The following is a 144,179-nucleotide window of genomic DNA, read 5'->3' as shown; positions in this document are numbered from 1 at the left end:
TGCAAGTCCATCAGCATGGTTATGACTTTTGTTTTGAATTCTTTTTCAGGAAGACTGGTTAAATCTATCTCCCCAGGTTCCTTCTCAGGGGAAGATGTGGCAGATGCCGAAGCTGTCTGGATTAGTCTTTTCTGGATCATATTTTTTTGCCTTCTCATGTTGACAGGTGCTATTGACTGTCAGCTGGGAGGGCCCAACTTTTCACTTGCTACTGGACTTTCTTTACTGGGACAACTGCGACCCCTAGTGGCTTTTGTTGGGTAGTTGTGTGTAGACTGGGTCTTTGTGTCTTGCCCAGCCCATATGGAGGAATTTCCCTTTCTGTGGGTGTGGTCTGCCTTAGGCTGTTTGTCTGCTTTCACAGCACTCAGAGGGGTAATGGACCGGGGGTGGGGCTGTTTGGCTGTTTACCTCCATGAGGGGTCTCAGAGCTGTTGCCCAGGGGGTTAGTGCACCTGGTTTTCCCTGTAATTTCCAGCCACTGGGCTGTGACCTGTGTTGTATCTGTTCAGCTGTTATGTCCCTGTCCCTTTAAGACTTTCAAAAAGCACTCGCTTTTCTTTGTCACTGGGGCATCCGCTTCAGAACCCGCTCAGAGGTCTTGCTGCCCTATTTCCCTAGTTTCCAGCCCTCCACGCATGCATGGTGTCTGCACTCTGGTGCGGGTAACTGGGGCTGGGTGTTTAACAGTTCTGGGCTCCCTCTCCCTTCTGCCAGGAGCTGGGGGGAGGTGTGCTCGGGTCCCACTGGGCCGGGGGTTGTATCTTACTCCTTTCACCAGGTGCTGGGCTCTCGCACGTGTGGATGTAGTCTGGCTTTTGTCCGGTGTCTTCTGGTCTCTCTTTTAGGATTAGTTGTATTTGTTGTATTTTCAAAAATATATATGTTTTTGAGAGGAGATTCCCACTGTCCTACTCACACCGCCACGTTGGCTCCACTCTGTGTATCACAATTTGAAATGGACTTTTCTGGCTATTGAAGCATCCAGTATTTGGAAATGACCAAAGCTCAACTGTTTTGTTAGGAAATACTTTAAAATCAGCTCCCTGTCATAAAATGCTAGCCTCTAACTCAGAATGAGACTGGGGTCTTGCCTTCTTTCCACAGAAATGCAAGTTCTATGAGTTGCTGTAACTGAATAATTTGCATACATCAATGCAAGTCAGAGCTGGCAAAATATATAGACAGCTGTAAGAGAAAATGTGGCTGAAGGGGACAGCTGAGGGAGAAAGAATATATGCATTTTCTAGAGGCCACATTGTCAGATGGCCCGGCCTTCATGCCTTAGTCTCATCATCTGTGAACAGGGGCTTCCCCCTCCCCAGGTTGGTCTAGGGTTGCACCAGGCTCTGCAGTGCTTGTGACTAGCCCCAAACAGGCAAATGCTGCCCACACGGGGTCCAAAAAAGTTTAGTCAAAAGCCCTCCCCCAACATGCCTGAAATTCATGGCTGTTATGCTGCAAAAGTAACATTACATATCTAGGGTTCTTTATAGCAAGATGAAAAATAATTTCCTCAGGATTAGAGGCATTTTGAGAGGAGACAGAAAGATAAATTTTGATGAGATGAGAGTAAATACCACAACTTGTCCAAGTTATAAGGCCATGAGAAAAAATACACTATGTTTTGGCAGGGCGTAGAGAAATATTTGAAACTCATGTATCATTTTACGTGTCTTTAGCACAATTAAATTGCCAAGATGCTATGAGTATAAACAAGAATTCCATTAAGTCTGCTGTGCTCTCAGAATTATTCCATCTGGCATACTTAAGGATAAGGCTTATAAACATTTTTGGAAAATGTTTTCTGTTTTTTTCTGATTGGGGGGTCAAAAATTTCTTTGAGTTCTTCATCTTTCTAGGCTGTGAGAAATAAGTGGGCTCAGAAAGGGGGTCCTCTTCTCTCCTTTTTTCACCTTTGCTTTTTATGTTTTGAAGAAGTCAGATCTTTTGCCCTGTCAGGTTTTCTGCAGACTGGAATATGGTGACTCCTTTTGTTTGTGTTTTTAGTGTCATTATAAACTCATGGATTTATAATATATTTGGCATGCTTTAATCTAATGCAGTCATTATGTTTACTGATGCTCAAGATGTCCCATCTTTGTCACTGGAAACTTCTTCAAATTGGAGTCTAAGCCCTGCTGTGATCCTAGGAGTTTGCAACGGTTTTTGTTTGTTCAGTTGTTTTTTGCCTTTAGTTAGGACAGCACTCTAACTCAGCTTACATGTTTCTTATCCTAGACATGGAATCAGCCATTTTCCCAAAGGCCTGGTTCCTTTAGAGGGAAATAGTATTTAGAAATCACGACATACCCTGGACATGTCACTCCCATGCGCACACACACACAAGCCACGCCCCTTCTGGGGGCCACCACCTCCCTTTTCAAAGTGCAGTGAGAAAATACCCTGCTTCCAGGGCTCTCGTGTCCCTTCAGAAGCCAGATCCTGAATTACTCAGATTCAGAGAGGACTCTTTTTGTCTGGTTAGCTCAAGAGGACAGGCTAGGAAAATACCATATTAGCAACAAATTATTTTGTTGGACAGAAACTAAGAGGAAAACCTTGGAGACCCCTTTTCACTGCAAGTGAAAGGAAATGGCTCTGTTCTGTTACCAGAACTTGGATGGAAAAAGGAATCTTTGTTGATAGAAAACAATTTTTTTGACTGGGTAAAGACATTGGTGTTTGAGTAAAAGAAAAATGCTTCCAGGAAACAACTCACCAAGAACTCCCTTGGATATGGAATTCTGAAGGCGACTCACTCTCTGCCTGTGTGGGGACAGGTCCCTGCTGTAAATTTGTTTGCTGAGTGTCAGCAGGATGAGGTAGGACCAGCCGCTGTGTGGAGGCTGCAGCAACTGGACACATCCCCAAGGAAAACAAAAGTAGTTTGTATATATCTCTGACTAACCAGGAGTATTTCTGATCTCACTGAAGGAAAATACTCTCTAACCTCACAGTAAGTTTGGAAACAGAAAAGAAAACAAAAACAGAAGGGTACGTTTCAGTTTTTATAATTTAGGCCAAATTTATTCAGATGACAAAAGGTTTTTCAGCCCCTGAGGTTTCTCAGTGGCAGGTTTCTTTAAAATTGTTAGGGGATAGGAAAGGGGGTATGGGGACTCCTACAAATCAACCATAAGAAGACTTAGGTTCTTCAAAATAGAAGAAAAATAAGCAAAAAGCACCTGAATAGGTGCTCAATATCCTAGGTCATCGGGGACTGCAAAGGACGATATTAATTAGATACTCATCAGAATAGCTAGAATTAAAAAGATTGACAACACCAACTGTCATTGTTGATGATATGGCATAAGTGCACCTCTCATACCTCATTGCTGGTTGTGTAAAATGGCACAACCACTTTGCAGAAGTGTTTGGAGGTTTATTAAAAATTAAATATGCATGTACCCTACAACCCAGAAATTCCATTCCTAGATATTTACTGAGAGAAATGAAAATATATCCACAAAAAGACCTTACCAGAATATTTACAGCAACCTTATTCAAAATAGCCCCAAGCTGGAACAACCTAAGTGTCCGTCAACACAGAATGTATTAACAAATTGTGGCATATTCATAAAATGGAACACTATTCTGTAATAAAAAAGAATAAATCACTGATAAATGCAATATCATGTATAAATTATAAAAATATTATGTTAAGTGAAAGAAACTGGAAAAAAATGTACACACTGAATGATTCAATTTATGCAAAGTCCAAATACAGTTAATCCTTGAACAACATGGGGGTTGGGTTCTGACACCTCCACAGTTGAAAATCCATGTATAACTTTTTGATTCCCCAAAAACTTAACTACTAACATCCTACTATTGACTAGAAGCCTTACTGAAACATACACAACTGATCAACACATAATTTGTATGTTAATTTGTATTATATACTGTATTCTTACCATGAAGTAAGCAAGGGAAAAGGAAATATTTTTTTAAATTGTTGCAATCTCCAAAGAATTATCTAATGTTTATTGAAAAAAACCTGCATAGAAATGGACTTGTGCAGTTCAGGCCCACATTGTTCAGGGTCAACTATATAGCCAAAAGGAACCTATAATGACAGAAATCAGTAACAGTGGTTTGGGGGAGAAGGAGGATTAACAAAGGTCCCAAAGGGATCCTTCTGGAGGAATGGATATATCTTCTTTTCGGATGGTAGTTACATGACTGTTTATCAGTGGGTCTCAGTCAAGGATGATTTTGATCCTTGGGGGACATTTGACAAAACCCAGAGACAGCTTCTGATTGTCATGACTAGGGGGATGCCACTGGGGGAGGGATGAACAGGACAGATTCCCGCAGCAGAGAATTCCCAGTCCAAGTGTCAGCAGGGCCAAGACTGAGAAACCTAGATTTTATATATATACCAAAATTCATCAAAGTGAACAATTAAGATCTGCATATTTTACTGAATGTTAATTATTTACAAAAGGAAGAAAGGAAGAGAACTAGGCCCTCCCTCCTCACCCCAATGTGTTCACCCCAATGTGTAGGTGAAGAAGACTGGGGGGAAAACATCATATTTCAATCCTATGAGTTCACCTGCTTGATAAACGTATTTGATACCCAAATTGCACCCAATTAATGTTTACTGAACTAAAAAATATTGGGGGAATTTGCAGTTTGTGGTTCTACATGTAAGGAACTTGGAAATTGCCACAGTATACTAACAAGTAAAAAGCTGAACAGACTAGTGTCAACAGCAGTTCTTGGGTCAATAAGAGAGAGGACACAGGGCAAAGCATTGCTCCAGGATGGGAGGGACAGGAGGGACAGGAGGATACAGAGAGCCACACTTACCGGAGCAGAAACTGCTTAGGGCCCGAGCCAGGGTGGGGAGACCTGAACTGGCACTTGATGACCTGCTGGAAGCTCAGCATGACGGGTCTGGGAGTGAACAACCCCAGGAATTCCATCGTAGTGGCCCCCATGCTTCTGTAAGGTTTACTTGTAGGAGCTCTACCTGGTTCTCACAGTAAATGTTGGAGCTCTCTGTTTTTCTTAACAAGGTCTGCCCTCAGGGTCACTAACCAGAGCCTTGCCTGCTGGGGTAATATCCAAGCCTAAGCAAGCAGGGGGAAGGGAAATACCCATCTGCAGCACACTCTAGCCCACCTGACTTACCCCAAGATGGGGGAAAAACTGAAAAACGCTTGTAAAGTTCACAGCCCAGAGAAACAGGCTCACTGAAAAACTGAGACCTCATGATAGGAAAATAAATGCTTCCCCTCCCACCACAGTTCACCACTACATTGCTAAAGGCCTAATTACAGCAGTTCCTTTTGCCCAGTACATCATGCCTAGCTATTAAGAAAAAATTGCAAGGCATATCAAAAGTCAAAAACACAATTTGAAAAGCCAGAGCAGGCATCAGACCAGATACGGCAGGAATGTTGGAGACATTAGGACTGAGAATTCAAAATGACTATGATTCATATGCTAAGACTCAAATGGGTAAAGAAAGTAGATGGATGTATAATGTAAGCAGATACATGAGATTCCTAAGAAAGAACCAGAATAAAATGCTATAGATGAAAGAACTGTACCAGAAATGAAGAATGGCTTTGATGGACTTTGAGTAGACTAGACCCAGATAAGGAAAGAATATCTGAGCTAGAGGAGGATGGGTCAATAGAATCATTAAAAACCAAAAAGCAAAGAGAACATTGATAGAAATAAATAGAACAGAATGTCAAGTACTGTGGGACAAATATAAAAGATGTAACATAGGTGTCATGGGAATATCAGAAAGAGGAGAAAGAGGGAAAGCAACAGAATAAATATTTCAAACAATAATTATTGAGAATTTCCCCCAAATTAATGTCAGACAGCAAACCACAGATACAGAAAGCTCAGAAAATATGAAGCAGGATGAATGTCAAGAAAATCACAAAAATCCCACCACTTACACCTAGGTGTATCATTTTCAAACTACAGAAAATCAAAGATAAAGAAAAGATTTCCTCTCAAAGAAGTCAGAGGAAGAAAACACCCTACCTGTAGAGGAACAAAGATAAGACTTAGATTCAACATCTTTCCAGAAACCATGCAAGCAAGAAGAGAGAATGAAGTGAAACATTTAGTATCAAGAGAAAAAGTCAACCAACCTAGAATTCTTTACCCTGCAAAATAATCCTCCAAAAGTGAAGTAGAAATAAAGATGTTTTCAGACAAGAATTGAGGAAAATGTTGCCAATAGACCTGCCTTGCAAGAAATATCAAAAGAAGTTCTTTAGAGAGAAGGAAAATGATACAGGTGAGAAACTCAAATCTGCATAAAGGAAGGAAGAACACTGAAGAAGGAGTAAGGAAAAATAAAAACTTTTCTTTTTCTTAACTGGTCTAATAGATTCCAGTTTGGCCAAAGTAATAATAGCAACAACGCATTTGGTTATGTATGGTTTTTAATATATGCATATATTTACACATACATACTTATAATGCTCATACATAAGTGAAACAAATGATAGCTATGATACAAAGGATAGGAGGGAATAATTAGGATTTTTTATTATAAAGTACTCAACACTAGTTGTGAAGTGGTATAGTGTTAATTTGAAAGTGGACTTGGGTTTACTTGTAAGTGCATATTGAAAATTCAAGGTCAACCACTGAAAAAGGTAGAAAAAAAGGCATAACTGCTACGCTAAGGAGGGAAAATAGCATTGTATAAAATACTCAGTTAAAACTACAAAAGACAGAAAGAGTGGAAGACAAAAACAAGATCAAAGAAAAAAGGCAACAAATACAAAACTAACAAATATGGTAGGCATTAGATAAAGTGGATAATTCTCCAAGAAAACCTAACAATCCTTAATGTGCATGTGCCTGGTAACAGAGCAACCAGCTATGTGAGGCAAAAACTAAGAAATGCAAGGAGAGAGAGATGAGTTCCCTATCAGCACTGGAAACTTCAACACCCTCTATCATAGATGGCTAGATCTGGCAGGCAGAAAATCATTAAGGGCAAAGCAAAATGCATAAAGAACTACAAATCAGTAAGAAAAAGACAGGAAACCTGATTTTTAAAATGGGAGTAAGACTTGAGCAGGCACTTCACAAAAAAAGGAGGCCCACAGGCCTTGCAAAGGTGCTTAACTTCATCAATTAGGAGAGGAACCAAATTAAAACCACAATGAGTTATCACCACATTTACCAGACTAGTTAAATGAAGTAGACAGAACACGCCCAATGCTGTTGAGGATCTGGAGGAACCAGAATTCATATACCCCGGTGGGGGTTTAAGTTAGTACAAATACTTTGGAAAACTATTTGGCAGTATCTTCTAAAGCTGAACATCCATGATTCTCCTCCTAGGTAAATATCCACCGAAAGTGAGAACACACGGGCACCGAAAGATCATAGAGGGCTGTTCACAGCAGTACTACTTGCAATAGCTCCAAAACAGAAACAGTCCAAATGCCCATCCATACAAGAATGGATAAAGTGAGATATATTCATAAATGGATATACTATACAGCAATGAGAACAAAAGAACTACTGCTATATGCAGTTGTAATGTTGAAAGGCCCAAAAGGTTACATCCTATACAATTCCACTTACAGGATATTTAAGAATAGGCAAAAATCAACAACAATGACAGAAGTCAGGGTGGAGGCAGACCTTTGGAGAATGGAGTGCACACTACATTAATTTCCTGATCTGCAAGCTGGTTAAATAGGTGAACCCACTACTTAATAATTTACTGATGAAAATTTATATGCTTTCCTATATATGCATTATACTTCAATGAAAACTTGACAATAAGATATCAAAAAATATTAGGGGAAAGATGGATGGGGTGTGGGAAATCATCTCAATGATTCTTCTTCCAAACACCCTTCCTGGCTCCCCTTCATCCACTTGCATAACTCACACCTGGACTACTCCAAACTTTCTGAAGAAATTAACTTTTAGCCTCAGGGAAATCTTGACACAGACAGTGCACAGTCCTGGGGGTATTAAGCAGGGTGGGAGTGGAGCAGAGCCTGGCACAGGCTGAAGGTGAGTCAGCCCAGGTCTCCCAGTAAGGCTAAGTGCTTGCTCACCCAGCCCTGGGATGCCACGCCCTTTCAGGCTCAGTCAATCACAGAGTCTGCGGCAGCCAGGCGGCCAGGTGAGGACTTCCAAAGGGTCTTCCCTTTGTCCCACAGAACCCAGCAACAAGCTGGCAACTGATTCCTACTGTTCTTTCTGAATTTCAGGGAAAACTTCTGGTACACAGTAAAAAGGTATTCTTACATGGAAAGAAAAATGGATCTGAAAATGCAACGCTGTGAACTAGTTTATGGTACAGGCACTACTAACTCTGACGTGTGCAGAAAACGCGTATCTCATGACTCAAACTGCTAAAGTTGAATTTCATGAACATTTTTTCCCTTGGGGGAATCTGAACTGTATAATATTAGCCTTCCTGCCAGTGACTTTCTGGCCGTCCCTAATGCTTACAGTGGTACCCAGAATACATTCTCTGCTAAGCCTGGAGGCAGCCCTGAGTCAGCCTTTCCCATTACCTGTACAACTAAGCCATTCAAGAGAAATGCCTCTGGAAGAGATGCTGCACAGCTCCGTCAATATTCTGGCCTTCTCTCCTACAAAAATTATTTGCTGGGATAACATTGTAAGATGCCAAGAATTAGAATTGGATGATAACAATTTTCATGTTGAAAAGAACAACTTAAAAATGACCTCAATCATCAAGTGATTTAAAATGTGGGAATTAGGCAGGTGGTGACACTGACAATGTGAAGATTGTTCAGTGTTATTCTGAGCACCGAGGTTGAGTTTGGATCTTAACAGTGACCACGGCTCACCAATATTTCAAGTGCTTGCTTTCCCTGCTTCCATCCCCTGCTTCCCAAACAAACAAAAACAGACTTGCATGTGGAATGGTAATGCCTTATCCAAATGTCTGTACATTCTTCAAGGTGTCCAACTTTTCCCTTAAGTTTAAATTAACTGACTTTTAACACAAGCATTCATGTCTGCTTTCTTTCCCTTTAAGTGGGAGTAGCTGCTTCAACTTTTGGGTGGGGCCAACCAGTCTCCCAAGTTAGAAGTACTGCCCACAAAAACTTCCCCATTCACTCACTCTTGGAAGCCTGACACTCTACACTAGTCTCTAACCGTCATGTTGATTGTCCAGGATTTGAGGGCTATGAGCAATGAAGCCTATTAGCTAAATTCTTTAGGAAACCTGACAACCTCACACTGTGCAGTCATTCCTGTGAGCATGTCTGCTCCACAGTAGGGGAATTAAATTGGATACAATCCTTCCCCTACCTACCAACTTTACTGTGTAAAATGGCACTGAGTTTTAGAAGTGGTAGGCAGTTGGACAAGAAAGGCAACCTTATGCTCGGGTTACAATCCTCAACATATTCAAACATTCCAATTGTATATTCACCACCAATTAAACACTTGAACTGATTCCTGAGAGCTGATTTTTAGAATGGGATTCAAGGGACAAAGCACCAAGTGATTAATTCCTAAACATTACAAGTGATAAAGCTCCATTGATATGTCCAGCACTTGCTCATGCTCACAAGACACTGAGGGGGACCTCATGCCTCCTCTGACACCTGGTGTTTTAGTTTTCCCAATTAAAAAAACCATCCTTAGCCTTCCCCTGCTCCCAAAACAAACAGAAAAAACCAGACTTACATGTGGAATGGTAATGTCTTATCCAAATGTCTGTATATCCTTCAAAGTCTTGCACATGGGGGGGTTTCAATAAGTATTTATTGGTTGGAGTGAATAAATTATTTAGTTAGTGAATCATGCAACTAGAACCCAAGTTTAGTACTCTTCCATAGGAGTGTCAAAGGAAATATTTTATAGGATGGAGCTAAAAAGATTGGAACTTTGCTATTTTCAACCCTGGTCCTCTACTATTTCCATGTTGCTGGGCAAAGCACCTTGGCCAGAAAATGATGATGCCTAGGACACTTGTCTTAAAGCTTTGCCCAGCATTGCCTCACAGGCCTCAAAGTTGAGATCAAAGGCCAGAGACCTCACTGTTCTTCCTGGGTCTGTGAAGCAACAGCTATTGCAGAATGGGGTCCTGAGGATTTCATGATGACCCTGCTTCTCACAAAAGTTATTTGTTGGGGTAACATTGTAAGATGCCAAAAATTAGAATTGGATGATAACAGTTTTCATGCTGGAAACACAAACTTAAAGATGACCTCAATCATCAAGTGATTTAAAATGTGGGAATTAGGCAGGTGTTGACACTGACAATGTGAAGATAGTTCAGTGTTATTCTGAGCACCGAGGTAGAGTTTGGATCTTAACAATGACCACGGCTCACCAATATTTCAAGCGACTGCTCTCCATGCATATTTTGTGTCATCCTAGTCTGTTTAACTCATAAGATTTAATCCCAGAAAATCACCTATATTTAGAGAGTGGTGATGCATTCTTAGAAGACAAATATAGACATAATCTGAAAATAATTAATGTTTATCCTCGCAAGGCCACCTACACCAGGATGCTTAGGAGCAGTTCACTATTGCCATAACATCATAGGAGGATGGCAAAATCATTTTTCTTATCTGCAGAAGTATGTCACAGCAAGAACATTTGGCAAAAATGCCCAGAGTGGACTTGAATGGGTTTGTGCCACGATCTTTTCATTTTCTTCACCTCAATGCCAGACTTGATCACTGGTTCACTCTGTACTTACTAATCATCTTCCTACATGATAACAGGACCAGAATGAGGCTTCAAAATGCAGTATTTGGGGACAGAGCAAAAAGCTCCATTGCAAGAATACTGCTTTTACATTGACTGAAAGGAGCTCGAACATTTGAGGTGACCACTGGTTGTCACTGTTGTGCTCTACTTCCAATGACATGAAAATAACATCTATCATCATAAATTAGCACACTTATCAGGAGTCTGAACTAGGCAACATACAGCACTGAGACTAAAGGTCATAGCACTTCCCACAGCAACCTTTCAGACTTTGCAAATGGCTCACAGGTGGGACAGCATTGTATTTCTGTTGAGACTTCTATGTAAACTCAACAGTCAGACCTTGCACAATGTGAGTTATGCACATTTCACTAGTGCACTTCTAAATAATGAATGAAGAAGGTAGAAAATGGATCTGTGATAGCAGGAAGGGGGACATTAAATTCACACTGAGAATTTTGTGATGCCAGAAAATGTCATCAGGGGATGCTGAAACCCACCTCACTGAAAGCTTTGTGCTGTCACTGGCCAGAAAGGCCCCACCAGCTTCCTGGGCCCACAGCTTTCTCCACTTCATGCTGCATCAGGTGCTTGGCTTCACGGGCACCCTGCCTGGACTCTCTTCCTGGGGAAGACACAAAACTGTCTCCAGGAAACCAAACTTTGCTCCTAACTGTGTGCTCTTACTGACTTCTATTTTTTAAAAATATTTGCTCTGACGTTCTGGTAAAGGCTAGAATGCACCCATTGGCTCCAACTCCGAGTTACTACTCACTTGGTGCGGTCCTTACTCCCTCCCTCTGAGATGTACTAAAAATCTTTCCTCCATCGCTTTTCCCCTTTACTTTCTTTTTACTTAGAACAATCCTATCTCATTTTTAACAGGATATGATTTTCTGTGTCTACTTTATCATTTTTACTCCTCTTAGTGTCATTAATGACCTTCGAGCTTAGTCAGTTATTCTATGCTTTTCCCTTCCACATTCACCCTTATTTTTTTCATTTTAGAACCGAAGGACAGTTGTACAGTGAGTAAGTTATAAAGTTGTCCAAGTTCCCCTAGGAACAATCTTTTTCCTTGAGCTATTAAGTTGGAAAATGGCTTTTTAGAAAACATTGAGGCTTTGTCACAGAGCAGATGCAATCATTATGATGTAAAATCAGTCCTTTTTCCTATGAAAATGCTGTAATACTTTACTTGTAACTGCACAAAGGGACTTAGGAAATGGAACAGAAAAAACCTATCAGGGGTTTTAAATAGTTATGTACAAAGTTTTATGATATTTTCTTCCTGGAATGTAGACAATAAAGCCATACTGGTGTGGAATGCTGCAGTTTTGCTTTCTGGTTTCACTATTGCAAAATCAGTTCATTTAAACTCCGGAGAATGACCTGTTTTCCATTCATGCATGTATCTGTGTAGCCATCCATTCAACACATGCACTGGGTTCCTCCAATTTGTCAGGCAGAGGGGTGAATTAAATCAAAACAGAAAAAACAAAGCAACAATCTATTTTTATCCTGAGAAACATGTCAATGGTTATCCTTTATTCTAGGTATGCCACTTAATCTACAAATGCCTCATACATTGCATTTACCTGCAGAAAATGAGCAGCATAGTAATAAACGCACCTGCAGGCAGCTGACTATGCAGATATGATTTTGCAGCACTTTGTAAAACCTCTGACTGCTTTACTACTGATTAACTGGCAGCACAGCGGGCATGTACCAGACCCTTTGGGGGAAAGGGTCTGGGCTTGGGTTCTTGCTCTGACTTGGACTCAGACTCCTGAGCATCGGTTTCCTCCTGTAAAGAACAGAACTAGCTGCACTCAAAGGATGGTAATAATTATTAAATGAGATAAAATCCACAAAGCATCTATTACTGTGCCTGTTGCAAAACTGATGCTCAAAAATTGTAATTTTAGCAGAATCATTATCATGACTGGGGTCTACAGCTTAGAGAAATGTTTTCCCCAAACCAAGGAATTCTGTTTTTTCCAGAATAGAAATGATAGGGTTAATTTCAAGGAGCTCTACATTGAAAATTAGTGTACACCATGTCCTAGCCCTAAACCCCTTCTCCCTCAAGTCGTGCTCCTACTTCCTTCACCCAGGTACCCCACTTGTTGTCTCCATAACCCATCTACATCAGTGCCCCATTCACTGACGCCTGCCTGTTGTCCTCTGTCTAACCTGAACTTATTTAGAGATGGCTTAACTCAAGGGAGTAGTTAACCACTTTTAATGAGTCAAAGAAAGGGAAGGAGAGAAATGAACTTTCTTTTTGGATGGGGATAGAGATGATGACAATGTGAGGAAGAGAATAAGGATGTAGGGACAGTTGGATCAAAACAGAAAAGAGGGGGACATAATGACCCAAGAGGGGGGCATAATGACTCAAGTTCAACATAACAGAAACTGGTACTCAGTCATAGAGAGGTCTACTGATTGCATGTATTTACCTCAATTTGAGTCACACAATTACCGAACTCTAGAGCTGAAAGAGAGCTAAAAAATAAGACCATCAAATTCCATCTTTGCAGAGACAGAACTGAGGCCCAAAGAAGTTTTGCTGAAGCAGCCCAGCTAATTGCTGACTTACAGCTAGAATCCAGGTTTCCAACATTTTCACTCCAAAACTAATTTTAAATGAATAGGTGGTTGATATTATCATACTCTTCTTTGTTAGCTTTTTTGTGGGGGATAGTGGTGGTGAAAAAGACTAGGGTGAAAAGTCTGACTTTTAAAATGGTTTGGACCTAGGGGATCTATTTTATATGCCTGGTGGGAGTGGTTGTCCACAAATGCCCTGAAACTGTGTGCAAAATTTTAAGTGGAAATGCATTTTTCTAGGAGTAGGTCTCCAAGCTTTAACAGGCTCTCAAAGGTGTCAGTGGGAAAGCGCAGTGGACTAGACAGACACAAGAGTGAGGAGACTCATGCTTTCCAAGCCGCCGCAGGCTGGGACGCTCTCGGGCAGATGGGGAGCAGGTGCGGCAGGGAGCAGCCGGGCGGCAGAGCAGATGCCCTGGGCCTGCCTCCATGTCCAGCAGGGCGGCTTTATTTTCTCCCTGCTTTCTAAATTAGTGTTCTGCTCAATTTGCCAAGGAAAGTCTTCTGCTAGTAGCAGGGGGACTGAAAACCACTGTCAGTCCACATCCTGTAAAATCTCAACAAAGGTGTAAGCCCCAATGCCGATTAAAAAATGTATGTATATACATATTATCTGCCAAGGGCCCTTTCTCCTGGCTGTATCTATTGCTACTCTATACTTTTCTGGTTAACAAGATATTCTTGCCCTCCCAATTATAAGAATATAGTAATTTATCCTCCATTTACCCCATGGTCTCAAGCACATAAGCAGGTGAGAATCATGCCTGGGCTTGCTGCACCTTATCTCTAAACATCCAGACCCTCCCCCAAAGCAACAGGCAAAGTGGATCTGCCACAATAAAAGGCACCAGCTGCTGCCCTCTCTCTCTCTGTCTCTGTCTGTCTCGCTGCCCTCTCTTTGTCTCTGTCTCTCTGTCCCCCTGCTCTCCCAGCTCTCTCTCCCTCCCCTGCCCTCCCTCTCTTCTTTCTCTGTCCCACTGCTCTCTCTGCTGCTCCTTCTCTGTCTCCCCACCCCCCTCTGGGGGCAGCCACTTTCTCTTTCAGATAACAAAATCTCTTGCATGGGCCCTTGTCTCCTGAGTCATTCTGGGAAAGGAGGGTTGTGGTGAGATACACTTTCATTGGTGCGGTGACTTTGGATGAGGCTCTCCCATTGACTTTGCTCTTCGTCCGGGAACCTGAGCTGCTCTGGGAACCCTCACTGCCCGATCCTCCTCCACAGACTCACCGTCCATTGTCCCACTTGTTTGTCTTCTTGTCCAATACTGGCCTTCAATTTGGTGAGTCTCCCCTTCATGGTCCACTTAAATGTTGCTTTGGAACCTGGGAAGTGACTGTTGAGTGTCCGGCACCCCCAAGGGCTCCTCTGGGACAGGGGCTGTAGAATCTAAGCATTAAAAGAGAATAGAAATAAGTTAGCATAAGCATAGCCATCTTAAGAGCCTAGAAGCCATTTTCTGAGTATGTGACTTAGAAAAACTGGAACCGGGTAAGGCCTTGAAAAACAAGTTAATCATGAACACCAGGTGGTGGGCAGCTGTGGCCTTTAGTCAGCTAACCTTGGTCAGCTAATCTTACATACCAAGCTTATCGTGCAGAACCTCCCTGACAATTGAGGAGTGGTCTTATCTTGCTCGCGCCTAACCCCAGGATGTATGTCTTGCAAGAATAATGTGCAGCTGTGGAAAATTACTATGAGTTAAGTGTTTTGAAAATGCTATATAAACCCTTGACTTTGAGTGCTCGGGGTCCTTGTTGAGACCCGCTGCGTCAGGCTGACACTTGGACCCCAGCTAGTTTGTTCCTGAATAAATTCCTCTTGCTTGTTGCATCAAGAGATGCCTTCCGTGAGTGATTTGGGGCGGCGTCCTCCTCTGGGAGAATCCAACAGAGCACCCCCAACCATGACTTTCAGAGTCACGGTTGATCCCCATAGTCGACCCTTCTCTGCCTCCCATGGTGAGAATCCTCATCCACTGAGGCCCAGTCTCCCGTTATCTATGTATCTACTCTACTTGTAAACTCCTGGTACCAAGTACTGAGCCTCCTTGGCGTTTTCATCTCGACCCCGCAGTTAGAGGTGGTGATGACCCCCTAACTGTGCCTGGTCTTCTCTGTGACCTTCTCAATCGCTCTGGGATGCCTCAGGGACTTCTGAATGGTCTCATTCTCACCATGGGATCTGGCCCTTCTGTTCCCGCAGATTTACCACTAGGGTGCTTACTCAATAATCTAAAGCCCCTCCACCTCACTCCAGACCTCAAACCTGTTCACTACTGTAATGAGATCTGGCCACAATATCCCTTGGACAATCAGTCTAAATGGCCCCCAAATGGCTCTTTAGATCCTAAAATTCTCTGTGACTTATACAACTTCTGTGAGCGTACAGGCAAATGGAAAGAGATCCCATATATACAGGCTTTCTCCTACCTCTGAACCAAGCTCTCTCTCTGTCTCCCCTGCAATACTAAACACCTACTACCTGCCTTAAAGTCCTCACCCCTAAGCTTTTTTCACGTTCCCAAATATCCTCAACTGCCTATAAAACACCTAGACAATGCACCACTACAGACTCTCTGTCTGTCCTCTCACTGTATCATTACATCTCAGTCTGTATGTTTGTGTCTAAGTATGTAAATGAAAAATATTTTTCTACCTCCGGATGGCATTAATAAAAATTGATTTAAAGACAACCGCTTGTAAAAATTGGGCATTCTAAAATTTCCAGAAAATTCTAATAGAAGATATTAAGCATTAATGCTAATTTAAATTGAACTGAATAGACATGTCCTTATGGTTACCAGCTGCCTAAGTTTACCTAAAGTCATTTAAGTTGATGGTATCTGTTAAATCTTTCAAAGAAAAATGCTTAAAGTGAAGTGTAGCTTTGTCTAATGTGAGTAACTATTTAAGCAAGTGCCTTAAACCTTATAACAGCTTCCCAAAGTCAAATTCATAAAGGTGCATTTTACCTCTAGTTGACTCTGATATTTTCCAGAGGGCCCCTGGAACATGTCAGAGGAATTTTTTCTCATTGAGGAAAATATTTGACTAATTTGGCTTATTTACCTGCTTAATTACCTAGAAGGCACTGTCACAGGGAATGATGCTAAACTTTGTTACTGAATGTTTTGTGTTACAGAAATATCCAAATTTCCTTATGACAGCTCTCTCAGAGTAAGTTCTTAGATCTTTAACCATTGTCATTTGTAAGTCTTTTGTCATCTATACTCACTTTTTTATTACTCCTAAACTAGTAAAAACTAGACTTCAGCAGAACAGGTATTAGTTACATAGGATTAAGTAAGCTAAGGAAGATGATTTGGTGGCTTTTTGTTTCAAATGTTGATAAAGTGTTTTAAACTTTTTCTCTTAAGCTGACAACAGTTCAGTAAATGACTGTCTTTGTAAGCAGAATTAAAACTTTATCTTTCTACCTGACCCCTCCAGAATTTAAAAACTCTCAGTGACTATTTTTATATTCATGGCAGTATGTTTATTTGCATAAGTTCAATAAGAATCTGCTTTCCTTGTAAGAGGACCAATTAAAAATACTGGTTATATTACCAAAGCTTTGACTAGAATGTCATACCTGAGAGACACGTGTGTAAACTCAGATATGAACAGACAGCTTTAAGGAACTAAGATTGACTTTATAAAGCCAACAAAGCCCCTTAAAGAAATGGCCTGGTACCTTGCTTACAGGGTTCCCAGCAGCCTTACCAGGTGAGTAAGGAAGGTCACTTCCTGGCAAGTGCAGGAACCTCAGTAATGTCTGGGGAACGTCAAGAAGAGAGGAATTCACCCAAATCTACAGGTACTGTAGGCACAACCTGATGGCAAGTCTGGCTTAGCTTTCTGGCCTCAAGAAGCCCTTAAAAGTTCAATCTGAAATTCCTTACAAAAACTTCCAGCAAAGCACATTTAAAAAATCCCATGTAATCAATTACTCTTCTTGCTGCACTTACGCAAATAACCAAGCCAACTGTTAATTATTTTCTTAATCTGGCTACTTCTAATAAAAATGAGGGTGATTTTAGAGAAAAGTATTGTTTCAATAATACAGTCTTATCTATACTAAATCCTAATGCTAGTCATTGAGATGTAAACTGGATCCAGAATTCTAGTTTCCCCATGATACCTGGCTATAATTTTCAATTAGACTCTTCATATTTCTAGTTCTCATATTCAGCCATGCATTCTTAATCTCATCAAGTTTGTCCTTCCAGAATGGAAAATCCAACTCCAGATGTAGCAACCTAATAACAATTTGTTCTATCTTGCCTAAAAGCCACAAAACTGCAAATAATAATAGAAATGAAGTTCAGAATAGAAGTGCCAACCTTCCGAGGCCCTCTCAACTGACCAGTGATGGAGGCACAGCTGCCCCCTTTACTGCGCTCCCTCTCAGCATGAAGCAGCCAGAGTGGTCTTCACTCCCTTTCCCAGCAGCAGCTAGAGTCTCTATCTGTAGAGGAGAGAATGAGACAGGGACCATAGGCTTAGACAGAATAAGGTGAGAGCCTCTGGAGAAAGCAAGGCAGGATATTTGCAGTCAGAGCAATGTAAAACTACATGCTAGGAACCCTCCCTACTAAAGCTATGTTGAACATTAAGCTCTAGAATCATTCTTCAGTGAGATCAGTTAATGTTCCCCAGATAAAGAAGACTAGCACATGTTTTATTATGGTAATTGAAAGGAAAGGAGCGACACATAGCAGCAATTCACCGGAGAGTTCCGCTTTATTAGGGAAAGGTGCTGGGTTATATAGGAGGGGGCATAAATTGATTGAGGTGTCACTTCTACCGGGCTGGTGGCTGTTGGCTAGGTGCTGGGATTGGGAGGGGGGCGAGAGGTGATTGGGCTTCAGGTGGCGCCAGCGGGAACTGAGGACCCCCGAAGAGAAGCCGGAAGTTTGCCATCTTACTGGTGGGGACCCTTCATTCCCCCCTTTCTCCTCTATGGGTTTGTGGACGTTGCTTTCTCTCTGGCTGCTTCCTGCTGAACAGGGGCGGAGAAGGGAGTGAGGGATTGAGGATTGGGAGGAAAGGTTTGATAGGACTCCCTGCAGTAAGGACGAGTAGATGTGGACTTCTTCAGGTTTGGAAATCAATGAAGGTTCCCTGTAACCATAGGTTGGCCAAGAGGATATGGGTGTCAGGAGCCAGGTGTCTGCGGCTATTGTTTCCAGGAACATTTTCCAGTGGAGAGAGGGGTCCATCTCAGCGTGTGGTGAGGGGGTCATGTGAGGGTGAGGGATCTTCTGTGGCCAGAAGATGGTAGTTTCTGAGTAAAAGCTGGTTGAAAGCTTGATTAGAGATTTTTCCGACTTGGGATTTGATGAACGTTATTATACAGGGTAAGAAGAGACAGACGAGAAGAATGATTATTATGGGGCCTGCAATGGGCCAGAGCCAGGTGAGGAGGGGGTTTGTTAGTATTGAAGAGAATGGGTTGGAATTGGAAGCAGAGTGGAGGCTGGAGGCAAGGTCAGTGAGTTTGGTAATGTCAGTTTCTACAATGCCGGATTCGTTGATGTAATAGCAGCACTCTTCCTGGAGGAAGATGCAGGTGCCGCCCTTCTCGGCTGTAAGCAGATCTAGGGCTCGCCGGTTTTGAAGGGTGACTTTAGCTAGCGAAGTGACCTGTCTTTGGAGAGAGGCTAGGGAATAGGCAGTGGATGTCAGGGCTCCCTCAAGTTTGGCATTGAGATCTCTAACTGCCTATAGACAGTGACCCAAGGCTTCTCCCGAAAACCCTGCCCTAATGGCTGAGGTGATCAAAGAGCTACTGACCATGATGGGAAGGAAAGCAGCTCTTTTTGTGCGCGAGGGCAAGGGAGATTGGAGCTCAAGAAATTCTGCCATGCTGTAAAGTGTTAACTGTGGGATTAGGGTGACAAGAATGCAGGGTGTATCGGAGTTGAGAGGCAGTGAATTGAAAAGACTGCTATTACACTAAAAGAAGTGTCACGGTTGCGTAAAAGTCATAGAGCCGGAGGTAGGGGTGTAGATAGAGAGGCAGTGAAGTGCGCTGGAGGGGGGTGGAGTTGGGCTTACACAGTGGTGGATGGTGAGATTATCTGCTTATTATGGTTCCCATAGGGGTATGTCTGCCAGGGGGCAGAGGGGTTCTCTTTCTGCATGGAAGGAGTAGTTGGAAATATTAAGGGGCACGGCGGCCAGCAGTGGGCGCTGTAGTGATGCGCACAAGAAACAATTGGCTGTGTTAAAGGTGTGGTTGAGAAAGATGGTGGTGTCCTGAATGAGCTGTAATGAAGAGTAGGAAAAATGGGAAGAGGGGTGGGGATAAGAAGATGAAGAGGCACTATCAAGAGTTTGGATAATGACTTTTTTGGAATGTCTGCTATCTGATGCAACTTGAGAGATCTGGGAATGAGAGGGAACATACTTTCGAGAGATATGAAGGGTACTGTGGGGGGTCGAGGACCCCCCGTAGTAAACTGAGGCTGTGACTCTGGCAGCCCATCGAGAGTCTCAGGGATCTGGGATTGATAAGGAGAATGAGCCGTTGGGATATTTCATGAAACGGTTGGAGGAGTAATACTGTGGGTACTGGAAGTTACTTATGTAGTGAATGGTGCAAGACTAGTAGGGACATCTCCCGTAGGTATCTGGCCATCGCCTGCAATAGGCTTGTTTTTGGTCATAGAGGAAGCAGAGGTAGGGAGAATAAGGGTAGCTGCTAGTGAACACTTTGGTGGAGGGAGGAAAGTGGAGGTATAAAGGCTCAGAGCAGCTTTTCAGAGGGCAGTCTGGTGTGGCAATGAGGGCAGTAACTTTTGTTTGATGCTGTGTGTAAGTCTGTCTGACTTTGAATCGCCATACAAAGGAGTCTGGGGTGGTGGGGAAGACAATAGGAATGAGGAAAAAAAGGCGAGAGAGCAGTAAAGGAGGAAAAAGTCATGATTAGGGTATGGATGGCAAAGGGGGTGAATGGGATTTTGGAGGAAGAGGACAGTAAGGTCAGGAGTCTGGAGGGAGGGAGAGTCTGTAAACTTTTGTAGGTTAAGTGATCTTTTAGGTGATGTGGGGACAGAATGGTAAGGGGCGCCCTGAATGTCAGTTTATGAGCTTCTTCCTGCAAGAGCTGTCTAGCGGCTAATGCTCATAAGCAGGGGGCTCATCCCCGAACTGTGGGGTCTAATTGCTTGGAGAAATAAGCTACTGGGGGGCAAAGGATGGGCCATAATATTGGCCTAGGACTCTTAGAGCTTGACTGGACCTCTCATGAATGTATAATGAGAGGGGCTTCGACAAATCAGGAAGATGGAGAGCTGGGGCTTCCACAAGGGCTTGACAGAGCTTAATGAAGGAGTGTCGGGGTGAGGAGGATAATGGTTTTTTAGGGGGGCTCTTGCTGAGGTTGTATAGGGGTCTTGCCAACAGGGTGCAGGGAGAAGTTAGGGATCTACGTTCTAAAATATCTAGCTAGGCTTAGAAAGGGCCTAGAAAGGAAAGGATTTTTGTCTTGGTTTTGGGAATGGGCAGGTCAGAGAGGAGCCATTTTCTGTCTAAGGTAATGGACTTTCTTTGTTGAGATAGAAGGAATCTGAGGTAAGTGACAGAAGGGGAAGAGATTTGAGCTTTGACGGGGGATACTCGGTAACTTCTGGAAGCTAGAAGGTTAAGTAGGGAGGCAGTGTCAAGTTGAGACTGTTCCCACGAGAGACTGCAGAGTAGAAGATTGTCTATGTATTATAAGGTGGACTTGGAGTGATCATGATGAAACTGTTTGAGGTCCTGAGCTAGGACCTGTCTAAAAATATGGGAACTATCTCGGAAGCTTTGTGGCAAAACTGACCAAGTGAGTTGTTTAGAATGTCTTGTGTATGGGTCCGTCCAGGTGAAGATGAAAAAATCTTGGGAGCAGGGGTCTAGAGGGATAGAAAAATGGGTCTTTGAGATCTAGGACTGAGAAGTGGGATGCTGAGGCTGTATGGATTTGGAACTAAGGGATGGATAGGGAAAATGGCTATGTTGATGAGGCGAAGGTCTTGGACAAGGCGGCAAGATCCGTTGCTTTTTTTAACAGCTAATATGGGGGTATGTCTTTGAGATCTAGGACTGATAAGTGGGACGCTGAGGCTGTATGGATTTGGAACTAAGGGATGGATAGGGACAATGGCTATGTTGATGAGGCGAAGGTCTTGGACAAGGCGGAAAGATCCGTTGGTTTTTTTAACAGCTAATATGGGGGTATTAAATGGGGAGTGAGTGGGTCTCCTTGAATGATGGGTTGGAGGCTTATGAGGGCTGAAGTGGTTAGGAGGTATTGGGCCTGACAGATATACTGAGAGGGGTCACATAATTTGATAGAGGCAGGGGGACATAGGGCCACGGAGGGGCTTGTAATGTCCCAAACTTTGGGATTTACAGGGTGTATGAGGGAAGAACCGGAGCTTTCATTGGGTAGAGGGGTAGTTGGCTATGAGGGTCATCAGAAAGGTAGTACTGGGGACTGTGGGAGTGGACATAGTTATGGAAACGTGGAGGAGGGAAAGGATGTCTCGTCCTAGTAAAGGGATGGGACACTGGGGCATAACCAGGAAGGAGTGGGAGAAAGGTATGGGATTGTCTTGGATTGTGCATAAAAGGGTGGTTGGGGGGTTTAATGGGAAAATTTGTTTACCTCCTACTCTGACTATAGGAGTAATGGCTGGTGTGGTAGGGCCCCAGTATTCTCACAAGACTGAGAAGGTGGCTCCTGTATCTAGGAGGAAGGAGATGGGGTGGCCGTCTACTGTTAAAGTAACCCTGGGCTCCTGTTTGGTGATGGAAATGGTCGGGCGAGAAGCCTCCGGGCCCCATCAATCTTCTTCTGCCAGCCCCACTACGGCGGGCTTAGGATGGGGGTTGTTCGTCCAGCCTCCCCTTCGGGTGGTTGGGCAATCAGACCCCCAGTGGCCCTTTTTGTGGCATCTGGGGCATGGGGTGGTAGGAGATCTGGGGGAGGGGCACGCCCTTGACCAATGTCCCTCTTTTCTGCACTTGAAACAAGCTCTTGGGGGGGCTTGTTTGTAGAGGGGGCGCCCAGGTTGTGGTTTTATCAGCTGGGCCAACATCTGGAATTTGGCCTGATCAGCCTTTTGTTTACGGCATTCTTTCTCCTCCTCCCGCTTATGGAAGACTTTAAAGGCCACTGTTAGGATCTCAGTCTGTGGGGTAGCGGGACCTGTTCTAACTTTTTGAGTTTAGCTTTAATGTCAGGGTAGCCTTGAGCTAGGAAGTATGTCATAAGGACATGTCTTCCTTCAGGTGTTTCTGGGTCCAGGCTGGTATACTGTAATAGGGCTTGAGTGAGTCTGTCTAAGAACTCGGAGGGGATTTCATCTCTCTTTTGAATTATGTCTTGGAGCTTTTGAAAATTGACTAGTTTACAAGCTGCCCTTTTTCAGACCTGCTATTAAGCAGGAGGCAAAAATATCTCGAGAGCGGAGACTCATGGCGGTGTTATAATTTCAGTGTGGGTCTTGTTCGGGGACAACAGTGGGGCCAGGGGGATAGGTGGGGTCAGTCCTGTGGGTTTCAGCAGCCTGCATTTGGGCGAAGTCCTAAAGTCGTCTACGCTCTTCAGGGAGGAGAGTATTGGCCAGGAGCATGAAAATGTCATGATGTGTGAGGCTGTAAGACTGGAGGGTCTATTGAAACTCCCTGATGTATGTCATGGGATCAGTGGAAAAGGAACTTAGGCATTTCTCTAGTTGGGCTAAATCTCTTAAGGAGAAAGGGACGTGAACGCGCACGCTGCCTTGGATCCTGCTACCTCCCGGAGGGGGCGATAATTTTGGGAGGCTCTCGGGACTGAGTCTGAGGGGGACTGAAGGGTTCTGGCTCAGTCTGTGGGGGAGTGATACGGTCTAGCCATGCCTAGTCGAGCAGGTCCTGAAGTGCAGAAGGGGGGCAAAGAAAATAAAGAAAGATAGAATCGGACCCACATGTCGCCAGCTAGCAGCCCAGCTGCTTACTTCTGCCGCTCTAGTTGGGCTTGAACTCATGACTCTGAATTAAGAGTCCCATGCTCTACTGAGCTACAGCAGGGCTCCAGTTAATTGCTTATGGAATGCGTTGTTTTCTATTCCTGCCACATTGGCAAGTGGGGGAAGGGCATAGCTAGAAGCAGGGGCGGTGTTTCTACACATCTTCAAGGTCTCCCTATTTTCAGAGTGAGGAGTCTTGGCAAGATATGTTTTTGTGGACAGATAACTTCTAAGGACTGCTCCGGTTGTTCTCTAGCTTGTGCTTTCCCATGCTGCGTTCAGACATGGGGGGAGGTGCTTTCCCATTCTCCCTACAAACATGTGAGAAGACAAAGGCGGTCCCTAACAGGGGAGAAACAGGTGATGAGGGCAAAGACGGAGGAGGTCCCTGGGACCTAGATAAAGGGGGGCTGAAAGGCTCAGGCTTAATCTGCAGGGAATGAAGGTGGAGGTGAGATGGGGGAGGAAATGGTTGGTGAGGAAGGGAGAAGGGCTGTTGTAGGAGAAGAAGGGGAAGGGAGTGAAGGGGAGGCTTCTGCGGGGGCGGCGGCTTGCAGGCTAGGAGAACTTGTGAGGGGGCGGGGAGAGGAGGAGGCAGAAAGCTTCGATATAGGGAATCTCCTTCCATTTTTTCAGGCGCTGGCAGTAGTTAAAAAGATCGCGAGTGATGTTAGGATCAAGAGTTCCCCCTGCAGGCCATTGGTTTTTATTGTCTAGGGGGTATGTCGGCCAATCTTGGGAGCAATATTTATGGAGAAGTTTTGGTTTTATATCAGGCATCAGGGAGAGGGTAGCCAGATGCTTAAGCAGGCATTCAAGAGGTGAACTTTCAGGGAGGGATGAGGAGGCTCCCATGGCTAAAGGACAGAGAAGGAGACAAACAGGGGAAGATGAACGGAGATCCTCGGAGTGGAAGCAGACCACAAGGAGACAAAGGGCGTCCCCGATGATCCTTGGCAGTCTGCGGAAACTCATATACGCGTCGGAATTTCTTGGGAAGTGTGGGTCGTCACCCAGACTTCCCTAAGAAGGCAGAGTGCCAGAGTCACGAGGTACCTAGCACTAGGCGTTTTCGGCGGACAGAGCAGAAGGAGGAGGGGGGGAAAATGGAGCGTTCTCATCCACAAAGGAGTCACCTCGTTTATGGCTGTTGGAGTGGGGTGCCTGAGAGTCGACCGCAGCCGTGAAGGCCTGAGGCGGGGATTTATGACTGTCGGAGGAGGGGCCTGAGCGTCCGCCGCAGCTGTAAAGGCTTGAGGCGGGGATTTATGGCTGTTTGGGGACTGGCCTGAGGGTCCGCCGCAGCCGTGAAGGCCTGAGGCAGGGAGAGTTCCCTCCTCATCCCCGAGGTCAGGGCCTTGCCGGAAGATCACGGTCAGTGGCACTGCGATAGCTTGGGGAAGAGTGGCCCACCCCAGGGAAATTTTGCTTAAAAACTTTCAGCACTGATGGAAGGGATGGTGAATGCGTTTGACTGTCGGAGGAGGGGCCTGAGCGTCCGCCGCAGCCGTGAAGGCCTGAGGCGGGGATTTATGGCTTTTGGAGGAGGGGCCTGAGGGTCCGCTGCAGCCGTGAAGGCCTGAGGCGGGGAGCGTTCCCTCCTCATCCCCGAGCGTCAGGGCTTTGCCGGACGATCACGGTCAATGGCACTGCGATAGCTCGGGGAAGAGTAGCCCACTCCGGGGGGAAAACTTACCTGAAGGCCAGAGAGGAGTGGTGAGTGTGATGAGCCAGCGCCGGAAAAAGAGGACGAGGGCAAGCTGCTGCTGGTGTCGGGGGAAGACGGGGCCCAGTTGGGGTGTCCCGTCTCCCGGGTTTCGGCACAGCTGCCCCCTTTACTGCGCTCCCTCTCAGCATGAAGCAGCCAGAGTGGTCTTCACTCCCTTTCCCAGCAGCAGCTAGAGTCTCTATCTGTAGAGGAGAGAATGAGACAGGGACCATAGGCTTAGACAGAATAAGGTGAGAGCCTCTGGAGAAAGCAAGGCAGGATATTTGCAGTCAGAGCAATGTAAAACTACATGCTAGGAACCCTCCCTACTAAAGCTATGTTGAACATTAAGCTCTAGAATCATTCTTCAGTGAGATCAGTTAATGTTCCCCAGATAAAGAAGACTAGCACATGTTTTATTATGGTAATTGAAAGGAAAGGAGCGACACATAGCAGCAATTCACCGGAGAGTTCCGCTTTATTAGGGAAAGGTGCTGGGTTATATAGGAGGGGGCATAAATTGATTGAGGTGTCACTTCTACCGGGCTGGTGGCTGTTGGCTAGGTGCTGGGATTGGGAGGGGGGCGAGAGGTGATTGGGCTTCAGGTGGCGCCAGCGGGAACTGAGGACCCCCCCCCCCCCGAAGAGAAGCCGGAAGTTTGCCATCTTACCGGTGGGGACCCTTCAGTAATCATTTGTGATTGTGTATAAGAATCACTTTAGCATACTAAAAGGCCCAGACCTATGTGCTGTCTTTCCTCTTTCAGATCTGAGAAGGTAATTTTGCAAACTGAGCAACTAACTTAGAATGCAGACCCAACTATAGATGACATAGTAAAAGGCAGGATTATTTAGTAAATAGACAATACCTCAGCCCACCTTGGGAGCTGAGCAGGCAGCCTTTTGATATGCTCCCAGACCAAGACACCAGTATTCCAGAGAAAAATCAAGGCAGGAAATTCCTTATGTTAAGTTAATTGTTAATATTCAGAGAATGCTTAACAAGTCTTTCCCCAAGGCTTTAGAGATAATCCCCATCTTTTTGGACAGGTTCTAACACAAGACCTCAAATCCCTTACTCTCTCGAGTTCCATCCTCCTTTAATGTGTATATGATCTCCTCCCATGCAGTCCCTCCCTACAAACCTCTCAACAGGATATTATTCTCCTTTTAAACTTTCTCTCAGAACACAGCTATTGAGTTTCACCCTCCAAAGTTCAGCTGTCTGCCATTCAGGTCACATACCTGGGAGTTCAGCTCTCCCCGCGTTACAAGGCCATTACCATAGACAGGAAAAAACTTCTCCAAACCATGCCCATTCCAAACAACAAAGACACCATCCCTAACTCCCAAATGGCAAAGTACCATACACAGTAATCCTTTCCATGCCAACTGCATTTAAACTCCCCATTGGATACACAACTGCCACCTTAAGCCATTTGTCTCTGCTTATTCCCCTCCCACCAAATCTCCTACAGGTTCCTACTCCTCCACCCTGATGGGACCTCTTACTCTCCGCATTTCAGGCTGCTGATCTCTGCTTCCACTCATCACTGAAGAAGTTTCTGCCAGCAGAGTCCTAAGACCTTTCTTACAATGGCCATGCGTCATGCCTCAAGATAGTTAATGTGAGAAGCACACTCACTGGTCTAAATTCAATAAGTAGACACGGAGACAAAGAGAACAGCGGAGCAAGGCTTTCATGAGAGTCTTGCAAGATCGGGTGTCTGGTGGGCAGGCACACTTGGGGAGTTTGGTGCCAATAATTTATCTCTTAGTGTGCGAACCCTTCCCTGGTTCCTCATTGGCTGAGTACTACAGGGTTCACAGTCTTCCCGGAGGTCGCCTAAGCCCGTTATATCTTTCCTTTACATGTCTTATTCTTATTGGTAGGGTTAAAAAAACTCAAACAGGTACAGCCAGGCCCTTATCAATTCCCCCACCCCCACTCTCAGCCTGAGCAGCTTCCACTACATGGCCCTTTGATAATACCTTACTGTTAAAATGTTTAAACATCTTAGTGGGAATAAATCACATTTAGGTTTTATACTCTTTCCTAACAGTTCTCCTCTTTTTATTTAAGAATTTCTGATTTTATTCCCAGTAATGTATTTTAATTTACACTTGGTCTTTTCTCAGATTTCTTTAATAGCTTTTTACTTTCTTCCTCATAGTTCAAATTTTCTTCTAATAAGATTATTTTGGGTGTGTCATAGGTATTTGCTTGTTCATGGCTGAGTTTATAAGCTTTTGAGTCAAGCCTCTCACACAAGGGATGATACAGCATCCTACAGCAGTTAAAATTCCCGCAACTATAACAAGGGATGTTAAAACAGAGGTAACTATACCTATTTTCCAAACCATCTTTCCAACTAGTCTATAAAAGGGTCACTGGTGCCAGTTTTCAGCTAATTCATTAGCTAAAGTGGTTCTTTGTAATGATCTACAACTTCTATGAAAAAAATTTTTTCATTGGGTGTGGAGAGAAATGCCAGGATAAGTGGAATGGCCAATTGAACTAAAGCACAAGTCCCAGTCCAGGTGGGTGGCAACGAGTAGCGCAGGTTCTCCTTTCTACAGTACCACCAAACATCCACTCGGGGGATGCATAATTTTGAGAAGTTGCCCTCTTTAGAGACATTTAGGACATGGGTACAAGTCAGTAGCTCTCCACAGGAGTTCTGAAACTTTCCCCTTGCCTAGAGAGGCATAAGGAGTGATTCATCTTCTTTATAGAAAAAGAGGGGATTGCACTTGGGTTTGACTTCTTTAGTGCATGAAAGAGTAAAGACAAGCCCTTTCATCTGGTGTAATGAGTCCAACCCTTTCTAGCTGTCCTCACTGCCATCTCCGCGATCAGGAGCACTTGGTAGGGGCCTTCCCAGCTGGGCTGGAGTCAATCTTCTTTCCAGGATTTTACTAACACCAGGTCTCTAGGTTGGAAGCAGTGAGCGAAGAACTCAAGTGGGGGAGTCTGGGCGAGGAGTCCTTTCATCTTAAGAGAACATAAGTTAAAAGACCACTGGCTGTTTCTTTCCTCCCCAGGCTCGGGTCAAAACCCTACAGAGAACCTTGTTCAACAGTAACAAACTAGTGAAACGGCTTCTCTAATGATGGTAGTGCCAGGACTGGGGTGGTGACTAAGGATTGCTTTCAATTTTTCTAGAATTTTCAGTACCCTGGGGTCTATTGGAGAGGGTCTGGCTCTCCCTGTAACAATTTGTAATACAAGCTTCTAGCCTCTCTTCTAACAAACACTTTTGAGCTTCTCTTAGTAATTCTTCTATAGGTTTCTCATTTCATCCATCGAAATTCTGTAATTTCATAGCAATATCTGGCCAACTTTTGGTTACAAAATTGACTTTTAAAAGACCTTTTCCCAGTCAGGAGCCAAGATGGCAGCATGAGTAGAGCAGCGGAAATCTCCTCCCAAAACCACATATATTTATGAAAATATAACAAAGACAGCTCTTCCTAGAATAGAGACCAGAGGACACAGGACAACAGCCAGACCACAACCACACCTGCGAGAACCCAGCGCCTCACAAAGGGGGTAAGATACAAGCACTGGCTGGTTGGGACCCGAGCACCTCTCCCCCCAGCTCCCGGCAGGAGGAGAAGAGTTGGAGCAGGGAAGGAGAGAGAGCTCAGGACTGCTGAACATCCAGCCCCAGCCATCTGGACCAGAGCGCAGACACAGGGCATGCGTGGGGTCCTGGATACTAGGGAAACAGGGCAGCAAGATCAGTGAGCGGGTCCCTGAGGCTGGCGCCGGAGGACAAAGAAAAGTGAGCGGCTTTTTAAAAATTATTTATTTAATTTTGTTGTTGTTGTTGTTTTGTTTTGGTGAGTGCTTTTTGGAAGTCTTAAAGGGACAGGATGGGACACTTAGCGAGAGGCAGGGAATCTGGGGATCTCTGGGCACTCTAACCCCCTGGGCAACAGGGAGCATGGAGGCCCCTCACAGAGATAAATAGCCTCCCGGCCACTCACCCTCCAACACAGCTCCACCATTTTGGAGCAGCAGCCCAAGCCAGGCCATGCCCACAGCAACAGCGGAGATAAACTCCATAGCAACCAGACAGGAATCAGAAGCACTGTCTGTGTGCAGCTGCCCAGCACAAGCCAATAGAGGTTGCTGTTCTCCCAGGAGAAGAAGGCCATAAACCAACAAGAAGGGAAATTCTTCCAGCTGTCACTTGTCCCAGCACTGCAAACTATTTCTATCACCATGAAAAGGCAAAATTACAGGCAAGCCAATATCACAGAGACAACACCACAGAAGGAGACAGACCTAACCAGTCTTCCTGAAAAACAATTCAAAATAAAAATCATAAACATGCTGATGGAGATGCAGAGAAATATGTAAGAGCAATGCGATGAAGTCCAGAGGGAGATCACAGATGCCAGAAAGGAGATTACAGAAGTGAAAAAAACTCTGAAAGGATTTATAAGCAGAATGGATAAGATGCAAAAGGCCATTGATGGAATAGAAACCAGAGAACAGGAATGCATAGAAGCTGACATAGAGAGAGATAAAAGGATCTCCAGGAATGAAACAATATTAAGAGAAATGTGTGAGCAATCCAAAAGGAACAATACCTGTATTATAGGGGTACCAGAAGAAGAAGAGAGAGAAAAAGGGATAGAAAGTGTCTTTGAAGAAATAATTGCTGAAAACTTCCCCAAACTGGGGGAGGAAATAATCGAACAGACCACAGAAATACACAGAACTCCCAACAGAAAGGACCCAAGGAGGACAACACCAAGACACATAATAATTAAAATGGCAAAGATCAAGGTCAAGGAAAGAGTTTTAAAGACAGCTAGAGAGAAAAAGGTCACCTATAAAGGAAAAAACATCAGGCTATCATCAGACTTCTCTACAGAAACCTTACAGGCCAGAAGAGAATGGCATGATGTATTTACTGCAATGAAACAGAAGGGCCTTGAACCAAGGATACTGTATAGAGCAGATTATCATTTAAATGTGATGGAGGGATTAAACACTTCCTAGACAAGCAAAAGCTGAGGGAGTTTGCCTCCCACAAGTCACCTCTCCAGGGGATCTTATAGGGACTGCTCTAGATTGGAGCACTCCTAAAAAGAGCACAGAACAAAACAGCCAACACATGAAGAATAGAGGAGGAGGAATAAGAAGGGAGAGAAGAAAAGAATCTCCAGTCAGTGTATATAACAGGTTAAAAAGCGAGCTAAATTAGGTAGTAACACACTAAAGAGGCTAACCTTGAACCTTTGGTAACCACGAATTTAAAGCCTGCAATGGCAATAAGTACATATCTTTCAATGGTCACCCTAAATGTAAATGGACTGAATGCACCAATCAAAAGACACAGAGTTATAGAATGGATAAATAAGCAAGACCCATCTATATGTTGTTTACAAGAAACTCACCTCAAACCCAAAGACATGGACAGACTAAAAGTCAAGGGATGGAAAAACATATTTCATGCAAACAACAGAGAGAAGAAAGCAGGGGTTGCAGTACTAATATCAGACAAAATAGACTTCAAAACAAAGAAAGTAACAAGAGATAAAGAAGGACACTACATAATGATAAAGGGCTCAGTACAACAAGAGGATATAACCATTCTAAATATATATGCACCCACACAGGAGCACCAGCATATGTGAAACAAATACTAACAGAACTAAAGGGGGAAATAGACTGCAATGCATTCATCTTAGGAGACTTCAACACACCACTCACACCAAATGATAGATCCACCAGGCAGAAAATAAGTAAGGACACAGAGGCACTGAACAACACAGTAGAACAGATGGACCTAATAGACATCTATAGAACTCTACATCCAAAAGCAACAGGATATATATTCTTCTCAAGTACACATGGAACATTCTCCAGAATAGACCACATACTAGCCCACAAAAGGAGCCTCAGTAAATTCCAAAATATTGAAATTCTACCAACCAATTTTTCAGACCACAAAGGTATAAAACTAGAAATAAATTCTACAAAGAAAACAAAAAGGCTCACAAACACATGGAGGCTTACCAACATGCTCCTAAATACTCAGTGGATCAATGAACAAATTAAAATAGAGATCAAGGAATATATGGAAACAAATGAAAACAACAACACAAAGCCCCAACTTCTGTGGGACACAGTGAAAGCACTCTTAAGAGGAAAGTATACAACAATCCAGGCACACTTGAAGAAGGAAGAACAATCCCAAATGAATAGTCTAACATCACAATTATCGAAACTGGAAAAAGAAGAACAAATGAGGCCTAAAGTCAGAAGAAGGAGGGACATAATAAAGATCAGAAAAAAATAAACAAAATTGAGAAGAATAAAACAATAGCAAAAATCAATGAAACCAAGAGCTGGTTCTCTGAGAAAATAAACAAAATAGATAAGCCTCTAGCCAAACCTACTAAGAGAAAAAGAGAGTCAACACAAATCAACTGAATCAGAAATGAGAATGGAAAAATCACGACAGACTCAACAGAAATACAAAGAATTATTAGAGACTACTATGAAAACCTATATGCCTACAAGCAGGAAAACCTAGAAGAAATGGGCAACTTCCTAGAAAAATACAACCTTCCAAGACTGACCAAGGAAGAAACACAAAATTTAAACAAACCAATTACCAGCAAAGAAATTGAAGCAGTAATCAAAAAACTACCCAAGAAAAAAATACCCGGGCTAGATGGATTTACCTCGGAATTTTATCAGATATACATAGAAGATACAATACACACTTTCCTTAAAGTTTTCCAAACAATAGAAGATGAAGGAATACTCCCAAACTCATTCTATGAAGTTAACATCACCCTAATAGCAAAACCAGGCAAAGACCCCACCACAAAAGAAAATTACAGACCAATATCCCTGAGGAACATAGATGCAAAAATACTCAATAAAATATTAGCAAACAGAAATCAAAAATACAGTAAAAGGATCATACACCACGACCAAGTGGGATTCATCCCAAGGATGCACGGATGGTACAACATTGGAAAATCCATCAACATCATCCACCACATCAACAAAAAGAAAGACAAAAACCACATGATCATCTCCATAGATGCTGAAAAAGCATTCGACAAAATTCCACATCCATTCATGATAAAAACTCTCAGCAAAATGGGAATAGAGGGCAAGTACCTCAACATAATAAAGGCCATATATCATAAACCCACAGCCAGCATTATACTGAACAGTGAGAAGCTGAAAGCTTTTCCTCTGAGATCGGGAACTAGACAGGGATGCCCACTCTCCCCGCTGTTATTTAACATAGTACTGGAGTTCCTACCCACGGCAATTAGACAAAACAAAGAAATACAAGGAATCCAGATTGGTAAAGAAGAAGTTAAACTGTCACTATTTGCAGATGACATGATATTATATATAAAAACCCCTAAAGACTCCACTCCAAAACTACTAGAACTGATATTGGAATACAGCAAAGTTGCAGGATACAAAATGAACACACAGAAATCTATAGCTTTCCTATACACTAACAATGAACCAATAGAATGAGAAATCAGGAAAACAACTCCATTCACAATTTGGTTAGGAATAAACCTAACCAAAGAGGTGAAAGACCTATACCCTGAAAACTATAAGACACTCTTATGAGAAATTAAAGAGGTCACTAACAAATGGAAACTCATCACATGCTCGTGGCTAGGAAGAATTAATATTGTCAAAATGGCCATCCTGCCCAAGGCAATATACAGATTTGATGCAATCCATATCAAATTACCAGCAACATTCTTCAATGAACTGGAACAAATAATTCAAAAATTCATATGGAAACAGCAAAGACCCCGAATAGCCAAAGCAATCCTGAGAAAGAAGAATAAAGTAGGGGGGATCTCACTCCCCAACTTCAAGCACTACTATAAAGTCATAGTAATCAAGACAATTTGGTACTGGCACAAGAACAGACCCACAGACCAGTGGAATATATTAGAGACTCCAGACATTAACCCAAACATATATGGTCAATTAATACTTGATAAAGGAGCCATGGACATACAATGTCAAAATGACAGTCTCTTCAACAGATGGTGCTGGCAAAACTGGACAGCTACATATAGGAGAATGAAACTGGACCATTGTCTAACCCCATACACAAAAGCAAATTCAAAATGGATCAAAGACCTGAATGTAAGACATGAAACCCTAAAACTCTTAGAAAAAAACATAGGCAAAAACCTCTTAGACATAAACATGAGTGACCTCTTCTTGATCATATCTCCCCGGGCAAGGAAAACAACAGCAAAAATGAACAAGTGGGACTATATTAAGCTGAAAAGCTTCTGTACAGCAAAAGACACCATCAATAGAACAAAAAGGTACCCTACAGTATGGGTGAGTATAGTTGTTAATGACAGATCCGATAAAGGCTTGACATCCAATATATATAAAGAGCTCACCCACCTCAACAAACAAAAAACAAATAATCCAATTAAAAAATGGGCAGAGGAACTGAACAGATAACAGACAGTTCTCCAAAAAGGAAATACAGATGGCCAACAGACACATGAAAAGATGCTCCACATCGCAAATTATCAAAGAAATGCAAATTAAAACCACAATGAGGTATCACCTCAAACCAGTAGGGATGGCTGCCATCCAAAGGACAAACAACAACAAATGTTGGTGAGGTTGTGGAGAAAGGAGAACACTCCTACACTGCTGGTGGGAATGTAAATTAGTTCAACCATTGTGGAAAGCAGTATTGAGGTTCCTCAAAATGCTCAAAATAGACTTACCATTTGTCCCAGGAATACCACTCCTAGGAATTTACCGTAAGAACGTAGCACTCATGTTTGAAAAAGACAGTTGCACCCCTACGTTTATTGCAGCACTATTTACAATAGCCAAGAATTGGAAGCAACCTAAGTGTCCATCAGTAGATGAATGGATAAAGAAGATGTGGTATATATACACAATGGAATAGTACTCAGCCATAAGAAGAAAACAAATCCTACCATTTGCAACGACATGAATGGAGCTAGAGGGTTTTATGCTCAGTGAAATAAGCCAAGTGAAGAAAGAGAAATACCAAATGATTTCACTTATCTGTTGAGTATAAGAACAACGTAAAAACTGAAGGAACAAAATAGCAGCAGAATCACAGAACCCAAGAATGGACTAACAGGTACCAAAGGGAAAGGGACTAGGGAGGATGGGTGGGTAGGTAGGGATAAGGGAGGGTAAGAAGTAAGGGGGTATTATGATTAGTAGGCATAATGTGGGGGGGTGGGGAGGGGAAGGGGATGGCTGTACAACACAGAGAAGACCAGTAGTGATTCTACAATATTTTGCTCTGCTGATGGACAGTGACTGTAAAGGGGTTTGTGGAGGGGACCTGGTATAGGGGAGAGCCTAGTAAATATAATATTCTTCATTTAATTGTAGATTAATGATAACAAAAAAAAAGGAAAGAAAAGGGGGATTACTCCCTGATAGGATAAAACTAACTGTAAATCACCAATTAAAGCATGCTTTAAATATCCTTAATTTTGATCATTTAAAGCCTGTCAGATGATCAGCTATGGAAGTACATTTTTCTGATAATATTCCTTTCTCTTAACAAAAAAAAGCAGTTCCTGTGTGGTGATCTCCAATAAGATCTTCACAATGATATAAAGGGCATATCAAAATGTGGGCAAATGGTTTGTTTGTGTTTCTACAGAGGATCAAATCCTAATTTGGCTACCCAGATAACGAATTAAGATACCATATGAAGAAGAACTTCCAACATCAACATCCTCTGGAAGAGTCATTCCAGAAGATGAACATCAAAAAACTTCAACAGAGATCCTGGCGCTGTTGCAGTTGTAGCTGCATTCATCCCACCAGTTCTTGGACTGGCCATTGGAATGAAGAAGGAGGTATCTAAGCTGGCCTGTGCATACAGTAAAACAACAAATTTGACTGGATCTATACTGTTGGAACTCAACCAAGAATTAGGAGAAGTGCAAGTTGCAGTGCTCCAAAATCTTGCGACTACAGACTATCTACTGTTAAAAGAACATATGGGACGTGAACAGTTCCCAGGAATGTGTTGTTTTAATTTGTCTGATTTTTCTCAAACTATTCAAATTCAGTTAGACAATATCCATCTTATCATTGATTAGTTTTCACAAATGCCTATGGTGCCTAACTGGTTTTCTTGGTTTCACTGGAGATGGCTGGTAATTGTAGGTCTGCTTTGGTTATGTAGCTGTATTCTTATTATGCTAATGTTTGTGCACAATTTAATTAATAGTTTAAAACCTATACATGCTTATGTTACTCTTCAAGAAGATATGTCAAATAAATAATCAATATTCCCATGTTTTCTTCCATCTGCTACTTCTATAGCTGTTCTTCTTCCTTCCTAATTACAACCCTTTAGTAGAATTCGTGCCTCATATAAAAAATTAGCGAGTATCATAATTCTTCCAAGTGGTAAAGATACCTCAAGACAAATGCTGGGCATAGAAGCCACAGGGCATAAATCTACAAAGAAGTAAAAAGCTAAACTTTTCAAAGATTATTGCTTCTCTCTCACTTACCAACTTTACATTTCCCTGTATGGCCCCGGAAGATGACTGGTTAGCCAGAGACGGGTAAGATTCCTCAAGGGAGGAACAACCTAAGACAGGCACAGTCGCAGGGGGGCCATCAGGTGAGAAATTGGGGATCAACAGAGGTGAGACTTAGAACCTCATGCCCCCTGTTTTGAGAGAAATCTTCTGCATCCATGGATGTTTTGTTGCCCTTGTCTAGCTTGGATTAATACTTAGTCTAGAGGCACACACCTGATCATCTACATTTGCCCTCTTACAGCACTAAACTATGTTTTCTACCTTTATCTTGCATCTACCGACCACTTCAGCATTTTATTTAAAATAATAATAATAATAACAATAATAATAAGGGAGAAATGTGGGATTCACATGTAAATCAAGTATAAAAATCAATCGAATATTCATATTTGACCTGATTGTTTATGGTTCATGATGCGTGATCAGAACCGAAAGTTTCTGTGATGACTGCCCTTGCACTGTTCACCATGTAAGAACTCATACACTGTGTAAGAATTTGTTCCCCATGTAAGAACCTGTTTGTTATGCTTCAGAAAATCGGAGACTGTTGAGAACTAGGCTTGGGGTTGATTAATGATTGTACATTGAGTTCCCTATACAGAATTTTATTGTTGTTAACAACCATTTGATCAATAAATATGAGAGATGCCTTTCGAAAAAAAAAAAAGACCTTGTCCTACCTTAGCTTCTGGGTCAAGTCCTGAATACTTTCTTGTCTAGTCCCTGAGTCTCTATGAAAATGCAGTTGGGGTTTCTTCCTTTTCCCATTGGACTTCAAACACCTTAGAAACATTTTGAGATCTTGGGGCTAATTCCCTAATTCCCTTTATAATCAGCCCTCGAAGATCCTGAATTTTATTTCTATCGCCTAGATTATTATGATCCCATCTAGGATCTACATTTGGGGACTTTTGTTCCACTGACTGGACACCCTGGCCCGGTGGGTGATTTTGTTCCCAAATGGACACAGCAGCTCTCCTGATCATCCACCTCTCACCACCAGGGAATAGGATATTCATGATGGACATCAGTTCAACCTAAGTATATATATTAGGTCCCAGGAATTGATCTTCACAATGATATAAAGGGCATATCAAAAGGCCACGAAAATCTTATAGCAATGCTTAAAATTTCTCACCTTAGTACCCATGAGGGAAGCATTAACAAGTTTCCCCTTGTTCTAGTGGAACCTCTCTCAATGGAAACGTCTTGGGATTCCTGGTGGGCTTGTAGAATCTAAGCATTTAGTGAAGACAGCAGGTTAGCTTAAGCACAGCCATCTTAAGAGCACAGAAACCATTTTCTGAATATGTGACTTAGAAAGGCTGTGAAAAACAAGTTAATCAATCATGAGCACCGACATCAGTGACCTTTAGTCAATTAACCTCGTTTGGGTTACTCATACATACCAAGCTTATCTTGCTAAACCACCCTAACATGATCTTATCTTGCTAAACTCCCAGGATGTGACGCTAGCCTGAAAAGTTATGTGCTTATGGAAAAATACTGTCTTTTTGAACATGCTATATAAACCCCTGGCTTTGAGTGCTCGGGGTCCTTGTTGAAACCCGCTGCATCGGGCTGACACTTGGACCCCAGCTAGCTGGTTCCTGAATAAAGCCCTCTTGCTTGTTGCATCAAGAGACGTCTTCCGTGAGTGAATTGGGATGGTGCTCTCATTTGACTAGATCCAACATATTTGGGGGCTCATCTGGGATCGAGCGCTCACCCTGCTTCACTCCCGAAGTCGCCCTTGGAGGGAGAGGAGAGGTTAGTGGTGCCTTGGATTGTCTGTGTTCTGTCTTTTGCTTTTCAGTGCGACCGGTTGGAATTCTGAAAGGGGTACCCCTCTGTCTGGCAGTCGTCCTGATCCCGTAAAGGGGTCGAGACTGCGGTCGGTAGACGTACTCAGAGCACCGCAGGCTGCAACCCTGGGGGAGGCCTCGGGGAGATTGGAGGGCTAGGGACGCCTGGTGGCCTCTCACCTGTTTTTCCAGCAAGGTGAATCTGATGAGACAGGGTTGATTTTGGGGCGCCAAGAGTATCAACCCACCGATTCTTTTCGGTTTTTGGTCAAAAATCTGAAGAAAACAAAAAGCGGCCACTGTGTGTCTAATCTGTGTGTGTCTCTGTTTTTTGTGTCTCTCACGTGTCTAATAGTTGTTATACTGACAATGGGACAGATGGTGACGACCCCACTTAGTCTGACGTTAGATCATTGGACAGAAGTAAGGACAAGGGCACATAATTTGTCAGTAGAAGTTAAGAAAAGACTTTGGCAGACTTTCTGCATCTCCGAGTGGCCCACCTTCAATGTTGGGTGGCCCCCGGAGGGGACCTTTGATCTCTCTCCACTTTATTAGCAGTAAAAGCTATTGTCTTCCAGGATTCATCTCAAGGACACCCGGATCAGCAACCCTACATTGTAGTCTGGCAAGAGTTGGTGGAGAACCCACCACCCTGGGCAAAGCCCTGGGTGCAAAAGAAAATGGGCCCTCGAGTTTTAGCTGCCCAGACCCAACCTCAGAGCAAGGAAAAAGAAACTACTAAAGTTCACCCTGACACTCAAGATTTCCTTATGGTTGATGATCCCCCTCCTTACCCTCCTGCCCCTACGGCACCTCCGGCCCTGGCACCACCAGCCCCGGCACCCCTGGCACCCTCAGTCCCTGATGCCGAGGCAGTGGGGCTGGCTCCAGGACCTGCCCAGGGAACTCGGCGCTGCCGAGGGGCCACCTTGTACCCACCGGGTATTTTTCCTCTCGGGTCTTATGGAGTTCCTATCCTCGGGGAAGAGGGGGACCCGCCTTTCTAACCTCTGCAATATTGGCCATTTTCCTCTGCCAATCTATATAATTGGAAAGCTAACTACCCCCCCTTTTCAGAGGAACCGCAAAGACTAACTGGGCTGATAGAGTCCCTGATGTTTTCTCACCAGCCCACTTGGGATGACTGTCAGCAGCTTTTGCAGGTGCTCTTCACCATGGAAGAGAGAGAGGATCCTTCTGGAGGCATGAAAGAACGTGCCTAGAACCGATGGACGACCATCACAACTCCTTCATGACATAGAGAGGGGGTTCCCGTTGACCAGACCCAACTGGGACTTTAATTCTCCAGAAGGTAGGGAGCGACTAACCATCTATCACCAGGCTCTGGTGGCGGGTCTCCGTGGGGCCGCAAGACGCCCCACCAATTTGGCCAAGGTAAGAGAGGTCAGTCAGGGAGCCAGTGAGGCACCCGCAGTGTTCTTAGAATGCCTGATGGAAGCCTTCAGGCGGTATACTCCTGTTGATCCCACTTCTGAGGAGCACAGCGCTTCAGTGGCCCTTGCTTTTATCAGACAGTCGGCACCCGACATTAGAAAGAAGCTTCAGAGATTACAGGGCCTACAGGATCTCTCGTTGAAAGATTTAGTAAAAGAGGCTGAGAAAGTTTATCACAAGAGGGAGACAGGAAGAGAAAGAGTTAAGGAAAGAGAAGGAAAGAGAAAGTAAAGAGGAAAAAAGAGATAGGAAGCATGAGAAGAATTTAACAAGGATCTTGGCCGCAGTAGTAGAAGGTAAGGGACGCCCGCCCTCTAGTGGCAGAACTAGTAAGGCAGGGCACCTGGGCAACCGGATCCCTTTAGAAAAGGACCAATGTGCATACTGCAAAGAAAAGGGGCATTGGGCGAAAGGAGCCCTAAGAAGCCACCACGGGGACCTCCGAAGAAGGTGTTGTCTCTGCTAGAGGATGAAGATTAGGGAAGACGGGGCTCGGAGCCCCTCCCCGAGCCCAGGGTAACCCTGAAGGTGGAGGGGCAACCCGTTGAGTTTCTGGTGGACACCGGTGCTCAACATTCTGTACTGACCCAAGCTAAGGGCCCCCTCTCTGGCAAAAAGTCTCAGGTGCTCGGGGCTACGGGCCAGAAACAATATGCATGGACTACCCGAAGAACAGTAGACTTAGGAGTGGGATGAGTAAACCACTCATTCCTTGTCATACCGGAATGCCCCACACCCCTGTTAGGACCAAAGTCGGGGCCCAAATATCCTTTCAGGCTGAAGACACTCGAGTGACTAATCGGGAGAAAAAACCTTTGGGCCTAAGTATCCTGTCCATAAGATTAGAAGACGAGTACCGCCTTTTTAAGGAACCAGAACCCTCCCAAGTTAGTCAGGGATGGCTTAACCAGTGGTCATAAATTGAAAGCTTCAGCCTTACCAGTAACTGTGAGGCAATATCCAATGAGTAAAGAAGCCAGAGATGGCATTAGGCCCCATATCCAGAGGCTCATAGAGAAGGGGATATTAGTAAAATGTAAATCCCCATGGAACACTCCCTTGCTGCCTGTAAAGAGAGAGGGAACAGGAGATTATCGACCAGTGCAAGATTTAAGAGAAGTTAATAAGAGGATACAGGACATTCATCCCACTGTGCCAAACCCTTATAACCTGCTAAGCTCTCTGGCCCCGGAAAACACCTGGTATACAGTCTTAGATTTAAAAGACGCCTTCTTTTGTTTATGCCTGCACCAGAATAGCCAACCGCTGTTTGCTTTTGAGTGGAAAGACCCCTCCACAGGAACTACTGGACAATTGACCTGGACTCGCTTCCCACAAGGATTCAAGAATTCGCCCACCCTCTTCAATGAGGCTTTACATCAGGACTTGGCCTTTTACCGAGCCTCCAACCCACAGGTAACTTTGTTACAATATGTCGATGACTTGTTGATAGCAGACCCTACTCGGAAAGCCTGCCAAGAGGCCACTGGAGCCCTTTTGACTGAACTTGCTAAATTGGGGTATAGGGCATCTGCCAAAAAGGCACAGATCTGCCAACAACAAGTGACTTATTTGGGATATTCCCTGAAAGAGGGGAAAAGGTGGCTTACTGAAGCCCGAAAGCAGACTGTGACGCAGATCCTGGTTCCCACTACTCCACGCCAGGTTCGTGAGTTTCTGGGGATGGCAGGGTTTTGTAGACTGTGGATACCCGGATATGCCACCTTAGCCACCCCTCTGTATCCCCTAACCAAAGGGGCGGCCCCGTTTGTTTGGGGACCTGAACAACAGCAGGCCTTTGATGATATTAAGAAGGCCCTCCTGTCGGCACCCGCTCTGGCATTGCCAGATGTGACTAAGCCATTTGTCCTTTTTGTGGATGAATGGAGCAGAGTGGCTAGAGGAGTGTTGACCCAACAATGGGGACCTTGGAAGAGACCTGTCGCCTACTTGTCAAAGAAATTGGACCCAGTGAGTAGTGGATGGCCTGCCTGTTTGAGAGTAGTGGCGGCCGTGGCCCTCTTGGTTGAGGATTCTGACAAACTAACGCTGGGACAAAAGCTCATTGTGGTTGGTCCACATGCGCTGGAAAGTGTAATTCGGCAACCACCTGAAAGATGGATGTCGAACGCCAGAATGACTCACTACCAAACCTTGCTCCTAAATCGCGATCGTGTGGAATTTGCCCCACCTGCCATCCTAAACCCGGCTACTCTGCTCCCCAATCCGGGGACAGAAGTACTCCATACCTGCCAGGAAATCCTGGCTGAGGAGACAGGGACCCGCCGGGACTTATGAGATCAGCCCCTGGAAGGACCGGGACTCCTGACTTGGTACACAGATGGGAGCAGTTACATCATGGGAGGTAAGAGGATGGTGGGAGCTGCAGTAGTGGATGATGACCGGATCGTGTGGGCCAGCGAACTCCCAACAGGCACTTCTGCACAGTGAGCAGAACTCATCGCCCTGTCTCAGGCTCTAAGGATGGCAGAAGGTAAGAGACTTAACGTCTACACTGACAGCCGATACGCTTTTGCCACCGCTCATATACATGGGGATATTTATAGACAGAGAGGGCTGCTAACTTCTGCCAGGAAAGATGTTAAAAACAAACAGGAAATTTTAGATATGTTGGAAGCCATCCATAGGCCTAAGGAAGTAGCAATAATACATTGCCCTGGACATCAGAAAGATGACTCTCCAATAGCTCAAGGAAACCGGAGGGCGGACCAAGCCGCAAAACAAGCAGCTCAAGGAATGAACATCTTACCCCTCCAGGTGCACCCGGAAGCAACATGTATTAAGAGCTTCCAGTATACACCCGAGGATCTCACTCAGATGGACAAGCTGGGGTTCCAAAAATCTTCACCCCTTGGAACATATAAGTCAGGAAATGGGGAAAATATTCCGCCCCAGAAAGAGGCAGGAGAATATTTGAGGCAACTACATCAATTGACACATTTAGGGGCCAAGAACCTAAAAGCTCTGGTTTGACACTCCCCTTATCATATCATTGGTTTGGAAAAAATGGCAGACGAGGTGGTGAAGAATTGTGTTCCTTGCCAATTAGTAAATGTGAATAAACATCAAGTGATATGCAGAAAAAGGCTTCGCGGAGATCGACCGGGAGCTTACTGGGAAGTTGACTTCACTGAAATTAAGCCTGCTAAGTACGGACATAAGTACCTTTTAGTTTTTTTAGATACTTTTTCAGGATGGACAGAGGCTTTCCCCACCAAGACCGAGACAGCCCAGACAGTATCCAAAAAGATACTTGAAGAAATATTTCCAAGGTTCGGAATCCCCAAGGTAATCAGTTCCGATAATGGTCCTGCCTTTGTTGCCCAGGTAAGTCAGGGATTGGCCAAGATCCTGGGGACAGATTGGAAATTGCATTGTGCATACAGGCCCCAGAGCTCAGGACAGGTAGAAAGGATGAATAGAACTCTAAAAGAGACCTTGACTAAATTATCCATAGAGACTGGTTTCTGTGATTGGTTAGTCCTCCTTCCCTTCACCTTTTTTCGAGTCCAAAACACTCCCGGCCACTTTGGGCTAACACCCTTTGAGATAATGTTTGGGGCCCCGGCTCCGCTTGAGTCAGCTCACCTCCATACATCCCCCAATGTGTAACTAATAAGTTTCTGCTTGAAAGGTTACGGGCCCCAGAAGTTGTACAGAGAGGAGTGTGGGCCACCATCCGGGAAGCCTATTGGCCAGAGGACCTGTCAGTGCCTCATCAGTTCCAGGTGGGAGACCCCATCTACATAAGACGACACCGAACAGGAAACCTTGAGCCTCCGTGGAAAGGACCCTTCATCGTCCTCTTGACCACTCCCACAGTCATGAAAGTGGATGGCATCTCCTCCTGGGTACACGCTTCACATCTGAAGAAAGCGCCCCAGCCGGACTCGGATTGGCGAGTAACTCAGACTGATAACCCCCTTAAGCTTCGTTTGTGTAGAAAGAACTATGTTATTAGTGATTCTGATGCTTCTGCTACTTCCAACCCACCAGAACCCTAACCCCCATGAACCCAGTTTACTGACATGGCAAATCATTACCCCAGCTTCTCACCAAGTAGTAGTCCAGTTAACAGAACAGCATCCTAGGGGGACTTGGTGGCCTACCCTCACTGTAGACATATGTACTCTCTTCAAACAAGACCCTTGGCACGGAGGTAGAATAGGGAGGCCAGGATGTGGTTCTCGGGCTTCTATGAAAGAACTCCAAGATACCTGCTTCTATGTATGCCCAGCCTCCTCAACCGATCGTGCCAAGGTCTCACAGTGTGGTGGGCAGACAGATTTTTTCTGCAAAAATTGGGGTTGTGAGCAGACTGGGACATGCTATTGGCTAACAGGAAAGTCTCCTCCAGGCCTTATAAAAGTCCAACGGAACACCGCTCGCACCCAATGCATGACTAATCCCACCTGCAACTTAATTGACATCTCCTTTACAGATGCAGGAAAAAAGGTGACAAACTGGGAGATAGGGCTTATGTGGGGACTACGACTTTAGCAGAATGGATATGATAATGAAGTCTTGTTTATGCTCAGGCTTAAGATAGAGACCCTTCCAGCTGCCCCAGTAGGACCCAATTCTGTCCTAAGAGATCAGCCACGTCTCCCAAAGCAGACCCTAGTCCTACCAGTGGACTGTGCCACCATTTCTGCTGACCCCACCCCTGGCCAAGTAGCCCCCTTTCCTAGCACCGGACAATGCCTCCTCAACCTTCTCGAGGGGGCGTTCCGGGTTCTAAACACCACCAACCCTAATACTACTGAATCCTGTTGGTTATGTTTTTCCTCTGGACCTCCTTATTATGAAGGATTGGGGGTTGTTGAGCAGTTTTAACAATACAACCAGCCATGAGATTTGTAGTTGGGGCAGCCATAAGATGCTGACTCTGATTGAAGTGACTGGAAAAGGGAAATGCCTAGGCACAGTTCCTCCCACTCATAAGAATTTGTGTAATGAGACCATACCCATAGCCTCCTTGGGTGAAAACAGGTATCTAGTCCCTCCTCCTGAGGGATGGTAGGCTTGTAATACTGGACTGACTCCGTGTGTCTCCACCTCCGCCTTCAATTCCTCCCGTGATTTCTGTATTATGGTCCAGCTAGTGCCTAGGCTGATGTATCATGATGATCTCTCATTTGTAACAGAATTTGAACCCAGACAGAGATTTAGAAGAGAACCAGTCTCACTGACTTTAGCCGTGTTGTTGGGAGTAGGAGTCGCAGCTGGAGTAGGAACGGGGACAGCCGCCATCATCCAAGGGAACCAACATTCTGAGGGACTGAGGGCAGCTATTGATGAAGATTTGAGAACTATAGAGCAATCTATTACTAAACTTGAAGAGTCCCTAACTTCCCTTTCTGAAGTAGTGCTGCAGAATAGACGAGGACTAGATCTACTGTTCTTAAAAGAAGGAGGATTGTGTGCAGCCCTAAAAGAAGAATGCTGCTTCTATGCAGACCATTCCAGAATAGTAAGAGATTCAATGTCTAAACTTAGAGAAAGACTAGATCAAAGGAAGAGAGAACGAGAGGCTAGCCAAGGTATATTTGAATCTTGGTTTACCCGATCCCCATGGCTTACAACCCTGATATCCACCCTGGCAGGACTCTTGCTTATTTTTGTATTACTTCTCACTTTTGGTCCCTGTGTTTTAAACTGGCTAATATCCTTTGTTAGAGAAAGAGTGAGTACTGTTCAGGTACTAATGCTGAGACAACAGTATCACTCTGTTACACAGCAAGAAGAAACGAGCATTCCATGATTGGAATATCCAAAAAAAAAAGTGGGGAAATGTAGAATCTAAGCATTTAGTGAAGACAGCAGGTTAGCCTAAGCACAGCCATCTTAAGAGCCCAGAGGCCATTTTCTGAATATGTGACTCAGAAAGACCTTGAAAAACAAGGTGAAAAACAAGTTAATTAATCATGAGCAACGACAGCAGTGACCTTTAGTCAGTTAACCTTGTGTGGGTTACTCATACATACCAAGAAACCACCCTAACATGATCTTATCTTGCTAAACTCCCAGGATGTGGCACCAGCCTGAAAAGTTATGTGCTTATGGAAAAATACTGTCTTTTTGAACGTGCTATATAAACCCCTGGCTTTGAGTGCTCGGGGTCCTTGTTGAAACCCGCTGCGTCGGGCTGACACTTGGACCCCAGCTAGCTGGTTCCTGAATAAATTCCTCTTGCTTGTTGCATCAAGAGACATCTTCCGTGAGTGAATTGGGGTGGCGTTCTCATTTGACTAGATCCAACAGACTCCCCAGAAGGCATGGGGAAACTCTAAGTCCTTCTTACATTATTAAGTCCAGGGAGAGGAAATCTTAGGAAAAACTACTTCTAAAAACTGAAATTAGTCAAAGGGAGAAATAAAGTTTAAAATCTACTTATTGCTCACAAGCCGTGGTCTGGGGCCACTTTTCTCTTTCAGGCTCTAGCATCAGCCAAAAACCAGCCCTCCCCCTCACCTCTCAGGTACAGTATAGCCCTCCTTGCCTAGGTAATTACCCATTGATATGGAGATGAACTTCTCTCCACCCATAGGAAAGATGCAAGTGCAAATGCACTAAAGCCATACTTCTTTCCACTTCTGAATGCCTGTTGATATGCAGATATGCCAAAGCCAGGTGAGATATTCTGGAAATGTTACAGTTTTACCTACAGGTTCGGGGGACAAGAAAGTGGGTCCCAATGTTAAATAGATATGAGTGGGGTGGAAAGAGAAAAAGGCCAGGAAAGTCCACTAAAAAGACCCAGAATTAATTAATTAAAGCTCAAAAAGACAGGAGCAACTTGTCCTGGAATGTTTGAATATTCCTCAGATAAAGGAGATAGTACCTCAGCATAGCCTGTCCTTATTATGTTAATCATACAGGCCCAGCCTCTTTTCTTTTTTAACTTTACCTGTATGCTATTTTTTTTTTGTTTCTGACCCCAAATAGACTGTAACCCAGGAAATCAATTCAGCATGCAGGCGCAGCCGTAAACAACATAGCAAAAGGCAGGAAGGATTTCATCCCAAAGATTGCATTTGAATACCCAGGAGGTCAAGAAGCAAGATTTTCAACTTACTCATTAGCAAACAGACAATAACTCTGCCCCCCTTGGAAGAAGGGCAGCCAGTCTTGATATGCTCCCAAACCAGGAAGCTGCCATCCTGGGAGGGGACTAAAAGCAGTAAATTTCTTGTGTTAAGCTAATTTGCAGAATTACCCAGAGGACTGATAAGAAATATAATGTCTCATCAAAGATACTTGAGACCACCTAACAAGTCTACACCTCCAGGTGCCGGCTGTTGTGCCCAAAGTCACGAATCCCAGAAGACCACCAAGGAGCCAACACTGATGCAAAAGCAAAGAGCCTTTATTCGAGCTAGCTCGAGCTCAATCTCTCATCTACACCAACACAGTGGCAAGATGTCAGAGAAAGAGCGCGTTTTCCCCAGAACAAAGGTTTTATGGGTTTCCAGGGTGGTTTGGGGGGGGTGATGGCCATGGCCCTGGCTGATTGGCTGGGCCTGGGGGTAGTTGGGGGGTGATGAGTCATGGCTTTGGTCAATTGGCAGGGTCTAGGGGTGGTGGGTGTACTTCTTGCTGACTGGAGTGGAGAGAGACCAAGCTCTGATTGGGTGAAATAGGATCCGGGTCCCAATTGGCTGAGGTAGGATCCAGGTCTCAATTGGCTAAAATAGAATCTGGGAGCTTGCCCTTTCTCTGGATCCTAAGGGACCTAATCATGGGTCTAATAATGTTTCGCAGTTGTAAGGAGATAAAGGCTGATACTGCTGTCTTAGCACCATTAGCTGGACTGTACTAACTATTTGTAATAAGTTATCAGGTAAGCAGGAGTAACAAGATTACTAGGGGCTTGTATTGAGCAAGGAAGACTGTCAGTTGGACGACCCCCATGTGGTCTCTGACAATCTGGACCAGCCTGTTGATACAGGGCTTAAGGGTTAGTAAAAGGAGTAGGATGGCAAGGGGTCCTTGATTAAAGATAATCTCCTGCCTTGATTTCTCTCTGGGACACTGGTGCCTTGGTCCAGGCACACATTAAAAGACTGCATGCCCAGCCTTTAAGGTGGGCTGAGATATTGTATATTTGCTAAGGAATCCTGCCTTTTAGTATGCCATCTACAGCTGGGTCTGCATGCTAAGTCAGTTGCTCAGCTTGCAAAATTACTTAGATCAGAAGGAGGAAAGACAGCACATAGGCCTGGGCTTTTTTTAGTATGCTAAAGTGAATCTTATACACGATTACAAATGATTAGCATAATAAAACATGTGCTACTCTTCTTTATCTGGGGAACATTAACTGATCTCACTGAAGAATGATTCTAGAGCTTAATGTTCAACATAGTTTTAGTAGGAGGGGGGTTTCCAGAATGTAGTTATGTTGCTCTGATTGCAAATATCCTGCCTTGCTTTCTTCAGAGGCTCTCACTTTATTCTGTCTAAGCCTATTGTCCCTGTCTCATTCTCCCCTCTACAGATAGAGACTCTAGCTGTTGCTAGGGAAAAGGGGCGATGACCACTCTGGCTGCTTCGTGCTGAGAAGGGGGTGCAGTAAAGGGTGCAGCTAGGTCTCCATCACTGGTCAGTTGAGAGGGCCTCAGAAGGTTGGTGCTTCTATTCTGGGTTTCATTTCTATTACTATTTGCAGTTTTGTGGCTTCTAAGCAAGATAAAACAAATTGTGTTATTAGGTTATGTAGCAACATCTGGAGTTGGATTTTCCATTCTGGAAGGACAAACTTGATGAGATTAAGAATGCATGGTTGAATATGAGAACTAGAAATAGTAAAATTTTAATTGCAATGACAGGAGAAAACTAAAACATAGCTAGATATTTTGAAGAAGCTGGAATTCTGGATCTAGTTTATGTCCCAATGACTAGTATTAGGATTTAGTATGGATAAGGCTGCATTATTGAAACAATACTTTCTCTAAAATCACCCTCATTTTTATTAGAAGTAACCAGGTTAAGAAAATAATTAACAGCTGGCTTGATTATTTGCATAAGTGCAGCAAGAAGAGCAATTGATTACACAGGCTCTTTTAAATATGCTTTGCTGGAACTTTCTGTAAGGAATTTCAGATTGAATTTTTCAGGCTTTCTTGAGGCCAGAAAGCCAAGCCAGACTTGCCATGAACTTGTGCCTTCAGTACCTGTAGATTTGGGTGTTGGGGACCGCCTTTGTCTTCTCACATATTTGTAGGCAGAATGGGAAAGCAACTTCCCCCATGTCTGAACACAGCATGGGAAAGCACAAGCTTGAGAACAACTGGTGCAGTCCTTGGAAGTTATCTGCCCACAAAAACATATCTTGTCCTCGAAGATGAGCCAAGACTCCTCACTCTGAAAATAAGGAGACCTTGAAGATGTGTGGAAACACCGCCCCTGCTCCTGGCCTGCCTTCCCCCACTTGCTGATGTGGCGGGAATGGAGAACAAAGAACATCCTATTTACGCATTCCATGACCAACTGACGGAACCCTGCTGAGCCTACCTTTGCCCGGCTACTGCTGACATCAATACTGTGCTTGACTGTCTATTGGATAATGCTATGTCCTGGAATCATGTAACCTCACTGCATTATACAAACCCTGGACCTTCAATAAAGTTTTGCTGTCGATGCACGGGAGCGTCAGCCCTCCCAGTTCTTTCTGTCTTTCTTTATTTTCTTTGCCCCCCTCCCACACTTCAGGACCTGTTTGACTAGGTGCAGCTGGACTGCGTCAAGTGGCACCTGAACAGGGACCTGAAGGAGAGGGAGAAGGTGAGGGCCACCACAAGGCCAATAGAGAAGAGAAAGCCCTGGCCAGGGTAACCATAGAAGACGCACAAGAGAAGAGGCACGCAAGAAATGTGGATGTGGTAAGTGAATTTTTCTGGGAGTCCAATACGGGACAGGTGGGGAGCAAACAGTTATATGTCTGCAGGCTAAAGAGGTTGTTAGCCATCAGAGGAATTAAAGTAGGGAAACCCCAATTAGAAAGATTTTTAGATTTTATTGAGAAAGTGTGCCCTTAGTTCCTGGAAGAAGGGACAGTAGACATAGAATTGTGGAATGAGGTAGGAAAGGGACTTCAATCTTATTATTCTACCCATGGTCCAAAAAAGGTTCCTGTGGACACATTTGGCCTGTGGACCTTAATGAGAGACTCTTACATGACTTAAGGCAAATTAATGTGGTTCTTAAACCTATGGGACCTTTACAACAAGGCCTCCCTTTTCCAGCTGTGATTCCAAAAGACTGGAATATGGCTATCTTTGACCTTAAAGATTGCTTTTTTATCTTGCTCCCCATTCAAAGCAGTCCTCTTAGGCCTGTGTTACTTTCTCCTGTGTAATGTAAATAGAGCCTGTAATTAAGCTGAACCCTCAGATCAACATGTAAATAGCTCCATTCTATTAACTGCTTTCCTTAGAGGCAGTCATCCTGGAGCTAAGCATTTCCTCCTCAGCAGCCCCAGGGAAGCCAAACAAGCTTGTGACTCAGATCAGGGCTCTAGTAGCGAAAAGTCACACAGTCCCTGTATTTATCAGACATGCCGGGGCCTCTTGAGGAATGACTAAAGCTCGGGCAGAAAAAACTAGGAAAACTAACTGAGAGCAGTTCAATCCCTAAACTCTAAAAAGAAGTATCTTATCTTCTGCACACAAACCTGGCCCCAGTACAAACTCTCTGATTAGAGAGACTTGGCCCCTAAAAGAAGTATGCAATATAATGTGATGCAGCTAAACGTGTTTTGTCACATGGGAAGAAAATAGTCAAAAGTTCCATGAACTACTACAATATGGAGCTAGTTTTCTAAATTCTTTTAGTGAACATCTATTCTATTTATTAAGTTCATCATTATCTTTGAGAGTTGAGAAGTTTTAAACTAAACTTCCTGAGATAGGAGAAATTTATCTTCTGCAATTGAGCCTGGCTTTAAATGACTGGAGCTAGAATTGTACTTGCATTTCATTTCCAGCCCCCTGGACACACACAGTCCCTATCAGTTCAGAGCCTTCATTGGCCCTGTTAGTCTGGGGCCATCTAAACCTTAACCCAGTTATGTAAACTGCTTGCCCTTACAGTGTATTCTTGAAAACTGAAGTACTTTTAATCAAATGAACTAAGAAGAAAGAAGACCATTGAATATTATAAACTCAAGTCTTAATGTCAGTTTGTCTGTGTATATGTTTTTATATGAAAAGTGTTGCTAACTGTAGTCATTATGTCTCAGTCTGTATGTTTGTGTGTCTAAGTGTATAACAAAAAAATATTTTCTACCTCCAGAAGGTATTAATAAAATTGATTTAAAAACAAGCACTTGTGAAAATTGGGCATTCTAAAACTTCCAGAAAATCTAATAAAAAAAATTATGCATTAATGCTAATTTAAGCTTAACTGATACGGACATGTCCTTATAGTTATTAGCTGCCATAGTTTACTTAAAGTCATTTAAGTTGATGTTATCTGTTAAATATTCCAAGAAAATACTTAAAGAAAAGCCTGACTTTATCTAATGTTTGGTAAAAGTTTTGTAAGTCATTTAGCATGGTTGCTGAAAATAAGTAAACAAGTGTAGCAAATAAACTTTTTAATAATAATGTATTAATGTATAACAGTGTGTATATCTGCAAACAGCTTGAGAATTTTTGTGGTAACCAATATTCTTAAAGTTTGCTAAGCTATGTAGACATATTTTGTACTTAGTGAGAAATTGTGCTGTAAGGCACATTTCCAAAAATGATAAAATATGTTCATAAATGTATCAATCTGAAGAATGCTAGTGTAACAGTTTACAATGATATATTTTTCAGTATTCTCTGAAAGTTAAAGTATCAAATAGTTTTAAGTTCTAATGAAAACTACTTGATACAATAAGGAAAATATTTTTGTATGTTAAAGATGTGTGTTTTAATAAGAGAAAGTATAAAGAATGGAAATTAGTTTTGTTGAGAGTAAAAGAAAGTTAATTGTTCTAAAGTACAGCTATTTATTTAAAGGGAGACAGAGAGACAGAAACAAAGAGAGAGAGCAGTGTGGTGCACCAGAGTGGTGCCTTTTGTTGTGGCAGATCCGCTCAGCCTGCTGCTTTGGGGGAGGGTCAAGGTGTTTAGAGATAAGGCAGGATAAACCCAGTCAAGCCCCAGGCAAGCCCAGGCATAATTCTCACTGGCTTATGTGCTTGGGACCATGGGGCAAATGAAGAATAAATTACTATATTCTTACAGATATAATCATGCTATGTGAAATTAAAGCAAGTGAGTCTTAATATCAAGAACACAGCAAAATTGGACTTTTGTTTTCAGTTGGAAAGACAAAGTATTCTTTAACTGTTAGTCTGCTCTTAATATTGAAAGATTGCAAAGGGTTCTCTAATTGTTTTATTAAAACAGTTTCTTATGCTTAAAGTCTTAATGAATTGTCTGAGTATTTAAGAAAATAAGATCTTAATATTAAAAAGACTAAGTGTTAACAACTATGTAACCTTCTGCATTTGCTTTTAAACTTTCTTATTATCATTCTAGTTAAATAATAAGAGTTATTTAATAACTATAATTCTATTTAGGCAAGTGCCTTAAAAACTTTTGACAGCTTCCCAAAACCAAAATTTAAAAAGGTATTTTTACCTCTCAATTAACTCTGATATTTTCCAGAGGGCCCCTGGAACATATCAGTAGAATTTCTTCTCCTCATCAAAGAAAATATTTGACTAATTTGGCTTATTTACCTGATATATATTACCTAAAAAGTGCTGTCAAAAGGAATAATGCTCGATTTTATTACTGAGTGTTTTATGTTACAGAAATATCCAAACTTCCATATATCAACTATCTTACAGTAAGTTCTCATCAAATCTTTAACCATTGTCATTTGTAAATCTTTTCTTGTTTATAATCACTGTTTAATTACTACTAAACTAGTAAATAACTAGATTTCAGCAAATTGAGTACTAGTTATTTAAAATTAAGTAAACTAAAGAAAATGATTTTGGAGCTTCTTGTTTCAAGTGTTGCTGATAAAATGTTTTAAGCTTTATCTCTTAAGCTGACTGACAACACTCCAGTTTACCTCTCCTCTGTGTTACATACATTTTTTCAGCTATATAACATCACTCATAACACAGGCATTTCATACAATTCTACAAGTCAAGCTCTGATTGAATATTGTCATCTTATTCTTAAACATTATTTATTGATACAAAGAAGGGGGAAGTTGCAAGTTGATGATTGGTGCATGCTTTACATATCCTTAATTTTGATCTTCTGGAGGGTGATAGACGGTCAGTGGTAGAGGTACATTTTTCTGATAATATTTCCTTTTCTGAAACAACAACAGTTCCTGTGTAGTAGTCTCCAATGGGTTCTTCACTAAGGCATAAAGATCATATCAAGGTGTGGGGCAAGGGGTTTGCTTGTGTTTTTACAGAGGATAAATGCTTGATCTGGCCACCCAGAAAATGAATTCAGATACCATATGAAGGAGAACTTCCAACATCAACATCCTCTGGAGGAGTCATTCCAGAAGGTGACCATCAAAAAACCTCAACAAATGTCTGCATGTCAAACACAGAAAACTGAAGCCCACTTAATAATAGTATCTTTTTTTATTTCCAATAATGGCACTTATGTATGTACATACTACAGAAGAAATGTATAGACACATGATAGAGGAAAACTTAGATAGAATTATATTGCTGATTGGTCTGTTAGAGATGGTGATCATTATGATATTTATAAAGCAGTTTTGTCCGGAGAAGATATTGGCAGGTATACTTGTGAAAAGTTTCAAAAAAGAACTCCTGTCATATTGTATAAGAGTAATTAGGTGTATTTAAATATATCACTCATTTCAGAAAATAATTTTTCCTCACCTAACTTGTAGTTACAAGAACTCGTGAGCCAAAAGTTGCACAAGTCATCTTTTTGTGTAGCAAGAAATTCCTCTATCACTGAACTGTTGAAGAATTTAATAGGCATAAGACTTTCTCTTACGGTGTTCACTAATATCTCAGGCATAAACATCACTCTTCCCCCTCAAGTGCTTGCTCCTGATGCCCAATTAAATTTACCTGTTAATACTACTATAGTTACTGATTGTGTATGTATTAATTGTACTCATGTACTCTCTTATTGTAATTCTTCAATCATTGTAAAATAGTCTTCTAGATATAGACTTCCAAATGGTTGGGTATTTTTGTGTAATAACAAAACATATCAAGCTTTTTCTTCACACTATCAAGGTGTTTGTAAGGTGGGATGCATTCTTCCTGCTCTAATAGACCACCTGAATATAAGCGCAAGAAGCTTCTCCTAGCTCTGCCATCTGATTGTCATGAAAACTTGAAACTTTGAGATCCTGCCGCTGTTGCAGTTGCAGCTGCATTCCTCTTGCCGGTTCCTAGACTTGTCATTGGAATGCAGAAAGAGATATCTAAGCTGGCCTGTGCATACAGCAAAACAAATTTGACTGCTTCTGTATTATCTGAACTCAACCAAGAACTAAGAGAATTGCCAGCTGCGGTGCTTCAGAATTGCGCTGCTGTGGACTGTCAGCTAAAAAAGAGCATGTAAGATGTGAACAATTTCCAAAAATGTGCTGTTTCAATTTGTCTGATTTTTCTCAAACTACCCAAAATCAATTAGATGATATCCATCATATTGTCAATAAGTTTTTACAAATGCCTGAGCTATCTAACTAGCTTTCTTAATTTCATTAGATATAACTAGTAATTGTAAGTCTGCCTTTGTTATGTATCTGTATTCCTATTCTGTTAATGTGTGTATGCAATTTAACTAGTAGTTTGTTGAAACCTATATATATATATTCAAGTTATGTCTGTCTTTTGACATGCTTGATCTCTGCCATGTAATGCATATTTCACACAAAACTAAGATACCATATAATCCACAAGGCAAAGCGCTATAAAACGTACCTATGGCACCCTTAAAGCTCATTTGGAAAAAACAAAGGGGGAGTTATATCCCCGGCCACCACAGAACTATTTAAATCATATCTTATTTGCAGCCAAAACTGCATCTGATATATTAAATCAGATAAAAGACGTGTTCAGGGACCCCCTGAATAGTCTCTGGCACGCTGTCACACCTCTCTTAACCCTAAGCATTTTATGTCTTCTATTGCTGTTATTAGGGCCTTATGTCCTTCGCAGCATGTAGAAACTCATCCAACAAGCCTTAAGAGGCCTGCATCATTTGAAATTGCAGACGGCCCCCCCACTTGTAAATCATAAGATCTAAAGTCAAGTACAGTAGCCAGTGACGGGTAAGATATGGTTGAATTGTAAATACCAACCTAAGACAGGGAGTGGTCAACAGAGGACTATAGCCCCATGACGGGTAAGGATTTACTTCAACCATACAACCTAAGACAGGCACATACCTTGACCCGTCTGAGTTGGGCTGGTTGTTTTAGTAAAGAAAAAAGGGGGAGATGTTGGGGACCGCCTTTGTCTTCTCACATATTTGTAGGCAGAATGGGAAAGCACCTTTCCCCATGTCTGAACACAGCATGGGAAAGCACAAGCTTGAGAACAACCAGTGCAGTCCTTGGAAGTTATCTGCCCACAAAAACATAGCTTGTCCTTGAAGATGTGTGGAAACACCGTCCCTGCTTCTGGCCTGCCTTCCCCCACTTGCTGATGTGGCGGGAATGGAGAACAAAGAACATCCTGTTTACGCATTCCATGACCAACTGATGGAACCCTGCTGAGCCTACCTTTGCCCGGCTACCGCTGACATCAATACTGTGCTTGACTGTCTATTGGATAATACTATGTCCTGGAATCATGTAACCTCACTGCATTATACAAACCCTGGACCTTCAATAAAGTTTTGCTGGCGACGCGCGGGAGCGTCAGCCCTCCCAGTTCTTTCTGTCTTTATTTTATTCACCCCCCTTCCGCACTTCAGGACCTGCTTGACTACGCGCGGCTGGACCGTGTCATTTGGGTGAATTCTTCTCTTCTTGAGGTTCCTGCACCTGCCAGGAAGTGACCTTCCTTACTCACCTGGTAAGGCTGCTGGGAACTCTGTAAGCAAGGTACCAGGCCAGTTCTTCTAAGGGGCTCTGTTGGCTTTATAAAGTCAATCTTAGTTCCTTAAAGTTGTTCATATCTGAGTTTATGCACATGTCTCTCAGGTATGACATTCCAGTCAAAGCCTTGGTAGTATAACCAGTGTTTTTAATTAGCCTTCTTACAAGGAAAGAAGATTCTTATTGAACTTGTGCAAATAAACATACTGCCATGGAATATAAAAATAGTCACTGAAAGTTTTTAAATTCTGGAGGGATCAGGTAGAGAGAAAGATAAATGTTTCAGTTCTGCTTATAAAGATAGTCATTTACTAAACTGTTGTGAGATTTAGAGAACAAGCTTAAAACACTTTATCAGCAACATTTGAAACAAAAAGACACAAAATCATTTTCTTTAGTTTATGTAATCTTATGTAACTAATACCTGTTCTGCTGAAATCTAGTTCTTCACTAGTTTAGGAATAATAAAAGAGTGACCATAAATGACAAAACACTTACAAATGACAATGGTTAAAGACTTGATGAGAACTTACTATAAGAGTTGATATAAGAAAATTTGGATATTTCTATAACACAAAACATTCAGTAACAAAGTTTAGCATCATTCTCTTTGACAGTGCTTTCCTGATAGATAGATAAATAAATAAATAAATAAATATATATATATATATATATATATATCAGATAAATAAGCCAAATTAGTCAAATACTTTCTCCAATGAGAAAAAATCCTCTGACATGTTCCAGGGGCCCTCTGGAAAATATCAGAGTTAACTAGAGGTAAAAGCACCTTTTTGCACTTAATTTTTTTTTTTTGGCACTTGCTTAAATAGGATTATAGGTTGCTATGAAGCAATACTTATCTATTTAACCAGAATGATAACAAAATATTTCAAACGCAAATAAAGGTTACACAGTTGTTAACAAACTTTAGCTTTTAGTCTTTTTAATATTAAGATTTCATTTTTTAAAAATATTCCGGCAACTCACTGAGACTTTAAGCATGAGGAACTGCTTTGATAAAACAATTAGAGAACCTTTTGCAATCTTTCAACATTAAGAGCAGACTAATAGTTAAAGAAAAAAAAATTTTTTTTTAACTGGAAACTGAAAGGAAAGGAGCGACACATAGCAGCAATTCACCGGAGAGTTCCGCTTTATTAGGGAAAGGTGCTGGGTTATATAGGAAGGGGCATTAATTGATTGAGGTGTCACTTCTACGGGGCTGTTGGCTGTTGGCTAGGTGCTGGGATTGGGAGGGGGGCGAGAGGTGATTGGGCTTCAGGTGGCGCCGGCGGGAACTGAGGACCCCAAAGAGAAGCCGGAAGTTTGCCATCTTACTGGTGGGGACCCTTCATTCCCCCCTTTCTCCTCTATGGGTTTGTGGACGTTGCTTTCTCTCTGACTGCTTCTTGCTGAACAGGGGTGTAGAAGGGAGTGAGGGTTTGAGGATTGGGAGGAAAGGGTTGATAGGATTCACCACAGTAAGAATGACTAGATGTGGACTTCTTCAGGTTGGAAATTAATGAAGGTTCTTTGTAACTATAGGTCGAGGACCTGTTGATTCTAATGGTGCTAAGAGGATATGGGTGTCAGGAGCCAGGCGTCTGTGGCCATTGTTTCCAGGAACAGTTTCCAGTGGAGAGAGGGGTCCATCTCAGCATGTGGTGAGGAGATCACGTGAGGGTGAGGGATCTTCTGTGGCCAGAAGCTGGTAGTTCCTGAGTAAAAACTGGTTGAAAGCTTGATTAGAGATTTTTCCAACTTGGGATTTGATGAACTTTATTATACAGGGTAAGAAGAGACAGGTGAGAAGAATGATTATTATGGGGCCTGCAATGGGTCAGAGCCAGGTGAGAAGGGGGTTTGTCAGTATTGAAGAGAATGGGTTGGAATTGGAAGCAGAGTGGAGACTGGAGGCAAGGTCGGTGAGTTTGGTGATGTCAGTTTCTACAATGCCGGATTCATTGATGTAATAGCAGCACTCTTCCCGGAGGAAGTCGCAGGTGCCGCCCTTCTCGGCTGTAAGCGGATCTAGGGCCTGCCGGTTTTGAAGGGTGACTTTAGCTAGCGAAGTGACCTGTCTTTGGAGAGAGGCTAGGGAATCGGCAGTGGATGTCAGGGCTCCCTCAAGTTTGGCATTGAGATCTCTAACTGCCCATAGAGAGTGACCAAAGGCTTCTCCTGAAAACCCTGCCCCAATGGCTGAGGTGGTTAAAGAGATACCAACCATGATGGGAAGGAAAGCAGCCCTTTTTGTGCACAAGGGCAAGGGAGATTGGAGCTCAAGAAATTCTGCCATGCTGTAAAGTGTAAACTGTGGGATTAGGATGACAAGAATGCAGGGTGTATCAGAGTTGAGAGGCACTGAGTTGAAAAGATTGCCATTACACCAAAAGAAGTGTCCCGGTTGCGTAAAAGTCTTAGAGCCGGAGGTAGGGGTGTAGATAGAGAGGCAGTGAAGTGCACTGGAGTGGGGTGGAGTTGGGCCTACACAGTGGTGGATGGTGAGATTATCTGCGTATTCTGGTTCCCATAGGGGTATGTCTGCCAGGGGGCAGAGGGGTTCTCTTTCTGCATGGAAGGAGTAGTTGGAAATAGTAAGGGGCATGGCGGCCAGCAGTGGGCGCTGTAGTGATGCGCACAAGAAACAATTGGCTGTGTTAAGGGTGTGGTTGAGAAAGATGGTGGTGTTCTGAATGAGCTGTAATGAAGAGTAGGAGAAATGGGAAGAGGGGCGGGGATAAGAAGATGAAGAGGCGCCGTCAAGAGTTTGGAAAATGACTTTTTCGGAATGTCTGATATCTGATGCAACTTGAGAGATCTGGGAATGAGAGGGAACATACTTTTGAGAGATATGAAGGGTACCGTGGGGGGTCGAGGACCCCCCCCATAGTAAACTGAGGCTGTGACTCTGGCAGCTCATCGAGAGTCCCAGGGATCTGGGATTGATAAGGAGAATGAGCCGTTGGGATATTTCATGAAACAGTTGGAGGAGTAATACTGTGGGTACCGGGAGTTACTCATGTGGTAACGAATTCACCCAGACTTCCCTAAGAAGGCAGAGTGCCGGAGTCACGAGGTACCTAGCGCTAGGTGTTTTCAGCAGACAGAACAGATTTCGGAGGACGGAACAGAAGGAGGAAGGGGCGGGGAAAGGGAGCGTTCTCATCCGCAAAGGAGTCACCTTGTTTACGGCTGTTGGAGGGGGTCCTGAGATTCTGCCGCAGCCGTGAAGGCCTGAGGCAGGGATTTATGGCTGTCGGACGAGGGGTCTGAGGGTCCGCCGCAGCCGTGAAGGCCTGAGGCGGGGAGAGTTCCCTCCTCATCTCCGAGCGTCAGGGCCTTGCCGGACAATCACGGTCAATGGCACTGCGATAGCTCGGGGAAGAGTGGCCCACCCCGGGGAAATTTTGCTTAAAAAGTTTCAGCACTGATTGAAGGGACGGTGAATGCATTTATGACTGTTGGAGGAGGGGCCTGAGCGTCCGCCGCAGCCATAAAGGCTTGAGGTGGGGATTTATGGCTGTCGGAGGAGGGGCCTGAGGGTCCGCTGCAGCCATGAAGGCCTGAGGCGGGGAGCGTTCCCTCCTCATCCCCGAGTGTCAGGGCCTTGCCGGACAATCATGGTCAATGGCACTGCGATAGCTCGGAGAAGAGTGGCCCGCTCCGGGGGGAAAACTTACCTAAAGGCCGGAGAGGAGTGGTGAGTGTGAGGAGCCAGCGCCGGAAAAAGAGGACGAAGGCAAGCTGCTGCTGGTGTTGGGGGGAAGACGGGGCCCAGTTGGGGTGTCCCGTCTCCCGGGTTTCGGCCCCAATGAAAGGAAAGGAGCGACACATAGCAGCAATTCACTGGAGAGTTCCGCTTTATTAGGGAAAGGTGCTGGGTTATATAGGAAGGGGCATGAATTGATTGAGGTGTCACTTCTACGGGGCTGGTGGCTGTTGGCTAGGTGCTGGGATTGGGAGGGGGGTGAAAGGTGATTGGGCTTCAGGTGGTGCCGGCGGGAACTGAGGACCCCGAAGAGAAGCCAGAAGTTTGCCATCTTACTGGTGGGGACCCTTCAGAAACCAAATTCTAATTTTGCTGTGCACTTGATATCAAGACTCACTTGCTTTAATTCACATAGCACGACTTTATCTGTAAGAATATAGTAATTTATTCTTCATTTGCCCCATGGTCCCAAGCACATAAGCCCATAAGAATTATGCCTGCGCTTGCCTGGGGCTTGACTGGGTTTATCCCGCCTTATCTCTAAACATCCTGACCCTCCCCCAAAGCAACAGGCTGAGCTGATCCGCCACAACAAAAGGCACCACGCTGCTGCACCACACTGCTCTCTCTCTCTTTGTCTCTGTCTCTCTGTCCCTTTTTAAATAGCTGTACTTTAGAACAAAATTACTTTCTTTTATCAAAAAACACATTCTTTAGCATACAGACAAGTTTTCATTCTTTATACCTTCTCTTATTAAAACATACATCTTTTAGCATAGAGAAATGTTTTCCTTATTTAAGTAGTTTTCATTAGAACTTAAAATCATTTGATACTTTAACTTTCAGTGAACACTGAAAAATAGGCCACTGTAAACTCTTACACTAGCATTGTTCAGACTGATACATCTATGAACATGTATTATCATTTTTGGAAATGTGCTTTACATCACAATTTCTCATTAGGCACAAAATATGTCTATATAACTTAGCAAACTTTAAAAATTTTGGTTACCACAAAAATTCTCAGGCTGTTTGCATATATACACACTGTTATACATTAATACAGTATTATTATTAAGATGCTTATTTGCTACACTTGTTTACCCATTTTTAGCAACCATGCTAGATTACTTAGAAAACTTTTACTAAACATTAGACAAAGTCAAGCTTTTCTTTAAGCATCTTCTTGAAATGTTTAACAGGTAACATCAACTTAAATGACTTTAAGTAAACTTTGGCAGCTGATAACTATAAGGACATGCACGCCTCAGCCAAACCCAAATTAGCATTAATGCTTAACATTTTTAATCAGATTTTCTGGAAGTTTTAGAATGCCCAATTTTCACAAGCACTTGTCTTTAAATCAATTTCATTAATACCATCCAGAGGTAGAAAGATATTTTCATTTACACACTTTGAAAGGAAGGAGCGACACACAGCAGCAATTCATCGGAGAGTTCCACTTTATTGGGGAAAAGTACTAGGTTATATAGGGAGGGACATAAGGTGATTGAGGTGTCACTTCAACGGGACTGGTGGCTATTGGCCAGGTGCCAGGATTGGGGGTGGTGCGAGGGCGAGAGGTGATTGGGCCTCGGGTGGCGCCGGCGGGAACCGAAGAACCGGAAGAGAAGCAGGAGGTTCACCATCTTATGGCTGGGGGCCCTTCATTCCCCCCTTTCTCCTCTATGGGGTTGTGGACGTTGTTTTCTCTCTGACTGCTTCCTGCTGAACAGGGGCGGAGAAGGGAGTGAGGGCATGAGGACCGGGAGGAAAGGGTTGATAGGACTCCCCACAGTAAAGATGAGTAGATGTGGACTTCTTCAGATTGGAAATTAATGAAGGTTCCCTGTAACCATAGGTCGAGGACCTGTTGATTCCAATGGTGCTAAGAGAATATGGGTGTCAGGAGCCAGGCGTCTGTGGCCATTGTTTCCAGGAACAATTTTCAGCAGAGAGAGGGGTCCATCTCAACATGTGGTGAGGAGGTCACATGAGGGTGAGGGATCTTCTGTGGCCAGAAGCTGATAGTTCCTGAGTAAAAGCTGATTGAAAATTTGATTAGAGATGTTTCCGACTTGGGATTTGATGAGCTTTATTATACAGGGTAAGAAGAGACAGGTGAGAAGAATGATTATTATGGGGCCTGCAATGGGCCAGAGCCAGGTAAGGAGGGGGTTTGTTAGTATTGAAGAGAATGGGTTGGAATTGGAAGCAGAATGGAGGCTGGAGGCAAGGTCGGTGAGTTTGGTAATGTCAGTTTCTACAATGCCGGATTCATTGATGTAATAGCAGCACTCTTCCCCGAGGAAGACGCAGGTGCTGCCCTTCTCGGCTGTAAGCAGATCTAAGGCCCCCCGGTTTTGAAGGGTGACTTTAGCTAGTGAAATGACCTGTCTTTGGAGAGAAGCCAGGGAATCGGCAGTGGATGTCAGGGCTCCCTCAAGTTTGGCATTGAGATCTTTAGTTGCCCACAGAGAGTGACCCAAGGCCCTCCTGAAAATCCTGCCCCAATGGCTGAGGTGGTCAAAGAGATACCGACCATGATGGGAAGGAAAGCAGCCATTTTTGTGCATGAGGGCAAGGGAGGTTGGAGCTCAAGAAATTCTGCCATGCTGTAAAGTGTAAGCTGTGGGATTAGGGTGACGAGAATGCAGGGTATATTGGAGTTGGGAGGCAGTGAGTTGAAAAGACTGCCATTACACCAAAAGAAGTGTCCTAGTTTTGTAAAAGTTTTAGAGTCGGAGGTGGGGGTGTAGATAGAGAGGCAGTGAAGTGCGCTGGAGCGGGGTGGAGTTGGGCCTACACAGTGGTGGATGGTGGGATTATCTGTGTATTCTGGTTCCCATAAGGGTATGTCTGCCAGGGGGGTGGAGGGGTTGTCCTTCTGCATGGAAGGAGTAGTTGGAAATATTAAGGGGCACAGTGGCCAGCAGTGGGTGCTGTAGTGATGCGCACAAGAAACAATTGGCGGTGTTGAGGGTGTGGTTGAGAAAGATGATGGTGTCTTGAATGAGCTGTAACCAAGAGTAGGAGAAATTAGAAGAGGGGCGGGGATAGGAAGATGAAGAGGAGCCGTCAAATGTTTGAATAATGACTTTTTCGGAATGTCCGATATCTGATGCAACTTGAGAGATCTGGGAATGAGAAGGAACATACTCTCGAGAGATATGAAGGGTACCGTTGGGGGTTAAGGACCCCCCATAGTAAACTGAGGATGTGACTCCGGCGACCCATCGAGTGTCCCAGGGATCAGGGATTGATAAGGAGAATGAGCTGTTTGGGATATTTTATGAAATGGTTGGAGTAAAACTGGGTACCGAGAGTCACCCATGTAGTTAATGGCACAAGACCAGTAAGGACATCCCCCATAGGTGTCTGGCCACTGCCTGCATGAGGCTTGTTTTTGGTCATAGAGGAAGCAGAGGTAGGGAGTGAAGAGGGGGCTACTAGTGAACACTTCGGTGGAGGGAGGAAAGTGAAGGTACAAAGGCTCGGAGCAGCCTTTTAGAGGGCAGTTTGATGTGGTAATGAGGGCAGTGGTTTTTGTTTGATGCTGTGTGTAAGTCTGTCTGACCTCGAATTGCCATACAAAGGAGGCTGAGGTGACGGGAAAGATGATAGAAATGAGGAACAAGAGCGAGAGAGCAGTAAAGAAAGAAAAGGTCATGGTTCGGGTATGGATGGCAAAGGGGGTGAATGGGAGATGCGGAGTTTCAAAGGATCAGAGGGATGGAGCATGGAAGAGTAGACAGCATCTTGGGCTGTATCCAAAGGACTCTGGGTTGGGTCTTGGGTGTCCAGAGGAAGTGGGTCCTGGGTGTTTGGTTTCAACCTGGAGATATGAATCCAAGGGGTGACAGAGTTATCAGGCAGTGAGAGCTTAGCGGCCGAGGGGGTTCAGAGAATGACTGGGTGTGCACCTTCCCATTTTGGGGTGAGAGGGGGCTTATTTTCAGGAGGCTTATAAAACACTAGTTGACCGGGTCGTAAGACAGGAGGGTTTTGGGAAGTGGATGGATCTGGGTGGAGCCAATCCTGATATTTCCATAACTCAGTGTGGAGGAGAAAGAGTAGCGGAAGGGCCATGTTGGGAGGAATTGGTCCTTTGTTGGGGGGGAGCTCCGGGGGTAAAATTGGGTGGCTCTACATGATCTCAAAGGGTGACAAGAAGGAAGGTTTTTTTTGGGAGGGCCTGAATGTGGAGTAGAGCTGAGGGAAGTAAGCGTATTGTAATAAGGTGGACTTGGAGTGATCATGATGAAACTGTTTGAGGTCCTGAGCTAGGACCTGTCCAAAAATATGGGGACTATCTCGGAAACCTTGTGGCAAAACTGTCCAAGTGAGTTGTTCAGAATGTCTTGTGTATGGGTCCGTCCAGGTGAAGGCGAAAAAATCTTGGGAGGAGGGGTCCAGAGGGATAGAAAAAAATGTGTCCTTGAGATCTAGGACAGAAGTGGGAGGCCGAGGCAGGGATCCCCGATAAAAGGGTGTATGGATTTGGAACTAAGGGATGGATAGGGATGATGGCCATGTTAATGAGGCGGAGATCTTGGACTAGGCGGAAAGATCCGTTGGTTTTCTTAACAGCTAATATGGGAGTATTAAACGGAGTGTGAGTGGGTCTGAGGTAATTTTTGTTTAAAAGGTCCTGAATGATGGGTTGGAGGTCTATGAGGGCTGAAGAAGTTAGGGGGTATTGGGCCTTACAGATATACTGTGAGGGGTCCCGTAATTTAATAGAGGCAGGAGGACATAGAGCCATGGAGGGACTTGTAATGTCCCAGGCCTTGGGATCTACAGGGTGTATGAGGGCGAGACTGGAGCTTTCATCAGATAGAGGGGGTCATCGGCTATGAGGGCCATCAGAAAGGGGGTACTGGGAGCTGTGGGAGTGGATATAGTTATGGAAACATGGAGGAGAGAAAGGATGTCCCGTCCTAGTAAAGGGATGGGACACTGGAGCATAACCATGAAGGAGTGGGAAAAAGGTATGGGATTGTCCTGGATTGTGCATAAAAGGGGACGGGTTTTCAATGGGAAGATCTGTTTTCCTGTTACCCCAACTATAGGAGTAATGGCTGGCATGGTAGGGCCCTGGTATTCTCGCAAGACCAAGAAGGTGGCTCCTGTATCTAGGAGGAAGGAGATGGGGCGACCGTCTACTGTTAAAGTAACCCTGGGCTCCTGTTTGGTGATAGAAATGGTCAGGCGAGAAGACCCCAGGCCCCATGAATCCTCCTCTGCCAGTCCCACTACAGTGGGCTTAGGAGGGGGGTTGTTCGTCCAGTCTCCCCTTCGGGTGGTTGGACAATCAGACCCCCAGTGGCCCTTTTTGTGGCATCTGGGGCATGGGGTGGTAGGAGGTCTGGGGAAGGGGCACACCCTTGACCAATGTCCTTCTTTTCCGCACTTGAAACAAGCTATGGGGGGGGGGGCTTGTTTGTGGAGGGGAGCCCAGGTTTTGGTTTCATCAGCTGGGCCAACATCTGAAAGTTGGCCTGATCAGCCTTTTGTTTACAGCGTTCTTTCTCCTCCTCGCGGTTATGGAAGACTTTAAAGGCCACTGTTAGGATCTCAGTCTGTGGGGTAGCGGGGCCCTGATCTAACTTTTTGAGTTTAGCTTTAATGTCGGGGTAGCTTTGAGACAGGAAGTATGTCATAAGGATATGTCTTCCATCTGGCGTTTCTGGGTCTAGGCTGGTATACTGTAACAGGGCTTGGATGAGTCTATCTAGGAATTTGGAGGGAGTTTCTTCCTTTTTTTGAATTACATCCTGGAGCTTTTGAAAATTGGCTATTTTACTAGCTGCCTTTTTCAGACCTGCTATTAAGCAGGAGGCAAAAATATCCCGAGACTGGAGACCTACAGAGGTGTTATAATCCCAGTGCGGGTCTTGTTCAGGGGCAGTGGTGGGGCCAGTGGGATAGGTGGGGTCAGTCCTCTGGGTTTTGGTAGCGTGTGTTTGGGCGAAGTCCCAAACTCATCTACGCTCTTCAGGAAGGAGGTTATTGGCTAGGAGCATGAGAATGTCATGATGTGTGAGGCTGTAAGACTGGAGGGTCCATTGAAACTCCCTGATGTATGTCATGGGATCAGTGGAAAAGGAACCAAGGCGTTTTTCAAGTTGGCTAAATCCCCTAAGGGGAAAGGTATGTGAACTCGCATGATACCTTCAGGTCCCGCCACCTCTCGGAGGGGGGCAATAATTTGGGGACGCCCCCGGGATCGAGTCTGAAGGGGACTGAAAGGTTGTGGCTCAGTCTGTGAGGGAGAAACAGGTGATGAGGGCAAAGATGGAGGAGGCCCCCGGGACCTAGTTAAAGGGGGGCTGAAAGGCTCAGGCTCAATCAGCCGGAGAGGGGCAGGTGAGGGGGGTGAAGGTGGAGGAGGTGAGATGAGGGAGGAAATGGTGGGAGAGGAAGGGGGAAGGGCTGTTGTAGGAGAAGAAGGGGAAGGGAGTGGTCGGGAGGCCTCTGCAGGGGAGGAGGTGGAGGCGGCAGCGATGGCGGAAGAGGGCGGAGGGGTTGTAGGAGATGGAGCGGCTGAAGGAGGAAGCCTGTATGGCGGAGGTTCATCGGCCAGGTCAAAGGTAATCAAAGAGGGACTGGGAGTGTGTGCAGGGGAGGGAGGTGGCCTGCAGGCTAGGAGAACTTGGGGCAGGGAACAGGTGGTGCAGAGGCCGGGATTTTGGGCTAGGAGGCGAAAAGCCTCAATATAGGGAATCTCCTTCCATTTTTTCAGGCACTGGCAGTAGTTTAAAAGATCATGAGTGATGTTAGAATCAAGAGTTCCCCCTGCGGGCCATTGGTTGTGATTGTCTAGGGGGTATGTCAGTCAATCTTGGGAGCAGTATTTACAGAGAAGTTTTGGTTTTATATCAGGTGTCAGGGAGAGGGTGGCTAGATACTTGAGCAGGCATTCAAGAGGTGAATCTTTAGGGAGGGATGAGGAGGCTCCCATGGCTAAAGGACAGAGAAGGAGACAAACAGGGGAAGACAAAAGGAGATCCTCGAACTGGGAGCAGACCCCAAGGAGACAAAGGGCATCCCCGATGATCCTTGGTTGTCTGTGGAAACTCGTATACGAGTCGGAATTTTGTAGGAAGTGTGGGTCGTCACCCAGACTTCTCTAAGAAGGCAGAGTGCTGGAGTCACGAGGAACCTAGTACTAGAAATTTTCGGCAGAAGGAAAGGAAGGGGGTGGGGGAAAGGGAGTGTTCTCATCTGCAAAGGAGTCACCTCATTTATGGCTGTTGGAGGAGGGGCCTGAGGGTCCACCGCAGCCATGAAGGCCTGAGGCGGGGAGAGTTCCCTCCTCATCCGCGAGCTTCAGGGCCTTGCCAGATGATCACGGTCAATGGCGCTGCGATAGCTCGGGGAAGAGTGGCCCACCCTGTGGGAATCTTAACCCGAAATGTTTCGGCACTAATGAAAGGAAGGGGCAGTGAGTGTGTTTATGACTGTCGGAGGAGGGGCCTGAGGGTCCGCCACAGCCGTGAAGACCTGAGGCAGGGAGAGTTCCCTTCTCGTCCCCGAGCGTCAGGGCCTTGCTGGATGATCACGGTCAATGGCGCTGCGATAGCTCGGGGAAGAGGGGCCCACTCCAGGGGAAAACTTACCCAAAGGCCAAAGAGGAGTGGTGAGTGTGAGGAGCCAGCTCTGGAAAAAGAGGACGAGGGCAAGCTGCCGCTGGTGTTGGGGGAAGACAGGGCCCACTTGGGGTGTCCCGTCTCCCGGGTTTCAGCACCAAAATGAAAGGAAGGAGCGACACACAGCAGCAATTCACCGGAGAGTTCCACTTTATTGGGGAAAAGTACTACGTTATATAGGGAGGGACATAAGCTGATTGAGGTGTCACTTCAACGGGACTGGTGGCTATTGGCCAGGTGCCAGGATTAGGGGGTGGCAAGAGGTGATTGGGCCTCGGGTGGCACCGGCGGGAACCGAAGACCTGGAAGAGAAGCAGGAGGTTCACCATCTTATGGGTGGGGGCCCTTCACACTTAGACACACAAACATACAGACTGAGACATCATGATAAGGTTCCCTCTGGCATCTATCCGACATTGAAAACTGGCTATTCACTAGAACAAAAAGTCTGCCACCGACCCTTCTGGACTTCCACACTGAGGTTGTTAGCTCTTCTCCTGATATCTTTAACCTGTAAAAGAGTGGTTGGATTAAATGTTCCCTCCGGCAGCCAGCGAATGTTAAAGGACAGCCACTCGGAAGTGCAGAAAACAAGAAATTTTCCCTGACGTCCATGCTCAAATTGTGAGCTCTCTCCCTAATGTCTGAGAAAAATGGTCTGTCATGAGAGAGAAGGGGGTCTTCTGAGTCTGTCCCATTTCTTCTGTCAACAAGACTTAAGACAAACACGACAAACAAACAGGCGCCTACAGAGAAGAATCTGCCGTGGCCGCGGAGGCAAAACTGAAAGTAAGTTGAGGGCCTGTTGGACTGCAGCGGCAGCCGACTTTCCTCACAGATGGGGCAAGGGACATCTCCCAAGACCCTTGGTCGACGACCTGCCAGCGCGTCTGCCTAAGTCAATGCTAACCCTGATACAGATTGGAGCTCCTACAGGCTTATACAGGCTTGTTCACGAACAAAAACAGTGAGACACAGACAGACAGATAATTGAGTGCACTAACCAGCTGGCACAGGACTCTCTGGGTTGGGGGTCCTGGGGGTCTCTGGGATCCTGGACGAGCCTCCAAATGTTGTGCCCAAAGTTGCGAATCCCAGAAGACCTCCAAGGAGCCAACACCGATGCAAAAGCAAAGAGCCTTTATTGGAGCTAGCTCAAGCTCAATCTCTCATCTACACCAAAGCAGTGGCAAGATGCCAGAGAAAGAGAGCGCGTTTTCCCTAGAACAAAGGTTTTATGGGTTTCCAGGGCAGTTTGGGGGGTGATGGCCATGGCCCTGGCTGATTGGGTGGGCCTGGGGGTAGTTGGGGGGTGATGAGTCGTGGCTTTGGTCAATTGGCAGGGTCTAGGGGTGGTGAGTGTACTTCTTGCTGACTGGAGGGGAGAGAGACCAAGCTCCGATTGGGCGAAATAGGATCCGGGTCCCAATTGGCTGAGGTAGGATCCGGGTCTCAATTGGCTAAAATAGAATATGGGAGCTTGCCCTTTCACCGGCCACACTTAAAGAATCCTTAAAATGGGAATCCCCAACCCCTGGGGTGCTCCTCTCTCTGAGGCCACCAGCACCCTCAAAGTGCACAACTTTTTAACTTAAAACTTTCTCTCTCCAACCTCCCAGGGTGCCCCTCCCTCCTGAGGCGGCCTCGCTTTCTCTGTCCAGGAGTAACTCCAAACAAAACTCTCACTCGGACCTCACCACCATGTCCCCGCCTCTCAACTCTCCGCTGCAGCTACAGCGGGGAAAGGGACCGAGGAAAACATACAACGCTCTCCCAGCACCAGGGCTTGTCTTGGGAGGTCTCTTGTATTTTCTTCTTCCTAGCTTTCCCTTCCCTGGTGTTGAGGGGAAATAGGGGAAGCGCCGTTGGTAACTAACACATTCCTCAGGTGAACTGGAGGCTTTATTACCATCAAAAAATAACTCAAACCTGGCAAAGCCAGTTTTCATCTGATCTAACTTTAATCCAGACAGAATAGCAAAATTTGATCATTTTCTGTTTGTCCTTAACCCGGTACAGGAGGCGTCCCCCCAGTACTGTAAACTTCACCCCAGCAGGCTCTCTGGGGGGAATTCTAAGGGAGCTCATCTGGTTCCCTTTCTCTGCTTCCCTAGGCTTAGAATTTTTATTTCCCATCTTTCAAGAGGTCTCTGTGTCTGAGTTCCCTGTGTACTCAACTCCCCATGATGGAAGTTTCTTGCACACACCCCGAGATTACACGTCTCAGCTACACACACTCGACCTCTGAAAAATGCCCAACCACCAAGGCAGTACTTATAGCCCAATTTTCCACCTTGGCTAATGCACGAGGTTACCTGGTTGCCATGGTGCCTGCGTTTTCTCCCCTGCGTCAGTCACGCTGTCTCTGCACAACAGTCTCGGGTCTCCCCTTGGCTTCTGTGCAAAGGTGAGATGCCCAGACACAGTGGGCTGCCCAAAGCCAGGCGGGATGCGTCTTCCCACTCTGCTTGGACTCCCACCCTGCACAGGCAAGAGGATCCCAGATGAGCCTCCAAATTGTGAGAAGCACACTCACTGGTCTAAATTCAATAAGTGGACATGGAGACAAAGAGAACAGCGGAGCGAGGCTTTAATGACGGTCTTGCAAGATTGGGTGTCTGTTGGGCAGGCACACTTGGGGAGTTTGGTGCCAATAATTTATCTCTTAGTGCGTGAGACCCTCCCCTGGTTCCTCATTGGCTGAGTACTACAGGGTTCACAGTCTTCCCCGGAGGTCGCCTAAGCCCGTTATATCTTTCCTTTACATGTCTTATTCTTATTGGTAGGGTTAAAAAAACTCAAACAGGTATAGCCAGGCCCTTATCAATTCCCCCACCCCCACTCTCAGCCTGAGCAGCTTCCACTACGTGGCCCTTTGATAATACCTTACTGTTAAAATGTTTAAACATCTTAGTGGGAATAAATCACATTTAGGTTTTATACTCTTTCCTAACAGTTAACCCTAGTCTCAACACTTATTCTCTCACCAGACCTATCTTCCCAACACCAGCCCTTTCTTCTCTTTCAAACTGTCAAAAAGATTGCACCATCAAAGAATCCCTTTGCCCTACAGGTCACTTTTCTGCCTACACATGTCCCCCCAAAATGCTATTAATTCAGCCAGCCTATGTAAACATAGCAATCAGCCCAAATGCAAAATTTTCTAACCAAACCTTTAACCAGCTTATATTACAGGATTACCAACCCCTCTCCAAAGACGATGATCCTTATTGAACCTGGAAAATGCCATCGCCACTGCAGACCAAGGGCTCATCTGAGGACGACCCCCCCATTAATACAAAAATGAACTTTATCGCCCCTAATCATCAGGAAGTAGTTACTGAAGACTAACCTTCACCCCTTCCCAAATCCTCTACCACTTATAAAACAGAAAAGGGAGGAATATAAGAATATAGTTATTTATCCTCCATTTACCCCATGGTCCCAAGCACATAAGCTGGTGAGGATTATACCTGGGCTTGCCTAGGGCTTGCCTCACCTTATCTCTAAACATCCCAACCCTCCCCCAAAGCAACAGGCCAAGGGGATCCGCCACAATAAAAGGCACCATGCCACTGCCTCTCTCTCTGTGTGTCTCTGTCTGTCTGTCTCGCTGCCCTCTCGCTCTCTCTGTCTGTCCCCTGCTCTCCCTGCTCTCTCTCTCTCTCTTTCTCTCTTTTCTCTCTCTGTCCTGCTGCTCTCTCTGCTGCTCCCTCTCTCTCTCTCTCTCCCCACCCCCATCTGGGGCAGCCACTCTCTCCTTCAGATAGTAAATTCTCTTGCATGGGCCAGTGTCTCCTGAGTCATTATGGGTAAGGAGGGTCACGGCGAGATACCCTTTCACCAATATCTTCAGGAATGCCTGTTGGTAACAAGAAAATAAGGAGCAGGAATTCAAAGCAGTTAGTAAAAAGAACCTGAGCCCGTCCTTGCTCATTCTGAGAAGATAATGGAAGTTGCTTTTTCTTTACTTCTCATAAGATGATCTTCATCCCAAAGGGCAGCTATAGTTTTATCAGAAACCCTGAGTAGACTGTCCACCCTTTTCTTTTTTTACAACATAAGAAACACTCTCCCCTCTACTTTTCTCTGGTAATAAAGAGTTGAGGGCATCTATTTAGAAAAAATGTTTTGAATTTTACAGAATGTTTGATAACTTGGGATGGGGAAAAATGATAAATAGCAAAAAGAAATAAAGCATAGAAAGCAATATATTCGGTCATTTTCACCCAAAATTAGAACATCATGGCCCTAAGACACAAGCCTAAATAATGTTGTTTGTGTTGCATTAACCTTAAGCTATAATACGGCAAAAGCAAATTACAGGAGATCACAAAGTTATAACATTAACAGCAGCTAGCAGGAATATTTTGGCAAGCAATTGATCACTCTACAGATGCAGCATAAACATCAGGATCACAATCTGGTCCTGTGTGAGTTTGTACACAACTTGTACAAACTTGTGTATAAAAACATGACTTCAAAAGTAGGTACCATATTGAAAACTGACCACCCCACAAGACATTTGTATGTTTGAGGTTTGATGGTCCTCTTTTGTTTTTATCCCCTCACTTAACGTGTTTATGAAGGATGGCAGAGCTCAGGGCTGCAGGGGTCAGGAGAGACCGGCAGGTTCAGCTCTACGTCTTCCTGCTCTCCACAAGTATAACCATTTCACTTGTCACCATGGTCCCCTAAAATAGATTTTTAAAGATATTCTCTCATTGTATAGCTGGGTTAATGCCCCCACAATGTTGCAGGTATTGTCAAGTATATTATAAAATTATAAGATGATCCTGTTTTCAAGTAATTTGTGATCTCACTGGAAGCACTGGACTTACATTTAAGCAGCCGTTAGTGATAGTAGGTGGTGGTGGCCAGAGCAGGGAGCCTTGAAGACACAGGCGTTAATCCCATTGTCTTCTTTGGTAGCCATTTAGTACCTAATATAAAGTGCCAGTAATGGAAGTTCAGAATTAAGAATAGGCACAGGGATAAGAGTAACCAATTATTTAGCATTTATTATATTCCAAGTACTTCTCATATATTAACTGACTTTATCATTACCATAACCATAAGGTAAGTAACGTACAGAGGAATGAACAGTCTCGGAGATGTGTTTTGCCTGAGGTCCTACAGCAAGCATGTGCAGGGTTTGAGCTTTCACACCACATCTGCTGATTTCTAAATCCATGCTCCATTCCTCACTGCTAAGTCCTGTCATTTCCTAGATTCTGTAAATGTGTTAACATACCTATGGTGGTGTCTTGTTCAATTATTAAATACAGCAAAGCCTTTGAAGTATCCAGACACTTCTGCAGAAAACTTACTAACATCTAAGAATGTAATAATTTTTTAATTCTCACATTACTGTATCTTAAAGACTATTACTACAGTGTCTTTAAGGTAACACCGAAGACCACAGTGCACACATTATATTTAACTTCCATAGGTTCACATCAAGGGCCGGCAGATTTGAATATATTACTTAGCTGTTTTATTTAGCTCTGATGAATGGAATGCTGAGTTGAATTTGAGAAGTACCGGGATAGATAAATGCAGAACTAGTGCCAGTGAAAGAAGAAAATCTAATAAAGATCTAACAGTACTGTTAGAAGAACATTCTTGTAAACAAATAACAACTACATACATTTCAAGAATCAATTTTAAATAGGAAAAACAAATACAAGACAATCTATCTCCAGTACAAGGCAAAGGTGCCCACACTCACCCAGCTGCCACCTGCTGCTTGAGGAATGCCCACGGGGGAGGTACATTCACCTCCGGCTGTGGCAGCAGATTAGGAGGATTACATGTAATTCCTGTGCATGTTCAGCCGGACCTCCTAGTGCCAACTTTAGTTTTAGATTATAGGTACCCCTGCTTTTTCAAAGTTTGAGTTAATGTCACTTTGCTTTTACGAAATACCTACCTTAGTATCTGTTTTTACTAACCAAAAGAAATCTGAAGAGGATTTTCACTTTTATGAAGAAAGGCAAAAAGTGAAATAGCGCTCATCATTTATTTTATGAGTCAGAGGCAGCGCACACTCAGAGCAGCGAGAGTGGCGCCCCCAAGTTCCTCCCCTGGGAACTGCACTCAGCATCTCAGCATCAAGACGCCATGGCTTTGAATGGTGGTCTGTGAGCATCTGTGTTTTACCTCAATTTATTTTGTGCATACGTTGGCAACATGTGTCCTAAGGTATCAGAAAAGACTAAGAGAGGTTACTTTTTGGCCCTGGGAATGCTAAAAAAAATTTTTACATATAAATTCATGGCAACTGCTCCTTCACTTTACACCATTTTGGCTTATGAAGATTTCATAGGAAGGCTCTACCTTCAGGTAGTAGAGGAGACCTGCATTACATTACAAAAGGAGCCTTTCATTGTATCTACCCAGCTTTCTGCACTGGCATCATCCCGTTCAAAAGCAGACACTGATGTTATTAAAAGCTGATTTCCACCTACTGGATCTGAAAATGAACACTAATGCTCGTAGAAAAGGGACCCACGGCAGCACTTGGAGAACAAGGGAAAGTCTAAGCTTCTGCCTCAGAAATACTGCTCTAACCTCCTTTTCCAAAGGTTCTGAGACAAAATTATTTCCAAATGTGAACGCGTTTCCAATTTTTGTTCCCAGCACTGAAATGAAGAAACAAATTCTTACACGGAAATAAGTTCCCACCTTCTCCTGAGAGATTACAGGAGCTCAGCTGGGAAGAAAGGACAAGGTGAGGGGGGCAAGGCCGGTGCAGCAGGCCGAGCCAAGTGTGGGAGGAATGAGGTTGACTTCTTAGTTTTATATTTCCTTTGGGGTCTTTCAATTTCTGAAGGAAAGGCGCTCATTTACCCTTATCCTAGGGAAATACAAGTAAAGAGTGAGCAACACCTTTATTTCCCAAATCTTACAGTCACATGAACCCTTCAGAAATCTGAGCTTTTTACGCTATTTATATGCATGACTTACTATAAAGGTACAAGGCTTTTAGTCATTTTACAAATGAGAAAATGGTGGTGGCAGGTACTAAGAAACACATCTTAGTTTATTTGATGAAAGAATTGGAAAATAAAAAAGACCAAGCACTTTCCAGAAGAGGTTTCTAGTTTAGCTTAAGACAATTAAGGTACCGCATAAACATAAGGTTTGGTGTAACAGGATGACTTAATGAGATATAAACCAGTGTACCATGTTCTTTGCTGCTGTGGATTCATTCACAAAAGGATTAAAAGGCAGTTTTGCTCTCCTCTCCCCTACCCCCCCACCAAGTGCACAGGAAGGGCAGAAGACCCCAGTGAGTCCTGGCCTCCCTTACCTCTCGAGGCTAGCCAGAGGCAAGGGAAGGGGGCCACCCTGCAGGACAAAGTGGACTTGCTGAGATGCAAGTTAGGGGAGGGGTGGGCTCGTAAGTGCCAAAGTGGTGGCTCTTTTCTTCTGCCTGGCCTTCGAAGTACCAGGCTCTGGAGGGCAGAAGACCATAAGGGTTCCAGTGGGTATCTGGAGGTGGTGACACAGGTCTCCATTACCAGCCTGGCACAGAGGGAATGAAAATGCCAGGGAAATGGCCTACTTGGGAGTTTGGGTAGAATGTCTTTCCAAAAACCTTTTGCCTGATTTTCCTAGACCAACAGAGACTGGTTACTCTAGGGGAAAATGGATTAGTTACTTTAGGAGAATGAAAACATGAGAAAAACAAATATACATTATAGTTACTATTTCATAAACCTGGCAAACAGGATACAATGTCATACACAGAAAATAAGATTCATTGTAAACACTCACTACTTCAGAAAGTAGTACTTAAAACTTCACCCTGTAAAATCACTGTACTAAGAAATCACATTTGCCATGTCTGATTCATAACATTTAACTGGAAAAAAATTAAAAAATAAAAACTTTCAGAGAGGTGTATATATAGACACTAAAACCAAATACCAGACGTTGTGGGAGAGAAGTGTTTTGGGATGAATTATGAAACAAAAGGTCTGCACATCTAGCAATTCATCTCTAAAGTCCTTGGCCAGTTTCCCTTCTCATCCAGTCTGACAAATGTGTCTGGATTTGATTGCCAGAAAAATCCTTGGGAGGTATTCTAAGAGCAAGTTTTCTTAGAGGAGGCAAAATAGTTAAGAAAGCGAGGTCAACTGCCTTCAGTATTCGTTTGATATGCTTATGTTTATAACTTCAACAACACAATTTAAATGGAAATTTGAGATGTATTACACATTTTTCTGTCTTTTGTAAGAGCAATGTACCAGGCCTAAAAAATACTGATCAAACATAATTTAACCATTCTTGAGGACGCAAGGTCACCACTGTGAACTGCCTGTCAGTCGTGTGATCTTGAGCAAACTACTGGAGCCTCTCCATGCCTCAGCATCCCCGCTTTTGCCAAGGGAATAACAGTATCTACCTTAAAGAACAGGGACAGTGGATTAAATGAGATCTTCCCTGGAAAGAATTTGGCACAGATTCCTTGACACTATTAAGAGACCCAAATAACTACTGCTACTTTTTAACATATTTCCCTGCTCATTACTGTGATACAAAAAACTGATGACCTGAGTTTAACTTCTAAAGTTAACCACATAAGACTTAAAACTTGTTACTTTCTGTGTTAGGCAAAAAAAAAGGACTTAATTCTCATTTCTTCCAATAAGGCAGAAGATGTCATAAGAAGCCCTCTAAGTATGAGAGACTAAAAATGCTGAATAAACACTAAAAAAACTTTTAAATAGCCAGATTGTCAGGACAATAACTGAATCCTCTAAGGTAAGAAAGAATCCTGAACCTCCTCGTATGCGCGGCTGAGAAGAGAGTTTTCCCAGAGGCCTCTGCCCAAACCGCAAGGTCCAGGCTGGAGCATGAACTCTGACCTGTGGAACGCTGGGGGTCGGACAAGCCTGAACCCTGGGAAACAGCAGGCTATATCAGAGACCCCGGAGAGCCCACAGGCCTCAGGATCCCCACTGCCAAGCAGTTGGGCAAGAACCAGAGTTTTCTTTTACCGTTTCAACTCATTGTCATTGCAGAGACCAAGAGGTACCCCTTCCGCTGCAGCCTGGGAGCGTCCCCACTGGGTCTCCAGAGATGAGATCTCTTCCTCCTGAGGCTGCCTGCCCTCTGCTGCAGCAGCAACTCTGATATTTCCTTTGCCTTCCTTCTGGTTTTCCCAGTTATTTACTTCATCTGCCTTTTTGTCTATGACAAAAGGATGCTGGGATAGTCAGGATGCAGGCCATAAGAGGTATGTGGTTTGCCTGCCTTTGGAGGTGGGTCACAGTGATCAAATTTCTCGACTTTCCAGAAATCAGTTTGTCAAAATTATCTCCTATCCATGTAAACTGTGACACACCTTCTTCTTTGGCAGAGACTACCGAAACATGGCCTTTTGCCTTGGCTGTGGTGTTAAGACCCTAGTCCCAAAGAAGCCCAAGCCCAGACAGGGACACTACTGAAGCATCATCTACCATCTTAAAAACTGGAAAAGCCTCAGGGTTCATACAAATAGTCATACACAGGAACATTATGTGGCCATTAAATATTATGTTTGCAAATCACTGTCATGGCCAGGGAAAGTGTTCACACAAATAAAACATTAAGGGAAAAAGCAATATCAATACTGTTTATGACTGAATATCATATTGATATTATAAATCATGTTTCAAAATAATAGAAGTCAATAGCATAACTGTTAAAAGCCACAGACTCTGGAGTGAGATCACGGTTTGAATCCTAACTATCACTTTCTAGCTTTGTGAATATGGACAACTTTTTAAAATAGTTCTTTGACTCAGTTTCCTCATGTAACAAATGTAGATAATTATAGTACTTATATTAGGAGCTCTTGAAAAGATTAAGTGACTTAATAATTATAAAGTGCTCAGAAGAGGACTATCATGTAGTAAACCTCAATAAATATTAGTTGTTATTACATGACATGGGGAACTATTTATGACATAAATGAAGCAGGATTTAACATTATACCCAGCATGATTCTGGTTCCATATAAACAACTGCCCTCTTTCTCTCTTAGACTGTGTCCTGATCCCAAGCATGCATGCAGAGAAAATACTGGGAAGGAGCCCCTCACAGTGCCAACTCCGTAGGATATGACTCAGGGAAATTTATTTTCCTTTTCAGACTTTCTAGGTTTTAAATTTTCAACATTTTTGTATCTGTCTTTTAAAATTAGAGAGAAATGCTCATTTTTGTAAAAAGGACCCTGTTTCTTCTAGTTGAAGCATAGCACTCCTCAGAACTCACTTGCTTGTTATCTTTGGAGATCCAATTTAGACTGCTAGGGAAGAGCACAATGACTAAAGCAAAAATATCACAGAACCAGAATGGTGTGTAAAGGAAAGAATATCAGAAAGGAAAAACTGGTAGGTTCCCACATCATGGAGGAGAAAAAGAATTTTAGTATTTCCATGCAGAGAACCAGATCGGCCAATGAAGAGGCAGCATAGGGTTGAGGGTGAGGAAAATGAGTTTTTAATCCCCTTAGGTTTAATTTGCTTAGGTTTTGTATTTATGGCTCACAAAGTCACCATGTCCTATATATATATGGACAAAACTTGAATGATAAGGACAAGGGACACAGATATGTCTGAAATACACCAAAGTCTACCTTAAAAATAAAATACATGATTTGAAGGAGTAATAAACCAAATTCACCTTTGTTTTGATTTGAATATATTTTTGTCTTTATGAATCAATCTACTGTAACAAAAATGTCCTGGGAGTGGTGTCTTATTTTCTGCCTGCCCAGCACCTTTTGAGGAATTTCTTTCTATTTCCCTAAGTCAGAGGCAGAAAACTTGTTTCCCAGACTTTTATGAAGTCAGGGTCCTACTGTGGGACCAGCCTCACCACCTAGATGCTCTGCTCAGCACTCAGCTCTAGACGTGAGGGACTCGAGGAAGAACCATGGGAAACCCTTCCTGCGGTGACTCTGGAGGCAAGCCTCAGCCTTTCGGAGGGCAGCAGGGTAGACTCACCTTTGTCGGCGATGTAGTGGTATTTTACCTAAAACCACCTGGATGGCACACTGGGCTCTGTTTCTGGCTGCATGCTTAACTACCTAACATCCTTTAATAAGTTCTGTTTCTGCTCAAACTAGCCAGCGTAGATTCTGTTGTTTTAAAGAATCCTGACAATGTGAGGAGTGATGATATATGCAGCATCTAAGATAAAATGAGAGGAATAATGGTAGATGCCCCACAAAATTTCAAAAATATTAAATAACTAGTACTTCATTCACTGATTCTTTACTATGTTCCTACTAAGTAGAGACCAAATTTTCATTCACATAAAGGTGGGGAAACTTTCCCAAGATCACACACCTGGTAAGTTTATGATAGAACTGGTATTTATATCCATGTATTTCTTTTTTTTTGATAATTATTTTTTATTGAAGGGTAGTTGACATACAGTATTACATTAGTTTCAGGTGTACAACACAGTGATTGAACATTTATATACATGATAATTCTAGGTACCAGCAATCACCACACCAAGTTGTCACAATATTTTGACTATATTCCTTATGCTATACATTACATCCCGGTTACTTACTTATTTTACAATTGGAAGTGTGTACTTTATTTATTTATTTATATTATTTATTTATTTATTTCTGTGAGGGCATCTTTCCTATTTTTTTTGATCAAATGGTTGTTAACAATAATAAAATTCTGTATAGGGGACTCAATGCTCAATGTATAATCATTAATCCACCCCAAGCCTAATTTTCATCATCACTCTCCCATCTTCTGAAGCATAACGAACAAGTTCTTACATGGAGAACAAATTCTTACATAGTGAATAAGTTACATGGTGAATAGTACAAGGGCAGTCATCACAGAAACTTTCGGTTTTGATCATGCATTATGAACTATAAACAGTCAGTTCAAATATGAATATTCGTTTGATTTTTATACTTGATTTATATGTGGATACCATATTTCTCTCTTTATTATTATTATTTTTAATAAAATGCTGAAGTGGTAGGTAGATGCAAGATAAAGGTAGAAAATATAGTTTAGTGTTCTAAGGGAGCAAATGTAGATGATCAGGTGTGTGCCTGTAGACTATGTGTTAATCCAAGCTAGACAAGGGCAATAAAACATCCATGGATGCAGCAGATTTCTCTCAGAACAGGGCGGGGGGAGGTTCTAAGCCTCACCTCTGTTGATCCCCAATTCCTCACCTGATGTGCCTGCGACTGTGCCTGTCTTAGGTATATCCATGTATATGGATGGGAGCATGAACCTACATTACGTGGTGCTCTAGAGATTAGTGGGCTTGGAAATCTAAGGCAGGTGGAATGCTCAGAGACACTGAGATTTCAGCCTCTTGTGGAGAACAGGTGCCCACAACTGGCTGCTCTGGGACAAAAGAAAGGGGGGCATCCTAAGAGACTTCCCAACAGTGAGAGGGCTGCTAAAGAGGTAAGGGTTGCACAGAGCTAACTGCAGAGTCTGAAATCTTGTAACTGACAAAACACACACCCCATAGGGGATATAAAACAGAAGTCTAATGATGACACTTCAAAAATATTCCTTAAAGAGGAAAATTCCCGCTTGCTTTACCCAAGCCCTTTCTCACACTTTTCAGTTCACTTCACTGTAACTTCTAAATCTGAATGCAGAAATGGAGCAGAATCCACGTTAAAAATAAAGAATACAAAATTTGCTCAGATACTAAAATGGATCCTGGGAGCCACATATATGAATGACTTTCCTTAAGAGCCAATTCCTATCAGCTGAAATCAAAACAAGCTTACAAATCTCTCAGAGACATCTGAAAACATTAATAATGATGTTATATGTATTTTAAAAAGTAGAAGAACAGGAAATAGTATGATGAACTTTTAAAAATACAGTTCAACTATACCCTGATTTCTGTAATCAGCTCCATATTGCAAATTGCTACCTTATCATGGGAAAATTGCAAATGCATTAGGAAGCTTAAAAAGATCTTTTAACACCTGTTTTAGGGACATCAACCACCTTATATTAGCCTCTCTGCACATCTGGAAAAAAAGATTCATTTACCAAGTCTGCTTAAATTTTAAAACATGAAAGCATCCAGTGATAATTTTATTTTGCAGAGTAGAAAGAAGCACAAGGGAGTTTCTAAATGTTGGCTCTCATTATACTTCCAATTATTTCAATTATTTCAGATTATTCACAAGGCAATTTCCCCTCTGACAAAATGCTGGATAAAGATATCCATGGGAATTCAAATAGCAGCAGTCATTGTACATATAGTAAAGTATGTTCTTGGGGTGAACAAAAAGCTCTAAGTGAGGTAATGTAATATAAATCTGATTTTCTTATGGAAATGCTCTTATAACAAAGGCTTTCATAACTAAACCTAGTCCAAACTTTATATAAATGTGACTGCAGATATCTCAAACATAATTCCCCCCCCAAAATAGCAACCAACATAATAAAACTATGCTTACTATGATTTCTGCTTGATTTTATGATAAAAATCAGAGGATGAAAAAATGGGACCATCACAATCACAGAAATAATTAATCTTTATTTGAGTAAATGTAAGCTGCATCTAGCCTACAAACCAATAAACCTTTCCTTAACAACTTTCTTACTTCATAAGAATGAGTAGCTTTTCAATAGCTATGTTGGTCCTGCATGACCCAGGGCTGGAAGCACATCTTTTGGAGACAAACCCGACCTAATGGAATTGCCTATCTGATCGGAACTAAAACTTTTGGAGGGAAAGCGTAACCTAACTGTTTTTTGAGAAAATATCCTTTTTGTTGAGCTTTCTTTATAATTAAGAAAGGTACAGGCTTTCTATTACTAGAAACCAGATTTCTGATTTTCCGAAGATTCCAGCTCAAAACCATCAGTGATACTTTGAACCTCAGTGCTAATGCATGGATTTCTTTAAGGTGAACATAACCAACATTTACTTCTTCAGCATTTTCCATCCATCCTTCCATCCATCAAAATGTGAATTCATATCACTTTATTATTATTCAAAGCTTTGAAATAAATGGTAAACAAACTAAAGAATAGTTAGTTGTTGTGTATATATGAAAACTTTCTACCTGAACCTGAAGTCTTCCATGATCCCTTACATGTTATTGCCATAAAGTGAACTCCAATTGGTGTGATGCTTTCTTGATTGATAGCCCAGCTCCCTCTGTCCCTAAATCTGAAGTGGAGTATGGCTGCTTTCTAACACCTCTCTTCCCTAGTTGGTACCAGTACATTTCCATTCTTAGGGCTCTAAGAATAAACTTGGTTGAATCTCTTACCTTCTGTAGAATACTTTATTTTTTTTTATTTGTGATATATGTTAAAACATTTTTATTCTGAAGTAACTTTAGACTTTGAGAGTTGCAAAAAAAAGTACACAGCATTCCCAAAGGCCCCTCACCCAGCTTCCCTTAACATTTATGACTTAAAAAACCATAGGACAGATGGAGATGGAATTAAAGGTGGCGGCATGAGAAGGAAGACAGAATTCTCCTCCTAAAACCACATATAATGTAAAAAATATAGCAAATACAACTAATCCTGAAAGAGTGACAGGAAAGACTATGACAGACTGCTTACTGTCTGAGAAAAAGGGAAGATTTCATGGAAATGGGTAAAAGAGCAAAGCTGCAATCCAGCAGGAACCAAGCCCTTCCCCTACCCCAGCTCACTGGTGGGAGGAAGAGAAAGAGAGCAGGGAGTACGTGGAAGCCTAGGACTGCTGATCACCCAGCCCTGGAGATCTGCTCTGGGAGCATGAACCTACATTACATGGTGCTCTAGAGATTAGTGGGCTTGGAAATCTAAGGCAGGTGGAATGCTCAGAGACACTGAGATTTCAGCCTCTTGTGGAGAACAGGTGCCCACAACTGGCTGCTCTGGGACAAAAGAAAGGGGGGCATCCTAAGAGACTTCCCAACAGTGAGAGGGCTGCTAAAGAGGTAAGGGTTGCACAGAGCTTGCTGCTCAGGAGAAGGACAGGGAGACAAAATTGTGTCAGTGCACTAACTCCAGCAGGTTGGGACCTTCTGGGAGCTTCAAGTACTTCATCCCCCTGGCTGGCAATGCAGCCCTGAGGCTCCCAACCATGATACACAGCCTGCAGCTTCTTCCTCCCAGGACACATGCTCACAAACCTGCTGTCCCCACCATTGTGACAGGGCCAGCAAGAGGCATTCAGATTGTAAGGAAGAACTTAAACTGTCACTGCATGCAGATGACATGATATTGCACATAAAACCCTGAACAATCCACCCTAAAACTACCAGAACTAATTACTGAATTCAGAAAAGTTGCAGGATACATGAATACACAGAAATCTGTTGCATTCCTATATACTAACGATAAACTAGCAGAAAGAGAAATCAGGAAAACAATTCCATTCACAGTTGCATCAAAAAGAATAAAATACCTAGGAATAATCCTAACCAAGGAAGTGAAAGACCTATACCCTGAAAACTACAAGTCATTCATAAGATAAAGAAGACACCAATAAGTGGAAATACATCCCATGCTCATGGATAGGAAGAACTAATATTGTCAAAATAGCCATCCGGCCTAAAGCAATCTACAGATTGAATGCAATCCCTATCAGAACACCAACAGCATTTTTCAATGAACTGGAACAAATAGTTCTAAAACTCATATAGAGCCACAAAAGACCCTGAATAGCTAAAGCAATCCTGAGAAAGAAGAATAAAGCTGGAGGGAATACACTTCCTGTCTTCAAGCTCTACTACAAGCCACAGTAATCAAGACAATTTGGTACTGGCACAAGAACAGACCCACAGATCAATGGAACAGACTAGAGAGCCCAGACATAAACACAAGCCTATATGGTAAATTAATATACAATAAAGGAGCTATGGACATACAATGGGGAAATGTCACCCTCTACAACAACTGGTGTTGGCAAAACTGGGCAGCTACATGCAAGAGAATGAAACTGGTTTAGTGTCTAACTCTATACACAAAAGTAAACTCAAAATGGATCAAAGACCTACATGTAAGTCATGAAACCATAAAACTCTTAGAAGAAAATATAGGCAAAAATCTCTTGAATATAAACAGGAGTAACTTTTTCCAGAACACATCTCCTTGGGCAAGGGAAACAAAAGCAAAAATGAACAAATGGGACTACATCAAACTAAAAAGCTCCTGTACAGCTAAGGGCACCATCAGTAGAACAAAAAGGCACCTACTGTATGGGAGAATATATTTGTAAATGACATATCCAACAAGGGGTGAACATCCAAAATATATAAAGAACTCACATGCCTCAATGCCCAAAAAGTAAATAACCCTATTAAAAAATGGGCAGAGGATATGAACAGACCCTTCTCCAAAGAAGAAATTCAGATGGCCAACAGGCACATGAAAAGATGCTCCACATTGCAAATTAAAACCACAGTGAGATATCACCTCACATCAGTTAGGATGGTCAATACCCAAAAGACAAGGAACAACAAAAAATGCTGGTGAGGACGTGGAGAAAGGGGAACCCTCCTATACTACTGGTGGGAGTGTAAATTAGTTCAACCATTGTGGAAAGCAATATGGAGGTTCGTCAAAAAACTAAAAATAGAAATAACATTTGACCCAGTAATTCCACTCTAAGGAATTTACCCAATGAAAACAAGATCCCAGATTTAAAAAGACAGATGCACCCCTATGTCTATCGCTGCACTATTTACAATAGCCAAGAAATGGAAGCAACTAAGCATCCATCAGTAGATGAATGGATAAAAAAGAGGTGGTACCTATACACAATGGAATATTATTCAGCCATAAGAAGAAAACAAATCCTACCATTTGCAACAACATGGATTGAGCTAGTGGGTATTATGCTCAGTGAAATAAGCAAGGCAGAGTAGGACAAGTACCAAATGATTTCCCTTATCTGTGGATCATAACAATGAAGCAAAAGTGAAGGAACAAATCAGCAGCAGACTCACAGAACCCAAGAAGGGACTAGCAGTTACCAAAGGGGAGGAGTGGAGGAGGGTGAATGAGGAGGGAGGGAGAAGGGTATTGAGGGGCATTATAATTGGCATACATGGTGTTGGGGGTGTCATGGGAAGACAGTATAGCATGGAGAAGAAAGGTAGTGACTCTGTGCATTTTATTACAGTGATGGACAGTGACGGCAAAAGGGGTGTAGGAGGAACTTGATAATATATGTGAATGTAGTAACCACAATGTTCATCATGTGAAACCTTCAAAAGAGTGTATACCAATGATACCTTAGTAAAAAATAAAATTAAAAAACAGGACAATTATCAAAATCAGGAATTATTATTTTTATATTACTAGGTAAACTACAGACTTTTACTCAAATTTAACTAGCTTTTCTGCTGTCATTTTTCATTTGTTACATTTAGATCCCTAATCCATTTGTAGTTTATTGCTATGTATGGTGTGGGTATGGATCTAATTTTATCTTTTTCCAAGTAGATAAAATATTTGGGCGGCAATTGTTCATAGCAGCATTATTCATAATAATAAAACAAAATTAGAAAAAGCCAAATATCCATTAACTGATGAATGCATAAATAAAATGTGGTTTATCTATATAATGGAATATTACTCAGCAATGAAAAGGAATGAAGCATTTATACATGCCACCACATGCATGAAACTTGAGAACATTATGCTAAATATAAGAAGCAAGTCACAGAAGGCTAATGTCATCATTTCTTTAAAACTCTGTAATTTAAATTCACATGTTCCTTTTTACCTAGGATTTGCTTAATAAGAGAATTTATAAATATACAGATATAAAGGCATCTTGCTAGTGGTTTTCAGCCCCGGACAAGTTCATGATGGATTCAGTGAAATCAAAGAAATGACAATGAAATTGTCTTGGGATCAAAGGGTTTATACCCAACTTTATTCCCATGGTGGCAGTCAGTCACTAGAATCCCGTCCACTTAGAGCGAGTCTGCATGCAGCAAATCGGTCTCTGCTTCTGGGCCTCTCTGCCCCTGCAGCAGTCTCAGTCTCTGTCCTCGGCACTGCTGCAACTTCACTCCAGTGGCTGCTCTCCTGCAGCCTTGCAGACATGCCACTGTGTTGCACAGGGCACTGGGTGGAGCTCATTATATAGTCAATAACAATTTATTGCCCACACGCATGTAGTGAGCTAGCCGACCAGGACCAGGTAAGAATCTTCACTTTATCCACCAAAGGCCTTATTGTTTTTTTGTTGGTAAAATGTGTCTTTGAGCATTAAAAAGGATTGAGTGTCCTGATTAATGTTCTGTGGGTTAAATTTTATGTTGGCTGATATCAAGGTCACTATCACCTCTTTTGTTTCCATTTATAAAGTATAAACACAATTCCACCTTTGTCTAGCCTTTATTTTTAGAATAATTGAAAAATTATTTTAGGTACGTGTCTGATATAGAACATACACTTGGGTTTTATATTGTAAGCCAAATTGAAAATGTTTTTAATAGGTAAATTAAGCCCATAGACATTTATTGTTATGACTGGTATGTTCAGTTACAAATCAAAATATTTTATAACCGTGAATTTTAAAATGTAGATAGATGCTATGTTTCTAACATAGATGCATATTTTGACATTTACTAAAGTTTCTTATTTTGGATCTTGTGGTTACCTTTATTCTTGCAATTTTTAAACATCCTTTATTTAACTGTTTACTCTTCGGTTTAACATATTTTATCTTTTGTCAGGAGTATTCTTTTTTTTGTATCATTAATCTACAATTACATGAAGCACATTATATTTACTAGGCGCCCCCCTTCACCAAGTGCTCCCCACATACCCCTTCACAGTCACTGGTAATCAGCATAGCAAGATGCTGTAAAATCACTACTTGTCTTCTCTGTGTTGCACAGCATTCCCCACGATCCCCACACACTATACATGCTAATCGTAATGCCCCCTTTCTTTTTACCCAGCCTTGTCCCTCCCTTCCCACCCATCGTCCCCAGTCCCTTTCCCTTTTGTAACATAAGTCCATTCTTGGGTTCTGTGATTCTGCTGCTGTTTTGTCCCTTCAGTTTTCCTTTGTTCTTATACTCCACATACGAGTGAAATCATTTGGTATGTATCTTTCTCTGCCTGGCTTATTTCACTGAGCATAATTCCCTCTAGCTCCATCCATGTTGTTGCAAATGATAGGATCTGTTTTTTTCTTATGGCTGAGTAATATTCCATTGTGTATATGTACTACTTCTTCTTTATCCATTCATCTACTGATGGACATTTATGTTGCTTCCATATCTTGGCTACTGTAAATAGTGCAGTGATAAACATAGGGGTACATCTGTCTTTTTCAAACTGGAGTGCTGCATTTTTAGGGTAAATTCCTAGAAGTGGAATTCCTGGGTCAAATGGTATTTCTATTTTGAGCATTTTGAGGAACCTTCATACTGCTTTCCACAATGGTTGATCTACTTTACATTCCCACCAGCAGTGTAGGAGGGTTTTCCTTTCTCCACAACCTCACCAACATTTGTTGTTTTTGGTCTTTTCGATGATGGAGGACTTACGGGTGTAAAGTGATATCTCATTGTGGTTTTAATTTGCATTTCTCTGATGACAAGCGATGTGGAGCATCTTTCATGTGTCTGTTGGCCATCTGAATGTCTTCTTTAGAGAACTGTCTATTCAGCTCCTCTGCCCATTTTTTAATTGGATCATTTGCTTTTTGTTTGTTGAGGTGTGTGAGCTTTTTATACATTTTCGATGTCAACCCTTTATCAGATGTGTCATTTATAAATATACTCTCCCATACTCTAGGATACCTTTTTGTTCTATTGATGGTGTCCTTTGCTGTACAGAAGATTTTTAGCTTGATATAGTCCCAGTTGTTCACTTTTGCCTTTGTTTCCCTTGCCCAGTGAGATATGTTCATGAAGAAGTCATTCATGTTTATGTCCGAAAGATTTTTACCTACGTTTTTTTCTAAGAGTTTTATGGTTCCATGACTTACATTCAGGTATTTGATCCATTTGGAGTTTACTTTTGTGTATGGGGTTAGACAGTGATCCAGTTTCATTCTCTTACATGTAGCTGTCCAGTTTTGCTAGCACCATCTGTTGAAGAGATTGTCATTTCCCCACTGTATGTCCATGGCTCCTTTATTGTATATTTATTGGCCATATATGTTTGGGTTAATGTTTGGAGTCTCTATTCGGTTCCACTGGTCTGTGGCTCTGTTCTTGTGCCAATACCAAATGATCTTGATTACTGTGGCTTTGTAGTAAAGCTTGAAGTTGGAGAGCGAGATCCCCCCCAACTTTATTCTTCCTTCTCAGGATTGCATTGGATACTCGGGGTTTTTGGTGGTTCCATATGAATTTTTGAACTATTTGTTCTGTTCCAGTTCATTGAAGAATGCTGTTGGTAATTTGACGAGGATTGCATCAAATCTGTATATTGCTTTGGGCAGATGGCCATATTGATGATATTAATTCTTCCTAGCCAGGAGCATGGGATGAGTTTCCATTTGTTAGTGTCCTCTTTAATTTCTCCTAAGAGTGTCTTGTAGTTTTCATGGTATAGGTCTTTCACATCCTTGGTTAGATTTATTCCTAGGTATTTTATTCTTTTTGATGCTATTGTGAATGGAATTGCTTTCCCTATTTCTCTATTATTTCATTGTTAGTGTATAGGAAAGTCACAGATTTCTCTGTGTTCATTTTGTGTCCTGAAACTTTGCTGAATTCTGATATTAGTTCTAGTAGTTTTGGAGTGTGGTCTTTAAGGTTTTTTATGCACTGTATCATGTCATCTGCAAATAGTGACAGTTTGACTTCTTCTTTACCAATCTGGATTCCTTGTATTTCTTTGCTTTGTCAAATTGCCATGGCTAGGACCTCCAATACTATGTTGAATAACAGTGGGGAGAGCGGGCATCCCTGTCTTGTTCCTGATCTCAGAAGAAAAGCTTTCAGACTCTCGCTGTTCAGTATGATGTTCGGTGTGGTTTTATCATATATGGCCTTTATTATGTTGAGATACTTGCCCTTTTTGCCCATTTTGTTCAGAGTTTTTATCATGAATGGATGTTGAATTTTGTCGAATGCTTTTTCAGCATCTATGGAGATGATCATGTGGTTTTTATCCTTCTTTTTATGTGGTGGATGATGTTGATGGATTTTCGAAAGTTGTACCATCCTTGCATCCCTGGGATGAATCCCACTTGGTCATGGTGTAAGATCCTTTTGATGTATTTTTGAATTCGGTTTGCTAATATTTTGTTGGGTATTTTTGCATCTACGTTCATCAGGGATATTGGTCTGTAGTTTTCTTTTTTGGTGGGTTCTTTGCCTGGTTTTGGTATTAGGGTGATGTTGGCTTCATAGAGTGAGTTTGGGAGTATTCCCTCCTCTTCTATTTTTTGGAAAACTTAAAGGAGAACGGGTATTATGTCTTCTCTGTATGTCTGATAAAATTCTGAAGTAAATCCATCTGGCCTGGGTGTTTTGTTCTTGGATAGTTTTTTCATTAGCACTTCAATTTCGTTGCTGGTAATTGGTCTGTTTAGATTTTCTGTTTCTTCCTTGGTCAGTCTTGGAAGGTTGTATTTTTCTAGGAAGTTGTCCATTTCTCCTAGGTTTTCCAGCTTGTTAGCATATAGGTTTTCATAGTATTCTCTAATAATTCTTTGTATTCCTGTGGGTTCCGTCTTGATTTTTCCTTTCTTGTTTTTGATTCTGTTCATGTGTGTTGAATCTCTTTTTCTTTTAATAAGTCTGGCTAGAGGCTTATCTATTTTGTTATTTTCTCAATAAACCAGCTCTTGGTTTCATTGATTTTTGCTATTGTTTCATTCTTCTCAATTTTATTTATTCTCTGATATTTATTATGACCCTCCGTCTGCTGACTTTGGGCCTCATTTGCTCTTCTCTTTCCAATTTCGATAATTGTGATATTAGACTATTCATTTGGGATTGTTCTTCCTTCTTTAAGTATGCCTGGATTGCTATATACTTTCCTCTTAAGACTGCTTTTTCTGCGTCCCACAGAAGTTGGGGCTTTGTGTTTTTGTTTTCATTTGTTTCCATATATTGCTGGATCTCCATTTTAATTTGGTCATTGATCCATTGATTATTTAGGAGAATGTTGTTAATCCTCCATGTGTTTGTGACCCTTTTTGCTTTCTTTGTATAGTTTATTTCTAGTTTTATACCTTTGTGGTCTGAGAAGTTGGTTGGTAGGATTTCAATCTTTTTTAATTTACTGAGGCTCTTTTTGTGGCCTAGTATGTGGTCTATTCTGGAGAATGGTCCATGTGCACTTGAGAAGAACGTGTATGCTGTTGCTTTTGGATGTAGAGTTCTATAGATGTCCATTAGGTCCATCTGTTCTAGTGTGTTATTCTGTGCTTCTGTGTCCTTACTTATTTTCTGTCTGGTGTATCTGTCCTTTGCAGTGAGTGGTGTGTTAAAGTCTCCCAAAATGAATGCATTGCATTCTATTTCCTCCTTTAATTCTGTTAGTATTTGTTTCACATATGTTGGTGCTCCTGTATTGGGTGCATATATATTTATAATGGTTATATCCTCTTGTCGGACTGAGCCCTTTATCATTATGTAATGTCCTTCTTTATCTCTTGTTACTTTCTTTGTTTTGAAGTCTATTTTGTCTGATACTAGTATTGCAACACCTGCTTTTTTCTCCCTGTTGTCTGCATGAAATATCTTTTCCATCCTTTGACTTTTAAGCTGTGCATGCCGTTGGGTTTAAGGTGAGTCTCTTGTAAGCAGCATATAGATGGGTCTTGCTTTTTTAATCCATTCTATTACTCTGGTCTTTTGATTGGTGCATTCAGTCCATTTACATTTAGGGTGATTATTGAAAGATATGTACTTATTGCCATTGCAGGCTTTAGATTTGTAGTTACCAAACATTCAAGGTTAGCTTCTTTAGTACCTTACTGTGTAACTTAACTTGCTCATTGAGCTATTATCAACACAGTCTGATGATTATTTCTCTACCTTCTTTTTCTTCTCCTCCATTCTCCATATGTCGGGTGTTTTGTTCTGTGCTCTTTTTAGAAGTGCTCCCATCTAGAGCACTCCCTATAAAATACACTGCAGAGGTGGTTTGTGGGAGGCAAATTCCCTCAAATTTTGCTTGTCTGAAAATTGTTTAATCCCTCCTTCATATTTAAATGATAATAGTGCTGGATACAGTATCCGTGATTCAAGGCCCTTCTGTTTCATTGCATTAAATATATCATGCCATTCTCTTCTGGCCTGTAAGGTTTCTGTTGAGAAGTCTGATGTTAGCCTGATGAGTTTTCCTTTGTAGGTGACCTTTTTTCTCTCTCTTGCTGGCTTAATACTCTGTCTTTGTCCTTGATCTTTGCCATTTTAATTATTATGTGTCTTGGTGTTGTCCTCTTTGGGTCCCTTCTGTTGGGAGTTCTGTGTACATCTGTAGTCTGAGCAACTATTTCCTCCCCCAGTTTGCAGAGTTCTTAGCAATTACTTCTTCAAAGACACTTTCTATCCCTTTTTCTCTCTCTTCATCTTCTGGTACCCCTATAATGTGGATATTGTTCCATTTGTATTGGTCACACAGTTCTCTTAAGATTGTTTCATTCCTAGAGATCCTTTTATCTCTCTCTGAGTCAGCCTCTATGTGTTCCTGTTCTCTGGTTTCTATTCCATCAATGGCCTCTTGCATCTTATCCATTCTGCTTATAAATGCTTCCAGAGATTGTTTCACTTCTGTAATCTCCTTCTGGATGTCATCCCTTAGCTCTTGTATATTTCTCTGCAGCTCTGTCAGCCTGTTTATGATTTTTATTTTGAATTCATTCTAGGAAGACTGGTTAGGTCTATCTCCTTCTCAGCAGTTGACTCTGTGATTTTGGTCTGTCTCTAATTCTGCCTTTTCATGGCGATAGAGATAGTTTGCTGAGCTGGAGCAAGTGACGGCTGGGAAGCCATCCCTTCTTGTTGGTTTGTGGCCTTACTCTCCTGGGATAACAGTGGCCTCTAGCGACTTGTGCTGGGCAGCTGTATGCAGACAGGGCTTTTGATTCTTGCCCGGCACTATGGAGTTTAGCTCGTGTTTGGTGTGGATGTGGCCTGCCTCTGGCTGCTGCTCTGATATGGCGGAGCTGCATCGGAGGGGAAACAGCTGGGAGGCTGTTTATCTCTGTGAGGGGCCTTCGAGTTGCCCTGCTGTCCAGGGAATTAGGGTGCCCAGAGTTCCCCCGGATTCCCAGCTGCTAGGCTAAGTGTCCCAGGATGTCCCAGAATGCTTCTTTCCAGCTGTGGGGTCCCTGTCCCTTTCAAACTTTCAAAAAGCACTCACTTTTCTTTGTCCCATGGGCGCCAGCTGAGGGGACCTGCTCAGAGATCTTACTATCCTGTTTCCCTAGTTTCCAGCACCCCACGCATGCACTGTGTCTGCGTTCTGGTGTGGATCACTAGGGCTGGGTGTTTAGCAGTCCTGGGCTCCCTCTCCCTTCCTGTTCTGACTCCTCTACTCCTGCTGGAAGCTCGGGTGAAGGGCGCTCGGGTCCCACTATGCTGCAGCTTGTATCTTACCCCCTTCACAAGGTGCTGTATTCTCGAAGGTGTGGATGTAGTCTGGCTGCTATCCTGTGTCTTCTGGTCTCTCTTTTAGGAAGAGTTGTATTTGTTGTGTTTTCAAAAATATATGTGGTTTTGGGAGATTTCTGCTGCTCTACTCATGCCACCATCTTGGCTCCACCTGGGGGGTATTCTTTATCACCCTCTTATTGTCTATACAGGAATGTGTTTTTTATATTTTCATCTTTTCCTATCCATTCTGCTATTTCTTGGTTACATAATTTTAACTTTTTCACAGTACACATTTGTGTATTAGTCTTCTACCATCAACCCATCATTGTTCTAGTTTTATATACAGATCTATATATTTTTAAGGGCCATGGTAAGTGTCAGTCCTATGGGAAAGTTTTCTCAGTCATTACGTGGGAATCTTCTAGTATAGGGGTTAACATGCTTTTCCTGTAAGAGACCAGATAGTAAAGACTCAGGCTTTGTGGGCTAAATGGTCTTTACTGAAATTACTCAACCCTGCTACAGTGCAGTGGGAAAGCAGCCACAGAAAATATGTAAACAAGTAACTGTGGCTGTGTTGCAATAAAACTATTTAAAAAACAGGCAGCAGGCCAGTTTTGTTGACCCCTACTCTAGCACATTCTTCAAGGGCTGGGAGGCTTGGAAGAACATGGGGGAGCAGGAATGCCAGGCAGAAACCACCTCCCACACAGACACCCAGGAAGCAGCATAGCAAATACAAGTGCCAAGTACTCAGAGATCTCTCTCAATGTCTAGATTCTGGTCTTTTCTATCCCTAGAAAGTTTTCATAAGTGGTTGGATTCAGGTTTTTTTCTATCTGTTTGCTTTTTTTCTATAGTTTAAAGTATTAGCTTTATATCATGTTTTATTTTACTTATTTTTAGGGACTGATAAATTTTTTTAAATCACATTTTCTCTGCCTATTTTTCATACCCAATACTTTCTTTTGGATGTGAAGGGTGACAATATGGATCCCAAAATATGTCACTGCATAAAGATTATTTAGAGTTAAAGGCACTTGAAAAGCAGCAAATAGAAAAGAAAACAATTTACCTTCCTCCTTTTTTTAAAAGCAGATGAAAATACCAAGTGAAACAAATCCTGAACCACAGAAAACTAACATTCTTATCATCAAGGATATGAAGGTGAGAACAAAAAAAATTTTCCCAGTCAGACCTTGTTAAAATAATTCTTATCTTCCTTTAGCCTCTTCACAGAATTTACTTTTCTACAATAGCCTCTTTGTTCAACCTACTAGAAAAGCATGTAGGTCCCATTTTTCCTTTGCACCTTCATTCCTTATGAAAACTTGGATGCCACATAAAACTTACATATATTTAGATCCTCTTCTCCTGTTAACTCTTATGTCAGCTCAGTTCTCAGAGCCAGCTGAAAATCCCTGAGAGCAGAAGTGAAAATCTGCCTCCCCTTTAGGCCCATATGACTTCTTTCTTTATGTCATTTTCATTTTCTTGGTTATTTTCCTGTCTCTCTTCAAACCTCTCATTAAATTTCCATTAGTCTATTTTCACTTGGGCACTTTAAAATTTATTCTTCATCCCTGAAATAATTTTGACTTTTTCTTCCATTTCTTTCCTGTGTTTCAATCAACTCCTTTTTTATTTATCCTGGTTTCTAACCTACTTTGCATTTCTGACTTAGAGTCGATTTTTATCTTCAAATGACTGAGTGTTCTTGATTCTGCCTGGAGTGTGAACTTACATTTTTATTTAGTTTATCATTATTTTGTAGGGGAGGATTTTCTTCAGTTGGTGGTTGTGACTTGTTCTCTGATTTCCTGCTATATTTCCCTTACTTTACTTTCCTTTGTCCATTTTTATGATATTGAAGTATTCCATCAAAGCCCTATTTTAAAAGGTGCCCCTTTCTGTCCATCTAGCAGAGCCCAGGGATTTAGAAGTATTTTTTGTGTGTGTTCAGTGTGTTTGTTTTGGCATTGGGAAGGGAGCTGTGAGACCTCTGCTGAAGTCCCAACCCCCTTTTTCTTCTTTTCTCCTTCATCTAATTGCTAAAAGGCACTTATTTTTGCTTTTTTCCCCATCCAGAAGCTATACTTCCAGAAGCCTGCCCCAGGGATGCTCACCCTTTAGATCATGTTTTCCCCTTTAAATCGTGTCTCTCTTTAAATATCCCCAGTCTTATATGTCACCTGGCTTCTAAATCACATGTACTTTAAAATCTCTCCTTATACACTACACTCTGATCTGCTTGGACATTTTTCCAGCATTTTAAAATTTAGGCTGGATTTAATCTCTCTAGTGGTGGTTCAAAATCACTGTTAGGCACCTTTGCTAGCCTGTCTTCTGTCTTCTCTGCAGTATTTCTTGGTCTGCTTTCGCTCACCAGAAGCTTTGTGGCAGGATGTAGAGGGGTAGAAGTGTAGGAAATTGAGTACTGGTACTTGTTGATTCTTTTTCTATTTGCTCAGCTCACAGTTAGTTTGAGTGAGCATTGTCTGTCTTCAAGCATGTGTGTTTTCATAGTTGGGAAGTTGTTTCATATTGTTTACAATCTGGGAGGCTGATTACTACATAGTTCTCACTGTTTTCTGCTATCTGGAAATGTTATATGGTATTTTTTTACTCCAGTTGATGTGCCAGAGGGTGGAGAAGGAAAGGGATGCAAATTTTTCAAGTAAAAAATAAATGGCCAGTTTAAGGAGAAAAGCAGGGCTGCAGCTGACGATTGCCTTGACTGTGTTAGTGTCAGTCCCTCCCTGCCTCTGACCCACAGACGAGGGGGTAGATGCAATGAGACATCCAAGACCTGAGAGGACCAGCCAGGGGACTTAACGGCTCAAGACTGGTGCTGAGAGGGCACCTCTCGTATTTATTGATCAAATGCTGTTAACAATAAAATTCTGTATAGGGGACTCAATACACAATCATTAATCAACCCCAGGCCTCTCAACAGTCTCTGATCTCCTGAAGCATAATGAACAACTTCTTACATGGTGAACAGTGCAAGGGCAGTCATATTACAGAAACTTTCTGTTTTGATCACACATCATGAACTATAAACAATCAAGTCAGATGTGATTATTCATTTGATTTTTATACTTGATTTATATGTGAACCCCACAGTTAGTTTAAGAGGAGAAATCCTTTCACATATCTGGGTCAAACTTAGGCTGGAACTTATCTCACTGATTTTCAACACCTAATAATGCACTGCTTAAGGTTTTTTTGAGTGGGAAGGGAAGGATACTTTTTATTAAAGGAAGGTTTATAAAACTGATAAAAAGCATCATATTCAGTGAGACTCTCCAAGCCCTCAAAATTATGAAATGAAAATTACCAAGCGAAAGGGAAAATTTAACCAACTCCTGTGTACCCAGAGCAAGTTTACTTTATATGGATTTTAAAAAGCACCTAAATATTAAATATTGAGTTATTCTCTGTACACCATCCCTGGGTTAAAAAAGAAACAATACAATTAAGAAAAACTGAAAATACCAGTTAATGGTTGAGCTACTAACTCTACTGTCATTAAACACAATTTTCTTTCCATTTCATACAACTCTAAAAGTAAAAACAAAGCCACGATCCATTTGCCTCTAGAAACCACCCTGCAATCTGTGACCTGAACTGCTAATGACATTTAGCAGAAAATTCAAAATCTGGGAATGTTTAATTCTATTGTGACCTAATTTCATTTCCTCATCATGCCACCCACCAATCCTGAACCAATCTGACTTCAAGGATCGAAAGTAGTGGTCAAATGTGATACTAATGAGATTAATTATAAAAATGACTTTACCATTTACATAGTCCTTGGGACAGGAAGGGTAACTGTTAATCTCCTTCTATAGATGTGAAATCACAGAGAACCAAAGATGGCATTAAAAGTCCTAGCCTAAGTTTGTCAAGTATATGGCAATGACAGATGAAATACAAACAGAAAATTCCAAATTGTTGCCATACTTAAAAAAAAAAAGAACAAGTTAAGCATTTCCTTGGACCAGAAGCACAAAGTGGGGATGCAGAGCTGAAATAAAAAATGAAAAAGTGGGACTACATCAAACTAAAAAGCTTCTGCACAGCAAAGGACACCATCAACAGAACAGAAAGGCATCCTACAGTATAGGAGAATATATTTGTAAATGACTTATCAGATAAGGGGTCAATACCAAAAAACAAATAACCAGTTAAAAAATGGGTGGAGGACCTGAACAGGCATTTTTCCAAAGAAGAAATACAAATAGGCAACAGGCACATGAAAACATGCCCCACATTGCTAATCATCAGGGAAATGCAAATCAAAACAATAATGGGATACCACCTCACAGCAGTTAGAATGGCCACCACCCAAATGAAAATAAATAACAAGTGTTGGTGAAGATGTGGAGAAAAGGGAACCCTCCTACACGGTTGGTAGGAATATAAATTGGTGCAGCCACTGGGAAAGAAGTATACTGGAGGTTCCTCAAAAAACTAAAAATAGAAATAACTTTCTACCCACTAACTCAACTTCTAGAAATTTCAAAAGAAACAAAATCCCTGATTTGAAAAGATATACACTCCTATGTTTATCACTGCATTATTTATGTCAGCCAAGATATAGAAGCAATCAAAGTGTCAATCAACAGATGAATGGATAAAGAAGAGGGAGTACATAAACACAATGGAATATTATTCAGCCTTTAAAAAGAGGGGTCCTACCATTTGAAACAACATGTATGGACTTGAGGGTATTAAGCGTGAAATAAGCCAGGTGGAGAAGGACAAATACCACATGATTTCACTTATTTGTGGAATATAAAAACAAAACAAAATGAACAAAATAGCAGTAGATTCATAGACACTGAAAAGTGACTGGTGGTTACCATGGGACAGGGGTGGGAATGGGCAGGTGGGGAGGGCGAAGGGGATAAAGGGACACAAAAATTGTCAATCAAAATATAATTTGGTCACAGGGATACTAGCACAGTATGGAGAATACAGCCAATGATTCTGTAATATTTTCCTATTCGACAGATAGTAACTGTACTAGTGGAGGTGAAGACTTAATAAATAATATGGGTAACTGTTGAACCTCTGTGTTGTATACTTGAAACCAATATAAGATTGTATACAAACAATATTTCAATTAAAAAAAGAGAACAGAGGACAAAAAAGATACAAAGATACAAAAGTGATGATAAAGTATGATAATCAAAAAGCATATACTTCCCTGCCACACACACGAAGGTGGCAGACATAAGCCCAGCTATATTAGCGATCTCAATAATGTAAGCAGATTTAACTCCCCTATTTAAAATAAAAATACCAAGAACCATGTGTTCTGTTTGCAGTGCTCTGATTTCTGCCAAAACCCCTAGTGTATTTGGGCAGCTTGATCCTGAAAAGCAGCTGAGGGTTCAGCGGCTGATGTCTCGAATGCCTGTTGTCCTTACAAATGACTTCCAAGGTGAAGTTGAATGAGAAGGGAGCGATGATGCAGGGCCGGCAGGAAGGGAGCCAGAGGCACCGAGACTATGGACAAAGGTCGGTGTTTATGAAGGCCTGCAACCAGCCCTAAAGGGACAAGAGACAAGAAAGGCAACACCACCTGAACGGCTCAGTAATTCTTCATGGCCATTTAGCCTGTTCTGTTATTACAGCTTCGGACAACGCACCAGACACAATCTTGCATGCTACAGATTAATCAAACTGCCTCAAATTACAGAAAGCTAACTGTGGATGCTAACTTCATGAAGCCCTGGCTGGAGCTACAGAAAGGCTTTCCTTGCTGGTCCAACCTCATCAGTCCTCTGCCGCTCATCCCCAACTTCTAACCGAGAGGGAAGTGATGGGCTGATCTTTAAGGGGACGCTAGCTGTAACAGGTTGGATGCCAGCCTGTCCTCTTCAGGCTAACTAAATCTGTAAGCTCCCACACTGCTACCAATCCTTCAACTACTGAAACATAGAATCAGATTTTTGAGCTGGAGGAATGAGAAACTGGGATCTAGGTAATTAAGCGACTTGTACCCAGTTACACTGGGTGCAGTTTTCATAGTGGCCAAAACCAGACCCACTCCACGGCTCCTCCCTATTACATCACACATCAGGTCTACAAGAAATGAGGACAGAAAGGACAATACATAACTTCATTCTTGTTCCTCACGATTCCTTTGACCTGGTGCCTCAAAATCTTTTGTTCTAAATCTTCTCATTTTGCCAAAGTAATTAGTGGGTATTTGGAGGGCTTGTGAGAGGTTCTCAGTGGAGGCTTAGAACAGTTCCACCTCACAATCTATCATTCCCTTGAAGCCTGGAATCCTGCCCAGGCTGTTTCCTCCTCTATGCAGAAAAGCTCCTGTGAACAACACAGGAGTTTCCTCCATGGGAGAGATGAGTTCAGTCGTTTCAGTCTTGTTTCTAAAAGCAGACATCTTAGCCTCCTTTTCAAGGAAGTAAAACCCACCACTAGGAAGCCACCTGACTGAACACAGCCATGCTCAGTATATGGCAAAGAACCAAATCTTCATGCTAATTGCTCCAGGCAAGGGGAGAGGCTCACATTTTAGAAAACTTTCTTAGAATAACTTTATTTACATATGAAATTAATCAAATGCAAACCACTAGAAAATTCCTAAGCCCTAAATATTTCAATGTGGACCAGGATCAAGAGTCAGAAACCAAGGGTCAAACCAAAAATGGAAAAAGCCTGAGGGAGAGCAGAGAAGGAAGAGGGAAGGAGAGAAATCAAGGGCTGTCCGGACAGCATTCCAAGGCCCTTCCTCTTCCTCTCCTTAGACATACCACTGGTCTGACAGCACTTCCCCTCTGCCCGCCTTCGCAGAAGGAGTGGCGGGCTTCAGGCAGGAAAAGCCGAGGCTCTCAGACAGCACTCTGATTCCATCATTCCTGACCCTTCTTGTCAGCGGTTAGAAAGGTCTTGTGACATAGACTTCATTCTCTTGAAGAGAAAAAATATCTACATAATGTGGCTTTATCTGTGCTTTTCTTCAGTTGAACACTTTCAAGATGTTCAAAAGAAATAAGGACCTAGTCCCTTTAAGGAATAAAGTTATATTGTTCAGCCTGGGTAAATAAATAGGAAACAGCTGGGAACAGACATAATGACTGTGCATCTACTTAAGAAGGAACTTAATAATTTAACCCAACCCTCTCACTGTACAGATAAAGAAACTGGAACTCACAGAGGTTAGGTGACTAGCATCAGGGTCACAGCCCAGTTGGTGACAGACCCAAGACCTGAGTGTCCTTTGTCAGGATGAGCGACTGTCTTACCACACCAGACTTGCCATGAGAGAGAGGATAACAGAGGGTGCACATCCCTCAGGGAAGGAGGAAGCACAGAGACTGTGATCTCTGGGATTCAGAGTGTTCATACCAAATGGGAGAAAGATGACTTCCAGAGGTGACTGACACCTGAACTCTACAAAGCATCTGAGTGTGAAGGGAGAGGTCATGGTAGAAGAAAAAATAAGAGAAAAATATATATTTCTTTCATGAAAATGATTCAGTCTACTTCAGTAGTTAGGGACTGTGTTAAGTGCAGGTTAGCAAGGAAAAGTGAAAAACTGAAGAAAAGCTATTTGAGATAGTGTGCAGGTGTTTGCTGTATTTAAAAGATTTTTCCTTTACATTTCTTGATATTCACTTTAGCAGGAATATATTCTATTACCATCTAAGTGTTTCTTACCTTTGTTCTTAAAAACCTTTATTAAAAACACGTTGGATGTTATAATGCAGATTCCTGGGCTCTCCCCCAGAGTTACTGAATCAGGATCTCTCAGGCTTTCACTAAGAAACCTAAATGTTAAATAAGCTTTCCATGGACACTGACATTGAGGAAGCAATACCATCCATGATCCCATCGTTGCAGAACAAGACAAGCCCTGTCTGTCTCCCGGTCCTCCCGTGGTCCATTTCAGCGTTACAGACACTGTAGGTACAGAGACAGTGAGTGCCCTCGAATCACAAAGGCTGCTCAGAGTCTGGCAGGCCTGCCCTCAGGACTTCTCTCCTCACCTAACAGGGAAGGATGGATGGAATGGCCTGGTCTAAGTAGTAGCTGGTGTAACTTTAAGAGTCTATATTTTTAGGCCAAAAGTGCAAATTAAGTATTGTTTTGTTAATAGAAAATTCCACATTTTTCATCAATGAGTATGCATTTTCTTCAAGGTAAGGAAAAATAGTTAACTTACTAAAAACATGCAAGACAACAGGAGACATAATTACTGACTTCTTGGGCTCTCTGGAATTGCTGCCTCCCTCAATAAGGCCAAACCCAGAGCATTCCAACCCAGTCAGGCTCCCTGACCAAGCAGCAGCTCCTTAGAGTAAAGGAGAGGGCCACAGAAGGCCTGGGAACTGTCCCACTTTGCCTGCACAGCCAACTCATTGGTAGGGACAGGAACTTCTGAGAAGCAGGGCATGTGGCAGGGAAACCAGGTAGGGTGACAAGCCCCTTGAAAGGAGCAATGTGGCAGTGATGTATGTGCCTGGCTCTCTGCCTGGCCCCACTGTCCACACTCTTTAGAGTATGGCAAAGCAGCATATGAATATGCTGTTCTCATAGCCAATATGAAAGTGGGTAGAGGAAGAGAGAATTCAGACCTGAGAACTGTATTAAACTAAGGATCCCTGCTTACTCCCCCAAACAAGTGCACCATGCAGAGCAAAAAGGAATGAAAGAGTCAACATCCTTTTCATGCTCAAATTGGTGAGGAATTCTCAGAAATACATTTTGAGGAGAGATTCAAAATAGAGTAGTAATCACTACCTTTGAGGCTGGATTCCTGAAAGACAGTGAGTAGCACACAACTTCTGATTATCCTGCCTACCTAGGACACAGGTGTTGGCAGAGAGCAAAGAAGGTTGACACACCTGGGGACTTCAGGATGCCAATGCTACTGCCTTCTCAGTTTTCTGGAAAGCAGCACACGTATTACCCTGAGAGCTGAGCAGAAATTCCAGCAAACATCTGCCCACACTGAAGCAGGTCTGCCTCCTGCAGCAATGCTTGGACATCTGGAAGGGCTCAGAGAGTCCCTGCCTGTCCATTCTCTCCTGATAAAAGAACCCTTTACATGAGGTGCTCAAGGCCCTTTGAAGTCTCCAGGAAGACCACCTACCTTCATGCCAAAAGATGAAATAGAGGAAAGAGCAGAATACTGCCAGAAACTGAGCCCCAGCAACTCCAATAAGATGTCTGATTTTACACTAAACTGTATTTCTGCGTGTGCATAACAAAGTATACATAAAAAACACTAGCAAGAATTACTCTAAAATGCCAATGGCTATCCCAAGTGATTTTAATTTTCTTTACACTTTTCTGTACTTCCCAACTTTTCATCATAAAAGTGATATTTTCATAATCCTTTTATAAAATGTTACTTTGAAAGATAATAATGGCTATAACTTGTCCAGAGATGAACATGGCACACAATGGACAGATAAGGCCATTTATGTAGAGCAATGTCTAAAACTAGACAGAAAAAGTGGCGCAGAGATAGAAACTTCACATTCACTTCCTCACAGTGGCTTTATCGTTACCTATCTGTGAACTTCCCAGACCTCTGCCTAACGATTTCTCTCAGAGACGTGCTGGGTGAATGACAGAATTCCCAGCTCTCCTGCCCAGTCTTAGTTCATCTACGTATCAATAGGTGTTCACTGCGGCAGAGCCTCATGGATGGTCTGGGGCTGTCCCCTCCTGTCCGTGCTTGGCATGTGACTGGCCTGGCGCTTGATAGTCACCGAGGACCTGCCGAGGGAGTACCTTTGGGAAGGGGAGCCCGAGCAGCAGTGGGCATGGCTGGAGCACTGCCTGGCGAGCGAGCCCCAGTGCCCGCAGGAAATAAAGGCTTTTCTCCCGATCTGAGCTTTTCCCTTGACTTACTTCAGCTTCAGTGGATTCTTTGGTGACTCATCCCGGGCTGGGAACACCCTCCCCCTGCAGTTATAAGACCTTACAGATTATAAATATATTTTAAAAGTTCTTAACTTTAAATCACAACTTCTATACTATTAAAGCTTTTTGCCTGAGATGCCAAAAAAAAAAAAGGCCCAATGATAAAAGCAAATTTTCATGTGTTAATTTGTTTTCTTCTCTCTTTTGATACACATAGTAACAGGTAGTGAAAAACTAGTCAGGTGGAAGAATTATTTGTAAAATTACTTCTAAACAATTGAGAAGTTGAATATATGTTTTTTATATTATGGAAATGATGTATAAGCAGGTTTCTTAAAATCAAATTTGTAGTGTGCCGCACGTTTTCTTTGGGTGAAATGAGAGAACAAAAAACACAGACAACACAGACAGACAGACAATGGCTGCAGACCTGATATGGCGCAGCACCTTTATTTTTATACTGCCTTTCTCGGACCTCAGCCAAGTGCTATACTCATCTTTCTCTTCTCAGAGCACCTTGTTGATTTTCTTAAAGACTACCCAGTAAGCAGGGGCGGTGTTTTCACACATCCTCAAGGTCTCCCTGTTTTCAGAGTGAGGCCTTCTGGCTCATTTTCGAGGACAAGATATGCTTCAGTGGGCAGATAATGTCCAAGGACTGCACCAGTTGTTCTTAAGCTGGTGCTTTCCCATGCTGTATTCAGACGTGGGGGAAGGTGCTTTCCCATTCCGCATTCAGACATGTGAGAAGGCAAAGGCCATCATCCCCTTCACAAATTACATATGAGTAATATAACTACTTCAGAATTTCCTTCTCTAGAATAGTATACAGGTCCCTTATTAAAGATGCTTCATCTGCTTCACCTTTCCCCACTGAACAGTGTAGGATTCAAATCCATCTAGAGCTGAGGAAATGTTATTGACCAATCCTATTTATCAGGTGATAACAGATAAACTCTGTATATTTTCTTGCTTCTTTTCTACATATTTTTTGCTTCTTCTTTTCTACATATTTTCACCACACAACATATACATAAAACTGTAATCTGATGAAGTTTAACTTGTTTGTCAGGATCCATCCATAATGCTTGATAATATTGTAGGATCTGAAAAATCAAAAGTTAGCATAAGTGCATAAGTACAGCCATCTTAAAGGGTTAAACACCACCCTCTAGCCTAGGAGAAGGAAAACTATTAGAATCTTGAAAAGAAAACAAATTAGTCAGCCAGTGTTAAATGTAGTGACCTTCAGTTAGCTAACCTCAAATCAGTTAATCATGAACACCAGGTGGTGGGCAGCTGCGGCCTTCAGACTGCTAACCTTGGTCGGATAGTCATGCATACCAAGCTTATCTTGCTAAAACACTGTGTAAGAAAATACTGTCTTTTTGAAAATGCTATGCTATAAAAACCTCTGGCTTAGACTATTTGGGGTCCTCGTTGAGACCCGCTGCGTCGGGCTAACTTGGGCCCCAGCTAGCTGGTTCCTGAATAAATTCCTCTTGCTTGTTGCATCAAGAGACGTCTTTCGTGAGTGATTTGGGGCAGCGTCCTCCTCTGGGAGAATCCAACATTTTGGGGGCTCGTCTGGGATCGTGCACTCACCCCGCTTCACTCCCGAAGCCGTTCTTGGAGGAAGAGGTAAGGTTAGTGGTGCCTTGAGTTGTCTGTGTTCTGTTTTCTGTTTTTCAGTGAGACCGGTCAGAATTCTGAAAGGGTACCCTCTGTCTGGCAGTCGTCCCGATCCCGTAAAGGGGTCGAGACTGCGGTCGGTAGACGTACTTGGAGCACAGTAGGCTGCAACCCTGGGGGATGCCTCGGGGAGAGTGGAGGGCCAGGGACGCCTGGTGGCCTCTCGTCTGTTTTTCCGGCAAAGTGAACCTGATGAGATAGGGTTGATTTTTGGGCGCCGGGAATATCAACCCTCTGATTCCTTTCGGTTTCTGTTTGAAAATCTGAGAAAAACAAAAAGCGGCCGCTGTGTGTCTAATGTGTGTGTGTCTTTGTTCTCTGTGTCTTTTACGTGCCTGATTATTGTTTTACTGACAATGGGACAGACAGTGATGACCCCCCTTAGCCTGACGTTAGATTATTGGACGGAAGTCAGAGCGAGAGTGCATAACTTGTCAGTAGAAGTAAAAAAGGGACCATGGCAGACTTTCTGTACCTCCGAATGGCCCACCTTCAATGTTGGGTGGCCCTCGGAGGGGACTTTTGATCTCCCCACTTTATTAGCAGTAAAAGCCATTGTCTTCCAGGATTCGCCTCAAGGACACCCGGATCAGCAACCCTATATCGTGGTCTGGCAAGAGTTGGTGGAAAATCCACCGCCCTGGGTGAAGCCCTGGGTGCAGAAGAAAACGGGCCCTCGAGTTTTAGCTGTCCAGACCCAACCCCAGAGCAAGGGAAAAGAAACTATTAAAGTTTACCCTGACACTCAAGATTTGCTTATGGTTGATGATCCCCCTCCTTATCCTCCTGCCCCTATGGCACCCCCGGCCCCAGCACTGCCGGCACTGGCACCCCCGGCCCCCTCAGTCCCTGATGCCGAGGCAGTAGGGCCGGCTCCAGGACCTGCCCAGGGAACTCGGCGCCGCCGAGGGGCCACCCTGGACCCACCGGGTATTTTTCCTCTCCGGTCTTATGGAGTTCCCATCCTTGGGGAAGAGGGGGAGCCGCCCTTCCAACCTTTGCAATATTGGCCATTCTCCTCTGCTGATTTATACAATTGGAAAGCTAACCACCCTCCTTTTTCAGAGGAACTGCAGAGACTAATGGGACTGATAGAGTCCCTGATGTTCTCTCACCAACCCACTTGGGATGATTGTCAGCAGCTCTTACAGGTACTCTTCACCCCAGAAGAAAGAGAAAGGATCCTTCTAGAGGCACGGAGAAACGTGCCTGGAACTGACGGACGACCATCGCAACTCCCTCATGACATAGAGAGGGGGTTCCTGCTGACCAGACCCAATTGGGACTTTAATTCTCCAGAAGGTAGGGAGCGACTAACCATCTATCGCCAGGCTCTGGTGGCAGGTCTTCGTGGAGCCGCAAGGCACCCCACCAATTTGGCCAAGGTAAGAGAGGTTAGTCAGGGAGCCACTGGGGCACCCGCAGTGTTCTTAGAACGCTTGATAGAAGCTTTCAGGCGGTATACTCCTTTTGACCCCACTTCTGAGGAGCACAGTGCTTCAGTGGCTCTTGCCTTTATCGGGCAATCAGCACCTGATATTAGGAAAAAGCTTCAGAGACTAGAAGGCTTACAGGATTTGTCACTGAGGGATTTAGTGAAAGAAGCTGAGAAAGTTTATCATAAGAGAGAGACTGAGGAAGAGAAGGAACTAAGGAAGGAAAAGGAAAGAGAAAGTAAAGAGGAAAAGAGGGACAGGAAGCATGAGAGAAATTTAACAAAGATCTCAGCCGCAGTAGTAGAAAATAAGGGACGCCCGCCCTCTAGTGGTAGAACTAGTAAGGCAGGGCCCCTGGGCAACCGGCCTCCTTTGGATAAAGATCAATGTGCATACTGCAAAGGAAAGGGGCATTGGGTGAAAGAATGCCCTAAGAAGCCACCGCGGGGACCTCCAAAGAAAGCGTTGTCTCTGCTGGAGGATGAGGATTAGGGAAGACGGGGCTCGGAGCCCCTCCCCGAGCCTAGGGTAACCCTGAAGGTGGAGGGGCAACCCGTTGAGTTTCTGGTGGATACCGGTGCTCAACATTCTGTACTGACCCAAGCTAGAGGCCCTCTTTCTGGCAAAAAGTCTTGGGTGTTCGGGGCCACGGGCCAGAAACAATATGCATGGACTACCCAAAGAACAGTGGACTTAGGAGTGGGACAAGTAAACCACCCATTCCTTGTCATACCGGAATGCCCCACACCCCTGTTAGGAAGAGACATCCTGACCAAAGTCGGGGCCCAAATATCCTTTCAGGCTGAAGATGCCCGAGTGACAGATCGAGAGAAAAAACCTTTGGGCCTAAGTATTCTGTCCATAAGATTGGAGGATGAGTACCGCCTTTTTAAGGAACCGGAACCCTCCCTAGTTAGTCGGAGGTGGCTCAACCAGTTTCCAGGGGCCTGGGCGGAGACAGCGGGTATGGGGCTTGCCGTAAACCAGCCCCCGGTGGTCATAGAGTTGAAAGCCTCAGCTTTACCAGTGACTGTGAGACAATATCCAATGAGTAAAGAAGCCAGAGATGGAATTAGGCCCCATATCCAGAGGCTCATAGAGAAGGGGATATTAGTAAAATGTAAATCCCCATGGAACACTCCCTTGCTGCCTGTAAAGAGAGAGGGAACAGGAGATTATCGACCAGTGCAAGATTTAAGAGAAGTTAATAAGAGGATACAGGACATTCATCCCACTGTGCCAAACCCTTATAACCTGCTAAGCTCTCTGACCCCGGAAAACACCTGGTATACAGTCTTAGATTTAAAAGACGACTTCTTTTGTTTATGCCTGCACCAGAATAGCCAACCGCTGTTTGCTTTTGAGTGGAAAGACCCCTCCACAGGAACTACTGGACAATTGACCTGGACTCGCTTCCCACAAGGATTCAAGAATTCGCCCACCCTCTTCAATGAGGCTTTACATCAGGACTTGGCCTTTTACCGAGCCTCCAACCCACAGGTAACTTTGTTACAATATGTCGATGACTTGTTGATAGCAGACCCTACTCGGAAAGCCTGCCAAGAGGCCACTGGAGCCCTTTTGACTGAACTTGCTAAATTGGGGTATAGGGCATCTGCCAAAAAGGCACAGATCTGCCAACAACAAGTGACTTATTTGGGATATTCCCTGAGAGAGGGGAAAAGGTGGCTTACTGAAGCCCGAAAGCAGACTGTGACGCAGATCCCGGTTCCTACTACTTCGCGCCAAGTTCGCGAGTTTCTGGGGACGGCAGGGTTTTGTAGACTATGGATACCCAGATATGCCACCTTAGCCGCCCCCTTGTATCCCCTAACCAAAGGGGCAGCCCCGTTTGTTTGGGGACCTGAACAACAGCAGGCCTTTGATGATATCAAAAAGGCCCTCCTGTCAGCACCCGCTCTGGCCTTGCCAGATGTGACTAAGCCGTTTGTCCTTTTTGTGGATGAATGAAGCGGAGTGGCTAGAGGAGTGTTGACCCAACAATGGGGACCTTGGAAGAGACCTGTCACCTACTTGTCAAAAAAATTGGACCCAGTGAGTAGCGGATGGCCTGCCTGTTTGAGAGTAGTGGCGGCCGTGGCCCTCTTGGTTAAAGATTCTGACAAACTGACACTGGGACAAAAACTCACTGTGGTTGCTCCACATGCGTTAGAGAGTGTAATCCGACAACCACCCGAGAGATGGATGTCGAATGCCAGAATGACTCACTACCAAACCTTACTCCTGAATCGTGATCATGTGGAGTTTGCCCCCCCTGCCATCCTAAACCCGGCCACTCTGCTCCCCGATTCAGGGAAGGAAGTGCTTCATACCTGCCAGGAAATCCTGGCCGAGGAGACAGGGACCCACCGGGACTTACAAGATCAGCCCTTAGGAGGACCGGGACTCCTGACTTGGTATACAGACGGGAGCAGTTACATCATGTATGGTAAGAGAATGGCTGGAGCTGCAGTAGTGGATGATGACCGGATCGTGTGGGCCAGCGGACTCCCAACGGGCACTTCTGCACAGCGAGCAGAACTCATCGCCCTGACTCAGGCTCTAAGGATGGCAGAAGGTAAGAGACTTAATGTCTACACTGACAGCCGATACGCTTTTGCCACCGCTCACATACATGGGGCTATTTATAGACAGAGAGGGCTGTTAACTTCTGCTGGGAGAGATGTTAAAAACAAAGAAATTTTAGATTTGTTAGATGCCATCCATAGGCCTAAGGAAGTAGCGATAATACATTGCCCTGGACATCAGAAAGATGATTCTCCAATAGCTCGAGGAAACCGGAGGGCGGACCAAACCGCAAAGCAAGCGGCTCAGGGAATGAACATTCTACCTCTCCAAGTGTATCCGGAAGCCACCCACATTAAAAGCTTCCAGTATACACCTGAAGATCTTGCTTGTATAAACAAATTAGGGTTCAAAAATTCCTCGCCCCACGAGATATATAAGTCTGAAAAAGGGAAAGTTGTTCTGCCCAGAGAGAGGCAGAAAAATACTTAAGGCAATGACATCAATTGACACATCTGGGAGCAAAAAACCTAAAGACCCTGGTTTGGGACTCCCCTTATCATGTTACTGGATTAGGAAAATTGGCTGACGAGGTTGTAAGAAATTGTGTTCCCTGCCAATTAGTGAACGTGAGTAAAGATCAAGCAATATCCAGGAAGAGACTTCGAGGAGATCGCCCAGGAGCCTATTGGGAAGTTGACTTCACTGAAATTAAGCCTGCTAAGTATGGATATAAATACCTTCTAGTTTTCCTAGACACATTTTCAGGATGGACAGAGGCGTTCCCCACCAAAACTGAGACAGCTCAGACGGTGTCTAAAAGGATACTTGAAGAAATATTTCCAAGGTTTGGAATCCCCAAGGTAATCGGTTCCGAGAATGGACCTGCCTTCGTTGCCCAGGTAAGTCAGGGATTGGCCAAGATCCTGGGGACAGATTGGAAATTGCATTGTGCATACAGGCCCCAGAGCTCAGGACAGGTAGAAAGGATGAACAGAACTCTAAAAGAGACCTTGACTAAATTGTCCATAGAGACTGGCTTATGTGATTGGTTAGTCCTCCTTCCCTTCGCCCTGTTTAGGGTCAGGAACACTCCCGGCTGCTTTGGACTAACGCCTTTTGAAATAATGTTTGGGGTCCCGGCCCCGCTCCAATCAGCTCATCTTCATACATTCCCCGAATGTACAACTAATAAGTTTCTGCTTGAAAGGTTACGAGCCTTGGAAGCCATGCAGAAAGAGGTGTGGGCCTCCATTAAGGAAGCCTATCGGCCAGGGGACCTCTCAGTACCTCACCAGTTCCAGGTGGGAGACCCTGTCTACGTGAGAAGACACCGGACGGGAAACCTTGAGCCGCGGTGGAAGGGACCTTTTATCATCCTCCTGACTACTCCCACAGCCGTGAAAGTAGATGGTGTCTCTTCCTGGATACACGCTTCACATCTGAAGAAGGCACCCCCACCGGACCCGGACTGGCGAGTAGCTTGGACTGATAACCCCCTTAAACTCTGTCTATATAGAAAGAACCATGTTGCTAGCGATTCTGATGTTTCTGCCACTTCCAACCCTCCAGAACCCCAACCCCCATCAGCCCTATAGGCAGACATGGATCCTGACAGATGGACAGACTGGTAAAACCCTTAATGAAACTGCACACATTACCCCTCTAAACACGTGGTGGCCAGATTTGTACTTTGACCTCAGGGAGCTTTTTGGGCTTATGCAAGGGAGGGAACACAATTACCATACCCTACAAAAACGGGCACTCGTTAACACTGCTCAAGGACGAGCACAAGGGTTCTGGGCCTGCCCTGGCAATCTAAGAAATAACTGGAAAACCTGTGGGGGCTTAGAAAGTGTTTACTGCAAAAGCTGGAGTTGTGTAACCTCTAATGATGGGCCTCGGAAGTGGGCAGTCGGGAATCGAGATTTAGTTAAATTCACTTTCAGAGACCCTGACAACAGGGTACCCCAAGTGTGCATGCAATTTAACCAAGAACAGGCCAAAAATGAAAAGTCCTGGGTGACTGGAATAACTTGGGGATTTTCAGCTTGATATGGGCCGTTTCGCCTGGGTCGGCCCTTACCCAAGTGGACTCTTAACTATCAGACTTAAAATCGAAACCCTTCCGGCCGTCCCAGTAGGACCGAATATTGTTTTACAAGATCAACCACGCCTTCCAACTCCAGCCCCGAAGCAAACCCTAATTCAACCAGTAGACCCTGTCATTACTCCTGCTGTCCCCGTCCTCACTCTTGATTCAGTAACCCCCTTTTCTAGCACCGGGCAACGCCTCCTTAACCTCGTTAAAGGGGCTTTCCAAGTTCTGAACACCACCAATCCTAAAACTACTGAATCTTGTTGGTTGTGCTTCTCTTCTGAGCCGCCTTATTATGAAGGATTAGGATTGTTGGGCAGTTTTAACAGGACAACCCGTCACGAGATCTGTAGCTGGGGGAGCCATAGGAAACTAACCCTGACTGAAGTAACTGGAAGAGGAAGATGTTTAGGTACAGTTCCCCCCTCCCATAAAGCTTTGTGTAATGAAACCATAGCTGTAACCTCCTCAGGTGAACATGAGTATCTAGTCCCTCCTCCCGAGGGATGGTGGGCTTGTAACACTGGAGTGACCCATGTGTCTCTACTTCTGCCTTCAACTCTTCCCGTGATTTCTGTATCATGGTCCAGCTGGTGCCCAGGTTGATGTATCATGATGATCTCTCATTCGTAGCTGAATTTGAACCTAGGCGTAGATATAGAAGAGAGCCAGTCTCACTGACCTTAGCTGCATTGTTAGGGATAGGTGTCGCAGCCGGAGTGGGAACGGGGGCAGCCTCTATTGTCCAAGGGAACCAACATTATGACAGGCTAAGGACAGCTATTGATGAGGACCTAAGGACCATAGAGCAATCCATTACAAAACTTGAAGAATCTCTGACTTCCCTCTCTGAGGTAGTCTTGCAGAACAGACGAGGGCTGGATCTGTTGTTCCTAAAAGAAGGAGGACTGTGTGCAGCTTTAAAAGAAGAATGCTGCTTTTATGCAGACCATTTTGGAAGAGTAAGAGATTCAATGTCAAAGCTTAGGGAAAGGCTAGACCAGAGAAAGAAAGAACGAGAAGCCAGCCAAGGGCTAATTGAATCTTGGTTCACTAGGTCCCCGTGGTTTACAACCCTGATATCCACTCTGGCTGGGCCCTTACTCATCCTTGTGTTGCTCCTCACTTTAGGACCCTGCATACTAAATCGGCTGATAACTTTTGTTAGAGAAAGAGTGAGTGCTGTTCATGTGCTGATGTTGAGGCAACAATATCATTCACTTACCCCACAAGGAGACACAAACATTCCATGATTAGAATGCCCCTGAAGAGAAGTGGGGAAATGTAGGATCTGAAAAATCAAAAGTTAGCATAAGTGCATAAGTACAGCTATCTTAAAGGGTTAAACACCACCCTCTAGCCTAGGAGAAGGAAAATTATTAGAATCTTGAAAAAAAAACAAATTAGTCAGCCAGTGTTAAATGTAGTGACCTTCAGTTAGCTAACCTCAAATCAGTTAATCATGAACACCAGGTGGTGGGCAGCTGCAGCCTTCAGACTGCTAACCTTGGTCGGATAGTCATGCATACCAAGCTTATCTTGCTAAAACACTGTGTAAGAAAATACTGTCTTTTTGAAAATGCTATGCTATAAAAACCTCTGGCTTAGACTATTCGGGGTCCTTGTTGAGACCCGCTGCGTCGGGCTAACTTGGACCCCAGCTAGCTGGTTCCTGAATAAATTCCTCTTGCTTGTTGCATCAAGAGACGTCTTTCGTGAGTGATTTGGGGCGGCATCCTCCTCTGGGAGAATCCAACAATATAATTCATGCTGCTCCCATGTCTGAAGGTTGTGATTCTCTAAAGGGTGACATTAATAAAAGCGATTACTGTTACTACCAGATGTACAAGATGCCCAGGACCAGGACTGTCAAAGAGGACCATCTGGCATTTTCTTTGATGTAACTGTCATGAGATGGAATAAATAATAGGCTCAGAAACAGAAGACCTAAGTTTAAAACACAGCCCTACATTTTGGTAGTTAACATGTGAAAGAATATAGTAATTTATCCTCCATTTACCCCATGGTCTTAAGCACATAAGCCGTGAGAATCATGCCTGGGCTTGCCGCACCTTATCTCTAAACATCCCAACCCTCCCCCAAGGCAACAGGCCAAGTGGATCTGCCACAATAAAAGGCACAACTCTGCACTTTGCTGCTGCTCTCTGACCACTGTCCCACTGCCCTCCTGCTCTCTCTCTGTCTCTATCTTTCTCTCTCTCTCTCTCTCTGTCTAGGGGCAGCCACTTTCTCTTTCAGATAATAAAATCTCTTGCATGGGCCCATGTCTCCTGAGTCATTCTAGGGTAAAGAGGGTCATGGCGAGATACCCTTTCATTGGTGCCGTGAATTGAATGAGGTTCTCCCATTGACTTTGCTCTTCCTCTGGGAACCTGAGCTGCTCTGGGAAACCTCACTGCCTGATCCTCCTCCACGGGCTCACTGTCCATTTCCACGGTGGCTAATCTTCCCACCCAACATTGGCCTTTGATTCGGTGAGTCTCCCCTTCATGGTCAACTTAAATGACCCTTTGGAATCTGGGAAGTGACCGTTGAGTGTCCGGCACCCCCAAGGGCTCCTCCAGGACAGGGGCACCCCCAACCATGACTTTCAGAGTCACAGTTGATTCCTATAGTTGACCCTTCTCTGCCCCCCCATGGTTAGAATCCTCATTCACTGAGGCCCAGTCTCCCTTTATCTACATTTCTGCTCATAAACTCCTGGTACCAGGTACCAAGCCTCCTCAGTGTTTTCGCCTCGACCTCACAGTTAGAGGTGGTGATGACTCCCTAACTGTGCCTGGTCTTCTCCATGACCTTCTCAATCACTTAGGGATGCCTCAGCGACTTCTGAACAGTCTCGTTCTCACCATGGGATCTGGCCCCTCCATTCCCACAGATTCACCGCTCAGTAATCTAAAACCCCTCCACCTCACTCCAGACCTCAAACCTGTTTGCTACTGTAATGAGATCTGGCCACAAAATCCCTTGGACAATCAGTCTAAATGGCCCCCAAATGGTTCTTTAGATCCTAAAATTCTCTGTGACTTATACAACTTCTGTGAGCACACGGGCAAATGAAAAGAGATCCCACATATACAGGCTTTCTCCTACCTCTGAACCAAGCTCTCTCTGTCTCCCCTGCAATACTAAACACCTACTATTTGCCTTAAAGTCCACACCCCTAAGCTCTTTTCAGGTTCCCAAATATCCTCAACTGCCTATAAAACCTCGAGACAATGCACCACCACAGGCTCTCTTGTCCCTTCCTAGCTCACACTAAGAGCCCTGTCTGTCCTTTCACTGTATCATTACATCTCAATCTGTATGTTTGTGTGTCTAAGTGTGTAAAAGAAAAATATTTTTCTACCTCATTAATGCTAATTTAATAACTGAAATAGACATGTCCTTATGCTTATCAGCTGCCTAAGTTTACATAAAGTCATTTAAGTTGATGTTATCTGCTAATCTTTCAAAGAAAAATATTTAAAGTGAAGGGTAGCTTTGTTAATGTGAGTAAAATATCATAGTTGTTGGGAATGAATAAACTAAGTGCAGCAAGTGAACATCTTAATAATAATAGTGTGTTACAGTGTTACCTATAAATAGCCTGAGAATCTTTGTGGTAACCTAAAACCTTAAATTTTTGCAAAGTTTAGACACATTTTGCACTTAGTAAGATTGTGCTGCAAAGTACATGGTTCCAGAAATTATAAAATGTGTTCATAAATTTGTCAATCTAAAGAGTGCTAGTGTAACTTCTGCTTGTAAACTCCTGGTTTACAATAGCCTACTTCTCAGTGTTCACTGAAAATTAAGGTACTTAATAGTTTTAAGTTCTAATTAAAACTACTTAAAGCAATAAGGAAAACATTTCTACATGATAAAGAATGTGTCTTTTGATAAAAGAAAGTAACTTTGTTCTAAAGTACAGCTGTTTATTTAGAGGGAGAACACTGAATGTAAAAAGAAAGTTGTAGAAAGTTTGTGAAAGAATTTAATATGGTCATGATGTGTGAAATTAAAGCAAGTAAGTCTCAATATCAAGCACACAGCAAAACTAGAATTCTTTGTTAAAACAACAAAGATTTATTAGTCAACCGTTAATGTTGAAAGATTACAAAGGATTTGCTAATTGTCTTATGAAAACAGTTTCTCATGCTTAAAGTCTCAGTGAGTTGTCAGAATATTTAAGAAAATGAGATCTTAATATTAAAAGGACTAAAAGCTAAACTTTACTAACAACTGTGTAACCTTTATTTGCCTTTGAGGTATTTTGTTGTCATTCTGGTTAAATGGATAAGTATTGCTTCATGGCAACCTATAATCCTTTTTAAGCAAGTGCCAAAAAAAAAAATCAAATTCAAAAACGTACTTTTACCTCTAGTTCAATCTGATATTTTCCAGAGGGCCCCTGGAACATGTCAGTGGAATTTTTTCTCATTGAAGAAAGTTATTTTGCTAATTTGGCTTATTTATCTGATATATATTTACCTGCTTAATTACCTGGAAGGCACTGTCAAAGGGAATGATGCTAAACTTTGTTACTGAATGTTTTGTGTTACAGAAATATCCAAATTTCCTTATGACAACTGTCTTACAGTAAGCTCTCATCAGATCTTTAACCATTATCATTTGTAAGTCTTTTGTCATCTATACTCACTGTTTTATTACTCCTAAACTAGTAAAAACCTAGATTTCAGCAGAACAGTTATTAATTACATAGGATTAGGTAAACTAAGGAAGATGATTTTGTGGCTTTTTTTTTCAAATGTTGTTGATGAAGTGTTTTAAGCTTTTCCCCTTAAGCTGACAACAGTTTAGTAAATGACTGTCTTTGTAAGCAGAATTGAAACTTTATCTTTCTCTCTACCTGATTGAAAGGAAAGGAGCGACACATAGCAGCAATTCACCGGAGAGTTCTGCTTTATTAGGGAAAGGTGCTGGGTTATATAGGAGGGGGCATGAATTGATTGAGGTGTCACTTCTATGGGGCTGTTGGCTGTTGGCTAGGTGCTGGGATTGGGAGGGGGGCGAGAGGTGATTGGGCTTCAGGTGGCGCCGGCGGGAACTGAGGACCCCGAAGAGAAGCCGGAAGTTTGCCATCTTACTGGTGGGGACCCTTCATTCCCCCCTTTCTCCTCTATGGGTTTGTGGATGTTGCTTTCTCTCTGGCTGCTTCCTGCTGAACAGGGGCGGAGAAGGGAGTGAGGGCTTCAGGATTGGGAGGAAAGGGTTGATAGGACCCTCCGCAGTAAGGACGAGTAGATGTGAACTTCTTCAGGTTTGGAAATCAATGAAGGTTCCCTGTAACCATAGGTTGGCCAAGAGGATATGGGTGTCAGGAGCCAGGCGTCTGCGGCTATTGTTTCCAGGAACATTTTCCAGTGGAGAGAGGGGTCCATCTCAGCGTGTGGTGAGGAGGTCACGTGAGGGTGAGGGATCTTCTGTGGCCAGAAGCTGGTAGTTCCTGAGTAAAAGCTGGTTGAAAGCTTGATTAGAGATTTTTCCGACTTGGGATTTGATGAACGTTATTATACAGGGTAAGAAGAGACAGGCGAGAAGAATGATTATTATGGGGCCTGCAATGGGCTAGAGCCAGGTGAGGAGGGAGTTTGTTAGTATTGACGAGAATGGGTTGGAATTGGAAGCAGAGTGGAGACTGGAGGCAAGGTTGGTGAGTTTGGTAATGTCAGTTTCTGCAATGCCAGATTCGTTGATGTAATAGCAGCAATCTTCCCAGAGGAAGACGCAGGTGTTGCCCTTCTCAGCTGTAAGCAGATCTAGGGCCCGCCGGTTTTGAAGGGTGACTTTAGCTAGCGAAGTGACCTGTCTTTGTAGAGAGGCTAGAGAATCGGCAGTGGATGTCAGGGCTCCCTCAAGTTTGGCGTTGAGATCTCTAAATGCCTATAGAGAGTGACCCAAGGCTTCTCCCGAAAACCCTGCCCTAATGGCTGAGGTGATCAAAGAGCTACTGACCATGATGGGAAGGAAAGCAGCTCTTTTTGTGCGCGAGGGCAAGGGAGGTTGGAGCTCAAGGAATTCTGCCATGCTGTAAAGTGTTAACTGTGGGATTAGGGTGACGAGAATGCAGGGTGTATCGGAGTTGAGAGGCAGTGAGTTGAAAAGACTGCTATTACACTAAAAGAAGTGTCACGGTTGCGTAAAAGTCATAGAGCCGGTGGTAGGGGTGTAGATAGAGAGGCAGTGAAGTGCGCTGGAAGGGGGTGGAGTTGGGCTTACACAGTGGTGGATGGTGAGATTATCTGCGTATTCTGGTTCCCATACGGGTATGTCTGCCAGGGGGCAGAGGGGTTGTCTTTCTGCATGGAAGGAGTAGTTGGAAATATTAAGGGGCACGGCGGCCTGCAGTGGGCGCTGTAGTGATGTGCACAAGAAACAATTGGCTGTGTTAAGGGTGTGGTTGAGAAAAATGGTGGTGTCCTGAATGAGCTGTAATGAAGAGTAGGAGAAATGGGAAGAGGGGTGGGGATAAGAAGATGAAGAGGCACTATCAAGAGTTTGGATAATGACTTTTTTGGAATGTCTGCTATCTGATGCAACTTGAGAGATCTGGGAATGAGAGGGAACATACTTTCGAGAGATATGAAGGGACTGTGGGGGGTCGAGGACCCCCCGTAGTAAACTGAGGCTGTGACTCTGGCAGCCCATCGAGAGTCCCAGGGATCTGGGATTGATAAGGAGAATGAGCCGTTGGGATATTTCATGAAACGGTTGGAGGAGTAATACTGTGGGTACTGGAAGTTGCCTATGTAGTGAATGGTGCAAGACTAGTAGGGACATCTCCCATAGGTATTTGGCCATCGCCTGCAATAGGCTTGTTTTTGGTCATAGAGGAAGCAGAGGTAGGGAGAATAAGGGTAGCTGCTAGTGAACACTTCGGTGGAGGGAGGAAAGTGGAGGTATAAAGGCTCAGAGCAGCTTTTCAGAGGGCAGTCTGGTGTGGCAATGAGGGCAGTAACTTTTGTTTGATGCTGTGTGTAAGTCTGTCTGACTTTGAATCGCCATACAAAGGAGGCTGGGGTGGTGGGGAAGACAATAGGAATGAGGAAAAAAAGGCAAGAGAGCAGTAAAGGAGGAAAAAGTCATGATTCGGGTATGGATGGCAAAGGGGGTGAACGGGATTTTGGAGGAAAGAGGACAGTAAGGTCAGGAGTCTGGAGGGAGGGAGAGTCTGTAAACTTTTGTAGGTTAAGAGATCTTTTAGGTGATGTGGGGACAGAATGGTAAGGGGCGCCCTGAATGTCAGTTTATGAGCTTCTTCCTGCAAGAGCTGTCAGCGGCTAATGCTCGTAGGCAGGGGGCTCATCCCCGAACTGTGGGGTCTAATTGCTTGGAGAAATAAGCTACTGGGGGGCAAAGGATGGGCCATAATATTGGCCTAGGACTCTTAGAGCTTGACTGGACCTCTCATGAATGTATAATGAGAGGGGCTTCGACAAATCAGGAAGATGGAGAGCTGGGGCTTCCACAAGGGCTTGACAGAGCTTAATGAAGGAGTGTCGGGGTGAGGAGGATAATGGTTTTTTAGGGGGGCTCTTGCTGAGGTTGTATAGGGGTCTTGCCAACAGGGTGCAGGGAGAAGTTAGGGATCTACGTTCTAAAATATCTAGCTAGGCTTAGAAAGGGCCTAGAAAGGAAAGGATTTTTGTCTTGGTTTTGGGAATGGGCAGGTCAGAGAGGAGCCATTTTCTGTCTAAGGTAATGGACTTTCTTTGTTGAGATAGAAGGAATCTGAGGTAAGTGACAGAAGGGGAAGAGATTTGAGCTTTGACGGGGGATACTCGGTAACTTCTGGAAGCTAGAAGGTTAAGTAGGGAGGCAGTGTCAAGTTGAGACTGTTCCCACGAGAGACTGCAGAGTAGAAGATTGTCTATGTATTATAAGGTGGACTTGGAGTGATCATGATGAAACTGTTTGAGGTCCTGAGCTAGGACCTGTCTAAAAATATGGGAACTATCTCGGAAGCTTTGTGGCAAAACTGACCAAGTGAGTTGTTTAGAATGTCTTGTGTATGGGTCCGTCCAGGTGAAGATGAAAAAATCTTGGGAGCAGGGGTCTAGAGGGATAGAAAAATGGGTCTTTGAGATCTAGGACTGAGAAGTGGGATGCTGAGGCTGTATGGATTTGGAACTAAGGGATGGATAGGGAAAATGGCTATGTTGATGAGGCGAAGGTCTTGGACAAGGCGGCAAGATCCGTTGCTTTTTTTAACAGCTAATATGGGGGTATGTCTTTGAGATCTAGGACTGATAAGTGGGTTGCTGAGGCTGTATGGATTTGGAACTAAGGGATGGATAGGGACAATGGCTATGTTGATGAGGCGAGGGTCTTGGACAAGGCAGAAAGATCCGTTGGTTTTTTTAACAGCTAATATGGGGGTATGTCTTTGAGATCTAGGACTGAGAAGTGGGATGCTGAGGCTGTATGGATTTGGAACTAAGGGATGGATAGGGACAATGGCTATGTTGATGAGGCGAAGGTCTTGGACAAGGCGGAAAGATCCGTTGGTTTTTTTAACAGCTAATATGGGGGTATGTCTTTGAGATCTAGGACTGAGAAGTGGGTTGCTGAGGCTGTATGGATTTGGAACTAAGGGATGGATAGGGACAATGGCTATGTTGATGAGGCAAAGGTCTTGGACAAGGCGGAAAGATCCGTTGGTTTTTTTAACAGCTAATATGGGGGTATGTCTTTGAGATATAGGACTGAGAAGTGGGATGCTGAGGCTGTATGGATTTGGAACTAAGGGATGGATAGGGACAATGGCTATTTTGATGAGGCGAAGGTCTTGGACAAGGCGGAAAGATCCGTTGGTTTTTTTAACAGCTAATATGGGGGTATTAAATGGGGAGTGAGTGAGTCTCCTTGAATGATGGGTTGGAGGCCTATGAAGGCTGAAGTGGTTAGGGGGTATTGGGCCTGAGAGATATACTGAGAGGGGTCACATAATTTGATAGAGGCAGGGGGACATAGGGCCACGGAGGGGCTTGTAATGTCCCAAACTTTGGGATTTACACGGTGTATGAGGGCAGAACTGGAGCTTTCATTGGGTAGAGGGGGTCGTCGGCTTATGAGGGCCATCAGAAAGGGAGTACTGGGGGCTGTGGGAGTGGATATAGTTATGGAAACGTGGAGGAGGGAAAGGATGTCTTGTCCTAGTAAAGGGATGGGACACTGGGGCATAACCAGGAAGGAGTGGGAGAAAGGTATGGGATTGTCTTGGATTGTGCATAAAAGGGTGGGTGGGGGGTTTAATGGGAAAATCTGTTTACCTTCTACTCTGACTATAGGAGTAATGGCTGGCGTGGTAGGGCCCCGGTATTCTCACAAGACTGAGAAGGTGGCTCCTGTATCTAGGAGGAAGGAGATGGGGTGACCGTCTACTGTTAAAGTAACCCTGGGCTCCTGTTTGGTGATGGAAATGTTAGGGCGAGAAGCCCCCAGGCCCCATCAGTCTTCTTCTGCCAGCCCCACTACGGCGGGCTTAGGATGGGGGTTGTTCGTCCAGCCTCCCCTTCGGGTGGTTGGGCAATCAGACCCCCAGTGGCCCTTTTTGTGGCATCTGGGGCATGGGGTGGTAGGAGATCTGGGGGAGGGGCATGCCCTTGACCAATGTCCCTCTTTTCTGCACTTGAAACAAGCTCTTGGGGGGGCTTGTTTGTAGAGGGGGCGCCCAGGTTGTGGTTTTATCAGCTGGGCCAACATCTGGAAATTGGCCTGATCAGCCTTTTGTTTACGGCATTCTTTCTCCTCCTCCCGCTTATGGAAGACTTTAAAGGCCACTGTTAGGATCTCAGTCTGTGGGGTAGCGGGACCTGTTCTAACTTTTTGAGTTTAGCTTTAATGTCGGGGTAGCCTTGAGCTAGGAAGTATGTCATAAGGACATGTCTTCCTTCAGGTGTTTCTGGGTCCAGGCTGGTATACTGTAATAGGGCTTGAGTGAGTCTGTCTAAGAACTCGGAGGGGATTTCATCTCTCTTTTGAATTATGTCTTGGAGCTTTTGAAAATTGACTACTTTACAAGCTGCCCTTTTTCAGACCTGCTATTAAGCAGGAGGCAAAAACATCTCGAGAGCGGAGACTCATGGCGGTGTTATAATTTCAGTGTGGGTCTTGTTCGGGGACAGCAGTGGGGCCAGGGGGATAGGTGGGGTCAGTCCTGTGGGTTTCAGTAGCCTGCATTTGGGCGAAGTCCTAAAGTTGTCTGCGCTCTTCAGGGAGGAGAGTATTGGCCAGGAGCATGAAAATGTCATGATGTGTGAGGCTGTAAGACTGGAAGGTCTATTGAAACTCCCTGATGTATGTCATGGGATCAGTGGAAAAGGAACTTAGGCATTTCTCTAGTTAGGCTAAATCTCTTAAGGAGAAAGGGACGTGAACGCGCACGATGCCCTCGGATTTTGCTACCTCCCGGAGGGGGGTGATAATTTTGGGAGGCTCTCGGGACTGAGTCTGAGGGGGACTGAAGGGTTCTGGCTCAGTCTGTGGGGGAGTGACGCGGTCTAGCCGTGCCTAGTCGAGCAGGTCCTGAAGTGCAGAAGGGGGGCAAAGAAAATAAAGAAAGATAGAATCGGACCCACATGTCACCAGCTAGCAGCCCAGCTGCTTGCCTCTGCTGCTTTAGTTGGGCTTGAACTCATGACTCTGAGGTTAAGAGTCCCATGCTCTACTGAGCTACAGCAGGGCTCCAGTTAATTGCTTATGGAATGCATTGTTTTCTATTCCTGCCACATCGGCAAGTGGGGGAAGGGCATAGCTAGAAGCAGGGGTGGGGTTTCTACACATCTTCAAGGTCTCCCTATTTTCAGAGTGAGGAGTCTTGGCAAGATATGTTTTTGTGGACAGATAACTTCTCAGGACTGCACCGGTTGTTCTCTAGCTTGTGCTTTCGCATGCTGCATTCCGACATGGGGGGAGGTGCTTTCCCATTCTCTCTACAAACATGTGAGAAGACAAAGGCGGTCCCTAACAGGGGAGAAACAGGTGATGAGGGCAAAAACGGAGGAGGCCTCTGGGACCTAGTTAAAGGGGGGCTGAAAGGCTCAGGCTTAATCTGCAGGGAATGAAGGTGGAGGAGGTGAGATGGGGGAGGAGATGGTTGGGGAGGAAGGGAGAAGGGCTGTTGTCGGAAAAGAAGGGGAAGGGAGTGAAGGGGAGGCTTCTGCGGGGGCATCGGCTTGCAGGCTAGGAGAACTTGGGAGGGGGCGGGGAGAGGAGGAGGCGGAAAGCTTCGATATAGGGAATCTCCTCCCATTTTTTCAGGCGCTGGCAGTAGTTAAAAAGATCGCGAGTGATGTTAGGATCAAGAGTTCCCCCTGCAGGCCATTGGTTTTTATTGTCTAGGGGGTATGTTGGCCAATCTTGGGAGCAATATTTATGTAGAAGTTTTGGTTTTATATCAGGCATCAGGGAGAGGGTAGCCAGATGCTTAAGCAGGCATTCAAGAGGTGAACTTTCAGGGAGGGATGAGGAGGCTCCCATGGCTAAAGGACAGAGAAGGAGACAAACAGGGGAAGACGAACAGAGATCCTCGGACTGGAAGCAGACCACAAGGAGACAAAGGGCGTCCCCAATGATCCTTGGTGGTCTGCGGAAACTCGTATATACGAGTCGGAATTTCTTGGGAGGTGTGGGTCGTCACCCAGACTTCCCTAAGAAGGCAGAGTGCCAGAGTCACGAGGTACCTAGCGCTAGGCATTTTCGGCGGACGGAGCAGAAGGAGGAGGGGGGGAAAATGGAGCGTTCTCATCCACAAAGGAGTCACCTCGTTTATGGCTGTTGGAGTGGGGTGCCTGAGAGTCAGCCGCAGCCGTGAAGGCCTGAGGCAGGGATTTATGACTGTCGGAGGAGGGGCCTGAGCGTCCGCCGCAGCCGTAAAGGCTTGAGGCGGGGATTTCTGGCTGTTTGGGGAGGGGCCTGAGGGTCCGCCGCAGCCGTGAAGGCCTGAGGCGGGGAGAGTTCCCTCCTCATCCCCGAGCGTCAGGGCCTTGCCGGACGATCACGGTCAATGGCACTGCGATAGCTTGGGGAAGAGTGGCCCACCCCGGGGAAATTTTGCTTAAAAATTTCAGCACTGATGGAAGGGATGGTGAATGCGTTTGACTGTCGGAGGAGGGGCCTGAGTGTCTGCCGCAGCCGTAAAGGCTTGAGGCGGGGATTTATGGCTTTTGGAGGAGGGGCCTGAGGGTCCGCCGCAGCCGTGAAGGCCTGAGGCGGGGAGCGTTTCCTCCTCATCCCCGAGCGTCAGGGCCTTGCCGGACGATCACGTTCAATGGCACTGCGATAGCTCGGGGAAGAGTGGCCCACTCCGGGGGGAAAACTTACCTAAAGGCCAGAGAGGAGTGGTGAGTGTGATGAGCCAGCGCCGGAAAAAGAAGACAAGGGCAAGCTGCTGCTGGTGTCGGGGGAAGACGGGGCCCAGTTGGGGTGTCCCATCTCCCGGGTTTCGGCACCAATGAAAGGAAAGGAGCGACACATAGCAGCAATTCACCGGAGAGCTCTGTTTTATTATGGAAAGGTGCTGGGTTATATAGGAGGGGGCATGAATTGATTGAGGTGTCACTTCTACGGGGCTGGTGGCTGTTGGCTAGGTGCTGGGATTGGGAGGGGGGCGAGAGGTGATTGGGCTTCAGGTGGCGCCGGCGGGAACTGAGGACCCTGAAGAGAAGCCGGAAGTTTTACATCTTACTGGTGGGGACCCTTTATACAGTAAGCTCTCATCAGATCTTTAACTATTATCATTTGTAAGTCTTTTGTCATCTATACTCACTGTTTTATTACTCCTAAACTAGTAAAAACCTAGATTTCAGCAGAACAGTTATTAATTACATAGGATTAGGTAAACTAAGGAAGATGATTTTGTTGCTTTTTGTTTCAAATGTTGTTGATGAAGTGTTTTAAGCTTTTTCTCTTAAGCTGACAACAGTTTAGTAAATGACTATCTTTGTAAGCAGAATTGAAACTTTATCTTTCTCTCTACCTGATCCCTCCAGAATTTAAAAACTCTCAGTGACTATTTTTGTATTTCATGGCAGTATGCTTATTTGCACAAGTTCAATAAGAATCTGCCTTACTTGTAAGAGGACCAATTAAAAATACTGGTTATATTACAAAGGCTTTGACTGGAATGTCATACCTGAGAGACATGTGTGTAAACTCAGATATGAACAGGCAGCGTTAAGGAACTAAGATTGACTTTATAAAGCCAACAAAGCCCCTTAGAAGAACTGGCCTGGTACCTTGCTTACAGGGTTCCCAGCAGCCTTACCAGGTGAGTAAGGAAGGTCACTTCCTGGCAGGTGCAGGAACCTCAGGATGTCTTGGGGACCTCAAGAAGAGAAGAATTCACCCAAATCTACAGGTACTGCAGGCACAACCTGATGGTGAGTCTGGCGTGGCTTGCTGGCCTCAAGAAGCCCTTAAAAGTTCAATCTGAAATTCCTTACAAAAAGTTTCAGTAAAGCACATTTAAAATATCCCATGCAATCAATTACTCTTCTTGCTGCACTTATACAAATAATCGACCCAGCTGTTAATTACTTTCTTAATCTGGCTACTTCTAATAAAAATGAGGGTGATGTTAGAGAAAAGTATTATTTCAATAATGCAGTCTTATCTATACTAAATCCTAATAGTAGTCATTGAGATGTAAACTCGATCCAGAATTCTAGTTTCCTCATGAAACCTGGCTATGATTCTCAATTAGACTCTTCATATTTCTAGTTCTCATATTCAGCCATGCATTTTTAATCTCATCAAGTTTGTCCTTCCAGAATGGAAAATCCAACTCCAGATGTTGCTACTTAACCTAATAGCAATTTGTTCTATCTTGTCTAAAAGCCACAAAACTGCAAATAGTAATAGAAATGAAACCCAGAATAGAAGCGCCAACCTTCTGAGGCCCTCTTAACTGACCAGTGATGGAGACCCAGCTGCACCCTTTACTGCGCCCCCTCTCAGCATGAAGCAGCCAGGGCGGTCATCGCCCCCTTTCCCTAGCAGCAGCTAGAGTCTCTATCTGTAGAGGAGAGAATGAGACAGGGACCATAGGCTGAGACAGAATACGGTGAGGGCCTCTGGAGAAAGCAAGGCAGGATGTTTGCAGTCAGAGCAATGTAACTACATGCTAGGAAACCACCCCCCTACTAAAACTGTTGAAAATTGAACTCTGGAGTCATTCTTCAGTGAGATCAGTTGGTGTTCCCCAAATAAGGAAGAGTAGCACGTTTTATTATGCTAATAATTTGTAACTATATGTAAATTTACTTTAGCATACTAAAAGGCCCAGGCCTATGTGCTGTCTTTTCTCCTTCAGATCTGATGAGGTAATTTTGCAAACTGAGCAACTAACTTAGCATGCAGACCCAGCTGTAGATGGCATAGTAAAAGGCAGGATTCTTTAGCAAATAGACAATACCTCAGCCCACCTTGGGAGCTGAGCAGGCAGCCTTTTGATATGCTCCCAGACCAAGACACCAGTATCCAAAAGAAAAATCAAGGCAGGAAATTCCTTATGTTAATTTCTAATATTCAGAGAACACTTAACAAGTCCTTCCCCAAGGCTTTAGGGATAGTTCCCACCTTTTTGGACAGGCTCTAGCACAAGACCTCAAATCCCTTACTCTCTCAAGCTCCATCCTCCACCCTACATAAGTAGATGATCTCCTCCCATGCAGTCCCTCCCCTACAAACCTCTCAACAGGATACTATTCTCCATTTAAACTTTCTCTCAGAACACAGCTATCAGGTCTCACCCTCTAAAGCTCAGCTCTCTGCCGCTCAGGTCACATACCTGAGAGTTCAGCTCTGCCGGCGCTAGAAAGCCATTACCATAGACAGGAAAAACTCCAAACCATGCGCGTTCCAAACAAAGACACCATCCCCAAATCCCAAATGGCAAAGGACCATACATAGTAATCCTTTCCATGCCAACTGCAGTTAAACTCCAGGGTCTTCCCCATTGGATACACAACTCCCACCTTAAGCCATTTGTCTCAGCTTATTCCCCTCCCACCAAATCTCCCACAGGTTCCTACTCCACCCTGATGGGATCTCTTACTCTACGCATTTTGCGCTGCTCATCTCTGCTTCCACTCATCACTGAAGAAGTTTCTGCCAGCACAGAGTCCTAAGACCTCCTTTACAATGGCCATGTGTCATGCCTCAAGATAGATAACCCTGGTCTCAACACTTATTCTCCCACCAGACCTATCTTCCCAACACCAGCCCTTTCTTCTCTTTCAGACTGTCCAAAAGATTGCACCATTAAAAATTCCCTTTGCCCTACAGGTTGCTTTTCTGCCTACACATATGTCCCCCAAAATGCTATTAATTCAGCCGCCCTACATAAACTTAGCAATCAGCCCAAATGCAAAAAATTTCTAACCAAACCTTTAACCAGTTTATATTACAGGATTACCAACCCCTCTCCAAAGACAATGATCCTTATTAAACCTGGAAAATGCCATCACCACTGCAGACCAAGGGCTCATCTGAGGACCGCCCCCCATCAATACAAAAATGAACTTCATCGTCCCTAATCAGCAGGAAGCAGTTACTGAAGACTAACCTTCACCCCTTCCCAAATCGTCTACCACCTATAAAACAGAAAAGGGAGGAATGTAAGAATATAGCAATTTATCCTTCATTTACCCCATGATCCCAAGCTCATAAGCTGGTGAGAATCATGCCTGGGGCTTGTCTGGACTTGCCCCACGGAGACAGGGACCATGGATGTAGTCAGAGTAGGGTGAGGGCCTCCAGAGGGGGCAGGGCAGGATATTTGAAATCAGAGCAATGTAACTACATGCAAGGAAACCCCCCTCTACTAAAACTGTTAAATATTGAGCTCTAGAATCATTCTTCAGTGAGATCAGTTAATGTTCCCCAGCACATGTTTTATTATGCTAATCCTTTGTAACCATGTGTAAGATTCACTCTGGCATACTAAAAGGCCCAGGCCTAGGTGCTGTCTCTCCTCCTTCAGATCTGACAAAGTGATTCTGCAAACTGAACAACTAACTTAGCATGCAGACCCAGCTGTAAACAGCATAGTCAAGGGCAGGAAGAATTCGATCTTGAAGATAAGATTGCATTTTAACACCCAGGAAGTTCAAGAGGCAAGACTCTTTAGCAAGTAGAGAACATCTCGGCCCACCTTCGGGGCTGGGAAGGCAGCCTTTTGATATGCTCCCAGACCAAGGCACTGGTGTCCCAGAGAGAAAGCACAGCAGGAAATTTCCTACAGTTTAGTTAATTTTTAATATTCAGGGACCACTTAACAAGTCCCCACCCCTAAGTATTTTCATGTTCTTGAAAAATCCTCAACTGCCTATAAAACCCCCTAGACAATGCACCAACGATGGGCTCTCTTGTCCCCTCCTGGCATGATCCAGGAGCTCTGTCCTTTCACTTTATCTCTAAATAAAAGCCTGCACCTTGCTCTCCTACCTTGACTATTTGTGAAGCTCATTCTTCAGCTCCGCAAACAAGAACCCTGCCATCACCACCTTATCTCTAAACATCCCGACCCTCCCCAAGGGCAACAGGCTGAGCAGATCAGCCACAATAAAAGGCACAACTCTCTGCACTGCTCTGCTGCTGCTCTCTCTCTCTCTCTCTAGGAGCAGCCACTTTCTCTTTCAGATAATAAATTCTCTTGCGTGGGCCCATGTCTCAGGAGTCGTTCTGGGTAAGGACGGTCATGGCCAGATACCCTTTCAACATGAACTTGCCTTCCTTGCAAACTTATACTCATCTGAGAGATAAGGAGTGTTCCACAGGCTTGCACCAGAGCTGAGGAAACCATTTTTGTTCGTTCCTATACCTTAATTAACTCCAGCTGCTCCAGACCACCCAAATCATGTGCATGAGATTTCCAAGGGCATAGAGTGCCAAAACTGAAGCCTCTTTTTTTTTCTCCAGGTAAATTGTATTCTACAATAATTTTAAATGTTTTTGTTTTTGTTGCTTTTGCTTTTGGTATTGTAGAGTCTAAGCATTTAGTGAAGACAGCAGGTTAGCCTAAGCACAGCCATCTTAAGAGCCCAGAGGCCATTTTCTGAATATGTGACTCAGAAAGGCCTTGAAAAACAAGGTGAAAAACAAGTTAATCAATCATGAGCACCAACAGCAGTGACCTTTAGTCAGTTAACCTCGTGTGGGTTACTCATACATACCAAGAAACCACCCTAACATGATCTTATCTTGCTAAACTCCCAGGATGTGGCACCAGCCTGAAAAGTTAAGTGCTTATGGAAAAATACTGCCTTTTTGAAAATGCTATATAAACCCTTGGCTTTGAGTGCTCGAGGTCCTTGTTGAGACCCGCTGCGTCGGGCTGACACTTGGACCCCAGCTAGCTGGTTCCTGAATAAATTCCTCTTGCTTGTTGCATAAAGAGACGCCTTCTGTGAGTGACTTGGGGCGGCGTCCTCCTCTGGGAGAATCCAACAGTATCAGGTTAAAAAAATCATTGCCAAGATCTTTATCAAGGATATTACAACCTATGTTTTCTTCTAAGGATTTTATGGTTTCAGGTCTTATGTCCAATTCAAAAATTCATTTTGCATTAATTTTTGTGTATGATGGTCCAGTTTCATTCTTTTGCCTGCAGCTTTCCAGTTTTCCCAATGCCATTTATTGAAGAGACTGTTCTTTCCCCATTGTATATTCTTGGCTCCTTTGCTTAAACTAATTGACCATGTATGCATGGATTTATTTCCAGGTTCCCTACACTGTTCCATTGATCTATGTGTCTGCTGTTACATCAATACCATACTGTTTTGGTTATTATAGCTTTATAATATAGTTTGAAACCAGGGAGCATGATATATCCTGCTTTATTATTCTTTCTCAAGAGTGCTACAGCTATTCAGAGTCTTTTGTGGATAGTTTTGTTCTACTTCTGTGTTTGTTTGTTTTTTTTTAGGATAGTTTGTTCTACCTCTGTGAAAAATGCCACTGGAATTTTGATAGAGGTTGTACTGAATCTGTAGATTGCTTTGGGTAGTATGGACATTTTATTCCTAGGTATTTTATTCTTTTTGATGTATTGTAAATGGGATTGCTTCCTTAATTTCTCTTTCTGCTACCTGGCTATAAGTGTACAGAAATGCAACAGGTATATTTATTTTTGTATCTTGCAAGTTTACTGAATTATTAGTTCTGAAAGTTTTTTGATGAAATCTTTAGGGTTTTCTATACATATTATCATGTCATCTGCAAATAGTGACAGTTTCACTTCCTTTCCAATCTGGATTACTCTTTTTTTCCCCCTTATTACTCTAGCTAGGACTTCTAATACATGTTGAATAAAAGCAGTGAGAGTGGGCATCCTTGTCTTGTTCCTGATCTTAAAGGAGAAGCTTTTCATCATTGACTATAATCTTAGCTGTGGGCTTGTCATACATGGCCTCTATGAGATATGCTCCCTCTATAGCCACTTAGTTGAGAATTTTTATCATGAATGGATGTTGAATTTTGTCAAATACTTTCTCTGTGTCTACTGAGATGATGACTTTTATCCTAAATTTTGTTAATGCAGTGTATCATGTTATATGATTCACAGATGTTAAACTATCTTTGCACCCCTGAAATAAATCCCACTGGATCATGGTGTATGATCCTTTTATTATTGAGTTCAGTTTGCTAATATTTTGTTGAATATTTTTGCATCTATATTCATCAAGGATATTGGCCTCTATTTTTCTTTTCTAGTGGTATCCTTGTCTGGTTCTGGTATCAAGGCAATGCTCACCTTGTAAGATATGTTTGGGAGTGTTCCCTTGGAACAGTTATTTTTAAAAAATAATTTTGTAACCTGTAATTCATAGGAAAGTCCACATGTCTTATTTTACCAGAGATTTACCAAGTAATATACATTGATCCTGAAGTTACCTTAGGACCCACGAGCAACACTTCAGAGGTAGAAAGCACCCATGTTTACTCATTTCTAAGCAAGGCATATGACCCTCTTAGCAGCCTGAGAGGACTTTTCAGTATTTTTCCATTGTCAAGAGTCAAAGGTATATTCAATTACATTCAGTAGCTAGAGAGTCACACCTTAAACAACTGGTTAACATCTTGGTTCTCATTTGCCACGTCAATGACAATTAAGTGCCAGGGAGAAGGTTTTCCTGATTAGACCACATCTGCTGCTCTGTCTGACCATGTCCTTCACTAGGAGCACAAGCAAGTACACAGAGGATTGGGAAAGTGATGAGTAAGAAACTATAGACGGGACTGTGTGGAGAATGGATAGGGTACCACCACTGTTAAAAGATCTTTTTGGTAATTTGTAAGCTAACAGTAGCAATGCCACTAATAATGGTTGAAAATCCTTATTCTAGGGCAAAGCTGGGCAAAGAAGTGTCTTCACCAGATGTTCTTGCAATTTCTCTCAGAGGCAGGGAAGACGGAAGTTAAGAGAACAAACCTTGGAGTTAGAGAGATATGAGTTCTGCCTCTATCAAACACTTGCCTAATAAATTCTGAGCCTCTATTTTCTCATTTATTGAAAAAAAGACAAGGCAATACATGCACTGTGCTTATTATTATCATTATCTGAAGCGGTGAATTTGGTGGGCTATCTCCTGTGAAACACAGGATCCTTAAAAAACAATTGCAAATAAATAGAGAAATCACACCTTGGTAAAGGAGCTCTTCCTCACCTGAAAGGAATCCATAGAATGGAGGGATGGGGGCAGAGTGGCATTGTTCCCTGTTAATATCAGCAGCAGCTCCAAGCAGGTGGTAGAAGCCAGGGTCAGAGAGTGGGTGGTGACATCACTTTCCCATGAGCTGGAAAGCCTGGAAAACAATATGTGTAATTTCATAATTACATCTGGTCATAATTATTTCAAAACTATGTAGAAGAAGAAAAAACTTTTAGGTATGGGAGGAAAAAGCAATGTACAAAAAATAGAAATAAAATGTTAGGATAAAAATTCACAGAATAAATGTCTAAGACATTTATATATTATATATTTTCATAGTATTTTGGTATAAAACAGATGGATCTGGCAATTTTTTTCAGGTCAACATTTTATACTCAAAGTTTAAGAGTCATATAAAATGTAGTCCTATTTGTGAGAGACCTGTTTGGGGCTGGGGAGTGGATAATAGCTAACACACGTAATGCTTTTTATGTTTTATGTCCTGTTCTTTATTTCACATCTTTTTCAATCCTCAAATACCTATGAAATGGAGCTAGTGTTACCCTATTCTACAGATGTGGAAATTGTTTCTGTGTAGGAGTTAATGTTTTCATTTAGAAAAAAAGAAATAGCAGGATGGAAATATGGAGAAACGCTGTGGCATACTTAAAATTCAGTTTATTTTAAAACAATGATCAAATTCGATATGTGGAATTTAAGGCATGTGTTGATTAAGCCAGAGGTGATATTTGAGACTATTTACCCATAGTTCAAATATCAATACAAATTTCTTTTAACAATATAAGCATTTTCAGAAACATATGTTTATAGTATTCCAGAATTTAGATTATTTATGGTATTTCCTACAAAGACATCCCAGACTATAAGACGTAAATCAGTACATTTGCACTATAAAACAAACAAGAAAAACACTGCAAAGGGAACATAAAATTAACACCATTTGAAACCTATTTCTGTTTTTATATTTTAAGTAGTGGGAGAGGAAAAGCTTTCCTAAGAGGCCAGAGCTGTCAGCCAGGTGACCTTAGCCAAAGACTAAAATGCAAGCAGAGGACATACCATCCTTCTTTTTAAGGCTTTGCCTTGACAAAATTCCACAGAGAAGCAACTATGGCCTATCTATTTTGAAAAAGGAAATGAGAATGAATGGGATTAAAGGTGGTGGTGTGAGAGGAGAGACAGAGGCTTCCTCATAAAACTGGATACAATTAGAAAATTTAATTGGTGCAACTAATCCTGAGAGGGCAACAGGAAAGAGGATGGCATCAGACTGCACACACCTGGAGAAAAGAGCAGACTTCAGCGAACGGGGTCATGTACCAGAGCTCTGGCTCCACGGGGCGTGAGCCCCTCACCCACGACAGCTTACCGGCGGGAGGAAGACAAATGGAACAGGGAGGGAGTGGAAGGCTTGGGACTGCTGAATATCTAGCTCCAGAATTCTGTGATGGGAGCACAAACCTACATATCATGGGGATTTCATGAGACTTGCATGACTACTGGGTTGGAAAGTTAATACAGGCAGAGTTCCTGGGGAGACTGGGACTCTGGCTGTTTGTGGAAAGCAGGGATCCATATTTGGCTGCTCTGGGACAAAAACTTATACCTATGTGACTGGACCACTGGCTCAGGTAGTGAAGACAGGCACAGCAGCCAGAAGGCAGGGAACAGCTCTTTCCTACCCCCAGGCAGCAGTACTGCTCTCCTGCAAGCCCCAACATTGCTTCAGGGGCTCAGCAGCTCCAGAATAGAGCTTCTGGACACTAGAGGGTGCCATATACAAACAAGAAATGCCAAAGGAACCTTGTCCAGAGTAAAATTGTTAATACAACTTCCGAGAAAGAGTTAAATGATATGGATCTCGTGGCTCTTCCTGAAAGGGAGTTCAAAATAAAAATCATCAACATCCTAATGGAGGTATGGAAAGACATCCAAGAACTCAGGAATGAATTCAGGTCAGAGATCCAATCATTAAAGAACATGATGGAGGGTATTAAAAGCAGGTTGGATACAGTGGAGAAGACAATAAATGAAATAGAAACTAGAGAAGAGGAATACAAAGAAGCTGAGGCACAGAGAGAAAAAAGGAATATTGAGAGAATTCTGTGACCAATGAAAGTGGAACAATATTCGCATTATAGGGATAACAGAAGAAGAAGAGAGAGAGAAAGGGATAGAAAGTGTCTTTGAGGAGGTAGTTGCTGAAAACTTCCCCAATCTGGGGAAGGACATAGCCTGTCAGGCCATGGAGATCCACAGATCCCCCAACACAAGGGACCCAAGGAAGACAACAGCAAGACACATTGTAATCAAAAGATCAAGGATAAGGACAGACTATTAAAAGCAGACAGAGGCAGAAATAAGATCACATACAAAGGAAAGCCCATCAGACTAACATCAGACTTCTCAGCAGAAACCTTACAGGCCAGAAGGGAGTGGCATGATGTATTAAATGCCATGAAGCAGAAAGGCCTGGAACCAAGATTACTTTATCCAGCAAGATTATCATTTAAATTTGAAGGAGGGATTAAACAATTTCAGGATAAGCAAAAGCTGAGAGAGTTTACCTCCCACAAACCATCTCTGCAGTCTATTATGGAGGGACTGCTATAGATGGAAGTGTTAATAGGGTTGCATAGCTGTCACCAGAGGTAGTAAATCACGGTAGGGAGGGAGGATCAGCTGATTGCGAGGCAAATGCAAAATTAAATTGACTATCCACAAAGTCAATCAAGGGATAGGCAAAAAGTACAGAATTTGATACCTAATATATAAAGAATGAAGGAGAAGAAAAAGGAGGAGAAATAGAAAAGAACCTTTAGATTGTGTTTGTAACAGCATACTAAGTGAGTTAAATTAGACTCTTATATAGTAAGGAAAGTAATCTGGAACCTTTGGTAACCACGAATCTAAAGCCTGCAATCACAATAAATACATACTTATCGATAATCACTCTAAATGTAAATGGACTGAATGCACCAATCAAAAGACACAGAGTCACTGAATGGATAAATAAACAAGACACATCTATGTACTGCCTATAAGAGACTTATCTCAAACCCAAAGACATGCACAGACTAAAAGTCAAGGGATGGAAAAAGATATTTCATGCAAACAACAGGGAGAAAAAAGCAGGTGTTGCAGTACTAGTATCAGACAAAATAGACTTCAAAATAAAGAAAGTAACAAGAGATAAAGAAGGATACTACATAATGATAAAGGGCTCAGTCCAACAAGAGGATATAACCATTATAAATATATATGCACCCAACACAACATCACCAGCATATGTGAAACAAATACCAACAGAACTAAAGGAGGAAATAGACTGCAATGCATTCATTTTAGGAGACTTCAACACACCATTCACTCCAAAGGACAGATCCACCAGACAGAAAATAAGTAAGGACACAGAGGCACTGAACAACACACTAGAACAGATGGACCTAATAGATATCTATAGAACTCTACACCCAAAAGCAACAGGATACACATTCTTCTCAAGTGCACATGGAATATTCTCCAGAATAGACCACATACATACTAGGTCACAAAAAGAGGCTCAGTAAATTCAAAAAGATTGAAATTCTACCAACTAACTTTTCAGACCACAAAGGTATAAAACTAGAAATAAATTGTACCAAGAAATCAAAAAGGCTCACAAACACATGGAGGCTTAACAACACGCTTCTAAACAGACAATGGACCAACGAACAAATTAAAATGGAGATCCAGCAATATATGGAAATAAATGACAACAAGACAAAGCCCCAACTTCTGTGGGATGCAGCAAAAGCAGTCTTAACAGGAAACTATATAGCAATCCAGGCATATTTAAAGAAGGAAGAACAAACCCAAATGAACAGTTTAATGTCACAATTATCAAAACTGGAAAATGAAGAATGAGGCCTAAAGTCAGCAGGAGGGACATAATAAAGATCAGAGAAGAAATAAACAGAATTGAGAAGAATAAAATAATAGAAAAAATCAATCAAACCAAGAGCTGGTTCTTTGGAAAAATAAACAAAATAAATAAGCCTCTAGCCAGACTTATTAAGAGAAAAAGAGAATCAACACAAATCAACAGATTCAGAAACAAGAAAGGAAACATCACAACAGACCCAACAGAAATACAAAGAATTATTAGAGACTACTATGAAAACCTATATGCTAAGAAGCTGGAAAACCTAGAAGAAATGGACAACTTCCTAGAAAAATACAACCTTCCAAAACTGACCAAGGAAGAAACACAAAATTTAAACAAACCAATTACCAGCAAAGAAATTGAAGCGGTAATCAAAAAACTACCCAAGAAAAAAATACCCGGGCCAGATGGATTTACCTCGGGATTTTATCAGATATACAGAGAAGATATAATACCCATTCTCCTTAAAGTTTTCCAAACAACAGAAGATGAAAGAATACTCCCAAACTCATTCTATGAAGTTAACATCACCATAATAGCAAAACCAGGCAAAGACCCCACCACAAAAGAAAATTACAGACCAATATCCCTGAGGAACATAGATGCAAAAATACTCAATAAAATATTAGCAAACTGAATTCAAAAATATAGAAAAAGGATCATACACCACGACCAAGTGGGATTCATCCCAGGGATGCAAGGATGGTACAACATTCAAAAAATCCATCAACATCATCCACCACATCAACAAAAAGAAAGACAAAAACCACATGATCATCTCCATAGATGCTGAAAAAGCATTCGACAAAATTCAACATCCATTCATGATAAAAAAAACTCTCAACAAAATGAGAATAGAGGGAAAGTACCTCAACATAATAATGGCCATATACAATAAATCCACAGCCAACATCATACTGAACAGCGAGAAGTGGAAAGGTTTTCCTCTGAGATCGGGAACAAGACACGGATGCCCACTTTACCCACTGTTATTTAACATAGTACTGGAGGTCCTAGCCATAGCAATTAGACAAAACAAAGAAATACAAGGAATCCATATTGGTAAAGAAGAAGTTAAACTGTCACTATTTGCAGATGACATGATATTGTACATAAAAAACCCTGAAGACTCCACTCCAAAAGTACTGGAACTGATATTGGAATACAGAAAAGTTGCAGGATAAAAAATTAACACACAGAAATCTGTGGCTTTCCTATACACTAACAATGAGCCAATAGAAAGAGAAATCAGGAAAACAATTCCATTCACAATTGCATCAAAAAGAATAAAATATCTAGGAATAAACCTAACCAAAGAAGTGAGAGACCTATACCCTGAAAACTATAAGACACTCTTAAGAGAAATTAAAGAGGACAATAACAAGTGGAAACTCATCCCATGCTCTTGGCTAGGAAGAAATAATATAGTCAACATAGCCATCCTGCCCAAAGCAATATACAGATTTGATGCAATCCCCATCAAATTACCAACAACATTCTTCAACGAACTGGAACAAATAGTTCAAAAATTCATCTGGAGACACCAAAGATCCTGAATAGCCATAGCAATCCTGAGAAAGAAGAATAAAGTGGCGGGGATCTCACTCCCCAACATCAAGGTCTACTACAAAGCCATAGTAATCAAGACAATTTGGTACTGGCACAAGAACAGAGCCACAGACCAGTGGAACAGATTAGAGACTCCAGACAGTAACCCAAACATATATGGTCAATTAATATTTGATAAAGGAGCCATGGACATACAATGGGGAAATGACAGTCTCTTCAAGAGATGGTGCTGGCAAAACTGGACAGCTACATGTAAGAGAATGAAACTGGATCACTCTCTAACCCCATACACAAAAGTAAATTCGAAATGGATCAAAGACTTCAATGTAAGTCACGAAACCATAAAACTCTTAGAAAAAAAACATAGGCAAAGAACATATCTCCCCAGGCAAGGAAAACAAAAGCGAAAATGCACAAGTGGGACTATATCAAGCTGAAAAGCTTCTGTACAGCAAAGGACACCATCAATAGAACAGAAAGGTACTCTAGAGTATGGGAGAATACATTCAAAAATGACAGATCCAATAAAGGCTTGACATCCAAAATATATAAAGAGCTCACACACCTCAACAAACAAAAAGCAAATAATCCAATTAAAAAATGGGCAGAGGAGCTGAATAGACAGTTCTCCAAAGAAGAAATTCAGATGGCCAACAGACACATGAAAAGATGCTCCACATCGCTAGTTATCAGAGAAATGGGAATTAAAACCGCAATGAGATATCACCTCACACCAGTAAGGATGGCTACCATCCAAAAGACAAACAACAACAAATGTTGGCGAGGTTGTGGAGAAAGGGGAACCCTCCTACACTGCTGGTGGGAATGTAAATTAGTTCAACCATTGTGGAAAGCAATATGGAGGTTCCTCAAAATGCTCAAAATAGACTTTCCATTTGACCCAGGAACTCCACTTCTAGGAATTTACCCTAAGGATGCAGCACTCCAGTTTGAAAAAGACAGATGCACCCCTAAGTTTAGTGCAGCACTATTTACAATAGCCAAGAAATGGAAGCAACCTTAGTGTCCATCAGTAGATGAATGGATAAAGAAGATGTGGTACATATACACAATGGAATATTACTCAGCCATAAGAAGAAAACAAATCCTACCATTTGCAACAACATGGATGGAGCTAGAGGGTATTATGCTCAGTGAAATAAGCCAAGCATAGTAAGACAAATACCAAATGATTTCACTCATCTGTGGAGTATAAGAACAAAAGAAAAAGTGAAGGAACAAAACAGCATCAGAATCACAGAACCCAAGAATGGACTAACAGTTACCAAAGGGAAAGAGACTGGTTAGAATGGGAGGGTAAGGAGGGATAAGGGCAGGAAAAAAGAAAGGGGGTATTATGATTAGCATGTATAATGTGGGGGTTGGGGGAAAGGGGAAGGCTTTGCAACACAGAGAAGACAAGTAGTGATTCTATGGACAGTGACTGTAATGGGGTTTGTGGGTGTGGGGACTTTGGGTAGGGGAGAGCCTACTAAACATAATGTTCTTCATGTAATTGTAGATTCATTATAACAAAATAAAAAAGAAATAGAAAAAAAGGCAATGAGAAGGGGGAAAAATCACTTCCCATCACTTCTAATAAAAATGGTGAAATTATGACTGAATCAAACACTAATCAGTATCAAGAAAAGAACTTGAGAAAATAGAAAGGTGATGCAGCCTTCTAGGAAACAGAGGTTGTTTAATGTAATTGGGGAAAATGTCAAATAGAAATGATACAACAACTCTACGAAAATTAAAATGTTTTAAATGAGCTCAACATTCTGTTTAGAGAAGAAAAAAATCATGTGGTATAAGAAAGCTCAGGATGAAAATATTTAACTTAAATTTCACATTTCTCATATTTTAGTAGCTAGTTTGGACTCTTCAGTTCTAGAAGGACCTAAGAGAGCTAACAATCTATTTAGGATATTGAAATATAATACTGTTTATACCTGTAGATTTTTAAAATTCAATTTCAAACTTATAACAATGGTAAGCTTACTAATTTAAGCCCTCAAAATACCAAAATGAACATATGGCCACAACTTAGTGCTAGAATAATTATAAACATAAAACTATTTAATACATAATTTGGACAAGGAATCAAAAATTTTAAAATTAGGAACTGTCAAGAACACACAATTCTGAAACAACTAAGTGTACTGATACCTGTTACAATAAACCATATTAACTCAAGAAATTCTGCCATTTGCAACAAGGTGGATGGAACTAGAGGGTATTATGCTCAGGCAGAGAAAGACAAATACCATATGATTTCGCTTATTTATGGAATATAAAAACAAAGCAAAACAGAATGAACAAAAGAGCAGTAGACTCACAGATACTGAGAAGTGACTAGTGGCTACCATGGGGGAGGGGTTGAGGTAGATGGGTGGATAGGGTGAGTGGAATAAAGGGGCACAAAATTTCTCAATGATAATATAAGCTCTTCATGGGGACAGCAGTATAGCATGGATAATATAGGCAATGAAAACATCTTTCTGTGTTGACAGATAGTAACTTCCCTAGTGGGTGTGAGGATTTAATAATATGGTTAACTGTTAAACTACTGTGTTGTGTATATGAAACCAAAATAAGACTGTATATTAATGATACTTCAAAAAAGAAAACTTACTAATTCAGCCAACTACTGCTTATAAATTTCAAAATAATGTTAAATAATAAATGATATTTCTTTGAAATTAAAGTTTTTCTTTGAGAATTACAGAAAAAAATTGAGCTTTTTAAATCATCAGTGCCTAAACTGTGCTTCAATTTTCTTTCAATTAAAGGATTCTAGAGTGAAGATATTTAGGTGCATAATCCACAATTTTGAAAGCTATGGCCTTCAAACTTTGCCCATAAGACCAATAAACTTGTCAAAACAATCTCTTTCCCACACATCAGAAAGTATAGAGAAAATGGTTCTGCTTTAAATAAAATATTAAGCAGACAATCTCAAAATAAACTGTATTAATTTATGCCAAAAAATAATAAAATTTTTTAAAATAAATGCCTGAATTATTAAGAGATACCAGTTGTTGAGAACATAGGAATGAGACTGGCAACACTTTCATTAAAGGTGAGAACCCACACTATGAACATGCCTGCTGGAAATTCAAGAAGTAATATCATATCATTAGAATATAATGACAAGAAGTCCATACAAAGAGGTCAGCTATTTATTCCTTCACATTTTTTAAAAAACGTTTTATTGTAGAAAATTTCAAACATACAAAGGCATATTTGGAAGAAAATAAATTTAAAAATCTCTCTTATACCATAGTCAAAATTAAATTCAAGATGTATTAAATGCATAAAAGTAAAAATAAACCAATTAAAAAATCTTTCCAGAAAAATTAAGAAATTATGACAAGCCCATGAGCCAAAAGAATTTTATTATTTTTAAAACTGTATTTTCAATGAACAACAAATCTTTAAAAATCACAAGCAGAGGGCAGAAGCTTTTATGATAGGGGGCCTACGCATTTATAAAGGAGGACAAAGCACACAAATTTATTTGTTTATTTATTTATTTTTATTGTTTCTTTTTTATTTTTTTAATTTTGGTACCATTAATCTACAATTACATGAAGGGCATTATGTTTACTAGGCTCACCCCTTCCCCAAGTCCCCCCACATCCCCATTCACAGTCACTGTCCATCAACATAGTAAGATGCTGCAAAATCACTACTTGTCACCAAGTTCATAGTCAGTGTCCTTCAACATAGTAAGACGCTGTAAAATCACTACTTGTCTTCTCTGTGTTGCACAGCCCTCCCCGTGCCCCCCCAAGACTATACATGCTAATCGTACTACACCCTTTCTTTTCTTCCCGACCTTATTCCTCCCTTCCCACCCGTCCTCCCCATTCCCTTTCCCTTTGGTAACTATTAGTCCATTCTTGGGTTCTGTGCTTCTACTACTGTGTTGTTCCTTCAGTTTTCTTTTGTTCTTATACTCCACAGATGAGTGAAATCATTTGGTACTTGTCTTTCTCCGCCTGGCTTATTTCACTGAGCATAATACCCTCTAGCTCCATCCATGTTGTTGCGAATGGTAGGATTTGTTTTTTCTTATGGCTGAGTAGTATTCCATTGTGTATATGTACCACATCTTCTTTATCCATTCATCTACTGATGGACATTTAGGTTGCTTCCATATCTTGGCTAATGTAAATAGTGCAGTGATAAACATAGGGGTGCATCTGTCTTTTTCAAACTGGAATGCTGCATCCACAGGGTAAATTCCTAGAAGTGGAATTCCTGGGTCAAATGGTATTCCTATTTTGAGCATTTTGAGGAAACTCCATACTGTTTTACACAATGGTTGAATTAATTTACATTCCCACCAGCAGTGAAGGCGGGTTCCCCTTTCTCCACAACCTCGCCAACATTTGTTGTTGTTTGTCTTTTGGATGGTAGCCATCCTTACTGCTGTGAGATGATATCTCATTGTGGTTTTAATTTGCATTTCTCTGATGACAAGCAATGTGGAGCATATTTTCATGTGTCTGTTGGCCATCTGAATGTCTTCTTTAGAGAACTGTCTATTCAGCTCCTCTGCCCATTTTTTAATTGGATTATTTGCTTTTTGTTTGTTGAGGTGTGTGAGCTCTTTATATATTTTGGATGTCAAGCCTTTATTGGATCTGTCATTTTTGAATGTATTCTCCCATACTCTAGAGTACCTTTCTGTTCTATTGATGGTGTCCTTTGCTGTACAAAAGCTTTTCAGCTTGATATAGTCCCATTTGTTCATTTTTGCATTTGTTTCCCTTGCCCGGGGAGATATGTTCAAGAAGAGGTCACTCATGCTTGTCTAAGAGATTTTTGCCTATGTTTTTTTCTAAGAGTTTTATGGTTTCATGACTTACATTCAAGTCTTTGATCCATTTTGAATTTACTTTTGTGTATGGGGTTAGACAGTGATCCCGTTTCATTCTCTTACATGTAGCTGTCCAGTTTTGCCAGCACCATCTGTTGAAGAGACTGTCATTTCCCCATTGTATGTCCATGGCCGCTTTATCGAATCTTAACTGACCATACATGTTTGGGTTAATGTTTGGAATCTCTATTCTGTTCCAATGGCCTGTGGCTCTGTTCTTGTGCCAGTACCAAATTGTCTTGATTAGTGTGGCTTTGTAGTAGAGCTTGAAGTTGGGGAGTGAGGTCCCCCTCAATTTAATCTTCCTTCTCAGGATTGCTTTAGCTACTTGGGGTCTTTGGTGTTTCCATAGAAATTTTTGAACTATTTGTTCCAGTTCAGTGAAGAAAGCTCTTCGTAATTTGATAGGGATTGCATTGAATCTGGACATTGCTTTGGGCAGGATGGCCATTTTCACGATATTAACTCTTCCTAGCCAAGAGCATGGGATGAGTTTCCATTTGTTAGTGACCTCCTTAATTTCTCTTAAGAGTGTCTTATAGTTTTCAGGGTATAGGTCTTTCACTCCCTTGGTTAGGTTTATTCCTAGGTATTTTATTCTTTTTGATGCTATTGTGAATGGAATTGTCTTCCTGATTTCTCTTTCTATTAGTTTATTGTTAGTGTATAGGAAACCCACAGATTTCTTTGTGTTAATTTTGTATCCTGTAACTTTGCTGAATTTTGATATTAGCTCTAGTAGTTTCGGAGTGGCGTCTTTAGGGTTTTTTATGTACAATATCATGTCATCTGCAAATAGTGACAGTTTAACTTCTTCTTTACCAATCTGGATTCCTTGTATTTCTTTGTTTTGTCTGATTGCCATGGCTAGGACCTCTAGTACTATGTTGAATAACAGCGGGGATAGTGGGCATCTGTGTCTTGTTCTCAATCTCAGAGGAAAAGCTTTCAGCTTCTTGCTGTTCAGTATGATGTTGGCTGTGGGTTTATCATAAATGGCCTTCATTATGTTGAGGTACTTGCCCTCTATTCCCATTTTGTTGAGAGTTTTTATCATGAATGGATGTTGAATTTTATCGAAAGCTTTTTCAGCATCTAAGTAGATGATCATGTGGTTTTTGTCTTTCTTTTTGTTGATGTGGTGGATGATGTTGATGGATTTTCCAATGTTGTACCATCCTTGCATTCCTGGAATGAATCCCACTTGGTCATGGTGTACGATCCTTTTGATGTATTTTTGAATTCAGTTTGCTAATATTTTGTTGAGTATTTTTGCATCTATGTTCATCAGTGATATTGGTCTGTTGTTTTCCTTTTTGGTGGAGTCTTTGCCTGGTTTTGGTATTAGGGTGATATTGGCTTCATAGAGTGAATTTGGGAGTATTCTCTCCTTTTCTATTTTTTGGAAAACTTTAGGGAGAATGGGTATTATGTCTTCTCTGTATGCCTGATAAAATCCTAAGGTAAGTCCATCTGGCCAGGGGTTTTGTTCTTTGGTAGTTTTTTGATTACTGCTTCAATTTCATTGCTGGTAATTGGTCTGTTTAGATTTTCTGTTTCTTTCTGGGTCAGTCTTGGAGGGTTGTATTTTTCTAGGAAGTTGTCCATTTCTTCTAGGTTTTCCAGCTTGTTAGCATATAGGTTTTCATAGTATTCTCTAAAAATTCTTTGTATTTCTGTGGGGTCCGTCGTGATTTTTCCTTTCTCGTTTCTGATTCTGATGTGTGTTGACTCTCTTTTCCTTTTAGTAAGTCTGGCTAGAGGCTTATCTACTTTGTTTATTTTCTCAAAGAGCTAGCTCTTGGTTTCATCGATTTTTGCTATTGTTTTATTCTTCTCAATTTTGTTTATTTCTTCTCTGATCTTTATTATGTCCTTCCTTCCGCTGACCTTAGGCCTCAATTGTGCTTCTTTTTCCAATTTCAATAATTGTGAAATTAGACCATTCATTTGGGATTGTTCTTCCTTTTTTAAATATGCCTGGATTGCTATATACTTTCCTCTAAAGACTGCTGTTGCTGTATCCCACAGTAGTTGGGGCTTTGTGTTGTTGTCATTTTTTCCATATACTGCTGGATCTCCATTTTAATTTGGTCATTGATCCATTGATTATTTTGGAGCATGTTAAGCCACCATGTGTTTGTGAGACTTTTTGCTTTCTTTGTACAGTTTATTTCTAGTTTTATGCCTTTGTGGTCTGAAAAGTTGTTTGGTAGGATTTCAATCTTTTGGAAATTACTGAGCTTCTTTTTGTAGTCTAGTATGTGGTTTATTCTGGAGAATGTTCCATGTGCACTTGAGAGGAATGTGTACCTGTTGCTTTTGGATGTATAGTTCTGTAGATGTCTATTAGGTCCATCTGTTCTAGTGTGTTGTTCAGTGCCTCTGTGTCCTTACTTATTTTCTGTCTGGTGGATCTCTCCTTTGGAGTGAGTGGTGTGTTAAAGTCTCCTAGAATGAATGCATTGCATTCTATTTTCTCCTTTAATTCTGTTAGTATTTGTTTCACATATGTTGGTGCTCTTTTATTGGGTGCATATATATTTATAATGGTTATATCCTCTTGTTGGACTGAGCCCTTTATCATTATGTAATGTCCTTCTTTATCTTTTGTTACTTTCTTTATTTTGAGGTCTATTTTGTCTGATACTAGTATTGCAACACCTGCTTTTTTCTCCCTGTTGTTTGCATGAAATATCTTTTTCCATCCCTTGACTTTAAGTCTGTGCATGTCTTTGGGTTTGTGGTGAGTCTCTTGTAAGCAGCACATGGATGGGTCTTGCTTTTTTATCCACTCTGTGTCTTTTGATTGGTGCATTCAGTCCATTTACATTTAGGGTGATTATTGAAAGGTATGTACTTATTGCCATTGGAGGCTTTAAGTTTGTGGTTACCAAAGGTTCAAGGTTAGCTTCTTTACTATCTTACAGTCTAACTTAACTCGTTTATTGAGCAATTATAAACACAGTCTCATGATTCTTCATTTCTCTCCCTTCTCATTCCTCCTCCTCCCTTCTTCTTATGTTGGAAGTTTTATTCTGTGCTTTTTTTAGGAGTGCTTCCATCTAGAGCAGTCCTTGTAAGATGCCCTGTAGAGGTGGTTTGTGGGAGGTAGGTTCCCTCAACTTTTGCTTGTCTCGGAATTGTTTAATCCCTCCATATTTAAATGATAATCATGCTGGATACAGTAATCTTGGTTTGAGGCTCTTCTTTTTCATTGCATTAAGTATATCATGCCATTCTCTTCTGGCCTGTACGGTTTCTGTTGAGATGTCTGATGATAGCCTGATGGGTTTTCCTTTGTAGGTGACCTTTTTTTTCTCTCTGGCTTCCTTTAATACTCTGTCCTTGTCTTTGATCTTTGCCATTTTAATTATTATGTGTCATGGTGTTGCCCTCCTTGGATCCCTTGTCATGGGAGTTCTGTGTACCTATGTGGTCTGAGTGGCCATTTCTTCCCCTAGTTTGGGGAATTTTTCAGCAATTATTTCTTCAAGGACACTTTCTATCCCTTTTCCTCTCTCTTCTTCTTCTGGTACACCTATAATGCAGATATTGTTCTGTTTCAGTTGGTCTCTCAGTTCTCTTAAAATTCTTTCTTTCCTGGAGATCCTTTTTTTTTTTTTTTGAGAGGGCATCTCATATTTATTGATCAAATGATTGTTAACAACAATAAAATTCTGTATAGGGGGGTCAATGCTCAATGCACAATCATTAATCCATCTCAAGCCTAATTCTCATCAGTCTCCAATCTTCTGAAGCATAACGAACAAGTTCTTACATGGTGAACGAATTCTTACATAGTGAATAAGTTCTTACATGGTGAATAGTACAAGGGCAGTCATCACAGAAACTTTCGGTTTTGATCATGCATTATGAACTATAAACAATCAGGTCAAATATGAATATTCATTTGATTTTTATACTTGATTTATATGTGGATCCCACATTTCTCCCTTTATTATTATTATTATTTTTATTTTTAATAAAATGCTGTAGTGGTAGGTAGATGCGAGATAAAGTTAGAAAACATAGTTTAGTGTTGTAAGAGAGCAATTGTAGATGATCAGGTGTGTGCCTGTAGACTATGTGCTAATCCGAGCTAGTCCTGGAGATCCTTTTATCTCTCTCTGCATCAGCTTCTCTGCATTCCTGTTCTCTGTTTGCTAGTCCATTAATGGTCTCTTTCATCTCATCCATTCTGTTTTGAAGTCCTTCCAGAGCTTGTTTTATTTCTGTATTCTCCCTCCTTGGTTCTTGCATATTTCTCTGCAAGTCCATCAGCACGGTTCTGACTTTTGTTTTGAATTCTTTTTCAGGAAGACTGGTTAAATCTATCACCCAAGGTTCCTTTTCAGGGGAAGACGTAGCAGATGTCAAAGCTGTCTGGGTTAGTCTTGTCTGGATTAAATTTTTTTGCCTTTTCATGTTGATAGGTGCAGTGGTGAGCTATTGGCTTTCTGTCAGCTGGGAGAGCTAAGGCTTTCCACTTGCTCCTGGTCTTTCTTTATGGGACAACTGCAACCCCTGGTGGCTTGTGTTGGGCAATTGCGTGTAAACTGGGTCTCTGTATCTTGCCTGGCTGGTATGGAGGAAGCTCCCTTACTGTGGGCATGGCCAGCCTCAGGCTGCTGCTCTGCTATGGTGGGGCCCTGGAGGGTTAATGGACGCGGGGCTGTTTCACTGTTTACCCCTGTGAGGGTCTCAGAGCTGTTGCCCAGGGGGTAGTGCACCTGCATTTCCCTGGTATTTCCAGCTGCTGGACTGTGACCCAGGATGCTTCCGTCCCACTGTGGGGTCCCTGTCCCTTTAAGACTTTCAAAAAGCACTCGCTTTTCTTTGTCACAGGGGTACCAGCTTTGGGTCCAGCTCACAGGTCTTGCTCTCCTGTTTCCCTAGTGTCCAGCACTCCATGCATGCACTGTGTCTGTGCTCCAGTGCGGATGGCTGTGGCTGGGTGTTTAGCAGTCCTGGGCTTCTTCTCCCTCCCCACTCCAACTCCCTTCCTCCCGCTGAGAGCTGGGGTGAGGGGCGCTCGGTTTCCGCTGGACCGGGGCTTGTATCTTACCCCTTTCACCAGGCGCTGGGTTCTCGCATGTGTGGATGTAGTCTGGCTGTTGTCCTGTGTCTTCTGGTCTCTCTTTTAGGATTAGTTGTATTTGTTGTATTTTCAAAAATATATATGTTTTTGGGAGGAGATTCCCACTGTCCTACTCATGCCGCCATCTTGGCTTCACCTCCTACACAAAAATTTATTTTTAAAAAGGGTTTCAAGCAGTGATTATTAAACCATCTGAAGGTTATAGGTCTGTCTAACAGTATGATTAAAAACTATGGACTCTCTACCTACAACAGTGTTCATTTCTACAAAGAAAATTTTGTGCATAATTCTGCATATTTCTCAGACAACCCAATTCCCCAAGCCCAATTATGCCCCCTTTCATAGAAATGGAATCATATAATATGTGGTCTTTTTTGTCTGGCTACTTTCACTTGGCCTGTTTTCAAGATTCATAGACTTCAGAGTAAAAACCTG

General features: G+C 42.9%; 1 protein-coding gene across 16 annotated transcripts; it reads left to right on the top strand.

Moving 5' to 3' along the window:
• The first annotated feature begins 45,033 nt into the window (after positions 1-45,033).
• Positions 45,034-110,261, top strand: LOC118972175 (uncharacterized). Of its 16 annotated transcripts, none has more exons than XM_073219427.1 (7): positions 45,034-45,141; positions 45,870-46,379; positions 47,419-48,802; positions 51,730-51,764; positions 52,331-54,957; positions 102,326-102,447; positions 103,065-105,017. In XM_073219427.1, exon 7 carries the CDS (start codon positions 103,257-103,259, stop codon positions 104,424-104,426), a length of 1,170 nt encoding a protein of 389 aa, XP_073075528.1. In that variant the 5' UTR covers positions 45,034-45,141; positions 45,870-46,379; positions 47,419-48,802; positions 51,730-51,764; positions 52,331-54,957; positions 102,326-102,447; positions 103,065-103,256; the 3' UTR covers positions 104,427-105,017. The 16 variants fall into 16 exon arrangements, with proteins under 16 accessions (XP_073075528.1, XP_073075520.1, XP_073075529.1 ...); XM_073219418.1 differs by adding exons at positions 45,359-45,402; positions 45,540-45,554 and having other exon boundaries at positions 45,067-45,141; positions 47,419-54,957; XM_073219419.1 differs by having other exon boundaries at positions 47,419-47,545; positions 48,145-54,957.
• The last annotated feature ends 33,918 nt before the right edge of the window (positions 110,262-144,179 follow it).

Source organism: Manis javanica, chromosome 13, assembly GCF_040802235.1.
Source record: "Manis javanica isolate MJ-LG chromosome 13, MJ_LKY, whole genome shotgun sequence".
In the NCBI taxonomy this organism is placed as follows: Eukaryota; Metazoa; Chordata; class Mammalia; order Pholidota; family Manidae; genus Manis; species Manis javanica.
The sequence above is the reverse complement of the archived record's forward strand: the minus strand, read 5'-3'. Positions and strand labels throughout refer to the sequence as shown.

Coding starts and splice junctions, on each gene's coding strand:
- LOC118972175 (XM_073219413.1), top strand. CDS start 102,855: ATGGGACAGACAGTGATGACCCCCCTTAGCCTGACGTTAGATTATTGG.